The sequence below is a fragment of the Telmatherina bonti genome (assembly GCF_933228915.1).
Source record: "Telmatherina bonti genome assembly, chromosome: 5".
Classification (NCBI taxonomy): Eukaryota; Metazoa; Chordata; class Actinopteri; order Atheriniformes; family Telmatherinidae; genus Telmatherina; species Telmatherina bonti.
Genome location: NC_136623.1, coordinates 33764831 through 33909009, shown reverse-complemented (window position 1 = coordinate 33909009; position 144179 = coordinate 33764831). Strand labels below are relative to the sequence as shown.

Here is a 144179-nt window from a genome sequence, read left to right as displayed (position 1 = left end):
ATATGTATATATATATATATATATATGTATATATATATATATGTATATATATATATATGTATATATATATATGACTCTCTTAATGTCCATCCTTATTGCCTTTAAATAGGTTTATTTAAAGTATATAAATAAATATTTCAGCTCTCTCTCTCTACATATATATATATATATATATATATATATATATATATATATATGTATATATATATATGACTCTCTTAATGTCCATCCTTATTGCCTTTAAATAGGTTTATTTAAAGTATATAAATAAATATTTCAGCTCTCTCTCTCTACATATATATATATATATATATATATATATATATATATATATATATATATATATGTGTGTGTGTGTGTGTGTGTATAATGTGCTGCTAGGGTACTTTTTTTTTTGCGAATACTGTGATTTTGGCAGCTGAGACAACTTCTCCTTTCACACTTTAATCCTTTCTCTCCTTTTCATACCTTCTCTTCCCCTTCGAGATTCAGCATTTCCATTTCAGGACCGATGATCAAAGTAAAAATAATAATAAAAACTATTCCTTAATATCAAGTCATATGTAAGACATGTCTCCCTTGGCAGAGTAAATCTGTCTGGCTAAATATGGCGTGATGCTATGATGCTGGACAGGACAGGGTAAAAAAAAAAACAAAAAAAAAAAACTAGATGATGCACACTAGAAAGAATTGGCACAGACTTTACACAGTTCTTTTTTTGTTTTCTCTGATGTTGATAATCACCTGCATGATTGAAATAGTCAGTAATGTTTTGCAGCAGCAGTTGATCCATTTGTCTTTTTTTAAGGTCACTGTTCGTTTGAATGTAATAATTATGAATATTCACCACGCTCTGTAGCTGATGTAGATTTGCTCTTCAGGAGCTGCAGCAGGTTCTGCAGGACTGGCAGCAGAGCACGAAGAAGATGCTGCAGGAGAAGGAGGATCAGCTCAACAACATATCCTGCAAAAGAACACTGAACTTAGACAGAATGATGGAGATGAGGAGGAAGGTGAGCAGCTCCCAGCGCTTAACAGCTGTCCTTGCTGCGTAGCTCAATGTTGAATGGGATGTGATTGGCTGTCTGTTTTCAGTTGAGGGGGATGGAGCAGGTGGTGATGGAAGACATGGAGGAGCAGGAGCAATTGCACCAGCAGCAGGCAAAAACCACAGCTGCTATTAAGGTAACAACTTCCAGTTCAACTGCCCCTTCACATGGCTTAGAGACACATTTTGTCCTCAGGGTGACTGACAATGTCCTGCTGTTTGCAGCTGCAGGCCTGGTGGAGATGCTGCATGGTCCGCCGAGGCCTCGGCCCTTTTAAAAAAGTAGAGGAGAACAAGAAAGGCAAAACGAAGAAGAAGAAAGGAAAGAGCAACAAATGACAATTCTCTAACAATGTTTACTCATGTGACATGTACAGTTGTGCTCATATTTATTCATACCCTTTCATTAAAGAAGGAAAAAAACAGCTGCCTGTAAAATAAGCTGAAATTATCTAAAGTAATAAATAAAAATTTTATGAAAATCATTTAATTATTTTCTAATATACTTTTTTTAAAAATCAAACAAATAAGATAATTTATTACATATGACATCAGTCATAAAGTAATATTTAGTTGAACAATCCTTTAATGTTTCCGCTCCAGTCAGGTGTTTTCTGTTCCTCTCAGTCAGACTTCTGCACCTGTTGACAGGTATTTTGTCCCACTGTTCAACAGAAAAGTCTCTAATTTGTTCAGGACCAATTTGTTTGTTTGTTTTTTCTTCAACCCAATTAAATGAAAAAACAGTGTCTTATATTACTAAATTATATTTTTGCAAATTTTTAGTTATTGTTTCTTTTTTAAGTCTCCAGTTATTTGAGTGACTGTTGTAAATTCAGCCTTTTCTTTGATGATAGGACATTCAATAATAGTATTTAGTGGGATTTTTACACACAATCGTCTGTAGAGTTTACAGAGATGATCGGAAGAAGAGGAAAATATCCAGCAAGCATCAGTTGTCTGGACCAGAATGTTACTGGTGTCATAGGTCAGAGAGAATGGGCAGACTGGTGACAGACTGGTTGATAGAAGGACTCAAAGTTTCATAACAATGTTTCATAACAATGTCTCCAGCAGCAGAAGACCACACCGAACCCCACTCCTGTCAGTAAGAACAGGAAACTGAGGCTACAATTCACACAGACTCACCAGAACTGGACAATAGAAGATGGAGAAACGTTGCTGGTCTGATGAGTCTCCAGTTCAGCTCCACATTCACATGGTAGGATCAGAATCTGCTGGAAAGGTTGTTATAACAATACTTGCTAATGTGACATCATACTATTAACACTCATCAAACAGAATGTGAGTCTTTAAATGTCTTTATTAAGAATATAAAATTTTCACTGTTTTACAGATGAGCACAGATTACATTTAGAATATCGGCTTCCTCATGTAGCAGGCACAATATAAATAATGTTTACTCAAAAACCTTTTATTTTGTACAGCATTTTAAATATAAATGACAATAGACACGAGACAGCTTTAAATAAGTTTACATATAGAGAGATCTATAGATCTATATATACATATATAGATCTATATATACATATATAGATCTATATATATATATATATATATATATATATATATATATATATATATATATATATATATATATATATATATATATATGTATATATATATATATATAGAGAGAGAGAGAGATAAAAAATAAATATCTTACAGCAGTAAAGACTACTAACTAGTCAACTATTAATGACCACAGGTCATACACTTCATCATTAGTCTTTATCGTACAGCATGTTTGTGCAATCACACAGTAAAACAATGAGCTGATAAAGTAAATCTTCTACCCATTACACAGGAATGAATCATTTCGAGCTCTGCCCAAGAAAATTTCCCGCTGTTTCCTATCTGCAAGCTCCCACATTTCACAGAGAAGCAGAACACCCAGCATTGCAACACAGGAAACATGCTGGCTTTGGGGACCAGTCTTAGGATACAAGGTTTTTGGGTAGTTTACATTTTACTTGTGCGCGCTGGAACTTTTACAATCGTAAAATGATGGATGGAGTTCCGTTAGATGTGACGGGTGAGACCAGCTCCCAGTCGTGTCATGAGATCAGAGCATGAGTGTCAGTCAAGTCAAAATAAAGGAACTAAAACAACAGTCCAGTGAGTTCAGCAGGAATTGGATCAGGAGTACTTAATTTACATTTTTAACTCAGTCATGCTTCTCCTTAAGGTTATTTCATTTGCTATTTTTTTGTTACATTAAACATAAACTCGACCGTTTGATCGTCTATATTTATGTTATGTAATACAGTATCCTTTTTATGGTACTTAAACTCAAAGAATGAATAATACTATAGAAAAATACTTAATTTTTAATCCTAAAATGGTGAATATTACACCAAAAATAAATAAAAACCAACAACCTTGAGACAGACTCCTGCCCTAGACGACAGTGTTTCCAGTGTGTAGTGTGTCAGCTCTGTGGCCGAAGCTTCACACTTGTGTTTCAGTAGAATGGCTGGTTATGCTCAGCATGCATGTAGTTGTTGTCTCCGATAATGACGTAGTTGAGGTGCGAGCTGTCAATGCTGATGTTCAGATGCCCCTCCGGTGGCATTGCATGGCAGGAGGTAGGGGATGGAGGAATGGCTTGTGCTTCTCCCTGCTGTCCATGGCAGCACCTACACCTCGCTTCAGCTGTAGGAAATCAGAAAGCACAATGTGAATGCGTGTGACACGATTCATTCCTGTTAACGGCGACTTTAAGCTATCACCCACCATGCTTTTGCAGCTCAGATCCCTGCATCAGAGGCTGACATTCAGCCACCGCAGATGGGTTGGAATCCCCGATGGCGCAGTTGATTAGGGTGGAGTTGCTTATGTTGACAATCATAATGGTCGACGGAGGATTCCTCAGTGTTTCTGTTGGTGAGCCAGCAAGGTGGAGGAAGGACAAAAAGGGAAGAGATTCTTAAAATAGGAAGTTGTTGTCCAAGAGTGGCATAATTGTAGAAATGTAGTCACAGTCAGAGTTTAAGTTCCTGAATATAAAGACGGTGCTAGTTTCTGTGGTGCTAGACTACTCTATTGCTTTAACTCAAGTTAATGCATAACATCAAATAATGTGCTTTAAAAGGCACAGTTTGGTTTAAGACATAAAAAATAAATTATTTACAGACATGAATAAAGTAAAAACTGAAATAAGCATAAAAAGCAAGTTACCTGGTGTATTTTTCTCCTCCTGGGGTTGAACAATGGGAGCTGAAGGGAGAGAGACAAGTTTTGTTTTGACTAATGAGAAAATGTCAATAAGACAGAAGAAAAGCAAGAATATATGGATTCAGAGAAAATAAATTTGATTTCTCGCTCATGACTTTCAATTTGTCTTCCTGCCGGTGCTTCTGCTGATTGTCTGCTGTGTCTTCTTAAAGATGTTTTCTGTTTTTCTACGACGTTGAAAATGGCCGTCTTATTTTTTCTTTGTGGTTCTTTTCTGTCTTTTGTATCTTTGTCTCGTCTTTGTACTTTTTCTACTCTCCTTTTCTCCCCTGTTTCTTCCATCTCCTTTGTCAGGTTTAGCATTAATATGTAAATTGTACAAAAATAAAAATAATAACCCAACATGACATTTCATACAAACAATTTCTGTGACATTTTGTATAATTTTGCAGTAAAAACTCACTGAAAATCTATTTTTACACAATCTGATTGTTTTCTGCCCCTTAATAGATACCAAGAAGCAGACTATTACACTGTCTTTTTTTTTACGTATCACATGGTAATAAATGGTATTTTTTTGTTACATTTTAATAAAGGACCATATAAAAACCTCATATTTAGAAAAAATGGACTTTTATGACCATTTTTCCATGTGTCACACCTTTAAGGGTTAAGTATCAAGATGAGTCTTACATCCATAAAGTTCCTATTGGCAAAAACCTAATAACAATAATAAAATTATGATGATGATAATAATAATAATGAATTTGATATCTCTAAAATGGGAAAAAGAAGTCAAACATCTTATAAGAGGATTTTACCTGAGCTGTATGTGAACTTTTCACACCACAGAGGGTCCAAAGGGAGACAGAAGAGCTGGCAGGCTCTCAGGCAGCCCTTCTGGGCCACCGTCTGCACGGTCTGGATGATTCTCTGTATGCTGGAGGGTTTAAAAGTCACCACCTGTGGCATAGAGGGGGGAAATAAAAAGGTCATGTCTGCAGGTGTGGTTATTACTAAGACGTAATCACAACTCACAGATAAACGCAGCACCGTGTCTTACTGACTTAAGGGATGGGTTTTTTTTTTCTTTTTAACCACACCCGGTTAGACCACTTCATGCCCGTTTTTCTAAGTCACGTGACCTTACCTGAAAGTGGTTAGGGACTTTTTTCCCCCGCCATTAGACACAATACGGAAATGCGATGCTTAAGTTCTACTGCAATCACAAACTTTAAATAAGCCTAATATAATATAATTTAGGAAATATTATCAGCTCTGACGCTTGTAAATATTACGTCACAAACTCTGAATATTTATATGTTTAATGAAAAAAGTCATCGGCTGTGTGTCGTCACTACTGGCAGCTTTATAATAACAAATCAATGTCAGCACCTCCTTACCTGGTTTATTGTTGCTTTTTCTTGCTTTCTCCTCATATTCAGGTTCAGAGTGGGGTGCCCAGAGCTGCTCATCTGTCGTGTTGTTGAGTTATTGTGCTCAGCAGATGAATTCACTCCTCCGACTTAATGCAGAGAAACTTTCAGCCAAAAAACCCCAGCGCATGCGCACTTCACGCAGAGTTTCCACTTGTGGCTTTTAGAAATACTACTTTGTTACTGAGGTTGAGCTCAAAACTTAACAATTTGCTCTCTTTAAAGCGACAAATCTGGATAAAACTGCAGTAAAAAGGTTTTTTTGTTGTTTTATTTTTATTTTTATATTATGTGACCCAACATGAGGCAGACTGGTATAGCCCGATGTAATGTGGTGTAGGATGATGTAATGTATTTACGAGTTTGATGCAACCTTGCTTCCGCTTTGTTTGCAGATAATCAATTTACATCGTGGATAACATCAGTGCGATTCATATAGACTTTGGTTTGTGGTAAACTGAAAAGTAAACAGACATGACATTGGGAATAAATGAGTATTCAATAAATAAATGAGGATTCATTTTAAGATTCTTTTATTTGTTTTTAAATCTTTAAACGTTCTTGCCCCCCTCGGTGAGCTTCCTCCACCCCCACACTCCTGCCCGGTGCCTCAGGTCAGCTGACCTGCTGCTCCTGGACGTACCGAGGTCCAAACGGAAGCTCAGGGGGGACAGAGATTTTTCTGTTTCTGGTCCAAAATTGTGGAATGAGCATCCCCTCCACATTAGACAAGCCTCCTCCCTGTCCATTTTTAAAACTCATCTTAAAACCCATTTTTATTCCTTGGCTTTTAACCCAACGTAAGACAGCTTCTGGTCAGTGTGCCTTATTTTTTATCATTGGTTTTTACTTACTATTTCTTTAGTTTGTTTTATTGTTTTAATTCCATATTCTTTGTATGACCTCTTGTTTTTATGTTATTTATTTGCATTTGAACTGTTTTATTCTGTGTTTATTTTTTCCGATTGTGTACAGCACTTTGTTTCAACTCTGGTTGTTTTAAAGGGCTTTATAAATAAAGTTGAGTTGAGTTGAGTAAATCTAAATGATTTAGTTTAATTTTCATTGTTAGAACAAGGAGGAAAAAATTACATCATTAATATTTTTCTACTATCCTAAACTGTATGCAAAGATTTTTTCAGATTGAATTTATTTCTAAAGACTGGTTACGAAATCTTTGCTTGTAGGCCTATATTGTGGATTGAAGTGTGTTAACTCTTTATTTTATCTATCTGATACACTTATATTATTCATCTGTGAAGCTGTTGCTTTGTTCATGTCTTTGCATTCTTAATTTCTATTCTTCCATGCTGATCCCTTTCCTTTCATGATCTTTTAAATGTTCCAGTCAAAAGGGGACTCATAAAGTGTAAATAAAATTGATAATTTCTGGTCAAATATAAGTTACAGCTTATAAAAATCAGTATTTATTTTTAACCAGCTCTGAAATAAACGCTTAAAGACAACAAGATGTTTGGAAACACCTTATTTAAAATGCATTGTTATCATTTTCTGCTCTGACCTCTCAAACATGTGTTGTTAGTTAAGAAACATTGTATTTTCATGTGTCCTGTGAGGAAAACCTCTTAAAACTTTTCCTGCCTCAACTTCTTCCTAATATTCACAACAGACCTGTGGGATTCCAGAAAAGAGTTTTAACAAATGCTCTGATGAGGTCTGTGTGTGAGTTGGTACAATTCCTGACGTCTTTACCTGAGCTGTTGGTTCCAGAAAACAGGTCATCACAACCCCGGGTTGGTTAAGCAAGAGTACGCGCATGCATGGCACACCTGTAGCAGGCATCCCCCAATGAGCCCCAAAGTCACGATGAAAACATGGAGTAGCTTAACTAAGCGTCCCTCTTTTCAGGTAACCTAATGAAGCCTGCAGTGGGGAAGTTGCTGGACAATAACTTCAACTTAAAAAAAAAAACAAAAAACTATATTGAAAATGGAATTGCCTGTTTATTTTTTTGGTCTGATCAAAGTCATTCTGAAGGATCTGATCGCGCTTGTGCTCTCATTATACTGGAAATTAACTACTGGGCATATAATCTATCCATACCATGCTTTGTTCACAGCATATTTTTCTGTACTCCTTACTTAGATTAGCAATTTTGGAACATAAAACCAAAGATTACATATAGTTTGGTTAACATAACCAGTAATGGTGCTTTGTGGAAAAATCCAATTCGCAACACTTGAAAGCCAACATACACAAACCAGGCCAGTGCTGTTTTTCCTCTTTATTGTCACACTCTTGAAAATTTGCTTTTTGAATGAAATGCAAAAACCGAAACAAACCTTGCTTGATTTATTAAGCAAATAAGGTGAACGACTGTTTTGTTTTCTTAAAGGCTATAAAACATCCAGGCTACACACGATGCCCAGTCCTTCCAATGGTCCTGACATCAACATCCAACACCATCAAGCGGCGATGGAGGACACAGTCTGACTGAGCAGCCGGTTCAGGTTGGTATAAAGTCTGATGTTGAGGTTACTTTGGCAAAGACTGCTTGTTGTCGACCAAGTCACAATCAGAGAACTAGCGTGGTGCTAGGGTGGTGTGGGTGGTCAAGATGGAGTTGTATGGCATCACTACGGTAATGGACAGCTGGGCAGGCTGACAACTTCTTGTCATAGTCCACACAAAGATGCTCCATTGACAGGGAGGCACCAGTTCCAGTACTTCCACCAAAGCTGTGGAAAACCATCCCTAAAGACCAGAGCCCTCCTCCATCTGGAAATCATTTTAGTTGTCTCACTTCAGCCCTGCGATGGACTGGCAAGCTGTCCAGGGTGTACCCTGCCTTTCACCCAAGGACTGGTGGGATAGGCTCCAGCTTCCCCGTGACCCTTCATCAGACTAAGCAGTTAGGATAATGAATGAATGAATGTCTTACTTCAGTGACTTTATTATAGACAAATATGATAAATCCTTCTCTCAATTTATCCATTAGTTTGTGAATTATATTAACAACCAGGCCAATGACGTTGCTGGCAGCTTCCTACCTTGCCAGTAATGTGATGGAGGTACATTGTGTTGCGTATCTTATATTAGATAACACAGTCAGTTCATTATGTTTGCAGATAATTTATAATCAGAAAGCAAAGTTAATCTAGAATCATTTGTGTTACCAGTGACACTGGGCTTCACGTTCACAAAAACCACTCTGGGACCAAGCTTTTCACCTCCAGTCTCACTGAAGATGGTGATGAAAGAAAGGTCTCCTCCTTGGATTGTCTTGTCAGAGGGCATGCTGTATTAGGGTTCTGATTTTTATATCTGAAATTTCAATATTGGCCAAATCTGTTTACATGAACATAATCGTGATTATGGTCATTATTGCTGTTATTGTTTAAAGCTTTATTAGTAAACCACATAAAACCTTTATTATTAAGACAGCAGCTTATAAACTAAATTAATCCAGTTAAAATGCTTTCCTAAATTATTTCTATTCATAAGACATCATACAAAAATACAAAGACTTTCTTATATATTCCCGTAAACCAAAAAATTTAGGATGACAAAGCAGAATCAACATGTAATCTTCCTGATATGGATGTTGAAATGTTCTGCTTATTTTGTTAAAGAAAAGCGTAAATTGGTTTACAGGTGTTATTTACATTTGTATAAATATGGAAACAAACACTCGTCATGGTGCACATTTTGGAGAGAGGAAGTCTTTGACCATAAAATCTACACAATGAGTGTTTGAAAAGTAATGTTGATTCAGGTATTTTTGTTTAGGAAGCATGGGTAGGGTTTATAAAGTTTGATTTGTTGCTGTTATTATTATTTAGTCAGTCATTAATTCTGCCAAGGAGGTTATGTTTTTACTGGCGTTTATCTGTTTGTTTATCTGTTTGTGTGTCTGTTTGTGTTCAAGATAAATTTAAAAAAAAGTTATGGACAGCGTTTAATGAAATTTTCAGCAGTTGTTGGAAATATGAAAAGGAAGAACTGATATAATTTTGGTGGTGATCCGGATCACCGTTTGGATCCAGAAATGTTTTAGAACTGTGGCCCTTGGCGGAGGTTTGCTCGATCTGAGTACTTTTCTACTTATGGTCATCTTATTGATATGTCAATACAGCTAAATAAAGAAAAAACTTAATGTAAACCTTGATACTATTCTCTATCATGAGACTCAGTACATTTGGAGGATGGGACACGGGAACTTCTCAGCCCAGGGGCCTAACAGTAGCTATTTTCTTTAGTAGTTCCTGTATGACAGACCTTTAACCTGCAAACTCTTCACAATTTCACAACTTTTTAAAAAATATTGCTCCACAACCTCTAGCCACAGAATCTCTTTACATCTGAGAGACTCTACTTTCCTGAAATGCTCTTTTTGTTTTTATATATATATAACCAGCCATGTTGCCGACTTGTAGGCAATAAATTTAGCTGACAAATTTTCCTCCAGTAGTTTTTATTTGAACCAGCTACTTTTCCAGCTTTTTGTTGCCCCTGTTCAACTTTTTACAGATGTGTTGCTGCTATCAGTTTCACAGTGAGCTCACATTTTTATGGTAAAATGTCTCAGTTTCAACCTCTGATATGTTGTCTATGGCTTGATGAAACTTGAAATTCATGTTTACTTTTTACATCCTGACTTTTTGGATTTGGGGTAATTAAATAGTTAATCATTTTTAAATATGTAATTATATTGTGTGATGTGTGTGTTAAAAATATTTGTGGGTTTAAATAAAAATGAGAGTCAGTTGGATTGTTTTGATCAGAAATATCTGCTTTGCCTTGCAATTTGAGTGGCCCATGTGACCTTAACACTGTTCATCTAAAAATGTGGGACAGCTGATGTTTGAAAACATACAGGACCTTAACAATTTATATTTTGTTATACAAATTATATTTAAAACAGTCCACCCCCAAAAAAAATTCAGTGTCACTCTGTATTTTTTTGTTAGATCCCCCACTGCACTTTGAAAAGTGGCCTTAATGTCTTACGTGAAGCAGCTATAAAGAGGTCAAATACGCTTTTTAACTTACCAATGTGTGAAATAAGTGTCACCTTGGGTACGATAAAACAACAGAGAAAAACCTTTAATCATATTTTACTAATGCGTCAGATTGTAAAAGTATTTGTACATATTTTCACAATTAAATCAATATGTGAACATATTTCATATTTGTATATCAATACTACTTTTTTTTGCTGCAAACGTAAATCATTTAAAATGGTGAACATTTGTCTGTTATTCTTTTATTTTTGTGGACATTTGTCTTGTGAAGATGTCATGAAATCAGTCGAACACATTAGTAACTTAGCAAAATGCTATGCTAGCCAGGGCCGGATAAAAACTTCACAGGCCCCTGGGCTTAGAGTGTTCCAGGGGCCCCCTTCCTCACGCCAACATTGTAAAAACTGTGAATGATACACTGTGAAACAACATTTCTAACATCTCTCAGACAGTGGTGCCAATAGTAATACACTAGACACTGTGGTGTAACTATCTGGCTTTTATGTACATTTTGTTTCATGTCCAAAATGCTGGTATATGCCCTACGTAGGCTCCACACATAGACTGTATATAGAGATGGATGGAGCCTCCGTGACATCACCCATAGGTTTCTGAAGAGCTGAATTGAAGCTCGGTGGGCGGTTCCTACCATTGCCATCTTGCCAGGGGCATGCGTGTCGTCTCACTCGGAAAATACAAATATGGGCAGAGGTGAAGCTGAGAGAGGGAGCTGTGAGCGTCATGGTGGATGATTGACATCGAGCGAACTCCGAGCTTTCTGTAGCTAAGAGCTAACCGAGCGAACTCGGAGATAACAGGTGCTAACCAGCTAACTGAGGTAAGCGGGCTAAAGCTAATTCACGTTGTCAACCGGCTAAATACCGCAGTTGTTTTACGTTCTTCTGACTTGAAGCGGAGATCGGGTACCTGTCAATCAAAAGGACACGCCCCAAATATGTCGAACTTCGAGATTAAATTACTTTTAAACGGGCGAGTTGGAAAAAAATTCACTCCCCCCACAGTTCTCATGAAGGTAAACCTGACCTATTAAACCTAAAATGGATTTTTGTACCAGGTTGTAAACATTTTTATTTCTGCTGTGAAGTTGGCCTTTTTAACATGGAAGTCTATGGGGATTTGCTCTGTTTTGGAGCCCCTAGTGGATGAGAGGGAAACTGCAGTTTCATGCACTTCCGCATAGGCTTCACTTTTAACCGCTGGAGGTTGCTGCTTGGCTCCACATGGGCCCCAAGTGGGCGTGGGCCCCTGGGTCTCTGCCCCTAATGCAAATTGGATAATCCAGCCTTGATGCTAGCATATAGATAGAATTTAAAATGTAAAACGTGTCTATGTAATCTATGTAAATTAACCTATTTTTGCAGCTAGAAATAGATATATTTTGCCTGCCTTATTTATTTAAAAGAGTTGTTTAGGTTATGTTTACATTTCAGAAACAAAGATGGCGGCCTGTTGTTGTGCTTCACTGGACTTTAAGTTAATGAAAAAGATTTTCTAATGAAAAAGAGGGCAGTTTCCTCTGGGCGAAAGTTAATAAATATGCGCCATGTACAGTAAAATTATTAATCATGCTTCAAGGATTGTGTAAATATCTATATTATTTGTTTATTTTATGTAAATTTTAAGGGTAGTCACTTTTTACATTAATAGAAATGCTGCATTTGTTGGCATCGTTTGCCTCGATACTTGATTACATTGCAATAACCTCCAAACAATAATTAATATAAACTAATTCTAAATCAAACTTGTGATTGCTATGCAAAGTAAGCAGTAATGGAGAAGCTAAATGCAGGGGGAGCCAACGCAACGTGATTCATTACAACTACTGAATTCCCAGCCAGGCAGCTCCAGGGGAGTGTGGATTTTCCGGACTGCACCGGAAGGCAGCGTGAGTTCAGCACAACAACCAGCAGGAGCAGTCAAGAGTTGAGCTCAGTGGAGAGCAAAGCACCGCTTCCTGGATGGAGACAAAACGCTGAAGCGGAGCTCTCTGGCCTGAAAGGAGCGAACCGGGAGCTTTGGGCATGTTTTTCCCCTCCTTGGCTCATCTCAGTGGGTATGAGAGGAAGGTGGCGTGGGGGCAGCTGCAGTGACCATAGGCGCTGATAGCAGGTTATTCCAGAGACTATCGCCTCATGTGTCCATGCCTCAGAAATAAGAAGCACTGCGGCTGCGGATCTGGACTCTCCTACAACACCCAGTGGTCCACACATAAGGTAGGTCTCCCACTGTGGAGCCTTTGTTCCTTCACTAAAGCTGTCTGTGAAACAAGTGTCACACAGTGAACGTGTCAGTTTCAGTTTTGACCTACAGTATGCGAAAGTGCAACCTTGAAGAGGATGCAGATGTGTCATATTTCTTGTGTGGCTGCACAAGAAAAAAAAAATACTGGAACGTGCATTTATTGCAGGATTACAGAATATAAGTTTATACAAAAAAATAAATAAATAAATAACAAAAAACAGCAAAATCCCTTTAAACAACGCTGTTTGTGTGCTCCTTTCAGTTGTTTTATTATAATATGTTCATGTTTTACTATGTTATTGGGCTTAGGGGGGAGGACAGGGAGAGAATGCAGCTGTATAAATGAATTCTGCCTCACACTCACGCACACACTCCCAGCTGCCTCCCTCCACAGCACAGTGGCATTCTGTGTAAAAGCAGCAGCAGCTTTTTCACCAGGCAGATCTGTCCCCCTCCCATCCTCGCCTCACCGGTCAACAATGATGCTTTGATCCCCACCCTTCCTCACCCCTCCTCCGTCAAGATCTAGATCTGAGAAGACTGCTAATCACCATTTCACACCTAAACAGAAAGTGTTCACACACAAGGGCCTTTTGGTGAACCAATTGGAGCAAAATCTCACGTTTGAATGTGGGTTTTGTGTGGGTAAAGGGGAACATTCAGATTTTTTTAAGGCCTCTGCAGACAGAGATGCTTTTGATTGGAAGTATTCTGGGTGGAAACACTCCTGAAGCAGTTTTCTCTCAGACCTATATCTGACATCTTTGATTGAGTTCCTGTTTCATTATGCATTACTGCCTTATACTTGTCACATTACAAGAGGCCCCGATCTGTTGTTACATGGCTTCCCAGCTAATTTCTAGATGAACTTTGGAGTTGCTCCCAGACAAAAGCCTCACTGTGTTATTAAAGATCACATTAGGGAAGGTAGCGGAGAAGAAGGCTGTTATTTTCCCATGAGAGACCACAGGCTTGGTTATGTGCTCAGGCAGGACAGGACAAGCTGTGGGATGACGACTGCAGCCAGATCAGCTCATCTGTCTGAAAGTAGAGCGTGAGGATCGACTATGACTGTGCAGAAATGTCAGTACGTGTCACTCCACCAGCAGCAATCTGCATGCAAACTGATGCTGATCAATAGCACATAATAAAATGGAGCAATGAGAAAAATTTAGGACAGTAGCTTGTGGCGGCGGCCGCCGTATCGATGGAACTGCTTCAGAGTTTCCTGCCAACTTTAACTCCGCACTGAGACGAAGAACATTGTGTGGGGTAATGTGTGATTTCAGCAGCCACTCGGGCTGCACAGTGTGTTTTCAACGGCACTGTTTCCTGTGTGACCCCATTTTGTGTCCAACCAGCGTTATCCGCAGGATTAAAATCAAATCCCAGATTACAGACATATTTCTCAAGCTTTTTGGGATCGGAAACCAAATTTTCAGAGGTTTTGTGATTGTAGTTCCATTTAACACCAGATGGATTTCGATCAACCCGTGACATCAACCTGTATTATACACCCCATGAATAATGGCAGATAATTACACTAATATACCTCATTTATTCACACAGTTTGGATATGCTCATGTATATCTGCTCTATATTCCTTATTTCCGCCTCTACATTTTGTTTTAAGCAAGAATGATGTGTCAGTCATCCATCAAGCCTCGCTGACAGATTGAATGAGGAACTTTTTGGTTATTTGGTAAACACGGATGTTGGACTGTGACCAATACATGGAAAAAAAACAACAGAGGAGGATTTTGTAGAGCAGTGAAATCATCAGAGTTGGCAAACCAGTTATTAGAAGGAGCAACAGTTTCCAGAAACAACCAGCATGGGTATGTGAAGAGGAAACAAACTGTAACGTGTCCAAACACTCAGAAGCCTTATTTCTGCTTTTAGGAAGATGGAGGCTGTAGATCTTCTGCATCGTCAGCTGAAGGCATAGAAGCTGCCTGATTCCTCTGTCTTTTCCCGCCTGCCTGCCTTGTCTCATCATGGCCAACAAGAGTCCAACACTGAGCCGGGAAGCCCTGGATTCGGTGACGCCAGAGCTTGGTGCCGACCCCCAGACTGGACCTGAGATCTACTGCAAACTGTGCCTCAGTAAGCAGCCAACAGCAGCAACCAGGGAGCTGCAGAGCTGCAAGTGCATGTACTGCACGGCGGTAAGTAGGATCAACATGCATTTAATCAACATGTATAGTCATTGATTTGTAAAATTTTACATGTATATATATATATATATATATATATATATATATATATATATATATATATATATATATATATATATATATATATAGATAGATAGATATAGATATAGATATAGATATATATAGATAGATATAGATATAGATATATATATAGATATAGATATAGATATAGATATATATATAGATATAGATATAGATATATATATATAGATATATATATATAGATATATATATATATAGATATAGATATATATATATATAGATATAGATATAGATATAGATATATATATATATATATATATATAGATATAGATATATATAGATATAGATATAGATATATATATATATAGATATATATATATATATAGATATAGATATATATATATAGATATAGATATATATATATATATAGATATAGATATATATATATATATATATATATATATATATATATATATATATATTTATATATATATATATATATATATATATATATATATATATATTTATATACATATATATAGATATAGATATATATATATTTATATACATATATATAGATATATTTATATACATATGAAAGGGAGAGAGATTATGGAATTATAACTAAGTAATACTAATATATTTATAAAAATCTAAATAAATGTAATTAATATGAATAAATTAGTATTACTTATAACTAAGTAATACTAATTTATTTATAAAATCTAAATAAATGTAATATGAATAAATGAACCCTTTAAAGCATCATGTCTACTACAGTGGACCTATTTAAAGGCTGTTTTAAAGGACGGACATTAAGAGAGTCACCCAACACGCTGCCACTCACTGAAGAATTAACAAATCTAGTATCAAAACACAGTAACCAGGTTTACCTCAGTAATAAACAGGACAAGAAAATTATACTAGTCAATTTTTATAGAATATTTCTCTTATATAAATATGACAATATATAATTTTATAAGTATTTTTGTGGAATAGATAAAATAAAAAACTAAATAAGAAGTTGAATAATATTAAAGGCAAGGAAAAACAGCCTTGTACATATCTGTAGAAGTAAAATACTGCATGTAAAAAATGTGCTTATTTTTAATAATTCATGCATCTGATGGTTAAATTACAAGTAAACACAATTGAAAATTCATTTCATTAGTTATTTTGAATTTTCTGTTAAGAAAAAATATATTATACAAAATAATATGCAAATAAAATACATAAAAACTTCTAAAACGTTGATGTAATCAGGCGTTGCGTTGCTTGTGCTGCGTAGGCAGCAGGGATTTCATTAAAATATTCCAATACCAGACTCTGGGGTTATTTAGGAAGCTGACAAACATTTACCTGGAATAAGATTCTCTTGGTTATTGCAGCATTAAATGCTGTTTTAGGTCAAAAAAAAAAAAAAAAAAAAAAGTCCTGTGAGAGTTAAATTTAGCCTTCCCTTTTCCAGCTTAGTGAAATGAAGTGGTTTCAACACTGGGCCACCTCGCCCTCATATTTACTCTTTAAATTGCACTTGGAATTTTTGTGCTCTTCTCCAGCTTTTCATAATTTCTGAACCACCTCCCGGGTTTCAGTTTCAGAGCCGTTGGGTGTGACAGCAGCTCTAAGTTTAGAAACAGAGCTGTGTGATTTATTACAGGTCCGCCTGGCATATCAAACCCTGGATTCCAGATAGTGGCGGGCATGTGTTAATCTCAGGCCCAACTTGTCAGCACCGCACGCACAAGGTCACACAGATAAAACACACCAACACACACAAGGCTGGAAACTTGACTGAGTAAACAGTCTTTATCTGGGTTGTATGAATGTGAAATACTGTTTGGGTTTTGTCTTACCAGTTCTGCACAGTAAGCAAGAACACACACAGCGAGCTCGTTTGCACACGTCAAACTTCTTCTTCTACAGAAAAGTGATATTTAAATGTCTTCTTTCTTCCTCAAAACTGTTCGCCTTTATGCAATACTCACTCAGTTCCTCCTTTTTTCTACATGTCATAGTTGAGGAAACACACACGACTTCTTACGTGTGAGTGCCGATAAGAAATTTGTCGTAAGCCAGTTGATGTGTTGCATAAACGGCATGACGTTTGTGACATCGTAGTCTTACCGATGCATGAAATATCATATCTAATGTTGCTGTTTTGTTCTCCCCCCTGCAGTGTTTGCAGCAGTATGTCCAGCTGGCCATCATGGAGGGTGGAGGGGCGCCCATCACCTGCCCAGATATGGCTTGCCAGAAGAGTGGTGTGCTGACAGAAGCGGAGGTACGCCCCGTTTAAAACCGGGAAAAAAAAAAAGTTGCATTTATGTGAAGTCTGCAGTTTCCTTTTGCTCGTGGGACATTCCTGGAATTTTTGAGTTTGCCGTTTCAGCCGGTTTGTTCCCGCTCTTGCGTGCTGTAACCACACATCTGAGGAAGCGAGAAGCCGGCATGTTTTTAATCTATGTGGATATGAAGCGATTAGTGACTTCACACAGGAATGTGGCACCTGCTCACCGATTTAAAAAAAAAACAAAAAAAAACAGCAAAAACCAGTTTCTGCAACCTGAACCAGACCTCATTAAGGCAGATTATGTGGGAATAAGATGCTTGTCTTGTGTTTGTTCATATGAAGCACATGTTAGGTGTATTTAACAGTCACTCTGAGTGTGTTATTCCCATCTGGCTTTTAGCTGAATGTCATGAAAGCATGTTGTATTCAACGCTGTGTTTGGGAAATAATGCTGTTGCTAGGTGACCCAGCTTTTTCCAGTATCAGTGTATTCACAGTATTCACTGTCCACACCAAGAATCTTTCCGTTTCTCTCAGTGGTTCAAATGATATTATAGCTTTCATGTATCTGAATGTCTAAAACTGCAAATGAAATGAGGTGTGTGTGTTTGCAGCTAGCTGGTCTGGCTGCAGCGGGTCAGGTGGAGCTGTACCGGCGTTTGAAGTTTGAGAGAGGTAAGTATTGTTGCATTCCTGTCCTGATCGCCCCTGATAGGCACTGACCTATTTCATGTTGCACAAACAACCCTACCGAGTGTTTACGCTCACGTGTCTGGGATATCATGCTGCCCTTTTTTTCCTCTCTTTTTTCTCCTCCTGTTCTGTTCTGACCTTGAGGCGCAGCTTTATAACAACTAAAACCTGCAGAACGTTATGAGCAGGCATCCATGTTAGCCTCTCAGACAGAATTACCCTCAGCGCTGTTAGGTGGTGGAAATGTTTACGGTGGAACACAATGAGCTTTGTTAGATGTCGCAACAGTCTTCTGCTGACATTTGCAAACTGAGGTTTCTTTGCAACCAACGATTGTAAACCACTTCAACTGTTCTTGTTTACTGGAGGCATAAATCAGGACTCTCATGTTATTGGAAGTATAAAGAAGTTCAGAGTACAGGCTGAGCTGTTTCCCTCCTGTTATGACTCATAATGAAAGTATGCGCTCATCTGAGTCAGCATGCGGTGGCTGATATTCTGTCGTGTTGTTGTTTTGGTTGTGACAAGTTGGATTTGATTCGTTTTCATCATTCACGATGCGGCTCGTGTTCTTAGCCGACCTGTAAGCCTTCACATCGATGATCAGCCTGTAAAACCACTGGGATCAAAGTCCTTCTGGTCCTCGTCCTTCCTTGTGATGTCTCTGCTGTGATCGACGTCATGAAGGATTTTGAACAGAGATATGCTGTTTGTTGGATGTAAATATTGCTGCCATGTTGGCCAGGTGGGGGCCTCAACACTTAATGCATTAAAGACTGTGAAGGCAGGTCTACGTACATGATTAAATTTAACATTTTAAAATGTTTAGGCCTTTAAAAAGACCAGAAAGCTCTGTATGATGTAAAAAACTTCCATTAAATAATAAGAACTGTAATTTTAGTTTTCTTTACTTTGTATAAGCTCATTTTTTAACAATGTTGTGTCATTTTCTTTATATTCTTGGAAATGAACACGACATTTTCTGTGGGATTGTGCAGCGTTTGAGTGACGTAGGACATCAAAATAAACTACAGATATGATTAACAGAAATATCTGTAACAGATGAACTCAGACTACAGATTCATGTCAGGATCTTTGTGAAATTCTGTGGATCTTTCTGGAGATGGTATCCATGTTGATGCTGTAAACAGACAGAAGTATGCAGATGGGTATTGATAGCTGCAGACAGATGTATCAGCAGTGTCTGTTCAGCATTATGTCCAGCTGTATTTGCAGCAAAAACAAGTGACTGGTTGGGTTTCCAAGTTAGAAATAAAGTGATTTTTTTTCAGTGTTGTCAGAAGACTAATGCAGCAGCAGCAGCGGCAGTGATGCAAGTCCTGCAAACAGGAAGCTGGACACGATCTGATAAACTGAAATGTCTGCACAGGCACTAATCTTTTCCTTTTCCGATATCATTTCCTTTAAAGAAAAAAGGTTCAGCTGACTTTCTGAGAAGCTTTTTTGTTGTTAAATCCATTAAAATGAACAAAGTCTGGCGTTTACAGTTTAATTCAATTCAGCTTTATTTGTGTAGCGCCGGTCACGACCGTCATGTAGAGGCACTTTACCAGACACTCTCATACAGAACAGTTCATTCTTGTCTCATTATAATACAATTAAAATAAAACTATCATGTAATCCACATTAGTCCAGTTTATTAGAACCGTGTTCAAATAAACCAATTCATAAAAATAATTACATTGCTAAGGAGGCCAGCAGTTGCATCGACTCTTCTCTGTCATCCTGAGATGCACGAAGGCGATAGTAGAGAGGAGAAACTCCCTCTTAACAGGAAGGAACCGTCTGCCTGGACCGGCTGGAGGTGGAGAGGATGAGACGGGGTCAACGCCACCACAGATCTTATGTAGAGACACCTGAGGAAAAGGAGAAGTTAATCATGTCTATATGGAGATAAGAAGTAAAGAGAGAGAAATGGAGGGAAGTGCAGAGTGCATGATGGGACGTTTCCCAGCAGCCTCGGCTTTTAGCTGCAGAACTAAAGGGATGGACAGGCGTCACCGAGCTCGTTCTACCTGTAACCTAAAGGACGTCTGCCTTTTGGACGTGGGATCTGGTTCCACAGAGACGAGTCTGCCTCCCAGCCTGCTTCTGGGCAGGTTCACATCAGTCTTTTTGATTCAAATCCGAGTCCGTTTGCTCAGAAAGTCCGGTTCGTTTGGGGATATGTGAACACGCCACACAAAGTCTGATTCGGATCGATGGCGTTAAGGGTCCTCTGCCTCGTCTGGTGTTCACACTGCTTCCGTTGTTTCAGTGTATTTCTGCAGGATACTTGCATAAGACACAATAAAAACCCAAAACAGGAACCGTTTGTCGCTATGTTTAGTTCGTAACTTAAAGAAACAGAGTTTTCCTCTTCACGTGTGTCTTGTTCTCTCTTTTGCTAAATACCAGTACAGCGCCACCTTTGGTGGGAACGGGGATATATTACTCTAATGGTTTGGCTTGTTTGACCAAAGTGCAGCGTGAACATGATCTCGGTCCACATGGATACACCCCCCTACAGCTGAACCGAGTCCCCAATCGGACCGAGTCTAGCGGACTGTCCTGATGTGAACGCAGCCTTTATTCCTCCAGGAACCAGAAGAAAACCTGCAGTTTGCTCTGATGGGAAAACATGCAGCTGTGAGATCTGCTGCTAAAAGCTTTACGGCTGAGGAAGAACTTAAAATAAATGAAACCGAAGACGAGATAAAACTGGAGAAATGTGATCTCTGCTGGTAATCCTCATCAGTCACTGCAGCATTTTGGGTCAGCTGGAGGCTTTTTGTACGTCTCATCAAACTGAACGTGGGAATAATGTGGATATTTATCTACATGAATGATGTGAACATGCAAGCGTGTGGATGTCAGCACCTGGCTCTGAGCCACAGCCTGCTGGACAGGATCTACCGGAGCGGCTTGCTGGGATTTTGTTTACTTTAATGGTTTTGTGTGTGTATGTGTGTGTACGTGTGTGTTGTTGCTTGAGTTAAACGTCAGAAGGAAAATATGAAAATCTTCTCAGTTTGACTGTGACAGTTTAGAGACGATCATCTGCAGGTCGAAGTTACTGAAAGTAGATTTCTATCACCTTTAAAGCTGAATTAAATCCTTTTTTATTATTTTTTTTTAGATAAATTAAAAACTGTTGTTGAGTGAATTTTCACACATTTGTCTCTACGCATCCACAGAAGTGAAGCTTGACCCCAGTAAAGCCTGGTGCCCGGTGCTTGAATGCCAGGCGGTCTGCAGCGTGCAGCCGAGCACCGAGGGCCGACCCGCCGCCGTGCCCTGCCCCACCTGTCACACCATCTTCTGCTCCAGCTGCAGGGCTCCTTGGCTAGACGGCCACATCTGCCCTGAGCGCCAGTCCATGATCTCACCCTCGCCCTCTCACGAAAGCAGGTCAGTCAGTCAGACAGACGTTGGCTTTGGTCGGCTGCCCACCGCCTGCAGCCATGGGGCCACGCTTTGAAAACGACACGGCTAAAAGCAGGACAGGAGTGTTATTTCAGGCTGCAGAGGGACCCGAACGGCTCTGCTGGAAACACACTTAGAAACACACAATGATGCCAAAGAATAAAAGTATTTGATTCAGATTAATTTTAATATCTCTATTATGTGTAAAAATGGCCTGACTTGCCCTTTAAATAGATTATTTAAGTGATGTGCAGGTCCTCGCCTCCCCGTGGCGATCTGTGCTGAATAATAACTTTATATCAAGATTAATAGCTCATTATTTCACAACACAGGCCTCATTGTACAGCTCAGTTAGTCTGCTGCTGCAAGCTGCGGCTCTGCTACATTTACTCCTGTCATCAGGGAGTCGCAGAGTTATGTTGGAATTCCACTGTCTCTGTGCCAAAGGGGGGGGGGGGGGGGGGGGGGAGGAGGCGGCCGGTGGGCACCGAGCAAGTTGGTTCACAGTGCAGCAGGAGTCCGAGCGCTGCATTGAAGCAGTGGATGATGCAGAAGGGATGTTTTAAGCACGTCCATCCATCTTTTCTTAACCGCTTAGTTCAGTTCAGGGTTGCGTGATTCGCTGGGCGAGAGGCGGGCACGCCCTGGAGAGGTCGCCAGTCCATCGCAGCGCCCTTTTCAACCACATAGTATTAGTTTATTTTCCTTTTGCAGGTTTTTTTCTCCCATGTTTCGATACATTGTAACAGCTGGTGTCTCATTTGTTTGGTTTCACATCTTCAGTCTCATTGTAGTAAAAAAAACAAACAAACATCGCTTTTCCCTTGAGTTGTTGCATCTGACCTTGCTGTGTCCCTCTCTTATACATCCCCCCCCCCCCAAAAAATAATAAACCCATCTAAAAAGTGAGTCCTGGCCCTTCACTTTGCTGCTAAATAAAGATTCCACACATCGTCTGGAGACTCCCAACACGCTCCCATTAACCTCCTTCACTGTGTGTCCTCCTCCTGCTCTGACAGCGGCACCGACCTGTCCATCAAGCAGTGTCCCATGTGCGGGGTCTACATAGAGAGGAACCAGGGCTGCGCACAGATGCTGTGCAAGAGCTGCAAACACACTTTCTGCTGGTACTGTCTGCAGAATCTGGACGTGAGTCTCTCATCAAACTCACAGATGAGTGAGAAAAACACTGCAACTGCGCAGCCCAGCCAGCTGACGTGTGGTTGTTTCTGTGCAGGGCGACATCTTCCTGAGGCATTATGATAAGGGACCGTGCAGGAACAAGCTGGGACACTCCAGGGCCTCGGTTATGTGGAACAGAACTCAGGTGAGACAGCTTCAGCCTGGATTGGCTGCTTAAGTTTGCAGATTTCATCTCAGCGCTTCTGCAAAGTGGAAATAAAACAAATAAAACTTCCATGACGCACTTTTCCACTTTCATGTAGAAATGAAGAAGTGCGCAACTCGGCTGTCATTTACCACTGCTAATGGGAAACATTTATCCTCCTGCCATTCACCAGCTTCGGGTTTAGACCTGCCAGTCTGTGCAGTTTGTTTTCGCCGCAGAAATCCGTTATCAGACTTAAAACTGAGCTAATCCCAGCACTTATCTCGAATTCCTTCGCCGCCGTGACGTCATCCATCCAACAAGAAGATTACAGTCGGCCGCCAAACCTACTTTGTTTGTGTTTTTCCTGCTTTAAAGCCATTTTTTTCCACCTGATTGCTGTGAAATTTGCCCTGAACCTCCTGACATTGCCTCGGCAGTCGTGCTCTAAGTGTCTGCAAGTACAACACGGTTATTTGCTGAACAACTCATGTTCCACTCGGTCACACCCTTTGCTCAACGCGTCCTTGTCAGTTTGCTTCCAGTTCCTGTAGCCAGAAAGTTTCTGAGCTGCCTCGAAGCCCTTCTGTTGTGCCTTTACATGCTGTGTTGGTGCAACACACGTTCTGTTTGGAGTGTACTGAACCTCGTCTAATTTTAGGCTGAACACAATGTGAGACGTGACTTTCCTGAGCCTTGATATGAACACCAACATGATGTGGACGTGTGAATATGACACCAGTCTGTGATAAACATGTCACCTTCCCCTGTCGGTAGAAATTAAACACTGCTCTGGCAGAACACCGTGAGCCAGTAGGAGGAGAGCTAAACCAGTTGCTGACTAAGAAATGAAGATTTACCGGCACAAAAACCAGTTGTACTGGTTAGGGTGGCATCAAGTTGCTCCAGAGTGAGTTTTACTTGACTTTAAGAAGGACTGGGTTCACTGAAAGACATTTATAGACAAATAAAAGGTAAATAAATAAAGTAATAATAGATAAATGAATATTCCTGCTTTAGTTTTCAACTGTTTTCCCTCCTTAATATTTTATGTTTTAGTTAAAGATTTTGTCATTATTAATAATTTATTCACTATATTTATTATTTTATTTTTATATTTATATATGCTTTGCATCTTCTCATTATTTTATTACTTTATATATATGTATATATATAGTGTGTGTGTGTGTGTGTGTGTGTGTGTGTGTGTATTTTATTCTCATTTTACTATTTCTTTTTTAAAATAACTTTTAATTAGTTGTTTTGGATTAATTTATTTCTGTATAATTCTGTCTCCTCTTAGCTTATCTTTATCTTTGTTTTTATTTTATTTTATCTTATCTTAACCTTAATGTTCAGTTTTAAAGATGTATTTATCTACTTTATTTAACATTTCATCCATCTATTTATATCTGCTTTGTACCTTCTCATTATTTTCTTACTTTTATATATATTTTATTTTAATTTTACTATTACTTTTTTAAAAATGATTTTCAATTAGTTGTTAATGGATTAATTTATTTCTGAATAATTGTGTTTTATTTTATATTATTTTACAAATGACAAAGCCTGAGTTTATCTGTGTGCATTAAGAGGTTTAATCTTTCATAACTGTGTTTTCAGCATTGGGACTACATTACCCATAATCCTACTGGTGTTGTTCTACAATCTGCTTGCAGGATTTTTCCATAAATGCCTCCCCAACGACAACAGCCCTCTATACAACCTGAGACTGTCTTTCAGCCTGGACCTTTCTGACTCTGTGTGCTTTTGCAGGTGGTGGGCATCTTGGTGGGAGTCAGCGTCATCGTCCTGGTGACGTCTCCGCTCCTCCTGCTGGCTTCACCCTGCATCCTGTGCTGCGTGTGCAAACCCTGCAGCAGGAAGAAAAAGAAGAAGAAGAAGAAAAGGAAGACGGACTTCAACCAGCCAGACTCCAGCACGTCATAGCGGCTCCTCCCCCAGGATTACTCCCTTGTCAACACAGAAGCTGAACTTGTGGAGTATTGTTTGTTTCTCAGCCGACCGGAGCCCCTCAAGCGGGTCCCCAGAATCAACAAGAACACTTATATCGAAACACTCAAAGAGAAACTTGTTCAGAAATCACTTTAGAATGAAAACCTGATCCTGTGGAAGTGTAAATACGTAGCAAGCCGATGAAAATTCCTCACCTGGCTGCATTTATTTTCAGAGACATAACAGGCTGAACCTGAAAGCCACGGCTGTGTGTGTTCCTGGAGAGGACACACCCCCACGAGCACACACATCCTGTTCAAAGTGCAACGCCACCTTCATGTGCCAAACGTCATGATGCCAAACCAGAGATGTCAGGTGCTCAAGTGCCTCGCTCTACAGTGCCAGGGGCTTGGCTCGGTTTCTTTTGCCTTCCATTCTATCTTTATCTTATGCAAAACAAATAAATAAATAAAGCATTATGAGAATGGACATCCATCAGGATCCCACAGGGCTGGAAAACCCTCAACAATGCAAAGCATTTGTTGCTTGTGGAAGAAGGCAAACGGCATCTTGTGTGCACTTTATAATCTGTACTTACATGAAACATGATAGGGCTTCAATGTGCACAGAGGACTCTTCTGCAAATGTGTGTTGTTTCCAACTGGTGTGTGTTTCAGACCAAAGGCTGTAAAGGATAACGTGTGCTTTTCTAAAGTGTGTTAATGTGTATTTATGGATTATGTGTGTATGGTATAATTTCTGTGTTTCAGCATCAGATATTTTCTAAATGCGCCATATTGAATTAAAATAAACAGAATTTGTTCAACATGCATCAGCTGGAGACAATTCTCATTAGAGAAAAGGGGAGCAGAAAACCAACACTGCTGAACATATTACCTTTTTTTTTTTTAAATTTCTTTTTATTACAGTGAAATTAAGTAATAAAACTGCCATTTAAGTGATCTAAAATCCTTTAAATTTTTTAGTGTGACCACCACAAATAGGGCTAGTGTTATTTGAAAGGGGATATTTTGTCCTTATTAACTAAGAGGATGGTAAATTAAACAGATACATGAGGCTTAAGATCAGAATTTGTTGTTGTAAATGTGAATGGAAGTAACTTGACCTAAATCTATGATGAAAAATGATTACAGGCTGGTGGAAAAGTGCCTTAAAGTGATCAATTTGGAATTGATCAGTTCCTGCTCGACCTGTTTATAAAGGGGTTTGGCGACACCTTGTGGCGACCGACAGAACTGCACCATCTGTCGTGCACCAGCCGGGAGGACGTGCGTGGGTTTTTTTTTTCTTTCTTTCTTTCCAACAATCTGCTGCAAGAACCGGCCAAGTTTTTTGTTTTAATCAAGAAATGGCAGCTAAAGAAGAATTCTTTGCAGGTAAATGCGCAAACAGCAAACGTCCTACACTATCCGACGTGTGTTTGTTTATGTACACACGGCTGACAGAAAGTTTGTTTGTGCAGCGAACGACGAAGTGATTAGATTTGTTTGCCAAACCCAGCACATGACAAGCTATCTTGGTACAGAAAAACGCAGTTTATACCCTGATTACACGTTTAAAAGACTGCAAAGTCCTTTGCTTTCGCGTGATCCTCTTTAGAGACATTTTGTTCCCATGTCTGTTTCACTGCATGTGACACCGAGACGTTCATGTGGGTTGAATTTGTCTTTCTAATAAAAATATATGACACAGGCATTCCCAGGATCCAGTATAAACCAGGTGCTGGGCCCAAAGATGTCATGTGCTTCAAGCACTACAATGCAGGAGAGGTAGGTGTGGCTGCAACAACACACACAGCAGCCATGTGTCATACATGAAGAAACCCCAAAGTTTGACCTTCATCTGTTTTTATCCTTCTGTGAAGCAGTATTTCAGCTGTGGAGCTGCATTTCCCAGTTATAGGAGAAAATACTGATGCTGAGCTAAATAGAGGAGATCCACCTTGCTTGTACCTGGTTATACCCAGAAATGGATTCATTCTTGGTGTCATAGATCCAGGAAGGATCTGTAGGAAACATTCCTCAGGGATGTTGCTCCATGTTGACATGAAGCATCATGATGAGAATCTCCCGTTCCACCACATCCCAAAGCTGCTCTGCTGGACTGAGATCTGGTGACTGTGGAGGCCGTTGGAGGACAGTGAACTCATCATCATGGTGGAGATGATGTGAGCTTTGTGACATGGTGCATCATCCTGCTGGAAGTTTCCATCAGAAGATGCTACACTGTGCTCAGAAAGGGATGGACATGGTCAGCAGCAGGGATGTGAATCTGACAACAACTCACCATTCAATTCGATCCTGATTTTTTTTTTGACTGATGATTCGATTCAGAATTGATTCTCAATTCAAACAGATTTTTTATTAATAATTATTACACTTCAGTAACAAAAGATGTGAATTCCCCAAGTAACTTTATTCTTCTATCAGCTATAAAAAACTGAGAAACTATTCGGGCCGATTTGATTTAAATTGCGAAAAGCACAAAACTTATTTTGCTCACCATTTTTCTCTATTTTAACCAGGAAAAAACAACACAGTTGCCAGACTATCATTCTGCCGCTATAATGCCCAAGAAGACAAGTAAAAAGATCAATAAAAACAATAAAAATGACCAAAAAAAGTTATAGATTATTTTTATTTATTTGAAAAAAATTCTTTTCACAAAAATGTCTTTTTTTTTAATTTTATTTATTTATTTATTTTTTTAAGATTGTGAAGCAAAAAAAGTCCAGATTTTTATTTTTATTTTTTTTAATTTAATTTTTTTTTTTTTTAAATTGATTCCCCACCTCTAGTCAGCACCAATACTCAGGTAGGCTGTGCTGGTCAAATCATGTCATGTTGGTACTCAGGGGCCCAAAGTGGGACAAGAAAACCCCCCCCTCCACCATTCCACCAGCAGCAGCCTGAAGCGTTGCTCCAAGGTCGGATAGATCCATGTTTTCACAATGTTTCGACCAATACCTGGATAAAACTCTGTAAGATGGGAGATGGGTGTGTGTGAAAATCCCAGCAGATCACGTTTAAAGTTAAATCCTCTTCTTTCCTCGTCATGAAGCTCAGTTTGAACGTTAACAAGTTGACCGCGTCTACAAGACTAAATGTACCGAGTTGCTGCCACGTGATTGGCTGATTTAGACATTTCTAAATAAACAGGTGGGCCTCATAAAGTGGCATATGAGTGTGGTTATCTGCCTGTGTTTATGTCACCATGTTGCTCTGTGTAGGTGCTGATGGGGAGGACGATGGAGGACTGGCTGAGATTCTCTGTCTGTTACTGGCATTCCTTCTGTGGAACTGGTACTATAACAGCTGAACTCACACAGGAGAGGACAAACACATAATCAGTCTATCTTAAAGGGAAAAAAAACTCATGTCAGAAATCTCCTTTCAGTTTATTTTTCCGTTTCCTCCTGCAGGTGCTGATCCTTTCGGGTTTCCAACCATCCACCGGACCTGGAACGAAGGTGCTCCCATGGAGTCGGCCAAGAAGCGACTCCGTGCGGCGTTTGAGTTCTTCACCAAGCTTGGTGTGAGGAAATTAACCTGAATTTAACTTCCTATACAGCAGTGGTGTAGTGGTCCTTCAAGAAGTGGGTATACTATCAATGTTTTAAAAAAAACAGACCAAAAAGTAGACCAGAAAAACACTGTTTCAGCAAAAGTGACGTGTAAGACCACTCTGTTTACGGTATTTTATCCCAGAGATCTGTCAGTATATTGTCACATAATTTCTGCTCTTTAAAGGGAGGAAGAGTTCTGAAATGACTAAACCAATACTGGCACACAGACTAGTGAAAGACAGGCTCATAGACACATATATATATATACATATATATATATATATATATATATATATATATATATATATATATATATATATATATATACCGTAGCTACATGTGTAGGGATGTTTGTAACTGTAAAAGGAGCATCACAGGGTTTAGAAGTGAGTAAACTCAATGCTGACTGAAAAAGAAGCGGGTATTCTCCATAAACCCGCGTATACCCCGGACTACACCACTGCTGTGTAAAAAGCTGACGCCAACCCTCGTTCCTTTATGAACAGCAGAAAAACAGCTGCTGCATTAAAACATAGAAAATCTGAAGGAAACAGAATATAAAAGGTAAAAACGAAGCACGTACAGGTCTAACAAGCTTGAAAGTGAATATTTGGTCTCGGCAGCTTTGTTTTTCTGCACAGCCTGGATGCTCTCAGGCTTTGAGCTTTCTCATCATGCCATGTACGTCATCATCTCATGTACGTCTTCTTGTGGAATAGTTCTCCAGGACTTTCCAAAGGTCTCCTTCCGTTCCCTGTCCAGATGTTCCCAGATAGATTAACATAATGGAAACAATCAATCAAAGTTTATTTATATAGCACTTTTCATACAAAAGTAGCACAAAGTGCTTTACAAAATAAAAAGCAAGAATAAAACAAGGTTAAAAACCCGCCTTCACATAGAATTTACCATAAGTCTAACACATACACTCACTTTTCCACACACACTTGTATAGATAAGACACATAAAACACTTTCATCAAACCAATCTTAGGGAGCCATATGGGCACACTAAAAAATAAAAAAGTAAATAATTTAAAGGACAATCATATGAGAAAAGTTTAAAAATAGAACTAATTAAAAACTTTAATTAAAAAGAGTTAAATTAGTTAAACTACAGATTAATCTAATAGACAAGGTTTTTTGTACAGCACCTTTCCTGTACAAGACAATAGAACGTGCTTTACATGACATATTAAAAGCTTTACAGATGGTGTAAAGCATAAAAAAAAGCATAAAAGACAACACAAATAGCAAAATTACAATAAAATCAAATTCTATTAAAACAATTAAAAGTTGCTGTGCAGCTTTCATGCATGAGAAAATAATTTCTGGATTTAAAAGTGCCCACAGATTTAAAACACCGACAGTTTATGTAAAAGTAATATGATAAATAAATTTAAACTTAATGCGCAACAACCTGCATTAAACCAGTAAAAACAAAACATCATCACGAACAAGCATCATCCTGACATCTGATTGGCTGCTATGATCATGTGACTCAGAGGGAATCGACTGCTGCTGGGTGCTTTTATCCTGCCTCTTGGCAGTGAAAACACGTTGCATGTTTTCTATCAAGCCTCTGATATTTTGATTGGCAGATACCGATGCGGTCCATAACCTGAGCTCTGGGGAGGATCCATCCCACCGTCACACCAGTTGCTACTGATCTGCAGCCCAGTTCTCGCGTCATGTGACACCAGTCTCCGTTCCTTAAGAATGGCTTCTTGACAGACACGTTTCCATGGAGACCAGTACATGGATCAAACAAAGGTCCAGATGCATTTCTCAGGTCCCGTCAGGTCTATACTGTGTGTTTTGTAAGGATGTCGCCGTTAGATACCGGTAACCTGCTGTAAACTTCAGTTTTTTTAGGCCTGGTACTTCCTCTTCCTTCCTCCACTTGTCCAGTTTCACCGTCTTTTAAGGTCACCCTGCACACCATATGCCAGGAGTTATCTTGTTGATGGAAAAGTATTCCATGTCGGTCCACCTGTTATCTTTTGGCATATTTCATACAAACGACAAAAGAAATCGGAACAAATGATGTTTTTGCAAATGGGCTGCTGGTAATGAGTAAGAAAGCCGAATAATACAGATAAAAATAAAAGTTTTTTTATTAACCTCATCGCTGGTATTTCCTTCCAGTTGGAGCTTTTTACACTGAAATGATCCATTGGTCAGCGTTGAGGCAGACACAACCATCAGATTCAGGCACTGGACTGAAAATGAGTTAACAGCTGCTGACATAGAGATAAAAATTTCCTTCAAGATGTCTGAGAACTATCGTTCAGGATCATGTTAAAGTGACTCTTAAAACAAAATGTAAAGGTTTGTTTAAGGCTCTGCACGGCTGTTTACTGCACATTATCACAATCACTGAATAATGTCTTCATATCTCTTTGCTTTTTTTCTTGCACAGGTCAAGTATTACACGTTTCACGACAGGTGAGTGACTTTAACTCATGTTGCTTTCAGCTCGACAGACGGAAAAGCACTTGATGTTAAAAGATTACTGGTGGGGGTGTAAGAAGACAGTAATATATGGAAATATTGCAGTATTTTGTGTGACAATATTATCAATATTCAAAAGCAATGTATTGATTTTTATCAAACAATTGATCTTTACTAATGAGGCAGATTTTTATTTCTTTATTCATAAATTTATTCTGCAGTGAAATGTAAATCCTCGGCTCTTATTCAGTAAGTTGATGTAAATCATGCAGCAGCGTTCAGTCTTTACTTCTAGTAAAGAAAAATCATAATATGTTTTCCTGCTTATCCTTGTGACAAAGTGGGTGAGATGCCACCATTTCTCACTCCTGTTTGTTTGTGTTTTGCTTTTTTATTTGAGTAAAGTTTAAAATGCACAACAACGTGTTAAAATAAAGACTCAGACCTATAGTAGTACATCTGTTTAATATTTTGTTTAGTTATTTAAATATTTTCTTTTATTGTGCTTACCTTGAGCTCCGGGACCACAGGGAGGAAACGCTGTTCAATTCCTGTATTTATAGAGTATTTATAGAGTTTTTGTGATGTCACTGGACTGAATGTATGAGGAGGAGTTTTATTGTGTTTCAGGAAATGTTTTAACTATTTCCCTTTTGGTTTTTATTGTACCTGATGTCAGTGGATGGGGAACTGTTTAGAGGATTATGTACAGTTACAGGGGAGGAATGATTTTATGACTATTTAGTAGGGCTGTGACGATATGCTTTTGTCTTGATTCAATTCCGATTTTTTTGGTGCCGATTCGATTTAAATTGCGATTCTTACAATTCTTCGATGTTACCGATTTTTGTCGATTAAAAACAAAATAAATGTACAAATTTTTTTTTTTTTTTTTTTTTGCTCGTCATTTTTCTTGATTTCACTCAGGAAAAAACAACAAAGTAGCCAGATCATCATGCTGCTGCTTTAATTCCCAAGAAGATAAGTAAAAAGATCAATAAAAACAACAAAAATGACAAAAATTTTTTATCATGGATTTTTTTTTTTGAAAAAAATTTTTTTAAACAATTTTTTAAATAAAAAAATAGATTTTAAAATTGTGAAGCAAAAAAAATCCTGATTTTTTATTTATTTTTTTTTAAAATTTATTTATTTATTTATTTTTTATTTTCCCACCCCTACTATTTAGTGTGCGTACCTGGTAGGTGCCAGGGGCAGCCGTTTTGGTATTAGGATGTGAGGGTATTTAAGGCGAGCATTTTCTCTGACGGTGAGACTGAGATTGATGCAGCTGGGTGCTTGTTAGATTACTTCCGGCAGATTTGACTTCAGTCATATTTAGCTGGTAGAAGGTAATTGTTGAGTTATATTATTCTTCTTTCATGATTTTTGAGTTGTTTTGGTTGCAACATGCACCGCTGTACAATAAATATTCATCTACTGCCATCTGTTAGCCAGTCTGGCTGCACAACCGACAACAATCCTGATATATCCCAATATATCGGATTGGTGGCCTGCGTTGTGATACATATTGAATCATCAGATTTTTGCTGATTCGCACCTTTCTGCTAAAAAAAAAAAAGTAACTTTAAATATTATATTTTAAATGATTTTATAGAGTAAAATGTTTTTATGAAGTGTCAGACCATCAGGCAGCTGCAGCTCAGTCTGCACCTCATCCTCCATCCTGCGGATGTTTATGATTGTCCTGCTTCATACACTCATTTTCTCCTCACAGAGATATGTCTCCGGAGGGCTCCAGCCTGGAGGAGACCAACAGGAACCTGGACGAAATCACGGACCTGGCTCTCCAGCTGCAGAACCAGACTGGAGTCAAGGTGCTGTGGATCACCTGCAACCTCTTTGCTCATTCAAGGTGAATATTTGAACTTTAAACCAGAGTTAAGGCTGTAGGTTTCTGCTTCTTTACACGTTGGGCAACACTTAGAAAGCAGGACGGTGAAAAAGATCTGACATTTTACCTGCAAAATGTACCCGACAGGTACATGAACGGCGCAGCCACCAACCCAGACTGCCATGTCCTGGCTTACGCCGGCGCTCAGGTGAAGAAGGGTTTGGACATTGCCAAGAAGCTGGGAGCAGAAAACTTTGGTAGAAACACGTAGAGCACGCCATTGTTCTTCTGAAAACCTTCCCCAGTCCCCGTAATCAGCTGACCCTTTGACTCCTCAGTGTTTTGGGGCGGCAGAGAAGGTTTCCTGTCCATCCTAAACACCGACGTGGCTGCTGAACTGAAACACATGGCCAACTTCTTCCGAATGGCTGTCAGTAAGTGAGCGTAGGAAGGTTTAACTCCGCCTCGTGTCCATACGGTTCACCTTCACGTCTGAAACTTCTCGTCTCCAGATTACAAAGAGAAGATTGGGTTGAGATGTCAGTTTCTCATCGAGCCCAAGCCGAAGGAGCCCTGCAAGCACCAGTACGACTACGGTGAGCCACAAGCACCTACATCCCTCTCTGGTGGTGCTGGAAACATTTAACTGGTTTTTCTTCCTGTTTTAGATGCTCTGAGTGTTATTTGCTTCTTAAAGCACTACGGCTTGGAGAGCCACTTCAAGCTGAACATCGAGCCCAACCACACCACCCTGGCAGGACACTCGTATGAACACGATGTCGTCATGGCTTCTGCGTAAGGCGTCATGCTTCATACAGAAATTTAATTTAATGATGGTTTTACATGCTTTTTAAAAACATCATTACTTACTGGAGGACAGTTTTGGCATGCTGGGATCAGTCGATTCAAACACCGGCTCTCCTGACCTGGGGTGGGACACGGATCAGTTCCCCATGGACATCAGGAACACCACCTTGGTCATGAAGGTGAATTAATCCGATTTCCTTTCAGCCGTATTTTTGTTGTTTTAAACTGCTGATGTACGCCGATCAGCTACAACGTAACAATTCAATTCAAATTTATTTCTATAGCGTCAAATCACGGCAATGCCATCTCAAGACGCTTTACAGACAGGAAAAAAAAACAGAATGAAAGCCAATTCATAATAGCCTATATAAGGAAACCAACAGATTGAGTTGGAGGATCCACTGGCGACACTGGCGACAGTGGGAAGGAAAAAACTCCCTTTTAACAGGAAGGAAACCTCCGGCAGAACCCGGCTCAGGACAGGCAGCCATCTGCCTCTGCTGTGTGGGGGGAAGAGGACAGAAAGACAACAGACAACAGGAACTGCTACTCCCGGCCAGGGAGACCTGCTGAGACAGGAGACATACATGTTAATGATGCAACACTGTTATTGGTGGGGGGGGATAAAAGAGAGATAAAGAGAAAAAGAAAGAAGCTCAGTGTATCAGGAAATGTCCCTCAGCAGTCTAAACCTATAGCAGCATAACTAAGGGATGCTGCTCCAGGTAACGACGAGGATAAGCAGGAAAATCTGGGAATCTTGTAAGTTAGCACTTAGCCTCACCTTTCTATGAACATGCTTGTTAAGGATTTGGACGAACGCCGTTAGATGAAAATTCATGACAGATGAAATTCATGATAAATCCTGTAATGTTTCTGTTTCTTAGCTTTGTTGCTACAAGTGTTTGGTGTAAACAAACCCTCGCCTGCTGAAACACACCTGACATACATCAGACTCAATCAGCAGAGCTTGACATCAAACGCTACACACAAGTCTGATAATTACCCATTGATCTGAGTCAAGTGTGTTGCAGCAGGGAAACTCAGAACACTTGCAGGACTGCGGCCCTCCCCCGCCCACCCCTGGTCTAGATTCTTCGTAGGAGCCCAGACCATGTCATAAGTGGTAAAAACTGCTGGAACCTCCTGGTGAATGAAACAAAAACGTCACTAAAGTTTCTGCAAACTTAACGAGTAAAACGAGAAAACCACTGCGACTTTTCTGGCCTTTATGAGCTTTAAATTATCCAGAGTAGCAGCAGCGAGCTGAGGAAGACTCCTACAACCAGAGTAAAACCATTTAATAGTTTGACTCGGCTTGTTTTGGTCTCTGTGAAAACATCGCAAACATATTTTTGTATAATCCCTGCCTCTTACTTACCTCGTTATGCCTTCACAAGGAACCTTGAAGTAACCGCGATCAGTTCCACAGTGTGAAAAACACAACCGTGAAGAGTTTTCCAGCTTTTGAGAACATGTTCACCATGTATTCTCTGGTCTTTTGTGAGCCAGGTCGACTTCCACTTCTTGTAACACAACTAGAAAGGCAGATGTGACATGCACATGCTAACATGTTAGCATCCAGCAGAGCAGCATCTCACTAATTCAAGTCCAGTATGAGCTGCTTTAAGCTCTGGGTTTGGTCCAAACCAGTATGCCACACCGAGCTCATTGTAGATGCTGATGTTCTTAATAAGGCTAAACTATAATCACAAGTGGCTCCCCTTCATAGAACACATTATCCACAGATGCGCTGTTGAAATCTGATCATTTAAGTAACTAATGAACAATTAAGGTTTAACTGGTCAGAAAGGAGCTTGACATTAATGCTTTTGGCTCAGGCAGCAGATGAGAGGAGAGATAATGGAGTCCAGTTGTTCCTTAGTGTCTGATCTACTCGCAGACCATCGTGGAACAAGGCGGCCTGCAGCCGGGGGGCCTGAACTTTGATGCAAAGGTGCGCAGAGAGTCTACAGACCTGGAAGACCTGTTCATCGCTCACATCGGAGCCATGGATGCCTTCGCAAGAGGCCTCAGGAACGCTGTTCGCATCATTGAGGACGGAGTCGTCGCCGGCATGGTGAAGGTGTGTTTACTGTTCACCTGGTGCTTTTGAAGTTTCTCGCACTGTTCTGCGTAAACGTCTCGGTTGATCTAACGTCAAACAGGATCGATACTCCAGCTTTGGTTGCGGCCTGGGGCAGCAGGTGGAGAGTGGCTGTGCTACGCTGGAGGAGATGGAGGTAAGGTGCCGGATTCCTCCACTCAGAGGAAGGAAACTAAATGAGAAAGCAGTTTAGTTATACAGTAAATGAGTGAGACAGGATGTCTCCAAAGTGATTTTTTTTTTTATGATCCCAGGATTTTATCAAGCAAAATGGTGAACCGAGAGCAACATCTGGGAAGCAAGAGAAATATGAATCCATCTTTAATCATTATATCTAAAAAGTCTTTAACTTTAGACCTGCTGTAGCTGGTTGATGAATCTCCACCTGGAGGACTAATTGGTCTAGACATATACTTTATCACTATAAAAGTTATTTATTAGTCATGTTAGAATAAAACTTTTCAGTAACCATGTAAGCTAACAGATTAAATGACTGCAGACTGTATCAGGATGTGTTTGTAGAGCTCTGACCTCCTTATCTGGTTTCATTCGTCAGAGTTCTTCATGTTTTTTCAGTGTAATAAAGCTTGATGAGTGATAGTGTCTGCTGGCAGCTTATGCAGTTTGTTGTTTCTTTTACAGTTTGTTTTCATACACATGACAAGTTGCATTTATTTAATGATAAAAAAAAGTGTTAAATGATAAAAAAAAAAAAAAAAAACAGATTAGTTTATTTGCACTCTGTAAAAGATGTCAAGGTTAAGAGATGTTTTTTATTTTAGCTGTGAGACTGAACTTGAAGCTCGCGAACACCAGCCTGGTCTCTTTATCTATTGAGCCGATCAGAGGATTTTTCATACACTGACACGTGTGACACCTGGACTCTATGCCATGATACTGGTTTTACTGGTTCATTTTTTTCTAGACCTTATGACTAATACTACCAGGCTTGATTAGCAGCCTCCTTATTCCTGTCAGAAAACTGGCTCTGATTTGAAAAATGGACAGATTACAGATTGTGTGTGTCTGCGTCGGGCCCGGTGTAGGCACTGAGTCACACAGTCCAATTAATTTCAAACATATTCATAAGGTGATCCATATTAATCCAACGAATAAGTGTTCATTTAGTCATTTATAAAAAAAAAAACAAAAAAAAACAAAAAAAACAGCTGTTACTGGAAAGCAACAGTTGCATCAAATCTCTGTGATTTAGTCCCCCATCCTGGTCAAGCATGGGAAGGATGGGAACTGTGGAAGGGAAAACCTCTAGCAGAACCCGGGAGTGTGACCATCTGCCTCAACCTGTTAAAGATGGAGAGGACAGAGGGGTCAAGGATACCTGCTGACAAGGAGAGAGGAGCACAAATTGACAACAACGTAATGTTCTGTATTGAACATAGAGAATAAAGAGCTCAGTGCATCATGTGATATCACCTGAGCATCCTCAGCCAATAAAGGTTATAAATATACATCACCACCCCTAAAAAGATCATTAAAAGGTAAGTTTTTATATGCTGCAGGAAGATGTTAACATTTAATTTAAAATATTAATCAGATCGTGGATATAACTTATTTTTTTTTGTTTTTTAGACCTAGTTGCTTTTACGGGACTTTCTCTCAGTTTAATCATTCCCTGCAGTCTCGCCAAGCTTAAACAACAGTTATTATAATTATTAGTTTTGCTGAAGTCGGATTCTGTTTGTTTACTTGTGTTTGTATTATTTGTTGATCTGCCCAGTGAGAGCAGATGGAAATGATTCAGCTGCTAAATCAGACCAAATAAATCTGATCTTATCTGAGATGAATACTTTTAGTGCATCATCTCTGACAAAAAGAAATAAACATCAACATACACCGGATTAATGTGATTATTTGCAACACTTGATGTAAAATTTGAGGTTGACACGTCAACTTTTAGACAAACTTTACAGATTTAGACGCAAACCCGTAGAGAGGTCTCACTCTGCTCTTTTCTTGAGCTGCTACATTTGTGATTTTAAATATAAATCTTTACAGATGACCCAAACTCTTCTAAGATCATTTTGTGACTGTCAGACGCAATGGATCTCTCTCTTTCTTCTTCTAAGGTAATTAAGAATGGTTGCTATAGAAACCAGGTGCCACTTTGTCCGTACATGAGTGTGTGACAAAGTGAATTCTCTTGTCAGACATGATCAATCTTTGCTCTCTTTGTAACAGAAATAAAAAAACACTCACCTTCCATTGACATCACATCATACTACAGACCTGCCGGACAGCTATCCAATCAGAGGGGGAGAAGAGCCCCGGTGCCGACGCTTCCGTCCAATCAGCACAAAGCGTGAGCTCTGCTCACCGGGCCCATACTTCTGATTGGAGGAACGGGCAGCGCACCAGGCGGGACCTAGCACCAGCCAATCAGAAGTGGTCCGTCTTTCTTATCATAAATTATTCAGCAGCATCCCTGAACTGTCTGCGGCCAAATAACCCGGAGTTACAAAGACTGCAGCTGGTTTGGGAATAATTAATTATTTTGTTTTAGAGCACCGGAGGCACTAAATCAAAACAAGAATAATTAATCTAACTTTTTTTTTCTTGTGTCTGCCTAAGAAGTTTCTTATTGGAACTTTCTTATCATTCAAGCTTTGTTATTATTATTTTAAAAAGATGTGGATCTTCCTGGGTGTTGCTGCCTTCACGTATCTTTACAAAAAAACTAACTTTATCCTGACTTTCGCTCTCAAAGAGCTCATTATGGCCGCAGCCTTATTTCTTACAGCCGGGCTGCTTCTCTCATATGTCAGGTTTGTTCATGGCCACAAGCTCACAATGTCCTGGGTGATTAATTTACCATTCAGTGTCTTGTCGTTTTTACCTGCTATCGACCACTTAATCCCTGCAACTGCAACACGGAGGAGCAAGAGAGCAGAGAATAAATGTGGAAAGGTAAGACAATTCTTCCGGAGTTTTAATTTAAAAAGCAGGTAAAAGCAGGAAAATTAAAGCTTCCTTTGAGCTCTTTTATTCATTATTCTGCAATCTTTGAGTTACCATATGTGTATGTGTGTGTGGATAAGCAGGAAAGTTGGGAAGTTTTATTTAAACATGTCAGAGATAAGGACATGTACATGATTATGTTAATGATTATGTCCATATCCTCACTGTTTGCAGAGCAGCAGAACAAGAAGAAAAGCAGAAACAAAGTGCTCTGGCTCAGCCTGTGCTTCCTGTGGGACCCCAGAGCCAGATGTGGTGATAGTTGGAGCAGGGGTTTTGGGCTCAGCGATGGCAGCTGTCCTGGCCAGGGATGGCAGGAGGGTGACAGTGGTGGAGCGGGACCTGACGGAGCCTGACAGGATAGTGGGAGAGCTGCTGCAGCCTGGAGGGTACAGAGCTCTGAGAGAGCTAGGGCTGGAAGGTTGGTTACTGTGGTCCTTTGTTTTTACCCAATGAAATGTTCAAAATGTGTTTTTTTTTTTTTTTTTTTTTTTTATTGCACATGCCCTCTTTGCTTTTTAATGTGGACTCCTCAGACAGATATTATAAATGTGACTCAGTTTTGTGGAAATACACATGAACTGTCTCCATATCGAAGCCCTTAACCTTTGCTCCACAGCATGTCACTGCAGTCTGTTGTGTTGTATTTGGCCCCCAGATTCAGCGGAGGGTCTGGATGCCCATCTGGTGAAGGGCTACGTGATCCATGACATAACAAGTGGCACAGAGGTGGAGATCCCTTACCCTGAGGAGGAGGGAAGCATCCAGTGTGGATGTGCATTCCATCACGGTCGATTCATTACGGGCCTGAGGAGAGCCGCCATGGCTGAGCCAAAGTGAGCAGAATCATGAAGGAAACAAACGGGCCAGATGGTGTTAATGGATGACAGAGCTTTAGACAGCTCTGTGTGTTAGGAGGACCAGAGGATTCATCGCAACTCTGTCATTTCTGTCCCACCAAGCCAAATTATAACTTGCTTATACTATCCAGGCACTTAATGTGTAAAACCCCATAAAAGGGCTTTATGGACATTTATCAGATCAGTTTTTACTGCTCAAAGTTACTGGTCTGTGACTGGGTGAAGTTGATGTTTCTAATGATACTTTTACGCCCTCTAGTGTCACATTTATAGAAGGCACAGTGACCAGTTTAGAGGAGGAGGATGGCTGCGTTACTGGAATCCAGTACAAAGATAAAGAAACTGGAGACGTCAAGGTGATAGAGAAAAGTGTGTTTAAATCCTCCCGCACTTCCCTGAAAGAGATGCCATAGGTGTGTGACGTGTGTGTGTGTCCTTCAGGAGATCTGTGCAGCTCTGACCGTGGTGGCTGATGGTTGTTTCTCCAAATTCAGGAAGAGCCTGGTGACTGCGAAAGCTCGCGTCTCCTCTCACTTTGTTGGATGCTTGATGAAGGTATTTATAAAAGAGAATGTGAACAAATAAGGAATTGTTAGACACGTAGGTAGTCTAATTCAGTGTTTTTCAACCTTTTTTGAGGCAAGGCGCACATTTTTCACTAAAAAAATCACAAGGCACACCACAAACCAAAATGTTTTTTATTTTTTATTTTAAAAAAAACCTCCACATTAATAATATAAAGTCCATCTTGTCAAAACCTCTTGAATAGAAATCAGATAAACACAAGAAGAAGGAATTTTGTTAGCTTTCACTGAGGTATGTTTGAATGAACACAGAGCTACTTTTTAAACCAATTAGGGGAAACTAGCTGATTTCTCAGAGCACACCTGATAATATCTAGTGTGCCATGGCACAGTGGTTGAAAAACACTGGTCTAATTAATTCTTTCCATTGGTACAAGTGTACAAGATGCTGCTTTAAGTGTAAAAAAAAATGCAACTGATCATGAAGTGAAGACATCTAAAGCGAGTTAAAAGCAACACATCTCATTAAAACAAGTATGTAAACTCAGAATCAGTCGCCACCTTTCCTCTCCGCAGGACTGCCCCCAGTTTAAATCCAACCATGCAGAGCTGGTGCTAGCACACCCCAGCCCAGTACTCATCTACCAGATCTCCTCCTCTCGCACCAGGGTGCTTGTAGACATCAGAGGGGAAATGCCTCGAAACCTTCCAGAGTACATGGCTGAGAGAATCTCCCCACAGCTGCCAGGTAAATGGTGTACGAGTCGCCTTGTTTTGTTTTGTTTCTGTGGATTGTGTCTTGTACAATAATCAACAATGACCTTTGACCTGAGGAAAAACAGTACTGCTGAGATGAATGGGGTTTATTTAAAGCTCAGGCTCACAAGGCGGTGGTGATGGTTGGTAGGAATACATGCAGACTTGGTGTGGGTCCCACCAGGGAGCCTGCAGTGGAAGGATTGGACATTCATGGAGCGCTGTGCTATTCAGCTGAAATATCAAAGACACAATATGAAAGCATCAGCTCCAATAACCTCGACTGAGGCTCAGCTGGAATGGAGGCGTCACTTACGCCGATGCATTGATAACTGTACATCTACACACCAAAAGGAGAAGCTTTTCCTTGTGCATGTTCCCAGCATGCACCTGTAGCGTTTCCTCCACATAGCCAGCCAACTGATTGACCTCCTGTGCTCTCGCTTTCTTTCCTTCTTTCAGAGCATTTAAAGGAGTCTTTCATGGAGGCGCTTCAGAACGATCGACTCAGGACCATGCCTGCCAGCTTCCTCCCTCCCTCTCCTGTCAACAAGCCAGGTACAGAAGTCTTTCTGGCAGCAAAACATAGACATGAAGTAACCAAACTGATTGACTTGTTTGTGTTTATGATGCACATGTTGGAAATTTTTCCTTCGGTCATTACTGTACAATTTAAAGTCATCTACAATCAGCTTGTCTTAATGGGAAATTTAAAATCCTGCTGCACTTTCCAGGCATATCTCAAACTTTGTCGTGTTTCATGGACACATTGAACATGTGTTTTATAAGGCAAGTTTACCTGCATTGCACAGTTCACTGAGAGGGTTGTTGAAAGTGCTTTTCAGAGACATGAGCAGAATTCAAAAAGAAAAAGAAATGAGAAAGGAAAAATATTAGATAAAATGGTGTTTAAAAATTAAAGCTTAAAAAGAAAGTGCAGGTTTAGACTTTTAAATAAAAACAATTGAAATGCAGCTGAGAACAGGAGGGTCTTTAACCTGGAAGTTCCAGCTGATCTGAGACTTTCTGGAAGTTTGTTCCAGACATGTGGAGACATAGAAGCTGAATGTTGCTTCTGATTCTGGGAACTGATGAAAGACTGGAACCAGATGACCTGGTCTGGTAGCTTCATACTGGTCAAGAGGTCTCTGATGTACTTTGGTCCTGAACCATTCAGGACTTTATAGACCAGAAACAGAACTTTAAAGTCTGTCCTCAGACAGACAGGCAGCCAGTGTAAAGATCTCAGAGCCGGACTGGTGTTGCCCACTTTCCTGGTCTTAGTGAGGACTCGAGCAGCCGAGTTCTGAATGAGCTGCGGTCGTCTAATTCCCCTTTAGCTTCGAGTCCATCTCTACCCCCAGATTTCTGCCCTGTTTGTAGGTGTAAAGAATGAAGATTTAGACCAACATCTATATTCATTAGGATATTTTGACACGGTGGGCAAAATGACCACCCCCAATTCTGCCCATTTTGTTTTTTTACACCTGGATTCTTGTAAGATTTAACTAAATAAATAAATGTGTTCAGCAGTAAGCTTGAGGGGGGTCAGGGTAGAGGTCATGAACTCACCTGTTCACCGACCTGCTTGGTCACCAGTGAATCCACGACACAACGTGCCATAAATTATGAGGCGTACATGAAACCGTGGTCTGTTATTTGCAGGCGTGCTACTCCTGGGTGACGCCTACAACATGAGGCATCCTCTGACCGGAGGAGGGATGAGTGTTGCTCTCAACGACGTTCGGATCTGGAGAAGTCTGCTCAAGAATATCCCAGACCTATACAATGACACTGCCTTACTACAGGTAAAACAACCTGCCCAGAATTTCCCTCCTCAGACTTTTGCTGAAGGTCAGATTGAGGTCAAACAAGCACAGAAACTGGGAGAAAAAAAAAAGAGAAAACCTTGCAGTTCTTGTGCTATATTAATTTTTCAGGATTAAATCAGTCTACGAATACAAGCCGAAGGTCTATTTGGAGTCGGCTGCATCATCTTTTATTACTTTCTACTCTAGGCGTGAGATTGCAGACCAGTGTGCAAAATTACACCCCGTGTTTTTGTCCATCTCAATAGGCAAAGAAAAAATTCCACTGGGAACGCAAGTCATCACATTCCTTTGTAGTGAATATTTTGGCCCAGGCCCTGTACGAACTATTTGCAGCCAATGACAGTAAGTCCCTATCTACCTTTACATCTAATACATGGAAGGAAAAAAAAGTGATTACAATTTTAATTTGCATTTTCCTCGTGTCTGTTTTAACTAGATTCTCTTCATGAGCTAAGGAAGGCCTGCTTCCAGTACTTTAAGCTTGGCGGTCAGTGCATTACTGGGCCTATTGGACTCCTCTCTGTGTAAGCACTCAGTACTGACCTCTACGATAAGTAGAAAGTGTGTTCAAGTTTGGAACAGTGGAATAAACTTTATAATAAAGGACTTTTTTTTTTTTTTTTTTTTTTTTTTTTTTTTAAATCCGTAGATATTTAACTGTTTATTAATGAGAGTGAGATTAGCTAAAACAACCGCAAAGCTGTTGGCGGTATTTTGCTAGCTTGGAGAGAAAAATACTTTAAATAATATCAAAGGTATTGCATGAAATATTACAGTTACAACAGACAGTAATACTGCAAGGGTATAACAGATAATACTGTTATAAACTAGTAAAATCCATCTTGTCAGTAGACTTCTAGCTTAGCAAACTGCTAGCTTAGCATAGCATGAGGAGATCACGCCTGAAATCCCCAAAGATAGTTAATAAAAAGCTGGACTCAGTTTAATTGAGTTTCTTTATTCTGTACAAAAGAAGAAGGAAAAAAAAAGTAAATTTAATAAAAATTTGAGTTAGAGAGAGATCTGTGTAAATATTGAATCAAGACTGCTCATTTAATTTTATATCTAAGCTAAGCTAATCACCTGTGCTATCTACTTCAGCGTTAGGCCCACTTCCATTTCCAAAATGTTAAACCATGCTGTCAAACACTAGTGTAAGCATCTTAAAGGAATTACTAACATCATTATTTAATCACCAGACTGACACCCAAACCCATGACCCTCATCGGACACTTCTTTGCCGTGGCGCTGTATGCTGTCTACTTCAACTTTAAGGCCGAGTCATGGATCACCAAACCCAGGGCGATATTTAGGAGCGGAGTCATCCTGTACAAAGCCTGCAAAGTCATGTTTCCACTCATCTACTCTGAAATCAAGTACTTTGTCTATTAGACAGCACATCTGGACATAAAGACTGAACTGTGTGTGTGTGTTTGTGGTCTGAAGAGGATTTCTGCTGGAAACCCACACGTTAAAGCATCTGTTGAATTTTGAGGATTTTTTTTTTAAAGCCTTTGTTTCTATGAATATTCCATCATTTCAACAGATGAAAGTTGTTTGCAGCTACATCTTTGTACACTATTTTCACTGAACATGTTTAATGGCCTTTTTAAGCAGAAGTGCCATGATGTAGCCCTGTTTGTGTTCACCAACAGTGCCTTGTCTGGTCAAGGCTCAGGAAGAAGAAACGGTTTCTGCTGGATGTTTTTTTTGCTTCTACAGGGATTCTCTTCTAATGAATTACATTTTTTTTAAATGAAGCACTTATTAATATAAACCATTGTGTGAAACTTAGCTTTGCATTGTATTGTAGGCTAATTTTCCAGGGTATTTTCAGCCTGTTTGGCAAAGTAAAATGTTTTTTTTCTTCTCAGGAAACACTGAATGGACTTAATTCTATTGGATACGAGTAAAGTCTTGATGTAGAATATACACAATCACTGTTAACCTTGCTAGGACTGTGTTGGACCTACCTTTGCTTTCAGTGTGGTCTTAATTCTTTGTCATAGATCCAACAAAGTGTTGGAAACGTTCCTCAGAGATTTAGCTCCATGTTAACATGAAGCATCACACAGTTGCTGCACATCATGATGAGAATCTCGTTCCACCACATCCCAAAGCTGCTCTGCTGGACTGAGATCTGGTGACTGTGGAGGCCGTTGGAGGACAGTGAACTCATCGTCATGTTGAATAAAGCAGCTGGAGACTATCAACTTCACCATTAGACCACCAACAGCCAGAAACATTGATTACAGGCAACTCCTTTCATGATGTTTCCAGCTGATGCTGATCCTACCATGTGAATGTGGAGCTGAACTGGAGACTCATCAGACCAGCAACGTTTCTCCATCTTCTATTGTCCAGTTCTGGTGAGTCTGTGTGAATTGTAGCCTCAGTTTCCTGTTCTTACTGACAGGAGGGAACCCGCTGTGGTCTTCTGCTGCTGGAGACCATCTGCTTCCAGGCTGGACGAGTTGTGTGTTCTGAGACGATGTTCTGCATATCTTGCTTGGAACCAGTGGTTATTGGACTTCCTGTTGCCTTTCTGTCATCTCCAACCTGTCTGTTCATTCTCCTGACTTCAACTAACATCTTTGCCACATTTAAATCCCCTTTAATTCCCTTTTTCCCCCACTTGGACACACAGTTTGTACTTATCTTAGTCATATAGACATGTCTGAATGTACTGGGTTGCTGAAATGATCGGCTAATTAGCCATTTGTATAGACAGCAAAATTGGACAGCAGCTGCTTATAAAGTGACTGGTTTTTGTATGTAGGAAGTATTTTTTTGGACGCCTTTTCATTATTTGTAATGCATATGTATCAAGCTATGGTATGAATCTCAGTTGTTGTTTTCTCCTGTGATGACATGGCCTGTCGCACTGCCTCTGCCTGTGTTTGTCTTGATAAGCTGTTCAAGTAAACCCTAATGATTAAACATTTGTATGCACCTGCATTGGTTATAAAATGAAACACCATTCACTTACCAGAGGCTGCATTTCACCACCATAATATCAGTTATATCTTGTTTGCACCTACAGACCTGCAGTTTCAATTAATTATGAGGCTTCTATTTAGTATTCACAGCTTTGATTATGATTTTTTTTCATTGGAGTTTTAGGCCTGCAGGTAAGAAAATACAATCACAATCCTCCCACATGCAGCTTATCCATAAAGCTCAGGGTTGCTTGGTTTGGCCTTACAGGTGTAGAACCATTAAAGTTGGTAAGTTTCAGAAAGCAGCCTTGACATGTTGATAAAACATCAATTTACAGACAAACCAAATATTAAATGATTGAAAAGGAACACCGATATGACCAGTAGATGGCACTCACTCCCAGCTGGAGGGTTTTTCACTGAGAGCTTCAGCTCCTGACTGAATTAAAGCCTCCTGCTGTGCTTTAGAATATAAATTCATGACACGTTCCAGAAGAAGTTCAGTGATTTTAAAAGAATTAATTCCCAACAACGTCTCGCTGCCGCTTCTTTATCTAGAAATGGAAGAACGGTAAAACTGATGATTTATTTTTCTAAGTTTATGACACAATAGCAATTAAAATTGTCCGGTTATCTCAGCAGGAGTCCTTGCGCTCGAGGACTTAAAAGTACTTTCTGGGTCAAATTAAAACCCTAATACAAGACACTTCAAACAGAGACGCCTCATTGGTTATTCCAGTCATTATTCCAGTGAAACGAAATAATCAATATCTGCTTCTGTTGTGTCAGCATCATGAATAGTTATAATTATTTTACACTGCAGCGTATAAAGACGTCCTCCCATCTCCACACACCTTAAACCACCTGAAGGAGAAACAGAAAATGGACCGGCTCCTCTGCAAAACTCAACGTTAGAAGCAGAGAAAGACGCAAATTCAGGGATTTCCCAGATTGCAACAATTAATTTACTTTTATTGTTATTTTATACATCACTGATACATTGTTCAGGTGAAATAATCGGAAGAATTATCCATATTTGACTCTTTGCGACTTTCCACGAGGACACAAATACTGGTGTGGAAGACCAGAATAAAGGGTGGGAACAAGGCTCCAAGAGGGAGGGTGACGTACTGTACACGCTTCCCTTCGCCTGCTTCAACCTGCTTTCGGCCTGCATACCTACCTGTACCAGCTCAGACTCACCTGACGGCCATGCGCGGAGAGAAAGCCTGCTGCTCCGTTTTAACCACATTCAACACCCCCCCTCTTCCTGCTGTAGAGTAATCCTCCTTTTTAGACAGAACATCAGGGAACATCCCTGTTGGTGTTGGTAGCAGCAAGCTTTCTACTAACAGTTATCATTATGGTCTTTAGAAAACAAAAGAAAAAACAAAACAAAAAGAAAACTACTGTACAGCTACTGCTAAGAGAACCTAGGAACCTGGCCATGACGCTTTCACACCAGATTAAAGTGCTAGAAGCAACCCACCAATGCACACTTTATTATATATATATATATATATATATATATATATATATATATATATATATATATTTTTTTTTTTTTTATATAGCATTATGTATTTTATATATATATATATATATATATATATATATATATATATATATATATATATATATATATATAGGAACAAATCTACCTTTTTAACATTAATTTACAGGGTAATATACATTATATAGTAACAGCTGAAATATCAGCACAAATATATCACTGTCACACTCAACAGCAAAATATATATGATTATATAAAGCCATATATAATCATATATACCAATATATAATTGTCAAATATGCATGTAAAACAATTAACCACGTCTCAGGCGTTTCAAATAATACCCGGAGAAGCAATTGTATCAAGACGTAAAAGCTTTACAAGTTCTTTCTCTTGAAAGAGCAACAGGCGACGGCGAAAGTGCCGCAACCCGCGGGTTATTTGAGGTCACAGGACAGTTATTTGCATATTCCACGAATCTATTGCAACACGTTACTGTCTACAAACAGTACAGCCGGCGTCCTGCGAGGGTTAGCCGGTGTTAGCTGGACTCGCGTACACCCACTGAACAGAACATTACGACGATGGGTGGTCTGGTTATAGCGATGTGCTTTCAGATGGTGTGCTATGACGGTGAACAACAGGAGGACTACAATACACGATACTCAGTAAGTTTAGCCTCGAGAGGACAACCCAAACCAGAACCAGAAAAAGATTAACCCACCCACCCATCCCCCCCTGCACTACACACAGCAAATAATCTCTTTCCCAAGAGTTTAAGTGTCATTGTATCCTGTTGCCGAAGTGTTTATGTTTCCACAAATCACCATTTTTATTTGGACACTCCACAAACAAGAGTGATGGAATGTGATCAGCTCCGCGTCTACTGGTTCTCTCCCGCTAACTGGGTCTCTCTCCGTCAAGGCTGACAGCACAGTGAGTAACATCCTACTGAGTGAACAAAGTTCTGGGGGAGAGGTGCAGGGGTTGGGGAGGGGGGGGGGGGGGGGGCTCCTTGAGGTTCTGTAAAGTTCTGATCGGGACTGATAGAGCTGTTCTCTCGTCTCGCAGGAGTCCCAAACGAAGGTCTTCTCTGCCTCTCGATGGTCCTACGTGAGGTCTCCACAGTCCCTGTTCTGCTCCCTTTTCATCTCGCCCCTGGGATACAACCTTGCATCTTCTCACACACACTCCCCCCCTACTCTGCAAAAAACGCTGCACAAGGCTGCAACAAGATACACACAAAGGTCATTTTTTCAAAAGAAAAACAAAAAAGAAACAAAGCTCCGTAATATCTGCAGTAGTAACGCACAACAAGCATCCAATAGCTGGCTTCCAGACTGCGGAGCCCTGGTGATGTGCAGATAAGTTTGGGACGTTGCCATTGTTCTAGAGGAGATGGACTCCTTAGTTTGCCCTTTGCAGGACTAGATTCTTTTTTCTTTTAATTTTCCCTGTGGTGCACCGTTTTGTTATTCAAAAGCCCAGACCTCTATGTCCTGCACATAGAAATCCTCCTTTTTGGAGAGCATGGGGTTCCCAAATGTTTTACAGGAGTGACTCCTGCCATGGTAGAGGTCTCCATCCAGCCACAGGCCAAACTCACCGCTACGAGAGAAGAAAGCACAACGCTTAAAAAGTTGCATTTAAAAATAAACTATTTATCTTATGCAAGCTGGAGAACATTATGCACGATTTACATATCTTTAACTGAGCTCAGATTTATATAATCAGCCACTTTAGAATTCATGTTTATTCAGGAAGCTTCCAAACTAGAGCAGAGTTCGTCAGAAATCATGCCAACACAAAAGTAATGATTTACACTGCCAGTCAGAGGACTCACCTTCCTCCACCAAAAGCTAAAGAATCCATGTCTCCTTTTATGAAAAACATGTTGTCCCCCGTCCATTTGTACACCTGCCGAGAATAACAGACATATACAGATGTGTACAGATGTTGCCTGATGAATGAAAGTTAACTCGCGCTGTGTAAACAGGACCGTCTGGTGAAAAATAAAAACGCTGTCAGAGAACAAACTGAGCAAATCTCTGCTGTTTGTTTTACCATCAGGTTTTAGCCTAAACAAACACACACCATCTCTCCTCGGTGCCCTCTAATCATGAAGCTACTGGCAAAAAGCGATGAGAAACAGTGTTTTCTGAGCAAAGTGTTGTACCTCAAACTCTGGATTGAAAGTGAAGAGGAAGGTCTCTCCTGTGCCATAAAAGCCATCGCTGACCTTAAATGGTTCTGATGCCAGAGCACCAAACACCTAAAGATGCACAACAACAGATCAGAAATCACAACGCCACTGTAAGACCTGTTGTTCTGTAATATTACACCTGCAGCTTACCTGGCCGTCACTGTCTTTGATGACCAGGAGGACTGGGGTGTCCTGGCCCTGCATGGCTCGATACAGTGTCTTAATGCTCATGCCGTGCTTTGATGTGCCAAAGGCCAGCGTCCACGGGTACCCGATGGTGCGTGGTGGGAGATTCTTGGCAAGCTGTGGGATGATAAGTGAGAAAATAAAGAACTGAGGGGATGATGGAAAAAAAAAAGAAAAAAAGGAATTGAAATGGAAAGGTCACAGCCATTAATGCTCAATTACATCTGCAGCGACCCTTTGACACAGTCTGGCGTTTAAAGAGGAGTAACAGGGCTCCAAACATGGAGAGCAGCCTCCAGAGAAAGAGAGGTCCAGCACTCCCTGAGAGAGCCCGCCGCCCGGCTGCAGACAGACTGAAGGATTAACACGGCGGCGGCTGTGGTGCACGGGGAGATAAAGCCAACAAAGGCGCTGGAGGAACAGCGCAGCGTATGCTTCATTCCAACAGGCAGATAAAACAGACACGGACTAAAACATGGAATTAAAGCGACAACTTTCTACAGGAAGTGGCATAGTTTCTGCTGTACAGGACAAAGGCAGACTTTAAATGTTTTATTCCCTCTCCGGCGAGTCCATCAGGCCCCTTGGGTGTTTTTTTCGCTGGCTCAGCACGTTTCTCTAATGGTGGGTCTGAAGCAGTTATGCAGTGGGAAGGCAGGAAATGAAACCACGAGGAGATGAGGCCCAACCAGGCTCACCTCTGCACTTGGAGTCTGAGCTCCGTCCTGAGTGATGAAAGAAAGCTGCGTATTGGCAGCGTATGGGTAAATAAGCCAACAGGGACTCATTTGGAGCAGTGTGTGTGTGTGTTAACCTGCAGTGGATGTGAGGCAAACACATTTCAAAATAACATTAAAAGGTAAATGCCGACACCTTCAACAACCAAATCATCTGGATCCTTTAACTCATGCCTATTGTAAAGTAATGAGCATATAAAAAAACCAACCCGTTCATGTTATAAATTCTATTGATCAGCTGACCAACCAAGTCATTCGTTTCAGAGCCTGATGTAAGGAGGCATCAGGTGACCTACATGTTGACAGCTCTGTAAGTAATCCTGCTCTGCTGAATGCATTCATCAAGTCACCTAACAACTGCTGTGCAGAGACCAGGCTCACTCCCAAAGCACCGCGGTGACAAAACGAGGCTTACAGGGAGCTGCACATACGATTTACAAGCATGTTTGAAAGTGAAATGACCAGCAAATCCCCCAGTTTTGCATGTTAACCAGTGTGACGCACAAGCTGCAGAGCTTGTGAACACTTTAGTCTTTTTTTTTCTTTAACTCATTTGTCAACTAATTAAAGGTGAAAGAAAATGTTGAGTCTTTCTGAGTTTATTCAAAATGAAAAATACTCTAAGCCCACTTTTAATAGTTAACTAATACATCAGTATGTTTTCAGTCCAACAAGAAGCCTTGGCTCTTGTCTGGGTTGACCGGTATTTGTGCTGTGGAATAGGAGCAAACAAAGCAACAGCTGGAAATGATTTTCAGTAGAGGATTCATACACATTTGGTCTGCCAGTGTGTATTTATAACAGAAGAGTTTATGAATAAATCAAGAATACTACCCATGCTCATTATAATGACAGGTACAGCCACGCAGAGCAAACGTAGAGCCAGTAAACTCTGTTTTAATCCAGTTTGTCTACCTTTGTCAGAAATGATACACCCAATAATAAATGGCGTACATCTTCACAACTACAAGGGCTGCAAGTATAATCTTGGTCTCAAAAGCAAGCCGAGACGTGTGAGATTACTGCGAAGCTGTCAGAAAACCGCATCACGTTCAGACAAAACTAGAAGATAGTAGCCCAGCTCATCCAGGAATTAGCAAAGTCATGTCTGATGTGGAAAAGCAAAAGCTACAAAACAAACCAGATAAGTTTAAAGATGTTTTAATAGAGGTGTTACACAAGTAAATATCTAAGGAACCTATTGGTTAATGATAATGCCACCATCTCTATGTATGGTAAGAGTCAGGAGAGTTGAGGGGCGGCCTCCATATTCAACTTAGAAACGCCACAAAGATCCAGAAAGAAGTGGAAAAATGACTTTCATTAGATTATTTCAAATGACGAGAAACATCTTTGTAATCAGCAGAGGTTCTGCTTCACATGACACCTTGTTTTGTGATTTGCTTGAGGTGGAGAAATGAGCAGAAGCTCTGCGTTTTCCTTTACATTCCCATAAAACTGCTTGTGGCCTGAACTAAGTTCCATCTGGAATGGTGGAGTCTTTTAGTTAAGTTTCTCCTTGTGATTTTGATGTGTTACATGTCAGGACTGGTGCTTCCTAGTGGGTGTAAAGATCATGAACACCCCTCGTAATGATGGAGAGGTTGGTAGTGTTTAAACAACAAGGCCGCTCTACGGTGAAGAGGAATGAAGAGCGACAACCAATATCAGACACTGGCACAACAGTCATCTCTTTCTGAACGCCGGCCATTGTCAGGTCTGGTCTTTTTGTAGAAGATGTGGAACTTTAGCATTGAGAGAGGGTGTTGAGAGCAGTCTTTACCTTCTCTATCTGGTCAGCCTCCAGGAGATCACTGGGCTCTTTGAGGTTGGGTTTGAACGTTTCAGGCTCCAGCTCAGCTTTGATGGATGTGCCATGCTTGGAGTTCACCTCCTCTTTGGTGGTAATCTACAGGTGCAAATAACAGTTAGTGATGCATGTGCACAGACAACTAGAGAGCTCCCAGATAGCACTGATACTTAACGGGTTCAGCTACTCTCATCTATCTATCCCTCTGTTGGAATTATATCAGGCAATCTATGGATCAAACTACACCTTTAACAAGTAATTCAAGGTCGATGGTGAACTTTTAAGGGTTCCGGTGAACTGCTGCTATGGGTCCAGTCAGAGGAAGCATTTAGGGAAAACAACTTTAAGTTACAGCTCAAATGTGGGAATAAAAAAAATCAAATTAGAAAGTTTTCTCCCCTTTTTTTTTTGTTTTAAGCATAGACATTGTCCTGCCAAATGATATCCTTAACACAGAAACGATCCAAGAATTAGATGAGGATTACTGAGTATTTTCTCAAACATCAGATGACCGGGGCTGCTTTGACAGAACTCTGAGAGCAGGCAGAGATGCCGTCTGGGAGATGAGAATATAAAGTGAAAAGGAAATCAACCTAATGAATAATTTGTATTCTTCCCAAACAGTCTGTTGGGACTCTTTGGGTTATTTATCTTTGATGATAACAGAGGCTGATGGTTGGGCACATTGCCACCGGTGAAGCTCTCATGTTTCAGTTCGCATTCAAACAGCGCCTACCTGCATTGTCCTCAGAAACCATCATTCATCCTGTAAGGGGAGTCTTACTTCCACCCTCTTACCAACAAACCAAGTCTTTCTCCGTTAATCCTCTCATCGTCACTGGGTCAGCCCTCACACAGGTCACATTCTTAGCATCAGAGGCTGTTTTATTTTAAAGGAAAATAGGGGATTTCTTAGTAAAAAACACATCTCTTTGCCTTAACCACTACAGATTTGTCATAACAACTAGAACTTTATAACCAGAAGAATCTTGAGGGCTGCATGATAAAAATGTAAAACAAGTCTAAGAAAGACAGCCTGACACACTGAGATAAGGCAGCTGTCACGTGAAAACCTGATCGTGCCAAACAAGCCAACTTGTCTGTAGTGAAGTGATAACACATTTTTAAGCCAAATACCAGGGTCTATCTTAGAAATTTGAATAGATTAAGGATAAATGTACTAAAACCATGATGCTTATTTACAGGGATGGGGAAATGTACTTCTAAAGGTTAGTATGCAACATTGGCAGCAACAAAAGCCTGCGGTATGAAGCGGTATGTTGGTGTGGACAGCAGAGGGAGGGGTAAACGTGGCTGGTCAGGGCACCTGGAGTCGTTTGCAGAGCGAACGCAGATCTTCACTGTTTAGTGCATCAATCCGACGGTGGTACTCCGTCAGAGACACTACCTGGTAGTACAAACACAGGAACAGGTGGACAATAAAACTGGGCCAGTTCTATAGCCAGCCATGGGGATTCCAGCATTTCTTCTTATAAAAAGGTGGATGTTAGTAGCTGGAAAAGGCAAAGTGCAAAAACAGGCAAAAAGCCACTTTAGTTTGGATGAAAGAAGGTGTTACTAAGTCATTTTGCATGTTTGTGTAATGATTTAAAAAAAAAAAAAAATCACTGCTATAAGACGCTGCAGCAGACAGGAAAGCACGATTGTACAAAGGAAGCTTGTTGACAAAAATCTGCTGAGATTTAACTGATGCAACACAACTTGCCGTGGCTCTGTGTCACAAGGAACCAGACAAACACAATGACCCACTAAGCATGGCTTCCAAATAAAGCTGTACCCCAAGCCGATGCATACTCGACAGAGAATCGCTGCTTGTGTTATGCCACCTAGCAAATATTGTGTAACACTCCTGGGAGGGAAATGCATGTTTCTCATGTGATGAAACCATAAGATGAGTGGCTTTGTAAAGTAAACATTGTTTCCACCACTTTTTCTTCCTGATACACCACAGATCACTTTCCAGTCACCTTGTTACTTACTGGTGTAACTTTTCTAGTAACAAGCCGACTCTTTGCAGGTTTCAATAATGCAGCGCAAGGGTAAACTACAGCCCTCATGAAAATTACATCCCTCACCTTCTGATGAAGGCACTTTGCTGCATTTGACACTGGAAACTGGTTAGCTGGTAGCATGCAAGCGCCTACAAGATACTGAGGAACAGAACAATGAAAATGTTGACCTGGGATGATGAATGTCAACATTTGGATGTGACCATCGAGTTAAATCTTGTCTTTTTAAGACAGGTCAACATTATTTATATTATTTATTCTATTTATATTCTTCACTTCCCCATGTATTCTGTTGACAGGTCTAAAAAGGGGTAGGATGAAGTATAACTTGTTTGCTCCAACGCTAAACCTAACACTCATCCTGTTTTCCGAACCCAGTGATTTCCACAGAGCATATATATACACATATATACATATATATACCCATACCTACACATATATACGCATACATACCCATATGCATACCTACAAACATTCATATTATACACACATATAGACTCATACATATACCTACACATACACATACATACATAATGATACCTAGCTGTACCCTTATACATATTTACATTTCTAGGAATACACACCTCTACACATTCTCACACCCATGCATATACAGACATACACCCATGTATACCCCCACATAACCACCAACACTTACATGGACAGTCCTGTTTCTCCCATTTGTACCTCCTCTGAACTAATTTCAAACTCTCATCCACATTCTTGCTGCAAAGCATCTGTCTAAATATTTAAGATCATAATTTCAAATGAGCTCGAGAAAAAAAGACATAATAATAGTACAATAATAGTAATAACTAAAACATGTATGCCTTAAATAAAGTGGTATTTTACTACAGCACAAAGGCTGCTTCTTAAACAGGTACAACTTTTAGAGAAAAAAACACGATCATATCTTATTAAAGAGTAGGATTAATGTCCTGACTGACAAATAGTGGTTAAATAGGAGCAATCCTGTCACCATTCATTGAACTAACCGGGGTTAAGAGCTAGCAGGCTAATTAGCTCCGCTAGCATTTTAGCTTTACATGCTAAAAACATCAACATACAGAAATATTCGTCGCCAAAGGCAGAAGATATAAAGAAAACATTAACAACATACACAAGTGTACTTCTCCTGGTCCTTCCCCCTTCTAGAAAACATGTCCTACTAACTGGGCGAGGTTGAAGCTAAAAAGTCACATTACAGATCCGTGAAGTTGTCCCCGAGTCTCCCTGAGACGGGCACCGGGAGTTTGCTGTGAAGCCTGAGAGACTGCGGGCTAAAATAGAAACATGTTTTTCTGAAAGGGTTGCTACGCTGTATGGTTTGATTGACACGACTAATGGCCAATAGGAACGTGGGGAGGGAAGGAAACTGGCCTCCTATTGGTTGAAGAATGATCGCTGCTCGGAACTCATGACCGACTGAATTTAAAGAGACAGTAATACCAAAATCCCAGCGAAACCAAAAATCCCAGCTGAAAAGCAAGTTCTCAAACTATAAAATTGATGCCATAAAGTCAGCACCTGATTTTAAACTTTCTTAAAGAAATTTAATAATTCTTAATTAAGTTTTTTTTTTAACGTCTAATTACAAAGGTATAGTTAAAACTTAATCACTAGGGCTTGTTTATTTAGATGTAGTGGATCATGTAACTTTTGTTTGTTTGCCTTTTTTCAAATAATAAATGTATAGTTATTCATATATATTAAGTAAACTTAATCATTAGGGCTTGTTTATTGAGATGTAGTGGATTATGTACCTTTTGTTTGCCTAAAGGTTCACAGATAAACAAATCAGTCCACTTTGTTTCCTACATCAAGTTTAATAATAAAAGTACAGGTAAAACCTAACCATTAGGGCTTGTTTATTCAGATTTAGTGGATTGTGTACCTTTTGTTTGCCAAAAAGTTCACATAGAAGCTAATCAGTCCCCTTTTTCCATAAATCATCTATTTACATTAAATTTAAATGCAACCCCTCCATCGTATCAACTTTTTTCCTACGACTGCTTCATTTTCATTACCCACTGGCTTCTGAACAGCTATCCACTGAGTGCAAACTCTGCTTATCTTCACCAAAAGTACAGAAATCTGAATGTGCAGGCTATCCTTTGCTCTGCTTCCTGGCTTGACTTCCACATTCTGTAAATCTACAACAAAGAGACAGAGTTTTTTTTGTGACAGATAAGGAAGAAGCACTGTCACATTTCCTCTGGGGGGGGGGGGGGGGGGGGGGGGGGGGGTATTTCATAATCAAACAAGCACGAGCAACTCATTATGGCTGGTCATTTGTCATTCAGAGGATGAAGCTGACAAATACTGACCAACACTAGTTGACACGCACACGACGTATGATGAAACTACGATACAGTGATCAAGAAGAATTAACATTTACACAAACATGCAAAACACTTTGGTTGGAAGTTCAGAGTAGCACATTTCCAAGCAAAGCAAAGTGTGACACATCATAGCTTACAGTGAAAAAAAGATTTACTAATAAACCAAGAAATATGCAGTGATACACAAAAGGTGCAAAATACTGAAGCAGAAAACAAAACTGAGGCTTGACGACTACACCATTCAAATCTGGACATCAACACTATGCACTGTAAAACACAAGCAAATCAATTATTCAACATTTAATTTAGCATAATAATAAGTCTAACAATTACAGCACGTAAGCTTGTGCTTTCACAGGTTATGGATTAAACAGCAGTGGAGAGTGGTTTTTAATCCATATCTGTGAGGCTGTGAACAACACAAAAGATGCACCTTGAAGTGAGGAACATTTCTGCATAGACCTTACCTCCCATTCCTTGACATTGAGGTCAGTAATGGGCTCATCGTCAGCTGACTCAGATACCTCATTCTTCTTGACAACCCTGAACCCAGGCTCTTGTCCCATACCCCTGACCCCCTCTCCGTACATGTCTGGGCTCCACTGCATGAAGAACACATACAGGTGCTCTGATCTAGGGAGGAAAAGCAACACACACATGAGATAACTTCAAAATATATGCATTTAAGTAAGAATTAAGGTGGAAATTTTTTTATTTTTTTTTAGGGGATGGGGGTTACTTTAAAGTATGCCACAAAACAAAGGCAATGTAAAAAATAAATGTTTCAAAGCCTCGGCTGAGCAAACAAAACCTGCAATCTGTTAAGTAATCCCAAGACATTTCTTCAACTTAAACAATAACTCAGTCCAATACGGACGATTATAATCAATCACTGTTCAAAATCAAGAACAATTCAAGTCCTATCTCCGTTTAATCAGTAATGTTACAAAAAAGGAAGCCAACTCACGTCAAACACGCAAACAGCTCCAGATTATTATACAACGCTGCCGGCTAACGATAGAGAAAACAACGCGCATCGTGCGACGCTAAAGTTGGCAGATGTGAAAGAGCTTTTGGCTTTCAGGCTGCTGGGTTGCACTCAATGTCATCGCTGCGCGCCACCTATTCAGTCGCCTTTTTACCTCCCTCACTGTAATGTCAGGAAACTTAAACACACATCTCATGGATCATTTCCCATTTAGGTCAAGCTACAGGGAGACTGGCAGCATCTGAATAAACAAGGCTGTAAGAAGTGTGTTGTCAGTCAAAGATTTATAAATCACTTCTCCCACACCCCTCAGCCTTTTTGCAGCACAAAGATGGGAGACAATTAATGAGCTGGAACATGTTTAAGTCCTGCATTTCAGCGCAGGCTTTGAATCTGACATATCCTTGGGTTATTATCTCCATTAGCAACACACATCACAGCAAACTTGCTGCCATCAGGTGGGAAAGATTGTAGCTTAGCAACCTGCGAACAAACACAAACAGCTCGAAAAGATTTCTGAAGTCCACACTGAATGATGAGAGGATTATTTCAACATTATGACTCCTGAGACATTCAGACATCCATGTCCTGCTAAGGAGAATACATTTGTTATGTGAAAAACACAGAACATACGCTTTCAATGTTAAACTTCCAGAAAATAAGAAAACCAAAAACCCTTAAGTCTTAAATGTAGCCATTTATGACACATTGCAGCATGTTATTACTTATTTAACATTAACTACGTCAGAATGTGGAAGCAGCAGTGTGTAAAAACAAAGTGCACTCCTGCTGCCTCCTCTGGAACTAAGCAGCTTCCAGCTTCTGGCAGATAATCAAACAGCATCTCGGCACCATCGCCACACGCCAAGTGTCAAGCTCAGTGATGGAGGAGGGATGACGTGGCGCCATTGACCACCAGTATACCAGAATATTCGGCAGTAAAATGTGAGGACTTCAGTTTGTCTGACAGGACAATAATCCACAGCACACCTGCACAGATCCTGCACTGGAGTTGAGCAAGACTGAAATAATGACTGCAAACCCCAGCGAACTGTTGAAACAACATAAACAAAAGAGAGATTCCTCCACTGTAAGACAGGTACTCTTGTGTTAACAGCATCTGAACAAACACAACAGCCTATAAACGCATCACAAACATGACTTCCAGCTGCTGTCAAAGATAATTGACACAAACCTAACGTGGTAAAGCATAAGGCTGCAATGATTAACGCTGGATAAATAAACATGCTGTTTACATTGGGTTGTCACTGCTACCTCCCTTCATCTGAATAGTTGAACAGCCAATCAGAGTGAGATGTTAATGAAGTCTGACACTCGCTGATGCTGCTGATGTGCCCCAACATGAACTGAAACAGTTGTTGTGCAGCTGTCTGCTCATTTTGACAAAGACACCCGAAGTAACCAAACTGGGCAACAAACCACTATTCTGTATCAAATTATCTCTAAATCTGGTTCAAATCAAAGACTTTTTGAATTCAAGTGTCTTATCAAATTATCTTAGTGCAATTGAGATTCATTCCCCACATCAGCAGATTATAAGGACTCATGAGGAAGAACATTTTTCCTTGTAATGAGTCTCCATTGAGTGTGAAGAGCTCTAAATGTAATTACTGGCAGTGCTGACTTGGCAGCTGAACAGCCACGCCGAGTGACCCTACTTGGGTCGTGACTGCATGTGCACGGCTGCTTCGACGGATGCAGATATTTCTTTGTGTTTGTAGCTTTAGTCCGCATGCAAAAACAGGAGTGAAACCCTTTGGTTTGGTCCTGAAACTGTTCCAACTGTGTGTTTATGTAATGTAAACAGTGCCGTGGAAAATGCCACACTCTTGTGTGCAGTCTCAAAGTCATAAACGAACCACGGCTTCTAAGTTTACATGACATGCATTCTGAGGACAGATATATTAGTTTTAGATGCAACGCAAACATTCTACCGCTTTAACCAATCCCCTGTTGTGTGTGTGCTTAGAAATAAAGAGTGAGTTTGTCTCCCTGCAGAGTGAATGAATAATAAATCATCTTGCTGTCTCGCAGAGGCAGCACAGAGCAATGGGCAGAAGCCACACTGGGAGCTGGACCTGACAGAGAGTGGGTGTTTGATTGGTCTCAAGTATTAAAGAGATTGAAGGTGAGGGGCCTTAACTATTGTGGTTTCCCAGGAATATATTACAAGCTTACTTTACGCAGTTCCTATGTTAAACAGCCCCCCATTATATCAGGAACAGCACAGGTTCTATTATTTTGAAGCCCATTATCCAAGTTAACACCATGCCTTATTTGCATTTGTATTCAAATGCATTCAGTGGGAGGTATGGCGGAGCTACTGACCTCTCTTGTGGCACGGCAAACCAGTACTCGTGCTTCTTGCCTAGCTGAGCATACTGCTGCATGGAGGCGCTGGCATTGGAAACAAAAGTCTTCTTCATCGGCTTGCCCACTCGCAGACACAGGAACTTGTGCGAGCGGTGCTTCCTCCTCTCAGCAGACACTGAACCTGGAAAAGAAATGGTCACAGATGCATAAAAGTCAGAGTCTGTATGGCCAAAAAGTTCTGACTGCTGTTTAGGATGTATAAAGAGTATGAAGCTGCAGGAGCCAATTAGCTGCAATGAAATAACTGTCCTGGTTGCAAAATGATTATGAAGCTACAGCAGCTAAGTAGTTTATTCATTCATTTTTCCATACCGTCTACTTTTCTATCCACAAACAACCATTCACGCTCACATTTAGGTGAGCTGAGGTTAAACCAGGGACCACTGTGCAGCTTCTACTTAGCTGAGCTCCTTGGTTGTACAGCTACAGCTGCAGCTGCCATTTAGCTTAACATGAACTAAGACTGCTTAGGAGTTTATTCAAATCTTAATATTGTTCCAATGCAAAATATAACTTTAAAATTAGACAGCTTTAGGAATGGGGGAAGGAAACGTAGTTAAATATAGACAGAGATAGACTAAGGCATGCTAACCAGACGCTAGCTTGTGCTCTTAGGTTCTTTTGGGATGCAAATAATTTCCTCAAAACCATGAAATTAAAAAGGCTATGGTAAGGTATTGAAAGGAATACTACTACTACTAATAATAATAATGATGATAATAATAATATCCCATTAATCATTAATGTTTTACTGACTTGTCTCCCACCCTACATTGTTTACAACAGCCACCATTAGTCATTGTATGGCAGTAACACATAGGGGGACGTTACATAAGCAAAGAACTGCACATTAATTGGTAGTGGCACTGATTTTCCTGCCTGTGAAACATCAGTGGCCTATTATAATGTCACAACTCCAGGAGGCTGAATGAGATAAGTATGCCCTTGACATTACTCTGGTACTTGCTTCAGCATGGATACCATAGCATGCAACTGGTAAACAACAGGACCGGCCTTGCAAAGACAATACAGCTTTGTGAGATCCGTTTAAAGTCCAGATATTAAATGTTAAAAAAATAAAATTAAATAAAATTAAAAAAAAAAAAGCTTGTTTCTGAAGTTGAGTGAAGTCGTGCAAAGATACACAGAATAATGCAAAGCCCTGCAGAGATGCATGGAGGTTAAACCTGCTTCTGCAGCCATTTCTGGGTTCCTTTGGTTTGTCTTAAGTAGAAAAATCTTTCCATATTCACACCTCTGTGTTCAGCTACAGTTGCTTATTACAGTAGAGCAAAAGAAAGTGAATATGACAGACAGAGGCCACAATCAGCTTTACAGTTTCACAAACATGGGTTGTCTTAATTTAGATCTGGAGACAGTAAGCACTGACACGTTCATGAATTTAACCGTTGTAGGCCAGGGGTGTCAAACTCCAGTCCTTGATACCCGATATCTAGCAGCTCTTTGGTGTTTCCTTCTACCAACACACCCGACTCAAATCAAATGGATCCAGCAGCTTCTTGTCAACCTGTTAATTCATTTCAGCCAGGTGTGTTGGAGCATGGAAACAACAAAAACCTGCAGGATACCGGTCCTCGAGGACTGGAGTTTGACTCCTGCGGTGCAGCCTGTTCCTGTTTGTGTCTGACATGCAAAAGTCTTGGTGAAAGCTGAATATGGACTCAGTCATGGAAGGTTACTGAAGGAAAATATACTTTGTAATACAGTTTTTTTTTTCTCATTGAATGTAAAAATGCTCACATTCATAACATTACTAAAAAATGTGAAACTATGTAACAGCTGCACTTCAGTTGTAAGTTGATGTTTTTATGTTTGACAAAGAAGTGTTGGGAGGCTCGAATGGTGGCCTTTCTGTGTGGAGTTTGCATGTTCTCCCCGTGTATGCGTGGGTTCTCTCCGGGTTCTCCGGCTTCCTCCCACCGTCCAAAGTAGAGCTGCAACTATCAAGTACTTGAAAAAATACGGGGACTGTGTATTATTTTTACGAGTGATCGAGTACTCTAACAATTATGTTTTTTTATTACAATTTGTAAAACAAATACTAGAAACTCAACCAAAGTAAATCTATATATTTATATTTGAGAAGCTGTTGCATGTGTTGCAACTTTTTCAGTCTTTTCCTCCCCTGTTCTTCATTCTCTGCCATTAGAGACGAAAGTAACGAGAATCTTCAGACAGAAAGCAAACCGCTCGCCGCTGCTGATTGAAGTGTCCGTCATCAGTCCGGGTGAAACAGTCATACTGTACAGACACACCGTAGGCGACAGATTCTGTTTTTATATATTTTAAGAATGTTTAAATATTGTTTATTGTTTATGTATATTGAAACAGTGATGTAGTCCCTCCGAACAGCGCAGTGGTCTGAGAATGCCGCCATGATGCATAAATCAAAATATATCACCAGTTGATATTAAACGGAACCTCGAGGCAGATAATTTGCCTCGATCAATTTTTGTACTCGAGTTACCAGAGTAATCATTGCAGCCGTAGTCCAAAGACATGCATGTTAGGCTAATTGGTTACACTAACTTGCCCAGAGGAGTGAGTGTGAATGGTTGTTTGTGTTAGCCCTGCGATGGACTGGCGACCTGTCCGGGGAGCACCCAGCCTCTTGGCCGAAGGTTGCTGGGATAGGCGCCAGCTCCCACGTGACACTTAATCGGACTGAGCCGTTTCAGAAAATGAATGAATAAAGAAATGTTAATACTGCTACAATTTAACCCTAAACTTGGAAATGGACATAAAATGTGTTTTTCCAGGAGCTCAGTATTTGTATGAAAGCACCTGAAAGCCGAACCAGAGAAAGATGTGAAACATAAATAAAAGTACTCTGAATGTCGTTATTTTGATGTTGGGTGTATTTGCCCGCCGCGTGTCCCCTTTGGTGGCCAGGTGTGTCTGTGACATTGTGGTGCTTGATCGGCTTCTGCTTATCGCACCGAGGAGCGGCCCAGATCACCAAAGCCGGAGAACTGCATAAACCCCACAAAGCTTCGCAAAGCTGATAGCAACAGAGAGGGGACCATTTCTCTTCGTCTTTATTTTCCAATTACCAGCACCAAGGCAGAGTGGGAAAAGAAAGGTTATCAGGAAGCTACATGAGGAACGTGATTGTGGAGCAGCCGGAGAGGAGGAAAATTCACTTTGATTGTCTTCAGAGGAGCGTGGCTGCCGAGGTGCAGCTAAAAGGCAACGCAAGGCCAGGTTGTTCCTCTGAAACTTCCTTTACCTGCACCTCAAGGTAAAAATGACACATTTTCTGATTGTGTGTTTTACCTTCTGCAGAGTTCTGTGTGCCGTCCTTTTCCTTCTGCTCGCCGTCCTTCTCCTCCTCCTTGCCTTGTTGCATAGTGTCCGTTTCGGAGACGTCTGTCCCCTGGTTGCCGTCCCCCTGTGGACTGGCTGTGGCTGAGCTTTGGGACCCTGGACGAGAAGTGCTGCTCCTGGGACCCTGGGCCTGGCTAGTGCTGCTGCTGCTGGTGGTGGTAGTGTGTGTGCTTGGTGGCTTCTCTACACTGTGCTGCTTGGATCCCATGGGCGACTGGCTATCATTTACTGTGGCAGTGTCTGGTGGATTGTCCTCTGCTTTTGCAGCGGTGAGCTCCTCTGGCTGGCTAACTGAGCAGCTGCGGGCACTGCCCGGGGGTTGTGAATCGGCAGCCTCAACCTGGGTGATGGTTTGCACAGACTCTGTGGAAGCGCCAGAGGACTTGTCCGGGCGGAGGTCCTCGTTGGACGCTTGCTCCTCCTCCCGAATGGGAGATAGGTCAGTTTCGGTAAAGACGTCCTCTGAGAAAGAGCCCTCAGTGCTTCGTGGGGCCGTGCTGCCGCTGTCATTAGCTCCTGGTTCCCTCAGGCGGTGCTCTGGGTCTTTCTGCTGGGAGGGATGCCTCTCAGCTGGGAGAGGCTCCAAGTCACTGGGAAGATAAACGTGGAACAAAAATAAATAAATAACTTGACATTTCTCCACATTTTCAACATGCACACGGATTTCAGAAAACATAGGATGCAGAGTTTCTGGAACTTGAAAATATAACTAAAAAAATATACTTTCTATCACCAGTATAAATCTACCTTCCATTCTGCAAATTTACCATTTGATCAAACAAAATTAAAAAAAAACAAAACAATCTTTCTGAGCAGCTGAGGCTCTTCTGAAGGATAAACCAGAATTTGCTGCCTCATCCTGCAACATAACCAGCATGCTTTCAGACCCCACGTCGCCTTGTTGAAAACATCTCAGAGTAGATTCAGCTGTACGGTGACAACCACAGACTCCATAACCAGACTTCACTCCAGCATAAGATCTGCTTTACAGAGGAATTGTACAAATAACATTATGAAATAACAAAGGGACAGAGAGAGCTGTCCAAAACTTGATGCTCCACATGAACTACACAAAAGCATGATTGCTTGTGACACAATCAGGCCGATGTTCAGTGGATGCACAATGCCTCTTGGGAGTGCCACTTATTTTGTAAATAGGAAACAGCACGGCAGACGGGGAACAAACAGCGACCAGACAGACCTCCTGAAGAAACAAAATCCAAGTGTAAATGGGATGTGAAATTTTTCTGATTTGGACCTTTAGCCATGAGCTGAAACGGCACAACCGACATGTGATCACAAGTTTAGCAACTAAATCTGAGGGAAGGATTGTGAGAAAGATATTTGTGCACCTTTATTTTGCAGCGAACAGCTGTTTCATTTAGAATAATCCCCTTATTTGTATTATTTTGGCATAAAATCTAACATAAAACATAGCTACAGTTTTGTTTTTACAGTTACTCAGTCATCATTTCTTTAATATCCCAAATACTAATCAGTTTTTCATTTCATCGTGCATCATCTGATTTGTATCTGCAAAAAACCAGCACATGTCCCATGAACACATTCTGCAGGCACTTGTTGCTCAGCTGTGTGTTCACACACACACACACACACACACACACACACACACACACACACACACACACACACACACACACACACACACACACACACACACACACACACACACACACACACACACACACACACACACACAGAGAGGTCAGCAGAGAGTGAGACATGCAGACAGCAGGCCAAAGCTGAGAAAACAGCTGTGCCCGGCACAGAGATCTGCCATTTGCCAGGTTAATAACCGCTCCGTTGGTAATACTCAACTAGTTTAAATGCAGCTCTGCTCGAAAGGAAAAAGGAAAACAGTGCAGAATTCTCAATCCTACATCACATTTGTTGCCTTGCATAAAACAAATCTGGCAACATCACACTAATAAACGAATGAAGGATAAATAAGAAACAAATGAATGTTAGTAGGAAAACCTGCATGAGGAGGAAAGTCGATAATCCTCTGTGGTGTCTGCATTCTTCTGCACAACCAAGTGAGCAATCACAACTTAGGAGGGCAAGGAAACACTTCATTAGCCCTGCTGTAATTGCCATTTCCTTCCTTTTCTTGCGATTTGGGGAGGAATTAAACCGCATTGCTTGTTGATGCAATCTGATCATTGGTGCACCAGTGAGTGACAGTGATTACAGTGAGGCAGCTGCATTTCTGTGAAGGTGAAAGTGGGAGAAATACATTCTGCATATTTAAAAGGCTTTGTGGAGCAAACAACCAGAATTACAGCTGACTCTCTGTTTTTAATATGATTTTTTTTTTTGTGATATGCACCACTAAAGCGCAGCTTTCACATACAATAAATGCATGTTTTTGCTTACTCCGGCACAGTTTCTCTGATCTTGGGGTCAGTGATCTCCTTGCAGATGGCGGCAGACTGCACCTCTTCCAGAGGACACATGATGCCATATTCCTCACAGCCATGGGCCTGAACCAGTGGGTCCATGCGGTGAGGGTCAAACATGATGTTGTTGGGTGTCACCAGCAACACTCCACTAACTGCACCCTGTAAGAGAAAATAATAGGAGACAGTGTGGCATTATTATATGCATAACACGGAAACGCTTGGCAAGTTAGCACCACACAACAGGATTCCCTAAATTTCCAGGATTCTCAGTCATTTTTAATGTTCTTTTTAGCATGCATGCATAAATAATAACGGTGGTAAAAATCTAATTTAAAAATGGAAAATTTGGACTATTTGCTTCACAATTTTAAAATGGATTTTTTTGTTAAAAAAAAAAAAAGATTTGTTAAACTAAATTAAATAAATCCACTATAAAATTAGTCATTTTATTGTTTTTATTGATCTTTTAACTTGTCTTCTTGGGCATTATAGCAGCAGAATGATGGTCTGACTACTGTGTTGTTTTTTCCTGATTGAAATCAAGAAAAATGACAAACAAAAAAAAGTTTTATACATTTTTTTTGTTTTTAACCTACAAAAATCAGCAATATCAAAGAATTGTGAGAATTGTAATTCAAATCGAATCGACACCCAATAAATCGGAATCGAATCGGGACAAAAGCATATCGTCACAGCCCTAATAAATAAACAACTAAAAAAGTATTGAAACCACGCATGCTTTTATCCGGCCAAATACAAAACAAAACAAAACAAACAAAAAAAAAACCTATCAACAAAAGGTAGAAAATTAATCTGAACTGCAAAACTGAACAGCATTTCTGTCCAAAGAGAAAGTAAACAGGTGCTGCCTATGCTTCAGTCACTCCAGCTTGGCAAGGTTTCTGTTAGGATGGTTTCTTTACAATATCCAAGTAAATCATCATCTTATGACTCCAAATGACTTCCATGAATGAACACACACATACTGCTCAGATGTTTTCTAAATATTAGGTTTTCAAGATTTGAATGTGGGTATTTTTGTCCTTTTAAATGTATAAATATGTGGTGCAGCAGCATGATGGAACGACTGTTCTGTGTCTGCAATGAACACAGATGCAACTTTTTAAAGACTCCATGAAATGCCAAGTAGAGCGACATGGTCAAATCATTCTGCAATCAGTAGCAGAGAATATCTGCACCGGCAAGAGGGCTGCTTGCACATGGATAATGTTGTTACTCAAACACACACTGCTGTGTGTGAATGATGTGCAAAGATATCGCAAATATCTTTGTTAGCTATAACATGGCACGAAGCAAAATAACACGTGAATATTGTGTGAAGTAAAAATGAAAAGAAAAAAACGCTTTTCCATACTCTTTAATATTTATCCAGAGTACAAGTAGTACAAAAGTCCAAAGTAAAAAGTACTTTTCCAAACTGCAAAGAATTCCTGCAACATAAAACAGGAGGCTGAATCTATTTCACAACGCTAATGTCCTAAATCAAGAAGTTATTGACTGCAGGAGCTGACCACTTCAGCGCTTTCATTTGGTACATGGGAGTGAATCAGATGTGGTTCAATACCATGGATCTGTGTATGTGTGTGTGTGTGTGTGTGTGTGTGTGTGTGTGTGTGTGTGTGAGAGAGAGAGAAAAAGCAGGGCAGGTGTCTGGACACATCCATGCACTGCCTGTATTCCACTGTAGGACAATAACCAGCACCTTTAAACCTGCTAAGACAGGGATGCCCAAAGTCAGTCCTGGAGGGCCGCTGTCCTGCAGGGTTTCCATGTATCCCTGCTCCAACACACCTGGCTTCCATTAAATGGGTTCAACAGCCAATTAAGTTCGGCACGATGAGCGATTAGCTTGAGTCTGGTGTGTTGGAACAGGGACACATGGAAACCCTGCAGGATTGTGGCCCTCAAGGACCAAAGCTGGACACTCCTGTAATAAGATAACACACAAAATCTGCAGCTGCAATATTTACAGAATACTGACTTTGATTTATTTTAATACTAATACGAGACTTAAAATGACTCTCTTTTAGCCCACAGCGTGGATTCCTCCTGGACGTTCATGCTTCAGACTCAAGTAGTCTGCAGTTGTCTTACCTTCCCATCTGTGATGTACTTGCAGTTGATCTTGAGGAACTTCTCTGTAAGGGCCTCTTCCTCCTCGGAGGTGGATGACACCACTCTGGAATGGCGCAGGGCCGAGAACACCGGGGGGTGAACGGCTTCTGGTCTGAGGGGAGCATCAGAGTCCTGCAGGAAGGATGGGTGTGGTGGTGTCAATAGGGGAAGGAAGGAAATAGGCAGCTTATGTTAGACTGTTTAGTAGATCCGTGATTGTTGTCCAAAAGTGACGCAGGACTTTGTTCCTGTTGCAGCAGTAACACAGAAGCAAACAACAAAACAGGATGAATACAGTTTTTATTTAGGATTGCTGTCTACAATGGTCTCAATTGGATTTTTTAAAAATAACAAGGCAAAAATGAGAATAATAATAATAATAAACATCACAATAACAACAGGCTCTGGCTATACTTTGTATAGCTCGGACCCTAACAAGGAAAAAAATTGAACAAATCAACAGTATTGAACACAAATGCCAAACTCCATGTTCATGTACGGTAGGGAAAGACAAGAGGATTATATCATATATGATATAAAACAGTTTCAAACAAACAAGGCTTTGCATAACTAATGAAAACTAAAAAGACATTACTTGGTTTACTTGGTAAAACATGGCAAGGCTAATTTCACTAATTTTATCAAACTAGTGTCTAGAGGTCTCTAAATACATTATCTATAAATAAACGGTAATATTCTGCACAGAGACAATCACGCTAAAAACCAGCAAAGAGTTAAAAGAATGTGCAAGTCTCAGCTTCACCAGGGTAGTTTGGTAAAACCAGTCATACCAAACCAGACCTGATGTATTGGAAAATAAATAAATAAATAAAATTAAAAAAATTAAAAAAAAAAATTTAAAAAAAAATTGGATTTTATTAGACACTAAATAAAATGTGTCTAATTTATAACATCTATAACATACCATGAGCGAAAAGTGGACAAAGGCACATTAACAGGTAGAAAGTGTTTAAATCTGGTTACTTTTGATAATACACTTTATGATTAGGGACAGCAGCATCATTTGTTTAGAGAAAAAAAAAGTTAAATGTACTAAAAAAGTCAAACATGCTAAATATCTTGAAGTGAAATAAAATATCTGAAAAGATGCATTTTTAAATGTAAATGAAAAAGTTTGACATTTAACAAACTGAGTTTTGTGGTTATTTTGCAAATGTTCACATTTGTTTCGTAAAGATCTTAAATTTTTTTTCACCTGTGTGTTTTAGTTTCGCATTGTTTAGCTGTTTTGCTTTTTTTTTTTTTTATTCTTGTCTGGCATCGATTTGTTGTTCTGCACTTATTTCTAATGTAGTTATTTTGCATAAAATTCTTTTTTCATTTCTCTAGTTCATCATAGTTGCTTTTCAGTCTTCCTGAAAGGATTTTTTAAAAATCTGTGTCTTTAAGAGGTCATTTTCCACCTGTGGACTGATGTTTTGCATCTATTTGTTGCCGTCTTGCATATTTGCAAAGTGATTTTACATTTTCTTTTTCAAATTTACACTTTGCATCTTTTTATTCAATTATATAAACAGAACTGGTGCAGAATCTAGTCTATGGTTGGCATATTTGTTTATTAATCCACTCATGGCACTTAATCACATTTTACAGTCTGCATTAACAAAAATGATGTGATGCAATAAAAAGAAGCGAGTTTTCCTGATTGTGCGTATTGATTTATTTGTAGTTTATGCCAACTAATAACTAACTGTACATGCAGCAGACGAAGAGAAAACATATGTTCCTCTATAAAAAGTAACACGAGAATTCTGATAAACGGATAAATATAATAACTTAATTCATAAAAATGCATCAGCAGGCATGTCGATTCAATATCATATGCACAAATATACTCGCAATTACTCCTGTTTTTCTACAGCCAGCTGCAAGCTGAACAGCCAGGACAGAATTTAGATGACATCCTAACTATGTTGTTTTTCTCTGCATTATGTTGACATGCACATGCTATAAAGCAATTTTGCTACTGGTGCTTCATCTACGCTATGGTAACTCTGCAATCTGCCACAGATGGTGTGTGTGTGTGCTGGGCTGGGAACAAGGTGTGGTGAGTTAGTGTACCAGTGGCTTGTTGCCAAGCAATGAAACTGACTGATGTCTGTGCACAGAGATGCCTGTTGGTCTGATTGACTGAACACTAGTCAGGATATCATAGATTTTTTTTGTAACAGCAAAAGAAGAGACGGATGTAACAGCAGTTGTAGAAACATACAAAGACAAGGAGAGAGTGAGCTGAAGGCAAAGAAAGAGCTGATTGGAGTGATGACAAAGAACAATATGGAAAAGCAGGACAGAGAGCAATGAGTGGGAGTTATCGTCGAAGGGAGGGGGGGGGTTGTCCGGGAGGGGAGGGCACCAAGAGCAGGTGGAGATGTGAGAAACAGTGAAGAGCTACAGCAGCAGTCAAGAGCTTAGACAAGAGAGCCTGGGCCCCTAACAACTGTCTGCTGTCCTCCTGACACCCACCCCCACACCTCCCCCTCTTCGTCTCCCAGCGCAGTCGACAGGCAGCCTGCGGCTACTGACCCACACCGACACAAGCAGCCCAGACACTGGCAGCTAGGGAAGGCTGAGGGGGCCGACCAATCTGTTACAGCCAAAACAAGCCGCTTTGAAAAAGGAGAATAAAAAAAACAGGCTGAAAGAATGTGAAGCAGAGGTAAAGAGGAACAAAAAAAAAAAAAGAAGAAATTTATTCTTAAAACAACCCCCCTAAGAAAAAAAAAAAAAAAAAAAAGCTGTTTCTTCTTTGGTTTGTGCAAGCGTCACCAGCTGAATTAAAGATCTGAGCTCAGCTGAGGATCGTGTGTGGGAATTAAACCAGCTCATTGTCTACTTCAGCTTAACACGCTTCACCTACACAACTGCACTTCAGCGCTCCATTTGTCGAGCGAGTCACTTCCCAGTGACTCACTCAAGCTGGCCGACCAGCTCGGAGGTTCAACATGAAGAGAGGAACAAGCTCTCTTTGCTTGCACATGTGCAGAACACACCTGATGGAAATGAGCAGCTACAAACGCCAAAACATGTCCTCCCTCATCACAGACACGGTGCTGCATTCCCCGTCATTAAATCCTGGCACGTCTCAGAAAGGGGTGTTATGTGATGGCAACAAAATAACACCCATTATACAGCCAACGGCGTCCAGATGGGAGGACTCTGAATACACTTTGTCCATCAGCTGAGAGGTGAGAGACATCACACAGCAATATAACGTTTTAAATTAGTGTGTTTTACACATTGCGGTTTCATTTGCAGCTGCTTGGATCAACTTAGACAGAAATTATCAGGGAACCTCTTGCCTTCTAAAAAACACATTCCTCTGTGATACACCACATATCTGCAGGGACCGGTCTCTGTCAACTGGTTTTGGTTCGTTGCACACCAGATTAAGTGTCCAGCGTGGTGGCCTTGGTGTGAAATTCAATCCCACAACGATTGAATTATGTTGGACCATGTTTTCACCAGAGTAGGTCGGGAGCAATGGTTCCCAATCTTTTTGGTTGTGATGTGATGTGTGTGAAGTTTTGTGTTAATTTGAAATTATACTGAAGTAGCTATAATTTACCAAAACTGGAATGGAAATGGCATTTACATTTGGTTAATTATAAAAAAAAACAAAAAAAAAACCAAACAACTTGCACTGTTGAAAAACTTGTTTATTTGCCTTTTAAAATGGTGCCACGTGGATATGGACAATGCATTTATGGGATGAGTAGCAGACTTGATTATGTGAAACAAGAAAATGTAAGTTTTTTGTGGGCTCAACCAACATACTCGACTCTTCGGTTCATCCCTGCATCGCCCTTATAAATGTGTCTCCATTTAAAAGAGAAATAAGCTAGTTTCCAAAGATAGAAGATTAATGACCAAGAAGCATCATAACGTAGAAATAATCCACCTGGAAACTTCTTTCCTTGTTTTTTGTGGTAAATTGATCTATTTTTTTAAATTACATTGGATTCAATTTTACTGCTAGCGTTAGCTCTAAAACTGCTTATGGTGAGACAAGCTAGGTGCCTTAACCAAGGAGGTTGGATTAGGTTTTAGCTGAAGATATTGTAGGAGCCATTTTTTATGAAGACTTGTATATATTGTTTGAGCACTAGGTGACAGCACTGTACATTTATGGTCACAACCTATTTAACTTTTGTGCAGGTGATAGGTGTTGCTTGTACGAAGGTGAACACGCAGTTTTTTGACCGGTCATTGTAATGCATGTTCATTGTTTTCTTCCATCATCTATGGACAATATACTGATAATCATCGCTAACGGATTGGTTTCATGATACACATGGTGGACAACAAAAGGTAAAATGAATCAGTGTTTGGAATTGACATTATTGGACAAAACTAGTCAGTAATCAAACGGGTCAATTAGAGTTCCCGCAAGCAGCACCTCAGGCCCTTTAGTGTAGGCTTAGCACCTTTACAGATATCAAAGGGTATATATGTAAATATTCTTTTACTTGTAGCTTTTTTAAATAGCTTCCCTACTGCTTTAAGCAAGTAGTTTTTTTTTTTGTTAGAGACATGTCTATAGGTATTTTAATGGCTTTTGTGTTACATTTAGCTATTTAGGTATTATTAAATCTGACATAAATACATATAATTCTCAAAGCAAAATAGTTACTTTCGGCTAGCTGATCATAACATAAGCTATCCTCTCCCTGCCAATTTCAAACAATTAAAATACTAAACCAACATGTATTTAGGCAACAAAAGTTAATTATTTTACGCTAAGGTAGTACTTACTAGCTAGCTAGAGCACTTAGCATTATTGCTGATGTTAATTACATTAGTTAGCAAGTGTGCATAATAACTTGGTAAACTTAACCCGAAAACATCCAACAAGTCAAATACACGGTTTTAAAATGACTGATTTACAGGAAAAAAATGGCTAAAAATGGGTGGTTGGTGTAAAAAATAAAGTGCGTGCCGACATGTCAATACAGCTTCAGGCACCACCCTGCCAAAAACACTCCACATAATTGAAGTGAATATTGCTTTTCTGTTTTTATCCTCTAATATATGACCATAGTTTGTCCTGTACTGGCCTCTAAGGCATCCAATATTTTCTCAGCTGGCACTACAGTGTGATGCTTCAAGGGATAATACTAAACGCACCTGCTTCTTTATTATATTCCCACACTAACCCTTGTCTAGACAAGCAGAACACAAAGGCAATATTGCAGTGAAGAATGGTTAAATAGGCTAATTTAGGTTGAAATATGGGGAAAACCCCTCTAAATATAAACTTCTAGACTTTATTTAATCATATCTGAGATAAACGAAGCATGTGTCCTTAAGAAGCCAGAATACAGCCGGTCTTGGGAGCAGATTTATATTCTGAGTGTGTGTAGCATCAAAAAGACAGAAATTAATTGGAACTACTCTGAGGCTGTGCAATCATATTTATTATGCCACTCATACATTTTAAAAATCAAATATTGAGTGGATCCCTGATGGGATAAACCATCTTCGATTTAGATTCTACAAAGACACTAAACCTTAAACCAGTGTAACAAAAACAGTAGAAGGGATTCACATTAATCACCAGTGGTGATCACGTCTATCCAAAATTAAATGAGAAATGATAGAAACCATGTAGAAGTAATACTTCTGGTCGGGATATATACATCAATTCTATGAAGTATGATTATATACTTAAACTGTATGAAAGGAAGGATAAATCAAACTGACTATGTAGGTATCAAAACACTGGAAAATATCTCAAATTTGATGTACACTCACTGATCACTTGATTAGGCACACCATTTCCACCGCTTGTTAACATATCTAATCAAGACCACTAGCTCAAGTATTAACTAAACATCAGAACAAGCCTGAAGGAGGATTTAAGTAACCGAGGAATGGTTGTTGGTCTGAGTGTTTCAGAAACTGCTGATCTGCTGGGATTTTCACAACCACAACTTACAGAGAATGATCTGAAAAAGGAAAAATAGAAGACCACACCGGGTTCCCTCCTGTCAGTAAGAACAGGAAACTGAGGCTACAATTCACACAGACTCACCAGAACTGGTGATGAGTCTCCATTTCAGCTCCACGTTCACATGGTAGGATCAGAATTTGGTGGAAACATCATGAAAGAAGTTGCCTGTAATCAACGCTTCAGGCTGGTGGTGTAATGGTGAAGGTGATATTTTCTTGTCCCACTTTGGTCCACTTTGTACCAACATGATTTAACCAGCACAGTCCACCTGAGTCCTGCTGCTGACCATGTCCATCCCTTTCTGAGCACAGTGTAGCACGTTCTGATGGAAACTTCCAGCAGGATGATGCACCATGAAGCTCACATCATCTCCACCATGACGATGAGTTCACTGTCCTCCAACGGCCTCCACAGTCACCAGATCTCAGTCCAGCAGAGCAGCTTTGGGATGTGGTGGAACGGGAGATTCTCATCATGATGTGAAGCAACTGTGTGATGCTTCATGTTAACATGGAGCAAAATCTCTGAGGAATTTTTCCACCTTGTTGAATTGAATCTATGACACCAAGAATTAAAGCAGTTCTGAAGGAAAAAGAAGGTTGAACATGATAATAGCCAGGATTTTAGAGAAAACAACTAGTGAGTTTCTAAACACTGAATGAAAGCGTAGACTAGCACAATCTTGCCATTAATATATTAAAATCTACACTGGATACAGTTTCATTAAGACAACATAAAGACAAAGAGGATTTGCACTCTATAAATAACTTGTCATTTTAACCTTAATTTATAACAAAAGTTTGAAGTCTCCTCATTAAAAACAACTGTAGTTCACTGGGCTGGGTAACCAACCCTGCCTGTATTTTCTTCCTCCCTGTCACTGACAGCAACACTGAGATAGGAAATGGATGTAACAGAGTCAAATGACAACTGTGGTGGGGCTACAGTCGATAAGTCAATACCCTTTTCGCCTCACACCAATATTTTTCCGTCATCCACAGCTTAAAGCATGAAAGAAAATTTAGAAGAGCCTTTGTAACGGCTTCAATGCAACTACTGAGAAGAGCAACATCTGGCAGATAAACTGTTTTCAAAGTGTGAGATTGCAGTTCTGATCACAGAGATTTCACAGAGCATGTCTGCAGGTGCCACCCAGCTTTGACCTTGACAGTGACACATGTAAACAAAACCCAACCCACAGCTCCACCTGGTGGCCATGAAAGTATTTACAAGACAGGGATGAATCCAGAAATCATCAGGAACAATCTGTACTGTTGTTTACATCACCTCACATTCCTGACAGGCGGCATTCCCGATGAGCTTCAACACGGAATCTGCTGTGTCTCAGACATGGAAATCACTTTTTTCCCCCATTTTAAATAAAAAGATCATGGCGTCAAAAGTACAGGTAAACCTAAACCTGCTCTTCTTCATCTAAAACTAATTTTAGATCACACCCTGGAAGGAGAGGAAGGAGGCAGAAAAAAAGTGGTGCCAAAAGAGGAAGAGACGACGAAGGTCACAGTAGTAAGCTGTACCACCGGGGTGAGTAAGCATGTGTGTCAGTGTGGGCACGAGGAAGGTCCGGATAGGACGATGAGGACACGAGTGCCCACACAGATGACCAGAGAGCATCCATGCCAGAAGGTGGTAGCTGCCAAACAGCATGACAGCCAGCCCAAAGTCAGCCAGCGACACGCACACACACACAAACGGCATACACACTCACATGCACGCACACTCACACAGCCAGTCAGACAACCAGCCAACAATCCATGCCTGCAAGATGTGTTACTTTTTTCTGCCAATACCAGCAGGCCAACAGGCAAACGAAGCGCATGAAGATACTTCAGCGCTGTCTTATCTGGCTGCAGGCTCCATCAGAAAGACACACAACAATAAAACTGGATGCTGGAAGAAAAAAGAAGCATACCTCGCTTTCTGAAGCATGAGCTGTGATGCACAGCAAGAGCATTACAGCACAGATCAATTTACAGTTAAAGCAAATACTCTTCAGATATCTGATGCTTCGTTTCTCCATGTTTTCTGACTCGTTAAACTTAAAAATCACAACTCGCCCTCTGAGGATGAATTTAAGACAGGAAGGATGAAATATGACAAACCTGTTCCTATCAGACTTACATGTTTAATCTAAATCAACATTTACATTCATTCCAAAGTGATTATTTCACCTTATGAAGGTGCTAGAAAAGCTAATATTTCCATATGAGATAAGAAAAGCAGCTCCGTTTCAGAAGAGCTGAAGCTGCAATGTGAAACAAACTGAAGGATTTCTGAGACATTTGGATGAAACAGGCCGTTTTATCCGTATCTCAGAAAGAGCTTTTTGTCTGGTTGGTGAGACCAACTCAGTCTTACTTTTCCTGAAGAGGAAAAAAAAAAAAGAGTCATGAATTGGTGACAGGGTGTGGAGTATGTGCTAGAACAGGTTCAATCAGAGACATCTCCAACATAGAGCTTGCAGGACTTAAAGGATCCACTGCTAATGTAATGCAGCCTGGTATCACCATGAAGAAAAGAAAAATCTGAGGTTTTATGGGTTTCATGCCTCGGTAGGCCCGGCTGACACTGCGTCACAGAAAGCAATTTTGTTTCTGTGTTTTTATGGTTCCTGAAACAGATCTGAGATAACATTAACAGAAGACTTTAGTATTGATGAGAATGAATAGCAGCTGAGGAGAAATGCTTAATATCTGATACTACTTGAACATCGAGGCTTTTCAAACACATCTTGTGCTCGATCAGATCCTTTTTATATCTCCAAAAGCTGCAGCTGAAAGTTTCGCTTCAAGGCACTCATCTTCATCTGGGTTTTTACCAGCGATTTGCTATTACTTAACACCTCCCTCCCAGAACCATTCACTTCTACAATATCCTAATTATACAAACGTACTGAGCACCATAATAGGCTTGTAATTAAAAGATTTTGCAGGATATAAGAAAATACTAGGAGGGTTGTTAAAAGTACTTCCTGAGGATTAAATAAATAAATAAAATAGCTCCAGGATGCTGCATTCCTCTTTACAGCTAAGGATCCACTCATGCAAAAACACACAGTCTTATCTACATTAACACTTAACAGAGATAAAATAGGCACACACTGACAAACAACGCCTCCTCCAACACAAACACAGAGTTGAAACGTCGGGTGAGGTAATGTTGCCGCCGTCCTGCCTTTTGGAGCACACGTCCCCCCGCATGGAGTAATTGCTGCCTGTCTGGGAGAGTGAGCAGCTCCGTTCATTAGTTGCTCTGAATATCAGACACGGCATCACTTTTAAAGGCTTAATTTCTCCGCAGTCTCGGGCCCTCTTCTCTGATCCTCCCTCGTCGAGAGCCGCAGAATATGCTCCTGTTCTCGCAAGCAATGACCTAAATAGATAAGTGTTAAATGAACGGGGGCCTTTCTTTTGGCAGCTGTGCAGAAATGAACCGGCAGAGACCAGAGCGGACCGAAGGGAAAACGCTCGTGCTGGTGAAGGGGTCGAAACTCAAGCAGACCAGCTGTGATATTGATGCCAGTGGAGACCCGCAGTATCCATTTCCTTGCAAAAGCACAAAACAAGACCCATGTTTCCATGGAGACAGGAAAACAGTTATATTTCTTCAGGGACCGCTGGGCTTCCTGCTCAGTGATTGGCTTGTTCAGATAGCGCAGACACAGTACCGGAGGGAGACGCTTCACATTGCTGGTCTTTGTAGCTGTGAGGCCAGCATATGTTCGGCTGTAATGCGTCGCACCTGAAGTCGCCTCATGCACACGTAACATGTAGTTAGTTCACAGCTTTTCTGCATGTTTTACCTGTGTAAAGAACCACCATCAGGGAATGAAAGCAAACTACTATCAGCTTGAACAGTAAAGAGGAAGCTTTGATAGAAGCTGCTTATAGAGATACCTGTAAACCTCTAGACATGCTTCACGAGACGTTCCAACATGTCACATCAGACAGGAAGGATAAAATTATGGCGCTCTTGAATAAAACGCACACAGTGCTTTTAGATTCGAAGACTTAGAGTAATTAGTCCAGACCAGAGTCCAGACTAAACATGGAGAAGCAGCATTTAGTTGTTATCCTGCAAACATGTGTAACAGACTGCAGAGATTAAAGTTTCACCACATGCATACCTTTTATAAATCCAGGTTAAAAACGTTTCTTTTCTCATGTGCCTGTGCATGAAATCTGTACCTTTATCCTTAAACTTATCTAGACTGCTGGTGGATTTGAATAATTTTAATGGTTTCATACATTAGGATTTTATTATGATTTGTGCAGTAATGTCTTAATGTGTTTAATTTCTCTTATGGAAAGCAGACTGAACTGCTTTATGTATGAAATGTGCAATACAAACAAACTTGCCTTGGCTTATTGTTGATGAAATAAGAAAAAAAAAAAAAAGAAACTGGTAAAAGTTTGCAAAATTAGCCATTGCAGCATTTATAAAAGCTGAGCAGATGCTAACATTTCATTCTAGGGTGAAATTTTCTCTTTTAGGATAAAATTGCATCTAAGGCAACACTTACATGAAAACAGCCAAAATTATAATTTTCTTTTTTGCTCATGTTTGTGACCAGTTTCTCATTTTTGAATTTTATTCTTTTGGTAGATGAATGAATTTAGTGAAGTCCAAAACGGTATCAAACACCACAACAGGTCATCTTCTAGGAGTGGGAACTAGAATAGAAAAAAAATTAGAAAATTGGGATTTTTTTGCTTCAAAATTTTAAAATAGATTTTTTTTTTTTGGTTAAAAAAATGATTTTTTATTTCAAATAAAAACAATCCGTTATAAATTCTTTTGTCATTTCCATTGTTTTTATTGATCTTTTTACTTGTGTTTTTGAGCATTATAGCAGTAGAATGATGGTCTGGCTACTGTGTTTCTGTTTTTTTCCTAATTAAAATGAAGAAAAATGACAAACAAAAAAAGTTTTGTGCATTTTTTTTCCAGTAAAATATCAGCAATATAAAATCAGCAACATCGAAGAATCATGAGAATCGCAATTTCAATCAAATCGGCCCCAAAAAATCTTAATGATTCAAATCAGGATGAAAGCGTATCATAACAGCCCTACCATCTTTTAGCTGCAGCTCGTGATGAAAAGTACCTCCAGATAGATGTCAGCTCCTAACATTGTCCTACTGAGGTAAAAGGAGCTGAACATCTCTCCCCCATCTGAGTCTTCCTTACTCCGTATTGTTAGAGCTCAGCCAAAGCTTGTTCTGCATTCATTCTTCTGCTTCTGGTCATTACCTCCACTAAGGCACTGGTAATGTTTTCAGCACCGTTGGTCTGTTTGTCTGTCTGTGTGCAACATAATTAAAAAAGAATGGATTCTGATTACATTTTCAGGTCATTTCAGTAATAGAAAAATTAACATATAATTCGATTCTGTGGATGATTCGGATTCCCATCTGCATCCAGGAATTGATTTTAGGATCATTTATGATGGGGAGATGGAGATAATTTTGCCATAAGAGCTTATAATGGAAAAAAAATGCCAAAATTATTTAAATAAATATAAAAATAGGAAAATATATTTTTTGCAAATCATTTTAGTGAATTAAATCCCAATTCACAGACAACAGAAGACAGTGGTTATGGTGCGGTAGCACACACCCTTCCACCTGCCAATACACTGCGTGCACACAACACCGACACCTCTTCCTGTCCTTGAAAATAGAAGGCAGGTTTTATTGGCATCTATTGTTACCTTTCCTGCGCTCTGACAGAATGACACATACTGCTGCATGTTCACCTTTAGCCTAACAAGGAGCAGAGCTTTAAGATGCCAGAGCGCTGATCGGAGGATAAGTCTGTATTTATGGGAATGGTGTGTGTGTGTGTGTGTGAGAATGTGACCGAGGCAGAAGTGGATTCAGTTTGGTTCATATGGCAAATTGGACATGCCGTCGTCCTCTACAAATGACAGCATCTGCAGAAATTCATTAATCTTCGACAGAGATATTGATTCCTCTGATTCATGACATAAAATTCTCAGATTTTAACAATTTGCTTTTAGCTATAAACACGCCAAGTGTGTGTGACTGTGAGTCAGGTGTGGTCAACATACCGTCACTTTCTCTAAATCGGCTTCGGAGGAGGTGGGAGACAGGGGGCTGACGGGACTGAGGGAGGGGGAGCTTCCGACACTGGAGACGTACTCGGGATCAGGGACGTACAGAACCTGTAAACACAATCCATGTCTGTATTTACACAGGCGCTTTCATTGCACACACACACACACACACACACACACACAAGAAGAGATATAGTATCTCTCAAACAGCTCAACAAGTCTGACAACACAAATAACATGAAATCATGACTGTTGTCTCATGTTATTGACAAGAAAAACACAGAGAGGGAAAGTGATGATCATGATGGTGAGTCCGAGTCTGAACCAGCAGCGATGAGATGAAATCAGGAGTTTTTTGTGAATATAGTTCATTTTGGCCTTTTATTTATTTATTCACAGTCCATTTTACCTCACCTCAATAACTCAATTCATTGTTTGGTTTCTAAAATGTCATAAAATGGCAAAAATTTTCAAGAGAATTCCCAAAACCAAACATGACATTCACAACTTTATAAACAGTGATTTAAGAGGAATGGGACTTTACTGTTGTATGAAGTTCCTGCTGTTTAAGAAGCTTCAATAAATATTAACAAAGCTGCAACAATTTAAGGTGCTGTTATTGAAAAATAAATTAACTAAAAAGTTTTTCCACATTTTTGTTAAGATTTAAAGACCAAAATGCAATTATATGTCTAGAAATATAAATGAAGCCTTAATCAAGGCAATGTTAGCTTAGCCTAGCATAAATACTGGCAAAGCATCCTAAAAAAAACAAATAAAAATGGAGAACCGGAATTTGTTTTAATGTACAGAAATATATTGTTTATTTCATATGAAAACATAATTGTGTTGAAGTTGTAGTTTGAAGTCAAGCTCTTAGCTGCAACTCTTTTGGATAAGTTAAAAGGGACTTCCGTAAGCTTCGTTGTTGGTAAGTCTGTGGGTTTATTTCATTGGAATTTTCTCTTTAATGAACCAAAGAGAAATATAGTTTAAAAAGTCAGTATGTATGTTAGATGTAAGTAAAGCTAGTAGTTTGTCTTAATTCTTGTCATTATGCTAAGCTAAGCTAACTGCCTCGTCATCGTAGCCACACTCTAAGCTAAACGTATGAAAAAGAAATTTCTTTATTTAATTATTCTGCTCCATAGCCAATATGAGCATTTCCCCAAAAAGACAAATTTGTACTTTTAGACAGCAAGAATCCAGGCAGGCTTTATACCAATTAAGCTAATCAATACAAAGACAGAGCTTTTAAAATCTTCTCTGATCTACTTTAATGTAAGAGGTTTTTCACGGTCGACTGAGACAAAAAGATCAAAGAAGATGAACTTTTTTGGTTTTTTAATGTACATTCAAACAACTCTTTTCATGAGAATTTCTTGTTCTGCCCAGGGAATTTAGGGACAAATTTTTTTACTTTGGGTCCAGCCTTTTGATTTAAATAAAAGTTAACATGGTCTGATTTCAGTCTCATCTGTAGAGGAAGAGGAGAGACGAAGGTTTGATAAGTGCTCCACACGCCCCGCCGTTTGCACGCAGCTAAACTCTCCGTCTGCCGAAGGGGGCTGGGAGAGAGGGAAACGTGCCAGCAAGATTGGCTGCGCCTCGTGTCCGTTCAACCAGATTTGATTTTAATGCCAGGAAATGCAACAGCAAAATATATTTTTTGGATGCTTGTCACCCCCTCAACACATAAAAAACAAAGATACAAAAAATAAAACAGATTTAGAATTTGGGTCTAATGCTCAAGAAAAAAATAAATAAATAGAAATCGATGAACATCAAAGCTCGGGAAGCTGCCAGAGGGCTTGGCAGACTAAAGATGCGTAGCTTGTGTGATGTAGTCAGAACCTCAGCATGACTGGAAAAATTTAAACATCACACATGTTTTATTATACTATTAATTATTTTCTTTTAGAAACAAAGTGGATCTTATGCAATAAATAGCATCCTAATGGGACAAGGGAGGCTGTAATTAGCAGGCAGAGAGGGAAATAGTAGGGATGCGGTTAGTGAGTCAGTGAAAGTGGGTGGATAAAAACATACAACGTGTCGTGTTCTTTAAAAAGCCTCCCATTCCCAGTTTCTCAAAAGAGGCTTAGAGCCGGTTCAAGTCAAAATGAGTTTGAGGTGTTAGTAGATGTGAGGTAGCGGTGAGGTGATGCAGTTGAATATATCAGTGAGGACGTGCACGGCGGTTCACACCTGGCCAGGCACCACTGCTCTGGAGAACAGCTTGTTCAGCTGAACCAGCTCGTTGGGTGTGGTGTCAAACTTGAGCGCAATGCTGTTCAACGTGTCCCTCGATTCCACCTGGACCACAAAACAAGAGAGAGGACATTTAAAGAAATAAATCAATAGAAAACCATCCTGCTGCTTGTGTTTCAGGGCATTTCCTACAAGCTGCACAGAAAGCATTTGGAAGATGTGACACACAGGATGAGAGACGGAGAGGGGACGTCTGAAGAACAGAGCTGTGAAATGATTTCTTTAAAGGGTTTAATGCGGCATGTGTTCTGCATGTTAGATTTTTGGATGTTATGCAGATTAAAGCTGTCAGCTGTTGACCAGGAATAGATTCCCATGATATTCAATGTAGCTGGCAGGAATATAAACTGACACGAGTGTCCGCTGTTATTGTGTCAACCACTTGCTTAGCAATATTTACAGTTTTCTACAATTAAAAACAAAAGTCTGAGGGTGCAACTGTCAACTAAAATAATAATTTTAATGGTTGATTCATCTTATTGTTTCAACTATTTGTCTAATCATTTAATTTAAATGATTTCAACAGGAAATCTGCCTATGTGGATGTCTCATAACTTGAACTGATGAATGAAGAGATACATTCCCTGTTATTTTAAAGCTTGCCTTGCCTGCTTTTATTTTCTTTGAAGCTTTTTGCACAAATAAAACACAACTGAAAATATTCTAAGCATCTCCTATTTCATCCAGTATGAGTAACAGCAGAGGCATCTCTTTTCATCTGTGTCCCTGTGCTCTCATCTAACAGCCGGCTAAAAGATAGAGCAATTTTATTTGTCCAGCTCAGATAGAAATGAGGTTCGCAGCTCACCGTCTATCCCATTAAAGTTGGGAAAATAGGCACTGCTTGTATTACAGCAAAGTTTCCCTCCAAACATATTGATGCAGAAGATTCAGCTGTGTGAAGAATGTACAGTGCACGTCTCAGACTGACTGGCCGGTCCCAGTAACGAGCGATCAAACTGAAAACCAATCGATTCCAGTCCCCATCCGACTGGTAGGTGTGTCTGCAGGACTCAGGAGTGATGGCAACAGCCTTGAGAACTATATAAGCTGCAAATTCAAGCATGTTCACCTTCCCGCTTTGCAGTGGTAACTGCACAACAGTGTAGAGCAGGGCTACTCAATTAGATATGCAGGTGGGCCAAATTTTCAAATAAAAAAAAAAAGATCAGAGCCAGTAAATAAGGTAAAGGAAAATAAAAGAGTAAAAATAAATAAATAAAAAAGATACTTTGACATTTTGAAAAATAAGTAGTTTATTATTGTTTCTATTTTAAATTCAGTCCCACATGACAAGGGCAAATGCACAAAATAAAATAATGAAAATTCCAGTCAGAGAGTATTTTTCTCCTGAAAAGGTCAAACTAAACTTCTCGATGTGGCGCCGCCTCACATTCATTCATTCATTATCCTAACCGCTTAATCCAGTGAAGGACTGCGGGGAAGCTGGAGCCTATCCCAGCAGTCTTTGGGCGAAAGGCGGGGTACACCCTGGACAGCTCGCCAGTCCATCGAAGGGCCCTCCTCACATTGTAATCTTTAAACACCGTCACACACTCAGTGCATATTAAACATATCGGTTTGGCGCTCGAATGTGACGGAAAAATAAACAAATACTTATCAGTCCAGGTGGGGTGAAATCTGCGGTTTTCGTCGTCAATTTAGCGTTTTGGGACAGAGAGCGACATGCTAGCTAGCGCTACTCTGACAACTTCAAAACACAACCACATGCGCTGGGGTTACTGTTGCTAGGCAACCAAGTGTTGCATTCATGGTCTGCACAACTGTAGGATTCTAGGCTACTTTATCAGTGTAGGAATGACTGAAGGTTCTTGATTAATATCTTTATTCTTTTACACAAGTTGGGCCACATAGAGGTTGGTTCTGGGCCGCATGAGGCCCGCGGGCCGCCGTTTAAAGAGGCCTGATGAAGAGTATGATGTAAAAGCAAAGTGTGCAGTTTTCCTTTCATCGCATATTTCCCCTGCAAAGTAAAACTCAAGACACCAAAATAAAATAATATTTCTCTATTTTATTACATTTATGATATTGTATGCTGTTGTATCATGTCACAGCCAACATTTCTGGGTCTGACCTCTTATTCGGCACTCTTCATTTTCACCCTGAAAGCATACTTTTGCCTCATGTTAAGGATGAAACATGCAAATATACTAGCTATAAAATATGAATGAAGGACTATTCAGGCTAAGGTGGAATGTTAGAATAATCACAACTAACACTAGGACAAGTTACTGTAATGCTATAGCTACGACTGCGTGGTTCAGTTAGCAGGCGGTAGCTTTGGAAGCTAACTCATTGTGCAGACTTCCAGCTATTGATCCTAAAAACTGAAATGTTAAAGAACACGTTGGTGGGACATCTGTTGTTTAAGAATAATAAACAAACATTTGTGTAGCTTCATCAGGTAAGAAACCTGCACATTTTTATTTGTGTTCATCAGCTGTCCTCTGTTCAGAACTGGGTGAAATATTTCATTTCACCTTTTCAGGAAAATAATCTTAAAAGTAAAAGCTTGTGCACAGGAAACAAGCAAAATAGAAGGAGGAAGTGCTTAACCTTTGCTAGAACAGATCATGCAGGTTGTTGTGGTTATACCCTGTGCTCAGCTGCAGCACCTTGCATTGGGACACAGGTGCGTTCACATGTCTCCACCAGTTAGGATCAACGCATCAGAGATGTGCTCCATGTGTCTGAAATAGTTAAGCATCTAGCATGCCCATGGGACTTTTTTTTTACCTTCCAAATAAAGCTGACATTCATGTCAGGAAACGCCTGTGTGCGCATGCATGGTGTTGCAAGAGAAGAACTTAAGCACAAGGGGCGTAGAAACCCTGAAAACCAGACAAGCAAGGCCAACTCCAAGCTGTGTAATAGCACAGCATCATGTGTTTACATGCAACAGTCATGGGACTGAATCATTTAGCTTCATGTTTGTGCAGACAGTACCAGAAAAACACAGAGGAACATGACAGACTATTTCCAGGAGGATGTTCTTGCACAGACAGACACACACATGGGACAGTCACAGGCAGGTAGCTAGACTGGGGAAACAGGACAGACAAGCTGGAACGTTGCTAACACAGAGTCATTGTGTGAGGCAGCAACACGTGACGCACTTGTCTGGACTAAGCCAGCAATTTAGGGCTGGAGGAAGAAAATACAGATTCCCCAGAAAGCAATGAAGGATTTACCAGTCAGTGGAAGTGGAAAAAAACAGCAGCTGTAAAATAAGGATGCAGAATTTAAGAGAGAAGAAAAAACTTTAAAAGATGACCGAACTTCTAAAGTATTTTTTTTTTATTTACTTTTTTAAAAATAATTTTTTTAGTTTGAAATAAAATAACATAATAGAAAAATGTAAAGCGTGCATTCAGCAGGATGTCGTGTCGTTCAACAAGATGAGGAGAAATGGAATTAGCAAGTGCAAGAATTGTAGAAACATCCACAGATTATGTGGCATTAAAATATGGGTCTGATATTTTTTGCTGACATTTATACACTGGTGGAGCTGTCGTTACGCAGCAGTGTTTCAACATGACAAACTGCTCCCACAAACCTTTTCCTGGGACGCTGCATCATATGTCAGCAGCATTTCACTTTACGGCGACACATCACACACCAGCGACCACATATTCAAACCTGCAAAAACTTCTGGATTACTTTGACTGTTTTAGTAAAATCGAACCATAATCTTTTCTAAAATCAACTCCTGAAAATTTACAATGCTTTTAAAATTCAATCCAAAATGCTGTTTTACCAAATAAATGTTATCGTTATTAGGGACAGGACAATTGAATCAAAAAATCGAAAATCAGGATTTTTTTGCTTCACAATTTAAAAATCTTTTTTTTTTTTTTTTTTTTTTTTTTTTTACAAATAAATAAGAAATAATCCAATATAAAGTTTTTGTCATTTTTATTGATCTTTTTACTTGTCTTCTTGGGCATTATAGCAGCAGATTGATGGTCTAGCTACTGTGTTGTTTTTCCCTAAATGAAATAAAGAAAAATGACGAGCAAAAAAAATATTTGTACATTTTTTTTTTGTTTTTAATCTACAAAATCAGCAAGATTGAAAAATTGAGAGAATTGCAATTTAAATCGAATCGGCATCCAAAAAATCTTTATTGAATCGGAATAAAACCATAGTTATACTAATTGGATTTTTAAAAAAGCATCACTTTCTGGTCACATTCGTGTCCCATTTATCCAGTCAGAGAACCACTAAGTCTAAATATGAGGCAAGACCACTGCAGGCATCCAGAGGGACAAAGACATATTGTGTCTGAGAGGAAGCCCTGAGAGTACCTGACAGGAAAGTCATATGAGAAAACCAGCTAATGATGGCAGAAATCCAGCCGGAATGGCTCATAAAAGACGAAAGACCACAAACGTACAGTGACAGTAATACTGCTGGGTCACTAGTTTTGGCTTTGGAGCACAGCTCATTAGCTTCTTGGAACTAAAATGTCTACTGATTCCAGTCAATTACTGACAGCAACATCCTCCACTGTTGGGCAATTAAAAGAGTGGGAGAAGCAGCATCTTGAGACTTTTTTTTCTTTTAAACATGAAAGCACATTGAGTAGTTGGGGCTGGACAATTCTGAACAGGGTGTGTATGCTAAGTGCTAACAGCGGCCTTATTGTGGGCTTTGCTGAGTTCAGACGATCCAAGCTCTAGGGGGACAAACTAATAAGAGCTGTGGTCGGTCACGCTGCTGGGAAACAGTCTCCCTGACTCAGCAATCACAGCAACACAACAATGAACAATGCAGAGCAGGAGTGCATGAGTGCTGCAAGCCCAATGTCGGCAAAAAGTGGACTGCATGTGGTGCATATCTGTGCCTCTTTACCTTTTAAAAAGACAAAACTAACAATAGTTTTCCACAAATATCAGTGAGAGGGATGGTCACTGAAAAAAATGGCCATTTTTATGTGTCACCTGCTGTAATTCCACATGTTTAGTTTTAAAGTGGAACTATTATGTGCATTTCAGGCTAATTTATTTTTATTTCTGAGACCAGAAGGGCTGGGATTGATTAAGTTATTGTCACAAATCGCTTTATTTACTTCAGACCGACCCTCTCCGTAGGCTGTCAAATCAGCCTGTGGGCAAAACGAGTGGATTGAAACTCTTCCGCATTAAGCCCCGCCTCCCGCCACTGCACTACATCGGAGCGCGCACCGCACCTGCTTTCGCCGTCATTGTAACATCTCATAAACAGAAGGATTAGGCTAATATGAACGCAATAAAAAAAAAACAAAATACAATGTCAACACATAGCATACAGCCCTACATGTTGGAACCTGAATCAGAGCCTGAAAACGAAGTGGAAAACAGCAACCCACAGCAACGAATGCAGCAGGATGTCTCTCTTTGGTAAACTCACCAGCCATCGTTGGAAATAACTTTATCCCACGTTTTCCACCCGCCTGATGTATTTGTACATGCCCTTGTTAACCAGTAGAAGGTAACCAATCACCGAACCTTATCCCCCGGGACGTCACAAGGATTTCGAAGAAGAAAAAACTCTCTAAAACGACGCGTTTTTCGTTGCCATGGAAACCGAACGGAGAGAGTCCTGGAACTCAAACTGAAACTAAAACATGCGTTTAGGTGATAAAAAACAGTGTTGTTCAAATGTCTGATGAGGATTCAACACTGTAACACTGTAGAAAGCTCAGAAAACTCCAAATACCATAATAGCTCCCTTTTAACTCTAATCCAGACAGATTGCCATGGAAGGGTCACAGAAGAAAGTGATAACAGCAGTCTTGATTAAATGCTAATTTGATCACTTTCTAAGAATAAAATCACCTTAGAGAGAACCACCCGTATTTCAGATACTCTCTGTAAACTTTATATTTATACTGCTTGTTTATCAGACAAGAATTAATTTAATGGTTCAATTAAAACTAAGATTGTAATGAATGGAGGTCACATGTCAACTAAAGCTGGGAAGACCAAGACAAACCAACATGGATTTGTCATTTTTTGTTCATTTTTGTCAGTAAAATCAAGTGAATTTAATGCAACTTTAAAGGGCTGCAGTGGAAATCACCACATTGCTTTTTATCTTGGTTCAGAAGAGAATCTACTGAAGCTCAACCACAACAAAGACATAAGGAGGATGTGTTGACAGGCTGGTGTCCCATATGAAACTCCTCCTCACAACTCTCGTCATTAGCAACTGCTCTTGGACACCTTGTTGTCAACAAGGATCTACGCGATTTGTCAGCCTATCGGCTCAGCGAAGGGAGTCTTACTGTTCGTTCAGACAACAGCAGCATGTCAGTTTGATAAATATCCTGTTGTGAAGAAGGATGGGAGATGTCAAGGAGATCAGAGCCACAGTGACAAAATCTTCGTGACACGACCATGACGTGCACAAACATGTACTTGACGTGGATATACAGCAGGGCCATAAAATGCAGAATAACAACTCGTGTGTGTTATGATGACTTGACATCAAACGTCCTATCCTAAAAGCATTTACAACCACATGATGGCCATTGCGGAGGAGTCCTTGGTAAGTGCAGCATTTCAAGTCTGACCTTTTGTTTAATAGTGTAAAAATCAGCTGATTTATTTTGGTTAAGATGAAGAGTTAATGGGTCTCCTACAGTGTCAGTGTCTTTCATCCTGGCTGCTTTGCCAGAAAGCATTGATTCTCCCTGGGTGCTATTTGCCACCGTCTCATCCATGAACTATTTATTTTTAGCTTCATAGCTCCTCTGTTGCTCAGTACAAAGCCAACTTATCGGACATTCAGGGTTTCCGGGACATTTAAAGACCCCTAAAGCTCTCTTTCAATGCAATATAAGGTCAGACATTTGGCCTAAATCAAACAAATCTTTGCATTTTACAGCTCAAAATAAAGTTGTTGTTTTTTTATCTGAAACTCATCTGGTCTGAGATTATAAATCAGGGAGTAGGTTGATCTGGGCACCCAAAATGAATCGCTTTACAAAGACGAGCACAATTAGCTTCAAGCATCAAGACAACTGGCCCATTTGACTGCAGTAAAACCTCAAAGACGCAAGCATTGATCACACTGTAAGAGGAGCCATCTCTAACTCTATTAGGAGGCAAAGGACAGGGAACATGCAAACGTGACCCACTGATAAAGACCTGATGTTGACACATTTACAGAAGGACGAGAGAGGGAGGGACTGAGAAAGTAATCACAATCAGGATCATGGCTGCTAATGACAGGTGAACCCTATCCTCTCTCCCCTTTGATCAATAATCCCCATTATTTATCTGAAGCTGGGCTGAATAATGAAGCTTGTTCCTGTTGGGATGACACCCCTCTTTGTAAGGAAAAGGCTGGTGGGGGTGACCACTGCAGCCATGTTCGGAGTGACTGATATCCGGCTAATGGTCACCTTGTTGAACAGGCGAGGACAGACAGTCTGCAAGGGCAGTGCGGACGAATGGCTGACAACTAACAGCTCCATTAAAGAGTCTGCCATCTTGGTCTGAACATTAAGTATGCAACATGAGAACAACTTGAGTGCTTTTGTTATAGGTCAACGGGGGAAGTAAGATGTATTCACAGAGTTAAGAGTTTAATTGTGACCATTTACAATTGCTGGCTGGTACTTAATTCTACACAGCAGCTGCTTTTTTTTTATTTTTTAATATAGAGAAACTTTAAACTCTTACTGTAAGAAAATAAGCAAATCAGACAGAAAATGAAAAAAAGAACATTTATGTGAAAAAAAACCCACATGACTAAACCTTCGATTATCCAGTAATGCCATTAAGAGCAGCAATCCATCCACTTCTATACCAAAGGATGAAGCCCGGTCTCATCATGACAGTTGCCATGGCAACTTTGTCACTGCTACATATGATATGTATTGTGTGAAGCTGCACCCATGCCAGTTGTCCGTGGGCCTAAATTTAGAGCCACTACAGAAGATACGGGCTGAAGTCACATTATTTTGCCCTTTTGGAAGCGGCACAAAGCAAGTTTTCTGTCTCACTTTCAAGCCCTTGTGAAGTCTTCCTCGTGTCAGACTCTGACCTGACGCTACAGCGCCGCAGGCTTTTCCGCTGATTTGACACAAACCTGTGAACCTAATGACACACAGGAACCAGCAAAGCCAAGAGGGGCTTGGCATGACATAAAAACAGACCAAAGCAGAGGGGTGTTTGTCTGGGAGGAGGTCAAAATGGTCAATCTCTATTTTTATTGAAATATTTTTCTAAACGGCGTCCTCTGCTCCAACAAAGAGACAAATACAGCGAAGACTTTGATTACACTTAATATACAAAGTGGCCAGCTCTGTGGGCTCAAAGCAAGACGATCGCTGGTTGGAGGTACAAACGATGGCCTATCTGTGGAGTTTGCGTGTTCTCCCCGTGTATGCGTGGGTTCTCTCTGGGTACTCCGGCTTCCTCCCACCATCCAAACACATGCATGTTAGGTTAACTAGTTACTGTAAATTGTAACTGTAAGCGTGAATGGTTGGTTGTCTCTCTGTGTTGCCTTGTGATGGACTGGTGATCTGTCCAGGGTGTACCCTGCCTTTCGCTCCAGCTGCCCCGCGAGGATGGATGGGTACGTGTGCATTTTTAAAGAGCAGGTCTACGTGGTATTTGACACAACCAACACAAAAAGGCTTGTGGTATGTGTGGGAATCCTGTTAAGTACTTCAGTTTTTGTTTCCATTGGATACATATGCAACAGGTTGGTTTTTTTTTTGTCCCTTATGTAGTCATACTCAAATGACACATTTCTGCTGTATGGTGCCAGTCATAAGTTTGGAAACACTTTCCCATTAGATTTAATGGGAAGGTATCCTAAAAATGATGATGTTTAGTGTTTCCCGTAGATGATGCCATCCAGTTGGTTTACTTTGAAATGAGGCTGGGGTAGGGTTAATAAGATTAATTCTTCTTCCTAATCCAATTTTCTTTTCTTTTTTACATGAAAAGTACTACAATGGTTGTGTAGTAGTTGTAGTAACTCTGGAGTATATTTTCTGTTGTTTTTTGAATTTGACATATTATAGAAAAGAAAAGAATAAAAAATGTTGAAATGAAATGAAATGATCACTGGTGTATTAAAAGCTATATCATCAGGAGACTTTTTGGACTGGGCTGAGCGACGACTTCCACCTTATGTCGTTGGGTGTTCCTCTTGTTACCCATAGTTAAGATGTTCAGACCAGTTCATTTCTACCTTATATTGTAGGCGATATGGATGCACTGGAGGAGTATGCAGTAGTTTATTTTCCCCTGTCTGCTTTCCAGTCCAATTCATCGAGTCTCTGCTGGCTAATGTGGCTTTCTAGGCAAACAGAGTGGAGCTGAGAGTTGTAACCAACTTAAATTTAGCACATAAAGTTAAAAATTCTCTCCTGAATTTCATCAATACTGAGGAAACATTTTTTTTGCAGAAACCTGATTAGAAGTGCTCCAACAACAAAACCCAAACTGTCCGTGTGAGCCTCATAAAGCTGCCTACCTTTCCAATAATTTATCCATCAGTGTCCATCTTCTCTATATCCATCCCTCTGTGCCCCATCCCTGCTAACGTACCTATCCACACACACCAGTCACACCTACCCACTTATTTTCAGACAGGGAGCAGTGGATGAGCTCAAACAGTGGGATCTCCTCTTCAAACCAACACTGAATAATGAAATCAGACTGACTGATTTTCAGGAAGGTGCAGAGTTAAGATTGCTGCTGATATTTGTGTGTGTGTCTTTCACAAGCACACACACACCTGATGTTTGGAGCATGACTCATCTAATGTCCCTCAACTCCTCTAATGACCACACTGCTTCCTCTCAAACCCAGCAGAGATCCGGTAAACTTCAAGCCCGGTGATAGACAATGACCTGGCTCCACTTTTATCAGCTTCTGCACCACAATAAGAAAGTGTCAATTATAGAGCACAAGATTTACTGTAGGTATTAAACCTTAAGATTTGCTTCTGCCCAAATATTGTCTGTCAAAGCTCTTGAATGCAAAAGAGAAAAAAAATAGTAGGCAATGAATCTTTATTCTTCTTTAATATCACAATGCTACCGAGGCTGCTTGCATTTTACCAAAACTTCCGGCTCATGAACGAATAAATATAATCACTTCATTTTATTATTTATTTGTTGATAAAGGTAATGTAAAAACCACATAAAGGTGCTGTGGAATACAGGAATCAGGTTACTGGTCATCCTAAAGACTGAAAACAATAAAAAAATAAAATAAATACAACTAACTTGTCAAGTAGAACATAGTTTATAATTCTATCTGACTACTTATGTTGTCGTCTATAATGACGATATTATAAACACTGACAACGGCCTTCTTTCCTTTCAGGCCTATGACTGTCATACCCCGACAGTTTCTTCTCTCTAAACAGCTCTTTACTGTCACTATACAACCTGTAATGAGAGCTTAGCTGTGCTAGTTGTGCTGAGAGTTCTGTAAAAGACTGAAAAGAGGTGCGGGGCGGAGGAAGAGCAGTTGTCTTTCAACTTGAAAGTTGGGGGATCGATTCCATCCGAAGTGTCCTTGGGCAAGACACTGAACCCCAAGTTGCGTACATATATACCCAGATAGGCACATCTGGGTATATATGTACGTCGCTTTGGATAAAAGCGTATGCTAAATCACTGTAGATTAGAATAGGTTGTGTGTGACGACCAAACAATTGACCAAACACAACTAAACATGTCAGAATAACTCCTGTGCTTTGGAACGTTAATTGTAAAGAAAACAGTCATCATAGACACCAAAAAGAGGTCTCAGAGGGAAAAAGGGACATCTATTTGGAGGGTGGGGGTGCATATGCTGTGAGAGAGCATGAACTTGAGGCACCTCTCCTCTTGCTAGAGAAACAAACTCCTCATTTTTGCAAAACGTACAATGTGTGTAAGGACAAATCAAATGCAGCCTTTAAAATCCAAAATATCCTTCATTGTTTCCACACAAACTTCCTGATTCAGACCATAGGAGATAACCTCTGCTACATCTTGTTAGCCTCATGCCATAATAGCCACAGTCATATCTTAAAGGGTCAAAATGAAATGATGTACAATCAATCAGAAATATTAGAAGAGTACAGTTAGATAGATATTTAAATTTAGCCAAAATATGACTTTGGCATCCATTTACCAAGTTCCTCCCACAGTAGACACAGTGAATGACTAAGCTTTGTAATCTATGCATTGATATTTTCAAGAAGAGTCACAAATCAAAGCTACATATGAAGTCTGCAAGCTTAAATACAAATCAGTTTTACAGTACAAATCAACATTTTACACACCTAGCAAGAGCCAATCAGATCTCTCTAATTCCTAACCAGTCACAGAGTATGGCTAAGATTCTTTGTTTCTACAACCAAACTCTACATTGTGTTGGAAAATACCATTATAACCATCAAAGCCAGTCAGACTCCCCTGTAAGCTGGTGAGGTCCTTTAATGGTTTATGTTTCCATAAACTAAGTTACCTTTATGGAGCTATAGTGGTTACACTGGCATGTTTCTACGATCGGTTTGGGATTGGCAAAATCTGATTGTTTTTTTTGAGATGGTACGTTTCGTACTTATACCGACTTGCGGAAGTACTTGTAGATTTGATTTGTACCTGTACTTTTTATTACACATAAAAATATGGACGTAGGAGTTACACAACATGTGCAAGCTAAAAAATCGTAAATACGAGCTACAAAGCCTGTCTCTCTTTGCTTCGTATCAGCTGAGCGAGGAGAGACAACAACAGTTGTCAAATATAAAGTAAGACCAGAAGGGATGAAGACCAAAAATTACAGTTACGACACTTTTGACAAGTAAAATATCTTGTGAGTAGTAGAGGTCCCTCTGTTTGGTCACATTTTGGGGGTTTTAACTGTATTGCTCAGCCATCCAATCATGTATATGAGGATTTAGATCCGTGTCAAAATTAAGAGAACTGCAGCTCAGACTTTCAGATGTGGCAGAACTATGATCTGTGTCTTTGTGTTAAGGGATTAAAAACATTTGATGGGGAACTTTGCTAATAGCTGGAATCTGATTGGACAACTTTGTTCCTGCCCCTTTTGATTTGTTTTCCCAACCTAATGCCTCGTGTGTCTGGAGATAAATATGTGCGGACTGTTTGACTTTGAACGACTGTCCTTTCTGTCTGCTTGGAAGGACTCCATCCCACACACAACTACATGTAGCTTCACCTCCGAGTTCCTCTTTGCCTCCTCTCTGTCTGCGTCTTCATGTCTGACCATTTATCTCAGTCGTACCCAGAGAATTCAAGCACTTTTTAATTGGATGCAGGTCAGACTTGGCTGAATGGACTGGGCATTATCAGTGTCTAGGCAGATGTGCTTCAGCTGCACAGGTTATTTCTCAATACGAAGAAAAAACCTCAAGAGGGACAGAGAAAGAAGCCTGTTTGTAAGGTAAAAAGGTGAGGAGGGGGAGAGAGAGGGAGGGGAGCTGCATTGATAAAGCAACACACGAGAAAATCCTCCTTTCTTCCGTTGGATGCCAGGCGATATTTATAATCTTATCAGCTGAGAGCGGTCAGAATAAGGAAACACTGGCGGCTGTCTCCCTCGGTGCGGGAGATGAGTTTAAGATAAAGCTGCTTCTCAATCAACGGGACGCCGTCTCATATGCTTGGCGACAACACTTCTTGTCGGCCCTGAGCTTTCTTGCTACGTGCCGTTTCGCTGTGTCAAGTCACAGGACAAAATCTCTGGCACAACTCAATCCATCCATCCATTAACGATAACAGTAATATAGTGGGGGGTGAGTGGGGTAATAAGGGGGGAAAGGCAGAAAGAAAGAGAGATAGCTGATGAGAAAAGGATTTATTTGTTCTACAATCTACTCTAGACCTTAATTTTCCCGTTTTTCCAACTCTCTGTGGTCTTTCTGCTCCCATCAGGACCGTGACAGGAGGCTTTGACTCCAACAAATATCCCATTGTAACGGTTGAAGCTGTTCAAGGTAAACAAGGGCCTTGTCAATCAGCAGGTCTCAGGTGACTGGCAGGGGTAAGAAGTGGGGGTGCTGACGCTGAAGAGGTCAATTAAAGTGAAAGCTACAGCAGCAAGGAGCGATGTGTGCTAGAGATCCGATGGCAGGAGAAATCGCCAGGATAAACGGGAAGGGGGTGGGGGGAGCGAGGATGGGAACGACAATAATAGACCAGAAACCCTCTCCCTACAGCCGACAGGCAGACGGCCGGAGCTCAGCCACAGCATTCCCGCTATTCCCTGTTGCCACGGCAAACAAGGCGAGGAAGAGCAGTCCGACTGTAGCTGGATTTGAGGGTCATTTGAAGAACACAACCAGTCAACGCAGAGAGACAGCTCTGTTTTTACTTCATGCCAGGGAATTGTGCTCCTCTCTCACTTTCTCTCTCACTCTATTTCTACCCCCCCCCCTTCTCCCACACAACAGCTAAATCAATAGAGATGACAACCCAGTTGGAAGGTCATTCGCCGAGCTGTGTGGTGGAATGCTTGGCGTTTTGCAGCGCAGAAAACGAGTGGAAAGACAAATACATATCGCAAACAAACACGCGTCCCTGCCAGTGCTCCTGCCTGTCTGTCCAGCTCTTCGTCCAGCTGGAGGACCAAACAGAGCTACCACAGTTCCCAGTCTCCTTCCTTTTACACCAACATGCAAAATAGAGCTGAGGACTGTAGAGCTGCTCAGGTGATCTTTAACAGAGGATACACAGTTTCCATATGATTTATAATAACTATTAAATGTGCCTGTTTACACACACACACACACACACACACACACACACACACACACACACACACACACACACACACACACACACACACACTGTCCTCTCTCTTTGTAAACAGTTCAGAAATTAGGTGCACGTGTTAGAAAGAATCCACAAAATGCTTCCATCTAATAAGAAACTACCAAGCATGGTCAGACAGAGCCTTCACAACACCAACAACTGCTACATCCTGAACGTTGCTGGAGCTCGTCAGAGCTACACAAGCCACCAGCAGGAGACACACACACATAAACATAAACAGAGGCAGTAAAGCAGGAAAGCATTAAACACACATTAACAGGGAGAGATCAGAGTTGACTCCACGTTACTCACAGAATATTCCATGGTCCCTTTGGGTCTCTGGAACGACATGCGCCTTCCATCCTTCTTTTCTGGAGTCTTCTTCTGGCCGGTGTCTGAAAGCAAACGAGGCAAGGTACGCATTACATTCATGTTCCTCTCTCCCCAGCTTGTCACAAGCCGCCGTTTCCCAGCCCTGTGGGTAGACAGCTCATTCGTCAACAGTGAGCAAGCGAGCCAGCCAGCCTGCAATGTGAGCTGCGAGCGCCGGACCTCTTTCTCTCTCTTGCTGGCTCTTGCTCTGCTTCTACGCTCCTGTTCTTGCTCTCTCTCTATCACGCCGTCCTCCCCTCACTCTGCCTTCCTCTCTCTCCCTTGTCTCCTCCTAGCCCGCCATGTAGCGCAATGACAGCCGTCGAAAGCGCTTCACCTTGCCTTCCCTCCCCTGTTGCCTCTTGCGGCTGACAGAGACCAGGCTGACCTCCATCAGGGCACCGCTGCTCTGGTTGTGAGCCAGAGAGGAGGAGGAGGAGGAGGAAACGGATTCACACAGGGAAGGGGGGAATGCTAAAGCTGGAAAGGGAGAGGAGGCAAAGTGGGGGCTGAACCAGAGGGTGGATGGAGGGGAAGGGAGGGTTCAGAGCTACGTGCTGGTTGGGTAATGGAGGGATGTTGCAAGAAACGGTGACAGCTGATGAAGAGGTTGGCTGTAGGTGTGGGAAAACAAACCCATTTTCAAAACAGCAATTGCAGCTTTCCTGCTTTTCCTAGGAAGGAACGGACATCGCTGAAGATGAATGTTCGGACGGGGAATTTAAAACAGAAGAGGGCACTGCTGGCAGCTGGGTTTTAAGACATTAAACACACAAAAAAACCAAAAATGAAAAGATAACAAAAAATAAAAGGATGCTGAAGGGACGGATAAGTAGGTTGGTGGATGTAAATGATGAAGGGTTTAATGATGACAAAGGAAGCTCATGGAGAGGAGGGGGGGCTGGGTGAGGGCATGGAGATGAAGGCAGAGGGTGGATGGAATATTGAAAACCAGTAAATGAAAGACAGAAGCAAAAGATGGGAAAGGAGATGAAAGAAACGGGAAGGAGACTGTTGGGAGCAGAGGAGATGTTGACTTTGGTATTTGACTTCAACAAGGAGCACTAGTTAAAGGACCTTAATGAGGACGGTTCTGGGCTTTTTGTGTACAACTGCTTTATATATCTGAGCACAGAGAGAAGATGATGGGGAGGGAAAGGTCGCTGAATTTGGATGATCAATTTTTGCTGGACATATTTTGGCCCAGTGGCCTCTAACGCTTCTCTTACAAGTACTACCCCATGATTAACAAGTCCCTTTGTCAATGTCTTTCTTCAGGCACCTCGCATAGCTTAAAATCATGAGTCATCCACCAGTGCTGCTATTTCTGGGGCTCAGGACTGCCTGACAGCAAGTGAGAAGGGAGGCAAGGAGGGGTTGATCAGAGCTGCTTCAGGTGTGAATATCAGCCCATTTAAAATCCTTTCATGAAGTCATTCAGACTAAATCTGTAACCTACCTGGGTCATTGATATGAATTCCAGGTCATTATGACAACAATTAATTGGCTATTTCCTGCTATAATTACAACTGATGCCAACTGTATTTTTGGCAGCATGTTAAAGTGTGAATGCAAAGAGACTAACCCGACAACAGCAGCCAAAAATTCAGCTTGTTTACTGCAGTTGCCCAATAAGTAAACACCAGTCGATGGTACCGTTTGCATTCATCTGCTGTCACCTTTTGTGTAGTTTAAACTTGGCCCGAAAACTGACAAGATTCGCAGTTAGCCACAAAAACAGCTACACATTTCCTTCATTTAAACATGAAATAAAACCCTTGTCAAGTCGTTTCCTTGCGATAATTAGCAGCAGCTCAGGTGAATCTGACTGGTCAATCAAAGCATTAACAACCAGATCTCTGCCTGTTATAAAACGTTTTTATTTTCATATGTGCATGAATAAATACACATTAATTGGCTGACACACAACACAATTATTAACTTATTCCTTGTAATGAATACTTCTTTTATTTTCCTGTCATTAAATATACAATAAAGGATAAAAACAATCAAGCATTGGCTTGTCTGGTAAAATACTCTTTTTATTGTCTGTCTAGAACGTGATAAAGATACATGATTTTCCTCTTATTTTCTAGTTACCTAGACATTTGACTTTAATAATATAACATTTGTTAAAGTTAAAATCAATCTTGCTGATTAAGTTGTTGAAGACATGCTAGAAAAAGCTTAATGTGACGTGTTGTTTTCCTGTTGAAAGCTACAGGGCCCCCACATGACTAATAAACCCCAAACCTTACTGGTTCAGATGTTTTTGGCACCATACACAGTATAACCACCTGTGATATACTACACTTACATATTATTTAATCCTGCCCGCACCTTTATATCCATATTATATTTTTTAAAATATATTGTTTATTTCTTTTGTATTTTTGCTATAATGGTTTTACTTTTTTTTTTTAATAATTACTGCATGATACTAGTAGCTCTTATTTTAGCCAGACGAACGGTTCTTCTCATCCTAAGCATTTCACTGCATTGTTGACCTCTGGTTGAACTTACATATGACAAATAAATCTTCAGTCTTGGTTAGAATATTTCTCAGTGAACTACGACACCTTATTTAAGCTGTTTAAAAAGACAATTCAAAGTTTTACACAAACATCAGTGCTATCTTTGCATCTTCAGCATCTGTTTAATGTTTAGTAAAAATACACTGGAAATGGGATTTCATGCATAACGACAAATTATTATTTGGATCAGTGACTTTAAATCTGCCTTCTGACTTTAATAACATTTCCCCAATTGCCGTTTCAAGCATCGAGTCACTGCTTAGAGTCTGTTTAGGTCTGACTGTCCTCAAGTCCAGTCAACTTCAGATTCAAATAAGTTTTTTTCTCTGGTCCAACTGGATTAAAAATTTTTGACCACTTTCAAAAGGACTTTATTTAAAGAGTAATTAGCTGTCTACTGTATCTTGTGTCCCAAGTGACCATACGTAGCCCATAACATAATGCGCCCCTACAACTGAGCCGAGTCCCCAATCAGACCGAGTCCAGCGGACTATCCTGATGTGAATGCACCCTAAATGTAGCTGCCGGTCAGCTTCAAATGTACCAAATATAAGCAAACAACAACACAAAGAGCATTGTGGGTAAACACAACCAAAACGAACATGCATATAGAGCAACAGGCGGTTCCAACAAGGAAGAATGCGATAAAAGGTAGGAATATAAGGATGCGGTGCGGCTCATGTTTTACGTTTATGCGGTGCATTAACCAATAAATAAAGGGATTTTTTAAGTAAGAAACCATGCTATACATTTCGACTAGAAAGCATAGCAGTAGACTAGCATCACTGGAAAAATAGATGCATTAATGATCACATTATGGCCATCTGAATCAGTTTGTGATGTGCCAACAGATTCCCATGCCTTAAACCCTTTACATACACCAGGAGGCTGTCTTTTTTAGTATATGTCATGATTTTAAATGTTTAGATCCAAACCTATGAAATCACCTCATAGTGAATCAATAGAATGTATCAATAAAAAAAACAAACACGACACAAATACATCCAGTACCAGTCATTAACCCTTTGAAATCTCACATTTTAAAGAAGCTAAAGGACTGAACCACTGTTGGGTGTATAAATCTCTAATTACAATCTCATACTTGATTTACTGATAAGCTTAAAAGTAAATACTAGAACAACTAAGAGGAATCGTAGGACATTTCAGTCTGAATGCTATGAAGAAGCTGCATAAAGGGCTCGTTTTGCTCAAAAAAAACAAAGTGACTGCACAAACTGTGGGCATGTGCCAAATCAATTACTTAGCATCCAAATGAAAACCTTGGAAGGATGATTGCTTTCATTGGAAAAATACACGATAGGGAGGCTGATTGTGCATGAGAGGGTCCATGTTGCTATTTAGAGGCTTCACGTCATAACTATGATTTCATGCTTTCTTGTCATGAAACATAATCCAGCAAGCATTTTGTTTAATTGCAGGTCATGTCAGTGCAGCAGACTGGAACTATTTCCGCGACCCAGTATACACAGGAGGTACTGGCCCGCTTTGTTGGGGGCAGAATTGCGAAGCCGATAAAGATGTTTTTGTTTTTGTTGACGTCTGGAATGTGTGCGCACACACAGCTCTATACGTTTAACGCTGCAGATTGAGCGGATAAACATCAAATCACACTCCAACGTCTCAAACAATACAGAATGAGCAGAATAGGAGAAGGTGAAGTGGAAAGAACAAGACAGACAGATAGTGAAGAGAAGAGCAGATATGCATTAGCAGCAGGGGTGATGGCACACTGCGAGGTGGTGATGATTGGTCTAAAATTAAATCTGACCGTGGATGGTCGCACAAGAAATGGGGATTTTATCCACACATCAGACATGCAGTGGAGCACAGTGCCACAGCATCCTCAAAACAAAGGCTGGGTTTTCATCCAACACTGCAGGAAACCAGCAGCATCTGTTGTTTCTATAAAAGCTCTGCTTCTATACAGAGAATCCGCTTCATGAGCCCAAAAATCACATTTTCTTTCTTTGATTCATCTGCATCTTATGTTGTTCTTGTATCATGACTTGTAGTCAAATGCATGTTTTCTGTCTATATGCATATTTTTTTTTTCCTGTTTTAGTACACAACTGCTTCCTTAGGGGTGGTGGACTAATGGTTTTTCAGTGGTCAATGGCGACCAGAGAGTACAGCTAATATACAACACTCATTTTTCATGTAAAATCTGACACAGTACATTAGTTAAGAAATAATTTGCAGATAAAATTGTTTGAATGAAATTAAATAAAAATGTATCCAGCTTCCCTCTGACTGCATTATCACAGTTTGTCTTATTAATCTATTCTGCACTTCGCCTGCACTGCAATTATTTCAACTAAAAAGAATGCAGTGACAAAGTAAATGCCTACTCGCAATCAAAACATTGTTTTCCAGCAGCCACACAAGCTGCCTGCACTGGAAATGTGTCTGCATCCAGCCTCAATAAATAACTGGCTCTCAAAGCTAAAACTGTTTATCTTCCGCTGCATAAATGCTTTGCCAATTTGTTGAACAGTCTTTCACCACTTTTTACTGCAGCGCAGGGCTTCTATACACCAAATCAACATCAAGAAACCTTGCTAGGTTTTCTTGTATCATCAGCATTTGGAAGTCTGGAAAACTCGCCTAGAATTTAAACCCGATGTCATATGGACTGTTTAGTACGTACATGCATTCATCAAACAACATGATCATCTGCAATTTCTAAACAATGGAATCAAATAATTTTAAATAATATTTAAATCATTAATATTATTTCTGGCAGCCAGCATAAGCTGAAATTATATCTTTAAGTCTAACAAAAATGCATGTATTTACAATTGTTTGATCACTTGTTTGTCTAGTTGTAAAAATTGATAAATCAGTGTTTCTGCCAGGATTCTTTTAAACTGTGACTGAGGGCTTTGCACAAGAACAAAGTTTAAAAAGTCTCAAGCTTTTCTCTGCTTCGTCACCTGCTTCCACACCAAGCGGCAATTTCCAGCGGTTAAAAATGAAGCCTATGCGGAACTGCAGTTCTCCCTTCATCCACTAGGGGCCCCAAAACAGAGCAAATCCCCATAGACTCCCATGTTAAAAAGACCAACTTCACAGCAGAAATAAACTTTTTCACAGCCTGGTACAAAAATCCATTTTAGGTTTAATAGGTCAGGTTTACCTTCATGACAACTGTGGGGGGAGAGAATTTTTCTAACTCGCCCGTTTAAAAGTAATTTAATCTCGAAATTTGGCATATTTAGGGGCGTGTCTTTTTGACTGACAGGTACCCGATCTCAGGCTTCAGGTAAGAACGTAGAACAACCACGGTTTTTGACCCGGTTAACAACGTGACTTAGCTTTAGCCCGCTTACCTCCATTAGCTGGTTAGCTCCTGTTAGCTCCGGGTTAGCTCGGTTAGCTCTTAGCTACAGAAAGCTTGGAGTTTGCTCAATGTCAATCATCCACCATGACGGTCACAGCCCCCCTCTCAGCTCCACCTCTTTGCCCATATTTGTATTTTCCGGACAAGACGACACGCATGCCCCTGCCAAGATGGCGATGGTAGGAACCGCCCACAGAGCTTCAATTCAGCTCTTCAGAAACCTACGAGTGACGTCACGGAGGCTCCGTTCATCTTTTTTTATACAGTCAATGTTGCACACTCGAGCAAGCTGCAGTAAAACCAGTCAGAAAGTAGAGACTCCAGTGTTTGTCAAATCGAATTTTTTTTCAGAGTGTCACATTTCCTGAGTACAAATGTCACACTGTTATTATGGTCGGTAAACGTGTGCAAATACAGACTATATGTTCATATGGATCAATATTTTACCATGGCGGTGCGCCACGATCATTCACATGTAGTGGAAACCCTGTAAATCCAAACAGACCTGCTCACATATGTACAGGACCTGGATTGTTTTTTAAAGATTATCACTACAGCAAAAGAATACAAGTGGGATGGCAGAACCAAGAGATTTTTGGCAAAGTGGAGGCCCCAGTGGGAAATGCATTACAAAACCGGTCTGTGGGTTAATTCCTGTCTGGAATTAAAAAAAAAAATCCTGTTATCTTTGCTAAACAGCAGAGTGGGAAATGTCTTAAAAGAGGTGAACGGAGGTCGCTAGTTATCCAATTTGTTGTTCAACAAAGTAAAAAAACAAAAACAAAACAGTTACCACTGCCAGCATGAGCGTCTTTACTGGTGGTGTTTCTCATAAAGAATGGTTTTAGTGGCTCGTTAATGGGATGAATTACAAGAACACCGGGTCAACTGTGTAAGGGAGGCTGTACTGAAAGAAGCCGCTGTGCAGTAGGGTGAAAAAGGAACACAAAGGCTGCCTCTCATCAGTCCGGGTTGTAAACAGTCACAAGCGTTCATGCCGCTCAGAGCAACATAGCAGAAGAGCTGGCGCTTCCAAGACACAACCTTGATGCTTGTATGACTGCAGGGGAAGAAGCTTTCCTCATGACAACTCACTAAATACAGCAAAACGTATGCTTACCGGACACTTAAGTAGTTATAACTTGCTAGCACTGGGATGGACTCCCTTTTACCCTAAGAACTGCTTTATTGTTTAGATTCAACAAGGTGAAAACATTACTGAGAGATTTTGCTCCATTTTGACATGAAGCATCACACAGTTGCTGCACATCATGATGAGAATCTCCCGTTCCACCACGTCCCAAAGCTGCTCTGCTGGACTGAGATCTGGTGACTGTGGAGGCTGTTGGAGGACAGTGAACTCATCGTCATTGTGGAGATGATGTGAGCTTTGTGACATGGTGCATCATCCTGCTGGAAGTTTCCATCAGAAGATGCTACACTGTGCTCAGAAAGGGATGGACATGGTCAGCAGCAATACTCAGGTATGTTGTGCTGGTTAAACCATGTCATGTTGATACCAATGGATCCAAAGTGTACCAAGGAAATATCCCTCACACCATTACATCACCAGCAGGCTGAACTGTTAAAGGCAGGAATGATCTATGATTTCATGTTGTTTCCAGCAGATTCTGATCTGAATGTTGAAGAAACAGAGACTCATCAGACCAGCAACGTTTCCATCCTCTACTGTCCAGATTTAGTGAGACTGTGTGAAAATTATAGTCTGCTTCTGCTTCAAAGCTGGAAATAATGAAGCCTTCACCACGCGTTCGCCCCCTGGCGGTTGGCAGACTACTATGCAGCAGAGCTCGCGTTTTGAATCTAAATATCGTTGAAGATCAGTTTGATTTAATTGTGGGCACTAAAATCATGATCATGATCAAAATCCGATTAATTGTGCAGCTCTAGTCCAAACAACTGCTGCTCACAAGATGTTTTATGTTTTTCATACCTTTCTTTTTAACCTTTGTAGATAAATGAGTGTAACAACCTCAGTAGCTCGGCAGTTTCTAAGATCCTGAGATCAGCCTGTCTGGTAACAACAACAGTATGACGTTCAAAGTCACCTAAATCTCATTTCTTCCTCAATCTGATGCTCAGTTTCAACTTCAGTAAGTCTTCATGACTAAATGCACCAAGTTCCCGCCATGTGAGTTTCTGATCCGATATTTATATAAAAGAGCAGCTAAACTGTATGAAACATAGCGGCTGGTGAGTGTAAATCAACTTTAAGTCTCCTCTTTCAGCTGTGTAATCGTGCATCTATGAGGGGTTTGTGACAAGATACCTGATGAACTCACAGCTGCAAAATACATTTCTTAGGAAATAAAAATATTTTATTAGAAAGCAGTGTTTCCTGTGTCGTAAGGTGAAAAATAAGTACAACTGTGAGGTCGACAACTCCACACACTCGCAAATAATCTGGCTTTAATTACATTAAACAGAAATGCCTACTGAAAGCCTTCTATTCACTGAAGCACAGTGAAGTACATGACTGTAAAGAGCTTATGAAGATGATAATGAGAAAGCAAAAAAAACATAAAAATTCTGCAAATCTTTCCGTGCAATCTGCTGTGTATGAATCACAGCAGCTAAATATATAGTTCCCTTCACTTTGTGCACAGCTATGAAAAACCGAAGCAGGCGACTCCACTGACAAACATTCCCTCATGGTCTGATAGAATACACAAACAGCCAATTTCACTCTGCTCCCTTGTTTCCCCTGCCTGCTGGCTATATACAGCCATCTCCAGATGTTATTTTTAGAACCCCTCCCTTGTAAACAGAAGGGGAAGCAAGAGCTCTGCACCACAGCCACGCTGAACAGGTGCTGCACGGCATTAACCAACAGAGACTTCCTCAAAACTTCAGATGGCGGAAAGAGCGAAATGGGTCGTGTAATTTGCGGTCACAGTTGATGGAGAAGATTTGATGCTTGTTGAGACATTAAAACTAAATGTGTTTGTGTCATTATTAATTTTAGTGTCATTTAAGCTCAAAGATGTGAATCTGATTAAGAGAAAGTAGCTTTAATCAGTTTAGATTGAAACTGATAGGGAGATAAATCAACATAATACTTGTTAGGACAGATAAAAGCACAAATCTAGCAGGAATCGGGTAATTCAGCTGCTGCAATCCCCTCTAAAGCGTCTTAGATACTCCACAAGAAGCGAGAACCTTTCTTGTTCTTGTGGCCCTGAGTAGAAAATGATGTCATTTTGTTCTTGATTGAAGACGGTTCTCGACACATCGGGCTGGCAGAAGGTTTTTCTTGTGGGGCTCTGAGTAGTGTCGTGTGATTGGTTGGACATTTCAGGTGGGCGTGGTTAACACGGAAAAGCAGGAAGTGGAAAGTTGCCGCCACTGAATTTTTGCTGTGGCAACAGCTGATTGAGGTGGGAAAAAAAAGTACGTACATTTTTACTACATCTGGCATTAAACACATACGGACCCAGCTGCATGCACAACCCACCCCTGCCTGTCAGCTGCATCTGGCTTCAGACCCCTGAGGCATTAACAATGCCCCCTCCCACACTGAAAACCCTGCGTTACACCTAGAACTGTGCAAAAAATAAATATTGCCATAAAAACCTGCTAATGGAAAAGCCTACATTTAAAAAAAAAAAAAAAAAAAGTCTTAAATATTGCTAAAAAAGTTTTTATGCTCTCATGAGGTGGTTTTACAGACATTTCGATAAAGGAATATATTGCAGAAGTGTGATGGAAACACTTTTTTCATGTTTACATGTCCCCAGACGTGACGTGGGGGTCATGACCGGTTAATTCACGGTAAAGATGGCGTGGTGTGGAATAAACAACAGCAAATTTCAGAGTTTTAGAAAAGAAAGTGAGGAAGAAAAGCTTTGAAAATCCGAAGCAAATTCTCCGCAGCAAGTAGAAAACCCTAAAATAATGCTACGTGCAAACTTTGCATTAACTGCAATTACGAAACGTGATGCTAATGTGCTAAACATTGTTCAATGGAAACACCCGCAAATAACAAGTGTTGTTTGTTGAAACTTAGAAAATATCGTTTTTATTTTGCAAAATATGTAATAGAAACGCAGAGGGAGCGTTTGTTGTTCATTACCAGCTGCCATGTTGTGTTTATGTGTTTCTGGAAACCAGCGGGAGTGCGCTGACATTACTATAAGGTATGGAAGCCCAAAAGGTGATGGCGGGGCAAAAAAAAAATAAAAAAATAAAAAAATCCTGATTTTCATCAAAATAAATCTTCATAAACAGCAAATTCGAATTAATCGATGTAATTGATTAATCGCCCAGCCCTACTTGAGAGCAAGAAAAAGTTCTTGCTTCTTGTGAAGGACGGAACAAGCTTAACAGGAAAAGGGATCCTGGCTTTACAGACAGAACAGGGTGGTAAATGCACTAATTATTAAACACTCAACAACCTTCTTGCACAGTTTATGATCAGCTGTAAAATACCCAGACCATTTTTAAAAAAAATTATTAGCTTGCTAGCTAGTTAAAAAAAAAATCCGGATAATGCTAAGCAATACACACTTCTTTTATCTTTTCTGGTGTGAGAGCAGAAATCTGTTGTGCCATGGGATGCTGGAAGTTGTGACAAACTGACAGTAAAGAGGTGGACAGAAACGATGCAAAGATTCTGCAGACTGTGCAGCTGCTGTTTGACCACAACCATGCAGTTAATGTAACAGTTGTTTAATATTAATATCCTAAAAAGCCTGAGAAGCAGAGCCTGACATGAAGCCAACAGTCAGGCCAGTTAATCATCCAGTGACAAACACTGATAGGAAACTCTGTCTTTATAACAACAGCAGCACATTTCATGGGTTTCTTTCAAACCAACAACAGGAACAGGAAGTTGCACATAAGGGCTCACAAGCCAGAAGCGGCGCGTTGTTCAAAGACTTAAAATTGTTTGACTGAGAGAGTTAAGAGACAGTATTTACTGATATGTGTGAGAAGTGAGTTAAGGGTGTGAAGATCTGCATGGTCTCACTTCATGTCTTACTCCAGTAGAAACCCAGCCTGACATGTGCAGTCATACTGACCCCTTAATGACTTCAATACATGCTAATCAATTTCTTACCCTTATTATTTCTCCTGCTGTCTTCTGATAGAGTAAGAGGCTGGCTGAGCATAGCATACACATCTAATTCAATACAGCTAGGCCGCTTCTCTAGTCTATATACAGCCGGTCCTTGGTTTATGGACAAGTTAGGTTCCTACCACTGCTACGCCACCCCATAATCCACATAAGTTGGACTTTTATCCATAAATACGCCATATAGTCACTAATCTAAAGACACATATTTTACATCATATTAGTAGAAAAACAGTACAGGCAATTAAAATATGCACTGAGGCGTCATCTCAGCCTCTGTGTCACGCGTCGTAAGAGCTCATGTGGACCCTCGTAACTTCGAAACTTGCTCTATTTTTTTAAAAATGTACATTTATTTAATGAGCATCGAAAGTCGAAACAATGTAAATTAAGAACCGCATAGCCGGAGGACCGCCTGTACTTAAATATTGTCATTCTGTAGAAATAAAACTGCAGTGGATGCTCCAACAGTGCTGGATGGAACAACCAAAATTATATTTCACAATATTTTTCTAAATCAGACAAGTTTCATGGTATTTGAGGTTTTCGTTTCTTCTCATGCAGATTTGCCAAGTGTAGACAACTTCATTATCATGGAAATTGGAGAAACAGAAAAAAAAGAGGATGATGTTCAGTATCACAGCTCCAAGTGTGAATTTAGCTGTATGGACGGTGATAATGTTGGTTACCATTATTCACTGCTGCTTTTTTGGTTGTCGTCAGAACAGATGTCTTTAAGGAACATCCAACTCGAGTTTCCTTCAGCTTCTTCAGTTTTACCTGAACATGTAACGCGTACTAATCTCCTTTTCAAATAGTTAGCACTCCAAAGTATTTCTGTCTGTTGCTGCCGTGGGAACAACTTTAACTTGACAGCATTTGCAGTAAATAATACTTTTGACCCCCAACTTGTCTGAACTTCTGAAGTGGGATGAGCGAATAGAATATCGGGATCTTTTGCTTCACAATTTTAAAATCAATGTTTTTTGTTAAAAAAATTGTTTTTTTTTTTGGTTTTTTTTTTTTTTTTTTCAAATAAATAAAAATAATCCATTATAAACTTTTTGAGATTTTTATTGTTTTTATTGATCTTTTTACTTGTCTTCTTGGGCATTATAGTGGTCTGGCTACTGTGTTGTTTTTCCTAATTTAAATCAAGAAAAATGATCAGCAAAACAAGCTTTGTACATTGTTTTAAAATTGGTTTTTAAGTCTACAAAATTCTGCAATATTGAGGAATCATGAGAATTTATATCAAATCAGCACCCAAACAAAAAAATCGGAATTGAATCGAATAGCGACAAAAACATATCGTCACAGACCTAATTATTATCCTGCTCCTAAAGTACCTGATTCAAATAAGATCTGTTCCACCTCGTGCTATCAACTTCTGACCCATGAATCTGAACTATGTGCTTTGAAACAAAAATACCTAAAACCTGCAGGACAGTGGCCACTGAGAACCAGAGCACAACATCCCACTAAGTGTCACCAGATATGTCTCGTTATGTTCAACTAAAACCTCTGCTTCAGCTTCACTTCGCCGTCCATTTTCAGCACTCAACATCTAAATTAGCACAGCTGCTCTGCTGCATGTGTGTTTAGCTGTGTAGCAGTGAAAACTGGCCCCCCTTACACACTTTCCAGCTGAAAATCCTACATTTGGTCATCAGTACAACTGAAAAAAAAAGAAGCGCCAATACAAGTTAATGAGAAAGGGGCTACATTACTGTGCAACACTGTTCTGCAGCGATCTGCTGCGACGCTATGATGAACGTACAGTGCATGAGCTTAGTGGAGCCGTCAACTTAAACACAGAGAAACCCAGTGCGACAGGAAACAACACTTTGCCAACACTATCAGTCCCACTCAGCTCTATATTACCCTGCCAGCCCCCACGGAGCCGCCGATACACCACTCAGCTGTTCTAAGAAACTTTGCTGAACTGCAGTTTTGTGTGTGCGTGTGTGTGTGTGTGTGTGTGTGTGTGTGCATGTCCATGTCAGAGCAGGAGGCTCTGGATCTGCCCTGTCCTCTCATTAACACTCTCCCTGTGTCGGCTAATCACACCCCCGTTGTGTTGCTGCTGCAATAATGTGGCTTAAACTCCTTACATGTCGAGTTCATTCTCCTTCCACAGTCGCAACGTTAGAACACAGACACTGATCTGCAATGAGGTGTGTCAATACTAACACACACAGACACGTAGTTCAATTAATATTCCCACAACGTGTATGCCACTGTTTCCATGGTGACAAACTCGGGGCAAACTGGAAGGGAAAAGGTGTTAAAGGGAAAAATAAGGGGAACATTTGAGTGGGGAACCTGTCTGTGTTATGCAGTGGCAGATTCAGAGGTGGGAAAGTTGGACTGAAGGAATATTTCAGACATATTTACCGTCGGCATGTTCACTATTAAAGCTAACTATCAAGACTTTCAGGCTGATTACGAGCCCATTTGCATGTAATAATAACTTGAGATGCTTCAGCTATGCATGAACGGATTAACGGGCCAAGTATTTACGCATTGCTCCCTACCATGTGCAGAAAAACAGAGGAAATGCAATCAGCTGATTAACTGATCGGCTGATGGGCAAAAATAATGATTCTGTGCAAAAAGATGGTGAATTATTGTCATCTCTGGAAGCTAATTGACAGAAGACGTCATAATCTGGCTCCAACTTTACAAATAGCTTCAAACCCTGGAAAATTTCTCAAATTAGTCAAGTCATACGGAAAGACTGTCAGGCTGCGTTTTAGATCCTCTTTGTCACTGAAACTTGAGGATTTTTGTGGCAATTTGTTTCAGTTCTTGTAGAATTTGTTGCAAGTATTGTTTCATTAGCTCACTTTTCAGATGCCTTTTCTGTTTTCTGATTTGTGTTTTGTTCTAGTCCTCTGGGATGGTCTTTATTCCTTGTGTTTCAGAGATCTCATGTTCTGCTTTGGTTTTATAAATCTTCCTTCTCGTTTATAAGCGTACACACCAGAGTTTTTAGTTACAGACTGCCAAACCTGCTCCATGTTTAATGATCTCCCCCAGTATTTATGCTCCTGGTTTTCATCTGTTCACTGGCAGATCCTTGTCATCATCCTGTTTGGAGTTACAGTTCAGTCTGAACTTCACAGTGACAGCCAGTCTGTCATCTGTTTCACTCCCGAGTTTGTTTTCTGGTTAGTTGTGACGAAAGTCAACAGCTGCTGGCTGTTTCAGCTTATACCTTCTGGTTAATCATTGAAGTTGAACTTTACTCGTTACAGAGGCAGACGTCTCATTCAGCACTTGTTGAAGTATCTTTTCCTCTTTACAAACCAGCTCCTACAGAAAACTTTGCAGTTGATTCTGGGTAACAAACCAGCTGGTGTGTCTGATTATTAATAACTACACAGTTTTTACAGTCTGGTATTAAATATCTGATTTGATTCTGATACTTAGGGATGAAACTGCTGTTCAGTTGCACATCAGGCATTTTGTTATACTGGATTAAACATTTATCTGGGACTATTAAGTTTATCCATCCTGAACCAGTTTGTATTATTTAATTCTGCAGTTACATGTTGGATGTGGACATCATTCACTGCAAACCCCTGGAAGAACAGGAAGATTTTTATCCAGTTAAAGGATTTATATTTGATATGGTGCAAGAAGTGTTAAGTGTGTGGCGACAGTTTATTGTGGCAACCTTAATGCCTCTTTTCCACATGCTGTTTGGTACAATACACAGACTGTGCACCTAGTGTTCAATATAAGGAACTTATTTTCTCTCTCATGGATTCAAACTTCACTGCAGCAAAAGAGAAAAATGTATTAAAACAGTTTTCCTGTCCAGCTATAAGGAATATTTGCATGGAATTACAGTGGCTGCATGCTACCGATACAAAAAGAGAAGCGAGTTTAAGATGTCATGTGAACTCTTTTTTTATTAAATGTGTTGCTTTAAAGTTTGAATGAACTACCAAGCACGCATTACTAACAATTTAATATTTCAACTGCAATGTTTTTACTTGAATCCATTAAAAACAGACATTATTTTTGTGAAGCTAGCAGTTTGTTAGCCTGTTTTCTTCCTGGCACACACTCCGCTGTCGCTCCAAAATTCACAGCAAAACACAAAAGTTTCCAAAATACAGCAAAAGTGTTCTGCTGGGTCAGATATTTCCAACAGACTTATTCAACACAGCTCAAGAATTTGCTTTAAAATAAATCACTGAATGGAAAAATATGACAAGTCAGAAATGCGTGCCTTTGATAATGGCCTGCCACCTAATAAAGGCTTGGTACCTGAAGTGCTTCAAGCAAATAAAGACTTTATGCTTTATTTGAAGAGATCAAATGTTTGCTTAAGTTACACACAGACTTGAATTTCAATACTGATCCAGCTTCAACAGCTCAAACTGGAGGATCCAACTTGACAACAGGGCACTCGTCCTCCTCCTCCTCTTTCTCCTTCCTGCTGTCAGAAGCATTAAACCTCTAGGATCACAAATCACACCGATTCCTCCAACCTTTGGCTTGGAGTTACTGCAGACGGAGAAATTTCTCTTTTTGAGTGATATAAGATGATTGTGTGACTCTGGATCAGTACTAATGAACCTTGTGCACAATTCTGGGATGTATCTTTAGAGTTAAAAGTAATGCTAACTTGAACCTAGGAATGGGCGATATGACCAAAATCTCATATCCCGATAAGCTTTTTTATATCCCTATAACGATATACATGACTACATTAAACTGTTTGTGTAATTATGTGTCAGTCATCAGTTATGTGTCAGATGTACTTGGCAACAGCAGCAGTGATCTCCTTCCATCAGGGGAACTATGGTCGTATGATGTTTCACGGGTAAAGTCCTGTTGCAGCGTTTGCGTCTGAAGTTTATTATGAGCTTTCGCCTCCACTTGACGCTGTTTTTGCTCGTTGACTCTATTCTTTATTCTGGATTCTTTATCCTGATTCTTGCGTAGGTGATAAAATGAGTTAGTTGTGTCAGAGTCCGTTGTTGGGACTGTGAGCTAGTCTGTTGTCGGTTCCACTCAGTCTTTTTATATCCAAACCACATCCATGCGACAGATACTTCAAGCTCATTGGTTTGGTTTGGCTGGTCATCTTTTAATTAATTATCCTGCTCTGAAAAGCATCTGCTACCGTCTTCCTCCATGTTTCTTTATAAATGACAGCATGCATGCCGTAAAGCGCATCTTGACGTAAAATACTGAAGTAAAGCACCTTATGTAAACGATAGAGCCTCATATGAAGCGACAGACATTTTCTATCGTCCAAACGATACATATCGTCATAACTCCTAGCCCTACTTGAACCTGTGTTATCATCTTCACTAATGCTCATTCAAGGTTGTTTAATCAGCCACAGATTGACAAAATAATAATTGGTTTGAATAAACTAATACCTTATGATAGAAAAGGCACACTGTTTAAAAGAAAGGGCCACAAACACACAAAACTGCCCCATCTTCAGGTTTCTGTTACCCTCCGGGACCCTGTCACTGGTCAGCAGCAACACTAGCCTCTAAGGTTACAGCACAAATCGATGGCAAGAGGAGTGTTGACCTCAGCTGTAAGAAACACAAACTGTGCATTATCAGATCCTATTGACTCCAAAGTAAACAGTACTGATCCTGAGTCAAGATTTGGACAAACTTCTGGGGCAACAAAGGCTCAGACACCTTGGTGATTTTTGTTTTTCCCCCCCTAAAGAAAATGAAACATGGCCAAGATGACTCAGGTCATGACCCCTCCCCTTGTTCCTTATTTCATTGACTAAGAGAATTTAACCGGACCCCACCCATAGAGTCGTTCACCCGCAGCGTTCCCTGTTTCTGCTAAGCAAAGATCAGTTCTAATATAGTAGAACTGTATTTCAGCTACTGTGTTTGATTAAATAAATAAATATGTAAAAAACAAAGCAGTTCACACATCTTTAAACCAGAATGATTCTCCAAAAGCTGAATGGAAATATCATACAATGGTATTTATCTGGAAGCTAAGCGGCTCCTGACATCAGGCTACCTTAGAGCTGCCTAGCACCCCCACGTGGTCCGGTTCTCAAATGTAGCACTGTATAGCAGATGTAAAGCCAAGTGAGAAACTCTCATGCTCTGCAAGCCGTCACAGAGCTGCCATCTCCACAGGTACAGCGTTAGCCTGGGAGCTGGTAGAGTAGAGTCTTGGCAGAGCTGCAAGGTGACCCAAAGCTCTCTTACTGCTGAGGCTACCAGCTCCATGAGCACGAGGCTTGACAGGCCTGCAAACAGGCTTAACTCTAACCAAGCTGCCTCGGTGAACCTGGCCAAGTCCAACAGTCTTGGCCTCGTTCCTGTTATGTTAGTTGATATGTTAGGTTTGGACCAAACATAAACAAAACAAACAAAACATTCTGAAAACAGTTTGTATTGCTGTGCTGCTATCTGATGTGCTACAGTGACCTAACAACAAACAAACGCGCTGTCTGGCTCGAGCAAAAAACTCCCAGCAGAAATCTTTTCAGCTATTACGGTTTCATCAAACCACAGCTAACTTTTCATTTCTTCCTTTATAGCACATCTTGTCATGTCTTAGGGGAGGGAAAATTTTCTAGACAGTCATTTTCCCCAGCAGCGGGTATTTAAAACTGCCAGCTGGTCATTAAAAAAAAGACACAAAGAGTGATTTGTCAGAACTTCTCCAAATTATTGTAGACCTCAGTGCAACTGGAAAGCAAGCATATCTGGCCAAGCAAGGAATCAGTAAATATTTCCTCTGAAAAAGCTGATTTAGTAAAAGCTGATGGAACCAAAACATGATGCAGCTATAAGTAACTTTCCACCAATAACGCCTGACAACATTATTCTGTTACTCATAGCAACTTGTGTTAAAAAACTAGGATTTGTGTCATTATCATGGCAAAAAATGTTTAAATAAAACTAATTTTAGAAAAGCTCAACTATCTTGTGACAGTAAGGCAAAGCTTGGACCTAAAAAAAATCTATGGTTTGTTAATCCTGTGAAGCAAATGATTTATATGAAGGAAGGCGAGCCAACTTCTTGACTTGAGCAGCCTCTTTTCATACGCCCAGAGGAAACGCAGCGCAATCAGCTGACGAGGATCACAGAGAGCATTTCCAGGATTTCTGAGCAATCTGATTGCTGGCAGCCCACATAATCACACCAGGTTAGCTCTACTCTTATCTCTGAGGAGGTGAAACTAGTGTGTTGGAGTGCTGTGCGACAACCAATGCAAAGAAAAATGACAGCAGCATCTGTCAGCCTGATCAAACTACAGCTGCTCATGAGCTTTACCTTCGCTCACAAACTGTATAAAGTTATACAAGTTGTGTTTAAACTTGCAGTTTACCACTCAAACTTTTAAAAAGACCCTCTTTGGAAACCTCTGACTGACAGACTGACATCACTTGTGGGTTTTTCTGCTGTGTATAGTTTTTAAGTCTTGAAAGGAGGACAAATTACTACCTGTATGTTTTCTGAGGCCGGGTGCTCTTCTCAGCCGAAGTGACGAGGATGCTAAAGAAGCCGTTGAGTCACTTGGAAAAGGGTCCCAATTACCTTCCCTTCAACGTCAGCTGCTCTCAGCATTTGTGCTCGTCATCTGGCCTCATTCAAACATCGGCTGTCGAAACATCTCAGGAGAGGCAAAAGATATGTTTTTCAACCGTTCAAGCCTTTTGCAGCACTTCAGCCAGAAATTGTTGCCGCAGCATCTTCATCTTTCATTAAGCTTTGATTTAATTTCTAAACAGCCCTTTTCTTTAGTTGTTTTCATTGGAGATGCATCACCTCCATCCAATGAGAAATGCTGTGTAAGCCTAATACGAAAGCATCCCTTAAAAATTAAGGAGTGGTCATTGCATCCTACCTTGCAATCAGTTCTCTAAGCAGATAACAGGTGTTCTGGTAATTCCACAGATCCCACTGGGACTCCTGACACACACGTTCCCCTGATGCAGCCATAAATGATACCTGGAGTGTCTCATGACATGCAGAGCAAGTGACATGCTAATACAAACTGCTCAAGGACTTTTTGGTAATGAATGTGATTAAAATGGCCATTACTGCGGTGAGAGCATAAGCTGATAGCACTTTCTGGATCATCCTGATAATTGCGGCGGAGTCTGTGTCAACCTTTGGGGTGAATGTGAGAAGTGACGAATCAGTGAACAAGCCTCAGAGCTTGACAGAACTGGCAGAGATTAGCTCAATGTCAAGAAGGACGAACTTGTTCTAACATCGTGATGCTGCTTAAACATCATCTGTGCATCAATAGTTTGCATTAGTAGCAATCTGTTTGTGTTATTTTGACCTCTTCAGAAATATATAAGTGTATTACTACAGCTAACTAAAAGTTCCTTTCAGAAAAATGCCACAAAATAGGACGATAGATTAGAAGGGTTGCGACCAAAGTTGCAAAACCAGGAAAAACAAAACATCTTTCACTGGATTACACACTCAGAGGGTGAAATGGATCAATTACCTCCCATGAGACCAGAGCGTCAACCTCTCTGAACTTTAAGATTTAAGAGATCTGTCATCCATTTCTATCCAGTGTTTACAATGAAGCGCAGACCCAATCAAAGCTTCAAATTAAACAGTGCAAATGGTCCACTTTGCTGCCAGACGTCTACAACTGAATTAAAGAAGGCAATATGTAAAGTAAACATACTGTTGTACAGGTTTATGTCTCGTGGTGGCTTCCAGCAAGAGTCACATGCTGCAGATTACAGGGTGGACTGGTGGGCCTGATCTGCAACAGCACGCTGTGGAAAATGCCTGTAGGTGCTAAAATTCTTCCCATTTACATACTTTTAAAAAAATATATAAATTACAGAAACATCTGTTTATTCTGCATGAGAGGAATAATAACAGCTGCATGTAAAAGCAAATCTGCACCTACACTTGCCTCACTTTTTCTTTTTGTAGCCCTGACGTACAAACGGTTTCCCAGGTCCACTGATCCGCTGTGTTCGATATGCATTCCTGATAAATCTGTTCAATGCCGTCTAACTGTGAAATGGCAACAGGATTAAAGGCTCCCTTTCAGATCTCTTATGCCACTTCAACTCACTTTTAATATGTGGATTTTAAACACTGGGATTCTGAAACTGGAAACTACCAGTAAAAAGAAAAGTGCTTTTCATTTAGAATCAAATACTGCAGTTTGAGCTCCTACCTCTGTCCCCGGCAGAGTCTATAACATCTTCCCACTTCCACTACCTGCCTCCACTTCTTGTTAGTCTTATTCTTTCCCCTCTGAGAAGGGCTGTAGCTTACAGTCCCAAACCACCCATAAGGTCCACTCTGCTGCTGCAAAGAAAGCAAGAAGCACTGGGACTGCTAATGAACCCGACTGCCATCAGTGGCGTTTCAAGAGCAGCAGAGCATGCATCTGATTAATCTCTGTCCTAATTAGATAGAACAATTAACCTGCCCGCCATCGAGCCCTGAAGCCCGATGTCTCTGCATGAGCTGAAAGCCCTCTGCACTTCAAACCAGAGTAGGATGAGAGCGTGCCCTCTCGCTGCAACTTTCAGAGTTTTCACAGCAACCAATTAATGGAGACAAATAATGCACAATATTCTGTGTGATATTTTGGTGAATTACGTGGCCGAGAGCTCAGAGCCGCTTCTGCCTCGCATTTCAATGGCAGTACACGTCCATGCTTTTTGATTCAAAGTCAAGGCAGGCAGTGATGAGTTTCATCATAAATTAAGTGTGAGAAGCAAAGCAGAAAGAGGGAGGAGGAGGAATTCGATCTTCATTAGCATGGAGATGCTCCCAGATGTAAGAAGCCTTGAGGACATGCTTGCTCTCTCAGTGGCTGGCTGGTTCAAGCGTGAACTGTCTGCTGATGTGAAATGTTTGGGATGCCTTGGTTGTGACATGCGGCCGTGCATCCTCAGAACAAACCAGACAGGCAGGCGGGGGGTCGACACAAACCAAACCGATTCCCTCTGAATCTGTATCAGTGAAGCAATAGGAAACCGTGCAAGAAAGCAAGCACATGGGCTTTCAGTGCAATAATTACACAGTCCAGGAAGGCTGCTTCAAGATGCGTCCAACTATTGCATAATGCAAGAAAGTGACACGAGTCTTGGTTCTTATGTGCACTTTAATGTATTCTATCAGCTAGTGGGAATAATGAGCATAGGGTTGACTGACACGTGTAATTTTTTTAGTCAAATTACACGTGTGCAAACCATGAAATAACTTTGCCGAAATACGTTTTGACCCTTAAAGTGTGTCCGCAAACCAGAATTATATTCGACACGGAAAGGAAAAGGCTACAAGAGCGAAAAAGCTTTAAACTTTAACAATTTTAAATGGAGTTTGGCACGCAGCGTCGGAGCGCGAGCTTGACGTTAGTTTCTTCTTCAGGGGGAAAAATAAAAGTATGTCGCGCATTTTCTGAACTTTAAACCAGCATGGCTGAATACAGAGAGACCAACCTGTGTTGTGGTGGGTCATGTGTGGTTTGTGGCTCGTCCCAGCGTGGTGCTCCTGAACCCGGGCGGTGTCGTGTTCAGCTCCGGGCCACAGTTTCTGAGAGATTGCGTCCATGACGACTCTCGCGCTGCTGCCCGTGACAGAAAGAATGAAGTCCATGCTGGAGCTGCACAGTTTAGCGGGGTTTGCCAACAATAAAGCGTCCTTAAATCACCTAACATCCCCAGAAACAGCCGCTATGGGAAGAAATCTGTGGCGTAAACCTGAGAGGTTAAAGACCTTCAGGCACATTCCTAAACAGGAACTATTTCAACTCGTCAACAACCGTCAACTTTATTTTCCTCCCTCCCCTGGTGGAGAGTCCGCCTGCCCCTGCAGCAGCCTACTGACCTAATGACCAATATTTACTGCACATAATCCACATTTAAACGAATAACACTCACTATCCCGTTTATTAAGATTTAATAACTCACATCCCGATACCCGAGCTGCAGCTAACTATAAATACCATTCATATAAACGCAGTGCTTTAAGTGGAACAAAATAAGTGCTGGTACTCCCTTCATGACTTGCTGTCAGTTTGTCATGCAAATATGGGACAAAAACATGGCTGATACTTATATTTAGATTTATAAATTGATCTGTAGATTAATAGTTTTATAGCACAGAAATGACAAAAGACAAACACAGCAAATCCACATTTGCCAAATTCAAAGTGCCATGAAGACACTTTTATGAACTTCAAGCCTCATTGCTGGACATTCAAAATAACACTAAAAAGTAAACACAAACTTAAAGTTCATAACCCTTTCATGCATAAATTATTCATAAAAAACATGCAACATTTTTCACATTTTTGTAAAAAAAAAAAACAAAAAAAAGGAAAAAAAAACAACAACCCCAAAACACTTAAGTGGTTTTGTAAAAAATAAATAAATAAATAAATACTGAAGTGTTTGTTTTTTTTTCTTTCTTCTTTTTTTGGACAAAAATACTTGTAAACAGGTTCCCACAACAGGGCCATGCATGAAAGGGTTTAAAAACAAAAAAAGTTCTACATTTAGCTTATTACCAGACTAATTTAACAGTGTATTACGATTAAAGTTTTCCTCTGTGAAATATGTTTTTCACAGCATTAGGCCTGGTCCATGCAACTTAGAAATATTATCTTATCTTTAATCTAGAAATCTTCAAAAACTCAAACTAAGCCATACACTTAGTTTGCAGCATCTGACCCTCATTGTCTGGTGTAGTAGTGACTGTTAAGTATTACTACTGTAGTAAATGACTGTTAAGTAGTACTACTGTAGTAAATGACTGTTAAGTAGTACTACTGTCATCACTCAACTCTGCTCCAGTTTGTAACATTACAACAGCAATAGTTTTTTTCTCCACCTTTCCTCTCATTCAAAGCACGTCCACTTCAATGTAAACACAGAAGCGAGGGAACAACGTGAAGTTCGGCGTGACGTTGTGGGCTACAGCAAGCGTTTTGCGTCTAAACCGGTCTTAATACATTTCTTTTGAGGCGATTTTTTACAATTAAAATCAACAAATAGAAGCTGTAATATGTGGTGAAGTCGTAGGACGGTATACCGATTGCTAAAGAAAGCCGGTATAACTCCCGGTGTGTACTATACACTGTAAAAAAAAAAAAAAAAAAAAAAAAAAAGTCCTGGTACGCAAAGGGATAGAATTTAAAAGTGCCGGTACTGCGTACCACTGCATACCAGCCCACTTAAAGCACTGATATAAAATATTAATGAGCATTAATAAGCTGACAATGCAATTTTTAAGCTATTTTTTTTCCTCATACAGAAAAGTTTTGACCAAAAGTGTTGGCAGTGACACAAATTTCCATGCTGTTTATTTAAATAGCCTCTGTAGATAATGAGCAGAAGTACTGTGTATGTTTAAGACTTATACAGTATAAATGCCAACTTTAATACAAAATCCCAATTTTAAATTATACTTTTGTCCTGATATAAAATAATTTTGGTTTTGTGGAGAAAGCTGAAGCTGCCTGACCTCTATGAGTGACATTTAACAGCAAATTAAACTGGAAATTATGGCCCTCGTGTCAACAAGGCCGGATTATGCAATGGACATTATAGGCACGGCGCCAGGGGCCCACTTGGACTGTAGCAGGGCCCACATAGGCCTTACACCAGCAGTTTGGACATAAAACAAAATGCACATAAAAGCCAGATAGTTACACCACAGTGCCCAGTGTACTGCTATTGGTACCACTGGCTGAGAGATGTTAGAAATGTTGTTTCACAGTGTATCATTCACAACTTTCACAATGTTGCGCTGGGGAAGGGGGGCCTGTGGGACACTCTGAGCCCAGGGGCCTGTGCACTTTAAATCCGACCCTGTGTGTCAGGAATGGTGATTTCTAAACAAATCCATGTAACTGTCATTGATTAGCTTAAATATGGCTTTACGTGCATATGACCTTAAACCTGAAAAAACTGTGTAAGAGCATTTAAACTTCAGAGATTCAGCTGTGTTGAAGGAGACTTCAGTGTTTCTAAAAATATCCAACTGCCAGGACTGTTGCGTCCTCAGGAGTTTGTTGTGAAATCCGGGTTGCCAGACAGGTGTGACTGCTTCTGTATGCACTGTTAGATGTAAACTTTTGGAAAATGGCCAAACTTGAGAAAAGCTGCAAAAAAAAAAGTAATTTATCTCAAATAATAGTTTTCAGGAGAGATTGAATTTGTGGAGAAAACAGGCACAAATCTGTAAAATCAATTATCTGATAGAAAAGGTGAATGCTACCACGAGTTAAGGCTGCACATGTGATGGAGGTTGCTTCTCATCCGAGGGGCCGTGTCACTTGCAGTTCTGCCAGGATCAGGATCTCTTTAGCAAAACTTTCTCCAAGACCAACTTCTTCCATGATCAAGGAGCAGCTTGATTAATTTTAATGCATTTTCTAGGCTAATAGAGAAGCACAAAAAAAGATAACAAAGAGGGTTAGAGATTAACGTTAAAATTAAGGATCTCAAAAAATTTTCCAGGTCTGAATCCAACTGAAAACTTGTGAGCAGATCAACGGCAACTTAGAAACTGGGAAAGATTTGAGGTATTTATGAGGAAAGAAAAGACTGGCATTAGTCAGGGTTTGGCTTATAAGATGCTTAAGTCTGTCTGATCGATCTGCAAACGTTTTAAAGAAGAAGAAACAACACTTAATTGATTGTCAAGCTCCTGCAAAGACATTTAATTGCCATTAACTGTGAAACTTTGTCACATCTTTAAGAATAAAACCCACCTGAAACATTTACATCAGAAACTAAAGCATCATTTAAAGCTTCTCAGAAACACAGTGAGGACCCCAAAGGCTGCAAATGTCTCCTCATGCACCCAGCGACCGGTCGACATGGCATCAGCCACAAGAAAATGAACATATAAAAGTACTAACTGAAGAGCAGAAGAAGCTGTAATAATTGGGCAGTGGGCTTAGGTAGCGAACTAGAAAGCCTGTGATGCATTATTCATCCAGGGGCTGAACTGCTGTGGCGAGAGGAGCCAGAGGTTTACAGAAACCCTTCTAACATTTCAGGTGAATTACCGAGGTGACCAGAATGAGGGACCATGCACCATTTACACACTCATTTAGATGGGAAACAGAGAAAATGGAAGGTATTTATCTTATTCAGACAGAAACTGTAGCTGGGTGTCATCTGCAGTGTTTGTTAGAGGCAGGATGGATCCAAAACAGCTGTTACATTACAGAGCATCCAGTCTGCATCATCTGAGACCAAGAGCCATGTATGTGTTTCATACTGACAGTGCTCCATCTGCTGGCCACCTCAGGTAGTGCAGACCTTAGTTTCCATAAAGTCATCAGATGCAATCTAGGTAAACAGCAGGGTTTGATTACAATCACGTTTAATATGCTCAATTGATTACTCCATTTTGAAAGAGGAAAGATTACTACCTTCATCTTTACTGATTTGACCTTTTTCACCTCATGCGGCGTGAATGCAGATTTGTTCTGCCTAAATGAACTGGGCTACTTGCACTAATTTGTTTGTCAATTCATTGGTTTGGAGGTTAATATTTTGCCTGAGAAAGGAGCAGAGAATGATAAAAGCACTAATTAAAATTCATCAGATGCAAAACGATCAAGTTCTGATTAAAAAAAATAATTCTTTTAAATGAATGTATATTAAACAAAGCATAGAAAAGCAGCAAATCCTTCACATGTTAGGTGACTGGAACATGTGAATGTTTAGTCATTAGCACATGGATCGGATGCTTATTGCGCTACACATGGATTCAATTAAAGCAGTTCAATGCTCAATTACACTGATTGCATATAAACTGGATCATGTAAACTGGTGGAATCGATCTCTTGCGTGGCGTTTTGGAGACACCTGATGGACTTTCAGTCCCTCCCTGCTGCTCTGCTTGTGCTCTCTGCAGCATTTTCAGCTGGTTTCAGAAAAGCTCAATGCCACCCCTTCCTCTCCTCCTTCCTCATCCCACCACACCACACAAGACCTTGTAGCTGCATGATATACTGTGTTGCTGTACAGCTGCCCAGAGCGGTCATCAAATCATCCATAACGTCCTCAGAGAGAGCCTGACTGGGCTCCTCCCCCTCTGCACTGCAACCTCATGGGTCGAGAGATAAACTGTGCAGCAGTGCACGCCCCAACAATAACACTCACTCAAGTTACACAGAGCTATTTCCTCTAAGAACTCCTCCACTCTCTAATTAAGCTGTAGTGTGACCAAAGAGGGAAAATGAAAGAATTCCCTCTGTGCTCATCCAACTACATGAGCATCACTGCATGGACATTATATAAGTGACTTTGTTCCACTTAAGCCAGCATGTTTGATGTGTGCGTTTCCTGTATTTTAGAGGTAATTAAAAAGACTGCGGAGCCAATTAGTTAACTGACATTCAATGCGGTGTTATGTTCTTCTGAGCCTCTAAATGACAAGACGGAGCCTCAATGTGAATTTTCACAATATCCTAAAGGGATTCAATCTGATTTGTGCACGCACAATTTATATCATTAGCTTTCTGATTAATTTTCCAACATGATCAGGACGGCAGTTGAGAGCGCGGTAACAGGCAAGGGATCATTTGGTTTAATGGCTTTAAAACTAGGTAGGAAAAATAATAATGAATGGTGTCAGCAGCTGCAGGATAAAACCCACAGAGGGACTTGAACATGTGGCTTTGTCATCTCCTGGAAGAAAACACAGGGGAGCGAGCGTTGATCGCAGCAGCTTCCCATTTAGAGGCAGGTAGACAACAGCCTAATCCTGAGAAGAGGAGGCGCTTTCATTAGGGAAATCACACACACGCCGCCGGGGAGCTGCTTCTTTCCTCAACTGTCAAATAACGGACAAAATTCACAAGCAATGTTACATAAGCAAAGCTGAGGGAGCATGCTGGTGTGAACAGCATCATGTGTGGAAAGGCTGCATTAAACATGTGCACACTCACTGAATCCCAATCTGCTCCTTCCTGTTTACAGCAGAAATCACCATGACAGAAAAGCAGCAGAGTTCGCTCATGCAACACAAATGTACCTGCTGGCAAACACAAACGAGCCTGTCAATGTGTGACATTTGGAAGGTTTATTGAGGTGCCGAAATGGCTCGAGATAGTTTTCCTAGTAGTTATGAACGTCGTATAGTAATATTTTTTGGAGCGTCGATGGAGCCTGAGTGTAAACACTGAACATTCATTGTTCTGTTTCACAAGCGTTCTGCTTCATTATCCCGCAGCTCGTACAAGATGACGACCAATAAAAAGACAGTTCGCCGCCTGGAGGAATCAGGCTGAGGCATCCGCACAATGGCGGCAATCACAGGTGTTAAACAGCCCTTGTCAGAAAATCCCACCCTCACTCAGGCTTTTTCATTGGGGAAGCGGAGCTTTGCCTCTCAAAAGCCTGTCAGCGCTACAACAGATGAACATGTTTTTCACGCTGGCAGCAGGACCCAAATATTCATGAGAGGGTAACATGAATCAAATGTGGTGTGCCGCCTGTTAAGACCGCAACAATGCCAAGCTGAATCACCAGATCATCTGGAGAAAAAAGGGGGTGTAACTCAGCGCAGTCCATGAAAAAAGTCTGATTGCTGCCACTCACACATTGCTCATCGTGTTTATTTTTCACGAACAATGTACAGTTCTAAGCCCCGACATCTCCCATCTTTAAGCTTTTGTGAGGACTATGCAAACACTTAAGCTGTGCTGTTTGGCCCATGAGTCATTACCCAACATCAGCATTGATATTAAAATCATTTGTGCTTCAGCAGAGAATATGCAAGCTGGGATGAGTCACCAAGCACTTAAATAAAAAAAAGCTTAACTACTTCTGAGTACTACCAAAAGAATAGAGTAACAGGTTAATAATTAAATAAATTAATACATGAATGTTTCAGGGTATTTAAAATAAAAGCCTGATCATAAATTAAGAGGATTTGTATCTCTTAAAAGTTTTCTGAATTAGGTCATAAGGCTGCTAATTTCCCTTTGGGGATTAATAAAGTATTTTTCCATTTCATTTCATTAGCCTAGCTTTGCCTAGCTTCATGTAAGACAAGCTGCAAAGGTAAAAAGGATGTACTACAGCTACAATCATATTAATTTTTTAACTAATTAATAATAAACTCAGTTTAAAAAGCAGCTTATTTAAGTAAGAGTCTCTTTGCGTCTTCTTTTCTGATATTATAGCTACTAGCTAGAAGTTACTAGCTGCATATAAATAGATATATGTGTAGCTAACATGGTTGTTGGATCTGGCTAATATAGGAAATACAATAATATATCCTAGGTGAGGAGGATTATTTATAAAAATTTGTCAAAAGATGTTAAATAAATGTTATGCATTTGTCTAACATATCAAACAATTAGTGTTTACATTATGTTTTAAAAACAAAGATGTAGCTAACTAGCAGCTAGCTTCAGCTGCTACACAAATGGTTAATAGATTCAATGATTTAGTTTCCTATTTTACTTTTTACCATTTTCTTTTTTAAAAAAAATGCACTTTTCCTAAAACATAATGTAAAACACTATAGTGTTTTACATTATTAGGAAGCTAACTAGCAGCTAACTTCAGCTGCTATAAAAATGGTTAAAAAATAGATATAATAATTTATTTAATGACTTACATTGCCAGTCCAAAGCTTGGACACAGTTTCCTATTTTACTTTTAACCACATGCACATTTCCTAATAGAACACAACACATTAGATGCTGAAACAGCAATTTACTGAAACTATTAGGTGGAGAAAATTAGTTCATTATTAAGCCGATGGCAGCAACACATCTAAAAAAGTTAGAACGGGTAATGTTTTCTAGTATGTGTCATCCCATCTTCAATAGACTAAAATTATGGATGTGAGGAGACCAGTTACTGGAGTTCTAGGAGTCTAATATTGTCCTGTTCTTGATACACGTTACGTGATGGCTGGATTTTTTGCCTCACAATGATCAAAATGTTTTCTCCTGTGAAGCCATGCTGTTACAATGGGTATACGATGTGGTTTGGCAGTCTTGCTGAAAATCTGCAAGGTATTCCCTGACAGAGACACAGTCTGGGTGGAAACAGATGTTGCTGTAAGATGTCTATGTACTTTTCAATATTGATGGTGCCTTTGCAGAAACCATTTTAAATGACAGCAGTGTTTCTGGCTCATGTTCATATGTTCAGCTTTGAATGGCAGAGATTGAACCTGCAATCTGTGGATTTCACAGTAATGATTTTATGTTGTCCATTGACAGACTTCTCCTGATTTTCTATTTTTGTGAAGCTATACACTATAGACTGTGGGATGCAAAGTCTTTCAAATTTTATCCTGTGAAACATTTTTCTAAAATTGTTCCAAAATTTTTAGACACGATGTATCTTAGATTGGTGAACCACGGTCCATCATTACACCTGAGAGTCTCTACCTCTCTGAAATTCTCCTTAAATACCCAGTCATGTTGCTAATCTGCAGCAAATTAATCAAATTAAACGTGAAATGCTCTCTTTCATACTTTGAAATGTGTTGCTGCCATCAAATTAAGTTCTTTTTATTTTTTCATTTAAAAAAAAAAATTAACAGGTTCAACAGCATGTTTATATTAAATGGGGAATAAAAAGTTTTATTAGATTTGAAAATCTTGGCATTCCGTTTTAAATGACATTTTACAGTGTCCCAACATTTTTTGAATTGGTGTTTTTTAAAAAGATAAAGTTTATACCACCAAGTTTTGAAACCAAAATCTGGATATAGTAGGAAAAAAAAGATATAACATGAACATTAATGCAGATATTGTTTAAAATAAATCCCTCAAAATGTCTAATTAATCTGGCCTAGCTGCTGGGATAGGCTCTTGTCCCCAATTCTGTATTGAAATAAGTGAAAATAGATTATGAATAGATAGATTTTAGTTTACATTGAATAATTTACAGTCAGATTTGAACTAACATTCAACACAACTGATTGATCCAGAAGGGTAAACAATTTGTCGCTCACCCACATCAAAATCAACAATTATCCAAGAAACAACTTATCAAAAAGTACTCTTGTGTTTCAAAAACACAACTAAGGTGATAAATAGATGAAATGTAAAATGCAGCAGATAGTTTATATAAGTTATTGCTGGAAGCATGAAATCTTTTAACCGGATAAATTTGACCAGTGCACAACATGAACAAACAGCTGATGTATATGACAATTAAAACTCTTGAAGAAACTGAGTAAACTGCCCTACAGATGAAAAAGAAAACCTGCAATAATTTCTTCCAAATGGTTATTTACTCCATTTAGAAGGTGGACAATGAGAACCATAGTGAAACCACAAAAGATAAATAAATAAATAAATAAAGCCTATTTTAATAATAAACAGTTAATGAATTAATTATCTCGAATAATGAGATTGAATGTTGGAAAGTAATAAAATCAGATAAATAAAATTGAGAAAGCTGAAGCAGATGAGGTTACAGAGAAAGCTGATCATTCTGAGATGGTAAGGTGGCGTTTTCCGGCAGATGCCGTCCATTGTGATTTATTGCCACATTGTGATGTGAACGCGGACAAATCCGAATCATTGTACAAATGTTAAAAAAACAAAACAAAAAAAACAGTTTTAAAAAACTACTAATTAAGAACATTGTGTTGAGGAAATCAAAGGTTGAAATCTGAATTGCAGCACCGGGACCGTCTATGTTTTGCAGACAGTGTATGGAAGTATTTTTGACTTGTATGGTGGCTTTGTTTGCTTACAAAATCCGGTTTAACTTGGAAAGTCCATTTCATTTCAGGAGGTGTGAATGTAAAGAAACCCACTCTGCTCACCTCAAGTGAACCAATTACAGGAAGTGGACTGAAAAGCAACGGACTTTGAGGGTGAAAACAATAAAAGAGATGCGTGTTTTGGAGGACAGGCAGCTCGGGCCAGGAGAAATGAGTCGCGGTCGGATGTGGAATAACCCAGGAAAAGTTCTGATAAAAATATGGTCAACCCAAGACAGTTAAGTTCTGATGCAGCTCCATGTTTTTCTCTTATGAGGTGAAAATAGAAGTTGTCCTGCATGAACCTCCATTTCTTTTTTGTCATAACAAATCTGAGCGACCATGTTATAAGTTCCCACCAAATAGTAGTAGCCGAGAAGTCAGACGGGGGGGGGGGGGGGGGGGAAGCACCATTAATACTTTTATAATAGCACTGATGCCATCTGAATGATAACTGAATCTAATAGTGATGTGTCTCAAGGTTTTCAGTCTTTATACATCCAGTAAATCTTAAATAAGGGGAAAAAAACCTCACAAAGATAAAAAGAGTCCCATCTGAGATCAAGTTCAACCACCTCCATCTGCTCTGAAAACGTCCATTTGTCTGAAAGCTCTGGATGCAAAGTGTAATTCTAACCATGTTAAAATGCTTTTCTCTTCAGGTCAAGGATGAACCTCCAGGCCTGCCCTGTAAGTATGTGGAGTTTTTTTTTGAAGAACAGGCCTTAAGTAGAGCAAATCACAGATAGTGCCATGGCAATCATCTGTGGAAAGAGGGTGTAAAGTTATTCTGATGGAGCCTCCTTCGTTCTACCCAAGCGGCAACCTCCGGCGGTTAAAAGTGAGGCCTGTGGAAGTGCATAAAACTGCAGTTCCCCCTTCATAGCCTGGTTCAAAAATCCATTTTAGGTGTAATAGCTCAGGTTTACCTGTAGGGGGAGTGAATTCTTTTTTTCTAACTTGCCCGTTTAAAGTGATTTAATCTCAAAATTCAACATATTTGGGGGCGTGTCCTTTTGATTGACAGTTACCCAATCTCCCACTTCAAGTAAGATAAATGTAGAACTACGCGGTTTTTAGCGGGTTAACACGGTAACTTCGCTTTAGCCCGCTTACCTCTGTTAGGTGGTTAGCTCTTAGCTACAGGCAGCTCGGAGTTCGTTCGATGTCAATCATCCACCATGACGCTCACAGCCCCCCTCTCAGCTCCACCTCTTTGCCCATATTTGTATTTTCCGGGCGAGACGATACGTATGCCCCAACCAAGATGGCGATGGTAGGAACCGTCCACCGAGCTTCAATTCAGCTCTTCAGAAACCTACAGGTGATGTCACGGGGGCTCCATCCATCTTTTATATACAGTCTATGGTTGTACCGCACAAAAACAGGGGTCGGAGGTTAAAACTGCAGTTCAAGGCTAGCGCTACTACAACATTATCCAGCTTGGAGAAAACAAAAACACACCATCCTAATTTTAAGACATATGCATCTTGTCACAGACGGCTGTGCTTTTTATACATGGCTTCTTTTCTTTTTCCACCTCAAGAAAGCCTTGGAAAGGTTTCTCCTCTCTCTAAGGCAGATATGTGACTGCAGAGGCCAAATATATCATCCTCAAGTGGATCTATTGCTGCCACGATGAGCATATTACGTTTACAGGAATATAGAATGTGATCTAAATGAGCTTACTGGATGAACAATGCGTTGCATTCAGTTCAGCAGATGATGTCAGAGTGCTGAAATAAGCCTCTGGATCTCAGCTTAATGCCGTTGGCAGACAGAGGAAATGTGGAGGTGGTGTTTTGCCATCTAGCTTGACACTGACCCGCCGCCGCTACAACTCAAAGCCACTGTTATAGCCTGGCTCCGCTCTCTCAGGACACTTCTACAGGGTGGCTAGTGGTGATCGATGGGCGGTGGTGTCAGAGCGGCCTATCTTTCAGCGCCACTTCCACCACCCCCGCTCACGGTCATCTTTCCTCTGTGGGTGTCTGCGCTGTCGAAGGCGCCTCGAGAAACGGGGTGGCCTTGGCAACGGATGACCCCTGACTTAGCAGGAAGAACACATCCGTCAGCCAAGCGAATCGCCCTCCGTCTCCGTTTCAATCGGTTCACCTGCTTCGAGTCGCTCTGAAAACGCATTTCATTTTATTCTCTAGTGAGACCACCGTTATGATGATGAGCCGCTTGACAGCTTCCAGAAGATGCTTAATTATAGACAGAGGGAAAAGGAGGAGAGGGCGAGGGAGGAGGGGAAGGAGAAGGGACACGCATCAGACATGCACCACTGCTCTCCTCATACAGGGCAATTTATTCAAATAATAAAGCCCAGCTTTGTGCTGAAGGTTAAGATCACTAAAAACCTGACAGGGAGACGGAAAGAGGAGACAACGCTGAGACGCAACCTGGCAAATAAAAACAAATGCCGTTTTGGCAGTGTCCACTTTATCATGTACGCTGAACTCTTCCGGAGGAGTTTACTGCCTTCTTTTATATGCAGACATAGTCATACTTTTCCTCATTAAGCTAAAAAGCCTCTAATGAATCACCCTGTAACATCCAAATCCTCAAAGGCCGCAGTGCGAACTGTAATCCTGACTCCTGCATGGGCATCGGATGCAGCTAGCCGCCGTGGAACAGGCGGCCAAAGTCGACGAGTTTCTGCAACCTTTCCAGCTGCTGTTAAGCTGTTCCCATCCCAAACGCTCTCCATCCATCACTCAGTGTCTCATACTGTTATATTACGACCCGGTGAGATGCCGCATCGTTCGAGTGATGAGATGTTAGTGTAGTTAAATTTCTGCAACCTTTTGGGTAAGTCCACAGCAGCAACACAAGTCAATTAGGACCCGATGAAGATGCGATTACCCAAACATGACGGGACTCATTAGTAATTGTAAACCTTGTAAACCTGCTGATACCACGATAAAACCTACTTTTATCACTGCTAAACCTGCTTTTACCACTGTAAAACCTACTTTTCCAACATTAAAACCTGCTTTTATCACAACAAAACCTGCTTTTACGACTTTTAAAGCTGCGTTTACTGCTATAAACCTACTTTTATCGCTGCAAATCTTCTTTTAGCACTACAAAACCCACTTCTAAGACAGCTAAACCTGTTTTCACCACTGTAAAACCAACTTTTGCAACGTTAAAACCTGCTTTTATCACTTTTAAAGCTGCGTTTACCACGATAAAACCTACTTTTATCGCTGCAAATCTTCTTTTAGCACTACAAAACCCACTTCTAAGACAGCTAAACCTGTTTTCACCACTGTAAAACCAACTTTTGCAACGTTAAAACCTGCTTTTATGACTTTTAAAGCTGCGTTTACCACTATAAAACCTACATTTATTGCTGCAAATCTTCTTTTACCTTTAACCTACTTTTGCAACGTTAAAACCCGCCATTATTTTTTCTTTGTTTTGTTTGTGTATAGAGAAGGTGTCGCACATAAAAAACACCGGTTGATTAGGTCCAAGCTCCTTTAATCTTTTTTTCTTCATTCAAGAGATCGCCGTGTGAAAGAATTTACTTTTAAAGAAACAACTGAATCCTCTTTTTTTATTCTCAGAAGTTTCCATCTTCTGTAGAGGTTTGTTCTCTTGCATCGATCTGTCCCTCTTCCTCTGCTTTGCACTGGTACGTTCACGCTTGTGCAGTTGGACATCAGGGGTGCGATTTTGAATGACAGGTGTAATATCAACATCGTTGTACAATGGAGAAGTCAAGCAGAGAGCTGCGTCCCAGGGAGGATCTTGACAAAGCCAATCACAGAGTAGCCTCAAGTCACGTGTTTGCCAAACGTTTTATCTCTCACACACATCCATTTGTTCAGTACCCCTTGCCTATGAAAGGTATATATTTATACAGAAAGCAAACAAATATACCCAGTTCTTCATAAATCTTAGCAGATTAATGACCAGACACAAAATTGCTCAAAATATATTTAAGCGATTTGAATTTCATAAGAATTTTGCACCATCTAAATAAGTTATGTTTAGTAGTGGAAGTAGATGTTTAGATGGGGGCGGCGCCCAGCGCCCTGCAGGAACAAACCGCCTCTAACAGCGATATATAATTATGGCGATAGCACCCAGCACTGCAGGAGCTAAAAAGAAGAGTTTAACATTGATAAGTGTAAAACTATTAAGGTACAGACTTGAACCTTGTACTTGTAACATGAGCCTGACTCCAGTGAGTCCCACTAAAACTTAAAAAAACAGCACAAACACTAAATATCAGACTTCTCAGAGTTTCACAGGAAATAAAAAAAAGATTTGCAAAAATACTTGAAACTAATTCAAAGTGAATCAAAACTTGAGGAAAGTTTAATGTTAACATTAACAGGCAGGAGCTGTTCAAGCGACAGGTTGATGCAGCCGCACGCAGAGGTTCAGTCACGTCCATGTTTTTCATGCCAAACTCATGCAAAACGTCTGCTATGAAAACGGTCGTCCAGGATCCGCGCATAAAAAGATGACGTCAGGGCAGATTAATGCCCACATCCACTCTGTTCTCATCTCTCAAAGAGCCGACAGTGATCATATAAGTGAGGGATCACGTTGAAACGGCACCGAGGGCAGCAGCATTGACCGCCAAACCCAGTGATTAATGCCTTGTCTTTTTGATTCAATCATGTTTTGGGCTACAAAAAAAAAAAAAAAAAAAAAAAAAAAAAAAATGCTGCATAATAAATGCAAAGAGCTTCTGATGCGAAGGCATAGACAGATTTTAGAGGAGGCAGAAGTTGTTCCACTTCCCCTAAACAACCCACTGGAGTTTAACTGAACAATGATTTATTAGCAGCAAATCTTTTTTTATTCTCCTGCAAACCCACTTTGGAAAGAAAAAAAACGACACAGGAACATGTAGCTTCTGCCGTTATGCCACTTCTGACAGTTTTCCAGAGTTTTTCCATCCAGTGAATGTCTAAAGCAGTGACCCGTACAAGAAGACCGCGCTGGCCGGCTGAATCTTATCCCCCAGCTGTTCTTCCTCTCGGATAAACCGGTGCAATGCAAATGCAAGCATGTGCATTACAAAGTCCTGCACACTGTAATATGAAGAGTTGGGGGAGGTGGGAGTGGGGAGCAGAGCTCAAGGTGGATGTGGAGGAGTGGTAATCACGTTAGAGGTTCAGGTCCAAGCATTTTAGCCTGGATCCAGCTCTCCCGTCTGTTGTCATTGTCTTCACTGATTGGGTTCAAAGCTGCAAGGACGGTGGAGTCTGGAGGAAACTATAAAGCATGCAAATCATTCCTCTCTCTGGGAAACGGCGGCTTGATTGTGACACATATGTGTGTGATGTATGGAAGTCTTTGGAAGGTCCACAGAAACACTCCTGCTGTCGTTTTTCTTTACCACAGAACATATTTCTGGTCAAACCTGACAGCTTAATCTCATCTATCATGAATACAGCCGAGGCAGAGACATGATTGTCTGTACAATCCTTACTATTAATAATCATAACCTGTCCAACATCTCCTGTTTCCAGCAACCGTTCCACAATAAAAACCTCAAAAGCTCAATACTATAAAGCAGGTATTGAATGTTTCCCTACTGCAACACACCTGATTGAAGATAAATTGATTTGTAACAGCTTGTTGTCAAGTTCTGCACAAGTCTGTTAATGACTGATTTATTGGAATCAGATGTGCTGCTGCAGGGACGCCTGGAGGACTGGCGTTGCTGATCCCTCCTATAAAGAGACGTATTGCAGGGAGGAAAGTCCACTGAAACTTTACTGTTTTCTGCTACCTTGAATATTCTGGGGAAACTTTGTTTTCCTTCTGGGATATCAAATCGTCGACTAGGTCAGCAGACCAGTTTAAAGTCTGAATGAGGTTTTTTATCGTAAAGTAAAACAATGTTAGACATGTTTCGCCGCAGAGGTCGTTATGCAACTAGATCCGATGGGCCACGATTAGAGAAGATGAGAGGAGACAGCAAAGTTTACCAATTGCCTTAAAGTGTCTCTATTATGCACATTTCATTCTAATTTATTTTAATATGCAAGTCCAGAAGGGCAACAAATAACTTTAATTTCTTCTTCATCATGTATTGATCCTCTCAGATCAGCCTCTGCCAGAAACAAGCGGACAGAAAAAGCTCCGCCCCGTCCTGCCTGCGGGCTGCGTCTGATTGGTCAGCTGCTTGGAGTAGTTTTAGTGATGTCCCTCCTCCAGGACATCACTAAAATTACAAAGTAGAAATAAATTTTCCAAAACCAATAGTTTCCATCACCATGGAAACCGAACGTAGAGAGTGCTGGAAAACTCAAACACGCGTTTAGGTGATAAAAGAAACGACGCCGCTTATATGTCTGGTAAGTATTCAACACTGTAAAAAGCTCAGCAAACTAGAAATAGCATCATAGGGCCGCTTTAAAAGACAGATGAAGATTCTTCATCAGCAGAGGATGACTGTGGATTCAGGCCAACAATACACAAAGTTCCATAGCTTCCAGTATGATCAAAGTCTCTGCAGCTCTCACTCCATGTCTCAATGTGCAAAAGTCTGGCATCTCTTATAACTGCACAGAGAACTCAGTAATAACCTCAGTGTTGTGTATCAGACCATGCAGTTACTTAGAAAAGCCGAGTGTGGGACAGTAGCGGGAACAGGTAGACTGTTTCGCATTCTATCAGTAAATCTGCTGTCAAGACGCGCTGCAGTGCAATCATGAGATCCTGACTCTATTCCCAACAGAAAACATATTAAAGTGTCTTTACCTTTAAATGCATCAGCTTGTAAAATCTATTTTCTTTCATTTTTACATAACATTTTACAAAACTTTTTAAAAATAATTTATTTGAGATAAAAGAACAAAGAACATGAGCTTATCACAGGTATTAGTAATACCAGTGTGTGGAAAACTTCTGTTGAAGATTTTAAATGTAAATAATATCGTATTATATTTAAAATCTCAATAAAACTTTCTCCAAACATCATGGTACATCATCATAGTATTCTGAATGGAGTATGGGTACATTTCTCCAGCTCAAGTCTTCAAACAAAAGTCTTCCCATACCATAGATTTCTTCCAGTTTCCCACGCCACTGGTCCAATGCTGGAGGAGTTGTATCGGGTTGTAGCGTTCCTGCTACTTGCCAGAAGTATCTTTAAAGACTAATTGTACTTGTGTATAAGTGTTTTAGTTACCTTCCCAAGATACATGGTAACATAAGAATGAACCAAGAGGTGGTTCCACATTTATTATTATTTCCATACATGTCTCGTGTAATTTGTGTTTCCGACTCCTACTCCCATTTTTGTGTTTGATGTGTATCGTGCAGAAATATTTTTAGGATCGTATGCTTCCAGATTTCATGAAGTAAATGTACATGTTTGGATGTGTCAAGAAAAATATTTGATTTTCCTCTGTTAATATAATAGTCTGACATGCAGGTATCAATGGAAGTCACTGAGGTGAAAGAACACAGATGTGATTCCTCTGCCTCTACAAGACAAATAGATTTTTAAAAAACTAAAACAGATTAGAAAATTGGAAATAAAAATATGAATTGGAATAAAAAACCAAAAAAAAACAAAAAAAAAAAATATGTACACATTGAGCAATGTGCAACGTATATTATTACCACCATATTTGTCAGATAAAGACAGCAAACACACTTCTAGCTCTGAGAAATCCCAAATATCAGTCATATTTTCTACATGGTAAAACTCTGGATCCGTACTGCGCTGACCTGTCCAGGGCGAACTCTGCCTCTCGCCCAGTGATTACTGGGATAGGCTCCAGTTTCCCTGCAACCCTGAACTGAACTAAGCAATTAGAAAAATCCATTAATGAATTACACTCTGGATGATTAATTTGTATGTTGTGAATTATGAACATAAAAAAAAATCTTTAAATACAATTCTATGATTGAAATTGCACCATTAATTACTCAAAACCACGATTTAAGTAAAAAAAAAAAAATTCTGGCAGCAGTGAGATGAGCTCTTGTAACGAACATATTCTACACTTTAGGTCTGGTCCATAAGACTGTTGCACATATGGACATAAATACACTTAAAAGTCCCTTTTCAGTTTGCATTTTATTTCTTGGGAGCATGTATCTTATGTTATTCCTCTGCAGTTGCAGCTTTTTTAAACAGACTACAAAACGTGTATAAACGTGTGTTTTTGCCATTTTCTACTTTGCTGAGGGGAATAAATACTGATATTATCAAGTACTCAAACACTATTCTGCACATTAAAAGCTTTGTTTTAATTACAGGTGACATTAAAAATCCATAATAACACAACGTCAGACAGTGGCTAAATTATAAATACATCTAATCCAAAGAATTCCAGTATATCTGAAAAATTAATTAACTCTTAAATCAATTTAATCAGAGACTAAGTTTGGTTTTTTCTGCTCCTCAAAAGCACCAACATTCCCATCAAAATGCTTCACTCCCACTGCTGCTGCTTCTTTTTGTTCTTTTATTACATTCAGGCCAAATAGAGTTGCTTTTTTGAACAATATTTATTTATTTTAAACAGGAGCCCATAAATTCATGAGCTAAAGAGAAACAAATATCAACATTTATGTGAAGTGGCAGATCTTATTTTTCCTTTGCTGTAGAATCAATCAATAGCCGGGGCCGGTCTGGGTGTTCCACAGTGGAAAACTGCTTACTCTTCATTTGAGCAATATGTAATCAATCCCAGCCAGAGGATGGCTGGAGCCCTTTCCAAACTAAGTGGGGAAACAGTGGGATTACTGGCTCGGTGGCATTTATAAATTGAGCCCAACGAGAAGAGGGCCACCGAGAGACTCCCGGTCAACGTAATTACACCGGCAGGCCAATAAATCCGAGCCACAGATCTGTTACCGGAGCGCTGCAGTAAATTCAGCCTCTGTCCTCACACTGCCTCCTGCACATCAGAACAATGTTTTTATAGACAGAAGAAATAAAAGAAGAAAAAGCAAACAGCCTTGGTTGCTACAAATCTGTGTGGCCTTTACTTCTAAGCAAGCTGTGAGTCACTGCTGCAGTTTCCATTCAGCACTGACTCATCCACATGGCAGCGTAGTAACACTGGAGGGAAACCTGCATCCCGGTGTCCTTGAAAACAGGTAAAAGGTAGTTTTTGTAATATTTTCTTCTAGCAACACGAAGGACACGAGAGCTGCTCAAAGAGCAGAGATGTGGAGCAGCATGCCACGTCTCTGGGGACGTTTACAAATGACAAACGTCAGACAAAATGTGGCCGAGCCGGCGGCATACTGATCGTCGTGACATGCCCGCCCGAGGATAAGTGATTCTCTTATCCCAGGTTTTTGTATCCCGTGTGCATACGAAACATCCACATAAACACAAATCTTGACCTCTCCTGTAATCTCGGAACATCTCTGTTGCCAGACTGTCTGAACAGTAAACACAGGTAGAAATATTAGGCGTTGCATTATAAAGATAAGGAGTCACTTTGGGATAAAAGGATGCTCACCATAATTCACACGAGAATCTTTCTGCAGATGCAGCCTGATAAGTCTGAGAGGACAATGTGCTTTTTAATCCTCACAGGGTTTACATACAAAAAACACTTTATTAGCAGGTTTCATTCCCTGCAAAAATCTTGAGAACTTGGGGTTTCCACACTCCATCTGTATGTGGATTAACAACTTTCTTTTTCTTTAAATTATTATTATTTTTTTATTTATTTTAAATCTTTTTATTTTAATATTTTATTTTATTTTTTTTATTTTAATATTCTATTTTTATTTTTTTATCTTCAATTTTTTTTAAATATTTTATTTTTTTATCCTTTCTTTCTTTCTTTTTTTTTTTTTTTTTTTTTAAACAGCTATCTTATGGATCGCAGCCGGAGAGTGAAAATGGGCCAACATACAGCCACGGCGAGCCCCCCCCTCTACACGCTAAATACATGACTGCACCCCCGCCTCAGTACGCAGGGGACACCGCAGTGGTGGGAAATTACCGCTGGGGGGATGAGTCGGCCTACAGAGAAGGGGTGAAGTAGCTGTCGGGGGGTGTAAGGAGAATAACTTGCTCAGGAAAAAAACGGTCATTTCACGAGTATCAACAGGGACGGTGTAGAGAAGGTAACGAACTTCAGGTTCCTGAGAGTCCAAATCGAGGAAGGCCTGACCTGAAACACCTCCGATTTGCTGAAAAAGACCCAGCAGTGACTCTTCTTCCTCAGGGAGCTGAGAAAGAAAACCATCACTGAGAATCTTGCTGCCGTTCTACTGGTGCTGCATGGAGAACATCCTGACATACAGCATCGGCGTATGGTTCTCCAGCAGCGCAGAGGCTCAGAGAAAAGTGCTTCAGAGTCAGAAACTCGCCTCCTCTCTCTCTACACTTAAACTACTCCACAGTTCCCAGCGTCTCAAGAAGGTCCAACACGTCATCAAGGACACATCAAACCTTGGACGCTGAACTTTTACCACCAGGACGGCGATACAGATCTATCAGAGCAGCGACAAACAGGCTGAAAAACCATTTTTATTGCACAACCATAACTATACTCAGTCATAATTACACCCAGTAACAGATGCTCACAGGGTGGATGTGCTAAAGGTGGGTGGGTTAAGTTTTGCTAATTGGTTTTAAATGATTTTTTATCCAGTAAAGGTTTTATTTTTTTAAAATCTTTTTATACTTTTATATTAAGAGTATGATTATGCACCTTGAACTGATCAGCACTTAGTTTCATTGTAAATGTGGACTATTACAACAGAAACCTGTCTTATCCTGCTTTCAGTGGCTTTTAAGACAATCAGTCAACCACATGGCACAGTCAGGACGATTTAGGTTCATACTGAGCTTCAGAACGAGGAAGAAAGAGGATATGAACGTAGCATGGTTGTTGTTCTGAGTGATTCAGAGACTGCTGATCAACTGGGATTTTCACACATAACCATCTCTAAAAGAGAAAACATCCAGCGATGGAGCAAGTTTCTGGATCAGAACGTCTTGTTGATGTCAGAGGAGAACGGACAGACTGGTTGGAGATGATGGAAAGGCAACAGGAAAGCACATAAGCACTGGTCCACACCAAGCTATGCAGAATATCATCTCTGAAAACACAGATCTTGAAGAAGATGGTCTACAGCAGCGGGAAAGTGTGGAAGAGGAGGAGTTATTCCCTCCAAACACACAGATTACATGTTGGATTTTGATAAAATATCATTTAAAAACTAGAAAAGTACTCAGAGTGCAGACCTCTACCAAGCAGCTCATTTCCACTCTGATGTTCAGCTGTTTTAGTCCTACATTAATTTTATATGGACACACTAACAGATTAGTTGGGTCTTTGCTATATTGTGTGTTTGTTGCATGTTTTTATGTTAATTTCTTCTCTTGCAGTGATGAAAATACAAAGATTCCCTGTTTTGTGCCATTCTGGATGATAGTTACATCAGATCTAACTTGCTAAACCTGTTGGGAAGGTCTGGATTTTTTGGTCAAACAGCCTGACCATTAACTGTGGAGTTTTATGCATATATAGGGCTGTAATGATACACTTTAGTCCCGATACAGATATTTTGGGTGCCGATTTGATTTAAATTGCGATTCTCGTGATTGTTCGATATTGCTGTTTATTATAGACTAAAAACAAAAAAAATGTACAAAACTTTTTTTGCTCGTCATTATTCTTCATTTCAATGAGGACAAAACAACACAGTAGCCAGACCATCTTTCTGCTGCTATAATGTCCAAGAAGACACATAGAAGTATAAAAACAATAAAAATGACAAAAATTTATAATAGAATATTTTTATTTATTTGAAAAAAAAAAGATTTTTTTTTTTTTAAACAAAAATATCCAGTTTAAAATTCTGAAGCAAAAAAATCATATATATTTGATTTATATCTGATTTATCTGATTCAATTCCCCACCCCTAATATATACTGAAAATAGTCTTCATCTCACAATGATAAAAAAGCCTTTAAAACACTCCTGGATCCAGAAGGTGAGCCAGATATCTCCCAAAGTGTAATGGAATCTCAGTTCGATCCGTTCTCAGAATAATCATCATGAAAATTGTTTATTTGCAACTTTACCCAAAAACTAACACACACCAGCAAAAACGTAAAGTCTGCCACCTCAAAGGCAGAAGGAAAAACAGAAGAGAAAGGTGTCATGGTGGATCTGCAAAGCGTGACGTAAAAAAAAAAAAAAGAAGGAAATCTCTTTCACCACCTGCACCTGTTTCAGTAACTGGGTGTCAGTATTCACCAAACATAACCCTGATATGAAATGTTACTGGGTTCATGGCTGCACTTACCAATGAAGACACAAAGCTGATCCTTTTTCTGGTGATAAAATTCATCATAAATGCTTTTGAGTTACATGGTTATCAGAGAAGACTTTGTTGTATTGTAGGTATCAATACTGAAATATTGATGTCTAACAACTATTTATATTTTAGATTTGATTCTCAAACTAAATCTCTGCCTTATTATAATATTTGTCACGGTTTGGAGTCGTGTCATCTTTGCCAAGTTAAGATGACTTAAACATCTTATTCCCTCCATCCTGGCTGCCTTTTATGTCTGCACACCTCCAGCATATCTTGACAAATATTTATCATTAACATGAACACAGTAGAGAGTAACTAAACTACCAGGATGGGTAGGAACTACTTCTTCTTCTTATAAGTTGTAGGAGTTATTTCCACTCCACAAACATCCACAACCTGCAGCGTGATGTGTGTGTGTGTGTGTGTGTGTGTGTGTGTGTGTGTGTGTGTGTGTGTGTGAAGATCAGAAAACCTTCTCACACGTCTGAGAATCAATCAGAAAGCAGAAGAAGAGGTGGTGAGGTTATAACGAGGTGATCTGAAGAGGAGCGGCTGCAGGGTGAGACAGACATCACTCTGGAGTCCTTTCGTGTTTCAGGCAGGTGCTACCGAGTACCATCCAGGTGCAGAGAGAGGAAACGTGGAGCTGTTGGAGATGTTATTTCCATCTGTCTGCTTCAGGTTTCAGAGCTGATGTTTAGACAACAGCAGTTCCCTGCAGTCTTACAGTCTTCAAATGTGCAGTAATAAAGTGCTTATATGATAGGTAAATAACACAATAAAAAGCTGTATGAGTGCAGCTTTAAGGAATGTGTGTGTCCCTGAGATCATCATTTAAAGCAGATTATACAGACCTGGTGTAAAAAAAAAAAAAAAAAAAAAAAAAAAAAAAAAAAAAAAAAAAAAAGCAGTACTGGATGTAAAATTATCATTTTGAGCTTAAAAAGGGAAAAAAAAGTCTAAAAAAATATTCAATGCAATGAGTTAAGCGGCATTCACTGAACTTATTAAACAGCTTTTAAGGTAATTATGCTTCCTAGAGAAGATATAAGGCCAAAGGGCAGCTGAAGTCAATGTTAGCTGGTTATTTTTCCCTCTTTCTAAATTCTCTAATCTGGTTGGAAAGAAGTAATTAAAACCATTTTTATAAAGTAGTTAACAGAAAGAAGAAGACCAGGTCCATGACAGGGTCCTGCAGACTTTTCCATCTGTTTTGTCTGAGAGAAATCCAGAGTTAATACGTAGCATTTATTTCTGTACAGAGCAGAAGGAATTTAGTTGATTTCTCTACTTTGTTTTTATGTCATTATCTCTGCCAAGGAGGTCTCGACGCAACAACTACTGGGTGAATTTTTGGCATCATTATACTCACATATCCAAGTGGAACAGAATGTATAAGAGAGGTAGATTTTACCTCTCATGTAGAAGATGATATTATTCCAATAAATTTAATGAAAAGTTGTGGACAAGTTTTTATTTGTAAAAATATTGAAGTTATTCGTTTAAGTGTTGAATTAAAAAAGAAAAAGAAGAATTGTAACAAAGTTGCTGCGTTTTTTTTTGTTTTTTTTAAATAAATATTTATATGTATTATTTCAAAGTTTAAAGTTTGATCATCAATTTTTTGATGAATCTAAGTGTAGGACTATATCACAGGCTGGAAATGAGCTGCTAGGTGGACGTCTGCGCTCGCCAAGTGCTTTTCTAGTGTTATGTCTCCATCAAAATGTAGAAATAAATAAAACTTAAAGGCCTATAAAGTGTTTGTTTTACATATTTATAGTAGTGTGACATTTAATTATGTAAAATAATCATGATAGTAAATTTTTCATTATTTATATGACAGTAATTGTAAGATAATCTATAATCGGGACACCCAACAACCCACAGTCATTACCAGAAGGGAGGCAGACTCCCTCCACACCTTTAAGATCGAGCTGAAAACCTTCCTTTTTCATTATTCTTATAGTCAGGATATGAGCATTTCCTGAGTTGGAGTCTGCATGTACTTAGATGTAGTTAGATGTACCCAACTATCCAGGTTATGCTCTTTGCTCTTATATTTATGGGTAGTCTAGCCAACCATTACTTATGTAGCAATGGAGACGTCATCTCATGCACTGAGAACTACCATGCTACATTTCTTTAACTTATCTTTCTGAATAAGTGCAGTTATACATGTTGATCCATCTTTCCTGTCGTCTCCACCCCAACCAGTCGAGGCAGATGGCTGCCCTCCCTGAGCCGGGTTCTGCCGGAGGTTTTCTTCCTGTTAAAGAGGAGTTTTTTCCTTCCCACTGTCGCCTCGTGCAGCTCAGGATGGAGGATTGGATCCAAGTCATGACTCAATGTAATCAGTTGGTTTCTATTACAGGCTATGTATGAATTGGCTTGAACAGATGTGTATGTAAAGTACCCTGTGACAACACTGTTGTGAAGTGGCGCTATACAAATAAAGCTGAATTGAATAGAAGCTCCTTCCACAAATCAGCAGTCAGTGGCAGCTTTGTCACACGAGGAAGAAAATTTGATGTAGGACATAAAGAGCAAATAGGTTACATATAAATACATTCCTATCAGTTTGTGTAAAAGGTTTTAGGGTTTGACAGAATTAACTGAACCTCAGTTTATACAAGAAAACCAATCATCACAAGACTGATTTAGCAGGTGTTGAAGTCGTTCCTCGCCATAGATTTATGGACAGAGCTCATAGAGCATCACGTCGTAATGCACTTGTCTGGAAACACATGGCAGAGCAGCACATTACTGCTTCCCACCACGATTTAACATGACACACTAACAGCATGTGTACGTGACAATGACAGCAACATGGTGTTAGGCAACCCCAAACACCAGGCAGAGATGGGGGAATGCACAAGGCCACACGAGAAACCTGCAACTTGGACCTTCCTGCCTGCCTCACGTTGAGCACGATGCATCTCCATCACACTTCACACTGCAGGCAGTAACTCAAGACGCACATAAACAAATCACCTCTTAAGTCGTTCTCAGTCACCGTAATAATCCAGACATATCAGATGTTCCAATTAAGGTTTGGAAGAACTGTGTGGTTTGACTGCCGCTGGAGCCTTTTAGAGCGTTGTCAGGCTTTTCTCAACAACACACAGTGTAGACCGTGGTGCCCCGGGCCAGGGCCACTTTCACAGGATTAACTGCAGCGGTTTCTCCGACAATATCACCCAAACTGCCTTAAACCAGAGCGTGTGCTGAGGCTACACAATGTGTGTGAAGCCAGAGTTAAAGGCTGTATTTCTGCAAGACACACAAAATGGTACATTAGCAGTGATATTTCCACTTCACTCACACATTCATGTAACTTTATGCGGTTTTGGATTAACTGGTTATTCTTCTAATAGCTTTAAGCAAGGCTGAAACAGGATTTTTTTAAAAAAAAAATTCTAATTACTTCAGCTGTATTTATTTGAAGTATTATGCAGAAGTACTGAGCCACCCCCTCTCCCTATAAATGGAAGTACATTATATAATGCAAAAGCAAATTAGCTTAAAAGCCAATATTTGATCTTACTACATTTATTCCTCAATCTGAACCCTCTCAGACAGGTTTTCTTGTCATTTCTCTCAGTAATATTCAGGAATAGTTGTCCAGACTTCTTGAAGGACTTTCAGTGGATGTCAGCTGCCTTTTGTTCTGTTCTGTCGAGATGATCCCACACGGCTTCAGGAGTTTTTGGTCTATCAGAACTGTTGCTACTGATAGTCAGTCCAGCTCTGAAACCCATAGACCGTATATGAAAGATGGACGGAGCCTGCGGGGGATAAAAGTGAAGCCATGCGGAAGTGCATAAAACTGCAGTTCCTCATTCATCCACTAGGGGCTGCAAAACAGAGCAAATCCCCATAGACTCCCATGTTAAAAAGACCAATTTCACAGCAGAAATAAACATGTTTACAGCCTGGTTCTAAAATCCATTTTCGGTTTAATAGGTCAGGTTTACCTTCATGACAACTGTGGGGGGAGTGAATTTTTTTCTAAGTCGTCCATTTACAAGTAATTTGATCTAAAAATTCTGCATATTTAGGGGCGTGTCCTTTTGATTGACAGGTACCCAACCTCCTGCTTCAAGTAAGAAGAACGTAGAACAACCGCGGTTTTTAGCCGGTTAACAATGTGAATTAACTTTAGCCTGCTTACCTCCGTTAGCTGGTTAGCTCCTGTTATCTCCAGGTTAGCTCGGTTAGCTCTTACCTACAGAAACCTCGGAGTTCGCTCGATGTCAATCATCCACCATGACGCTCACATCCCCCCTCTCAGCTCCACGTCTTTGCCCATATTTGTATTTTCTAGGCGAGACGACACGCACTTCTGCCAAGATGGCGATGGTAGGAACCGCCCACCGTGCTTCATTTCAGCTCTTCAGAAACCTACGGGTGACGTCACGGAAGCTTCGTCCATCTTTCTATATACAGTCTATGCTTAAACCTCAACATTTTTTCTGATTGACCTTCTTAAAGATGGCTTGACAACCACCCAACACCTTACGATTTTTGATACGGCTTTAGCAAAACAGCACACGGATCAGAAGCAACTCTCAGGTCCTGTGTCAGGTCTTTATGTGGATTTTTCCCTTTTTCTAGGACAACTCTTCAACACACAGTTTATCTTTCATACATAGTATTTCTTTTTTTTTTAATTTTTTTTAGGCATGCCACTTGTCCAGTTTCCTCCTTGATAGTTCAAAACTTGAATAGATTTATATGTTTTTTCTCATGAAATGATGTTCGCAAAGTATTTTAAACACATAGCACGAGTGTAACATCTCTATTGGCTGCATATATGTATTTATACACTATTCGTCCAAAACAGCAAATTCCAACAAAGTCGCATGTTAATAGGACCAAATTCACAGCAGAAATAAACATGTTTACTGTATGGTACAAAAAAACATTTTCAGTTTAATAGGTCTGGTTTACCTTCATGACAACTGTGGCGGGAATTAATTTTTTTCTAATTTCTCCATTTAGAAGTAATTTTGTACCAAAATTCGGCATATT

The 144179-nt window shown here is 40.1% G+C and overlaps 5 protein-coding genes across 8 annotated transcripts in view; 4 read left to right on the top strand and 1 right to left on the bottom strand.

Moving 5' to 3' along the window:
- Positions 1-1387, top strand: part of drc9 (dynein regulatory complex subunit 9) — a gene marked incomplete at both ends in the record, with an annotated part of 4239 nt that extends 2852 nt beyond the window's left edge. The window contains 3 exons of the mRNA XM_079241171.1: positions 882-1013; positions 1096-1185; positions 1274-1387. Coding sequence (XP_079097297.1) covers positions 882-1013; positions 1096-1185; positions 1274-1387 — 336 coding nt within the window. The remainder of the gene's footprint in view (positions 1-881; positions 1014-1095; positions 1186-1273) is intronic.
- Positions 1388-12633: 11246 nt separating this feature from the next.
- On the top strand, positions 12634-25645 carry rnf144b (ring finger protein 144B). Its single transcript, XM_079240346.1, has 8 exons — positions 12634-12901; positions 14832-15097; positions 17307-17411; positions 18035-18095; positions 21311-21524; positions 22559-22688; positions 22777-22866; positions 24643-25645. Exons 2-8 carry the CDS (start codon positions 14927-14929, stop codon positions 24814-24816), a joined length of 945 nt encoding a protein of 314 aa, XP_079096472.1. The 5' UTR covers positions 12634-12901; positions 14832-14926; the 3' UTR covers positions 24817-25645.
- A 441-nt stretch (positions 25646-26086) lies between these two features.
- LOC306755675 (xylose isomerase-like) lies at positions 26087-36248 on the top strand. The gene is made up of 14 exons (XM_079240166.1): positions 26087-26219; positions 26536-26612; positions 28073-28145; positions 28265-28377; positions 30830-30855; positions 32600-32737; positions 32864-32973; positions 33055-33150; positions 33229-33312; positions 33385-33511; positions 33597-33702; positions 35427-35609; positions 35692-35766; positions 35885-36248. The coding sequence occupies exons 1-14, from the start codon at positions 26192-26194 to the stop codon at positions 35966-35968; spliced, it is 1320 nt and encodes a 439-aa protein (XP_079096292.1). The 5' UTR covers positions 26087-26191; the 3' UTR covers positions 35969-36248.
- A 2028-nt stretch (positions 36249-38276) lies between these two features.
- Positions 38277-43970, top strand: sqlea (squalene epoxidase a; the record flags this gene model as incomplete). Its single annotated transcript, XM_079240892.1, has 11 exons — positions 38277-38555; positions 38781-39027; positions 39265-39442; positions 39726-39822; positions 39908-40021; positions 40567-40738; positions 41209-41304; positions 42412-42554; positions 42824-42920; positions 43015-43102; positions 43778-43970. The coding sequence occupies 11 exons, from the start codon at positions 38277-38279 to the stop codon at positions 43968-43970; spliced, it is 1704 nt and encodes a 567-aa protein (XP_079097018.1).
- Positions 43971-47171: 3201 nt separating this feature from the next.
- Positions 47172-117864, bottom strand: oxr1a (oxidation resistance 1a). Of its 4 annotated transcripts, XR_013771314.1 has the most exons (16): positions 117596-117864; positions 96092-96174; positions 81910-82017; positions 79696-79809; positions 67607-67759; positions 65466-65650; positions 63018-63658; positions 59676-59841; positions 56806-56971; positions 53294-53374; positions 51940-52065; positions 49384-49536; positions 49207-49302; positions 48874-48947; positions 48343-48638; positions 47172-48255 (listed from the first exon to the last, which is right to left on the bottom strand). XR_013771314.1 is itself a non-coding variant. In XM_079240425.1 (15 exons), the coding sequence occupies exons 1-15, from the start codon at positions 117750-117752 to the stop codon at positions 48503-48505; spliced, it is 2439 nt and encodes an 812-aa protein (XP_079096551.1). In that variant the 5' UTR covers positions 117753-117864; the 3' UTR covers positions 47172-48502. The 4 variants fall into 4 exon arrangements, 3 of the variants coding, with proteins under 3 accessions (XP_079096551.1, XP_079096552.1, XP_079096553.1); XM_079240425.1 differs by having other exon boundaries at positions 47172-48638; XM_079240426.1 differs by lacking the exon at positions 53294-53374 and having other exon boundaries at positions 47172-48638.
- Positions 117865-144179: the final 26315 nt, after the last annotated feature.

Bases quoted from the DNA above. Each gene is read 5' to 3' on its own strand.
- LOC306755675 (XM_079240166.1), top strand. From the start codon at position 26,192: ATGGCAGCTAAAGAAGAATTCTTTGCAG. The intron at 32,738-32,863 runs GTGAATATTTGA...TGTACCCGACAG, and splicing joins AACCTCTTTGCTCATTCAAG to GTACATGAACGGCGCAGCCA. The intron at 35,610-35,691 runs GTGTGTTTACTG...AACGTCAAACAG, and splicing joins TCGTCGCCGGCATGGTGAAG to GATCGATACTCCAGCTTTGG.
- rnf144b (XM_079240346.1), top strand. From the start codon at position 14,927: ATGGCCAACAAGAGTCCAACACTGAGCCGGGAAGCCCTGGATTCGGTG. The intron at 15,098-17,306 runs GTAAGTAGGATC...TCCCCCCTGCAG, and splicing joins AGTGCATGTACTGCACGGCG to TGTTTGCAGCAGTATGTCCA. The intron at 17,412-18,034 runs GTACGCCCCGTT...GTGTGTTTGCAG, and splicing joins GTGTGCTGACAGAAGCGGAG to CTAGCTGGTCTGGCTGCAGC.
- oxr1a (XM_079240425.1), bottom strand. From the start codon at position 117,752: ATGGACTTCATTCTTTCTGTCACGGGCAGCAGCGCGAGAGTCGTCATG. The intron at 49,537-51,939 runs GTAAAGACTGCT...ATCATCCCACAG, and splicing joins AGGCTGACCAGATAGAGAAG to CTTGCCAAGAATCTCCCACC. The intron at 48,639-48,873 runs GTGAGTCCTCTG...CTTCTCTCGTAG, and splicing joins TTAGCTTTTGGTGGAGGAAG to CGGTGAGTTTGGCCTGTGGC.